The 143,655-nt window shown below is 44.3% G+C and overlaps 4 protein-coding genes across 10 annotated transcripts; 1 reads left to right on the plus strand and 3 right to left on the minus strand.

Annotated features, from left to right (window-relative positions):
• Positions 1–362: 362 nt before the first annotated feature.
• On the minus strand, positions 363–28,408 carry NR1D2 (nuclear receptor subfamily 1 group D member 2). 4 transcript variants are annotated; one of them, XM_088653759.1, is made up of 9 exons: positions 27,905–28,405; positions 18,762–19,019; positions 18,184–18,281; positions 15,013–15,101; positions 14,322–14,466; positions 10,912–11,555; positions 9,524–9,709; positions 6,297–6,507; positions 363–3,955 (listed from the first exon to the last, which is right to left on the minus strand). In XM_088653759.1, the coding sequence occupies exons 4-9, from the start codon at positions 15,088–15,090 to the stop codon at positions 3,759–3,761; spliced, it is 1,461 nt and encodes a 486-aa protein (XP_088509885.1). In that variant the 5' UTR covers positions 15,091–15,101; positions 18,184–18,281; positions 18,762–19,019; positions 27,905–28,405; the 3' UTR covers positions 363–3,758. The 4 variants fall into 4 exon arrangements, with proteins under 4 accessions (XP_088509885.1, XP_088509887.1, XP_034985436.1 ...); XM_088653761.1 differs by lacking the exon at positions 27,905–28,405 and adding an exon at positions 26,473–27,033; XM_035129545.3 differs by lacking the exon at positions 18,184–18,281 and having other exon boundaries at positions 27,905–28,408.
• A 4,822-nt stretch (positions 28,409–33,230) lies between these two features.
• Positions 33,231–37,621, minus strand: RPL15 (ribosomal protein L15). 2 transcript variants are annotated; one of them, XM_035129037.2, is made up of 4 exons: positions 37,578–37,621; positions 35,542–35,723; positions 34,908–35,044; positions 33,231–33,585 (listed from the first exon to the last, which is right to left on the minus strand). In XM_035129037.2, the coding sequence occupies exons 2-4, from the start codon at positions 35,711–35,713 to the stop codon at positions 33,280–33,282; spliced, it is 615 nt and encodes a 204-aa protein (XP_034984928.1). In that variant the 5' UTR covers positions 35,714–35,723; positions 37,578–37,621; the 3' UTR covers positions 33,231–33,279. The 2 variants fall into 2 exon arrangements, with proteins under 2 accessions (XP_034984928.1, XP_088509888.1); XM_088653762.1 differs by having other exon boundaries at positions 37,483–37,603.
• Positions 37,622–37,718: 97 nt separating this feature from the next.
• Positions 37,719–49,063, plus strand: NKIRAS1 (NFKB inhibitor interacting Ras like 1). 2 transcript variants are annotated; one of them, XM_088653764.1, is made up of 4 exons: positions 37,719–38,027; positions 40,727–40,844; positions 42,476–42,717; positions 48,726–49,063. In XM_088653764.1, exons 2-4 carry the CDS (start codon positions 40,751–40,753, stop codon positions 48,963–48,965), a joined length of 576 nt encoding a protein of 191 aa, XP_088509890.1. In that variant the 5' UTR covers positions 37,719–38,027; positions 40,727–40,750; the 3' UTR covers positions 48,966–49,063. The 2 variants fall into 2 exon arrangements, with proteins under 2 accessions (XP_088509890.1, XP_034984930.1); XM_035129039.3 differs by lacking the exon at positions 37,719–38,027 and having other exon boundaries at positions 40,614–40,844.
• A 5,488-nt stretch (positions 49,064–54,551) lies between these two features.
• On the minus strand, positions 54,552–112,415 carry UBE2E1 (ubiquitin conjugating enzyme E2 E1). Of its 2 annotated transcripts, none has more exons than XM_060280664.2 (6): positions 112,260–112,415; positions 110,906–111,084; positions 109,494–109,544; positions 65,386–65,518; positions 56,919–57,066; positions 54,552–55,521 (listed from the first exon to the last, which is right to left on the minus strand). In XM_060280664.2, exons 2-6 carry the CDS (start codon positions 111,055–111,057, stop codon positions 55,424–55,426), a joined length of 582 nt encoding a protein of 193 aa, XP_060136647.1. In that variant the 5' UTR covers positions 111,058–111,084; positions 112,260–112,415; the 3' UTR covers positions 54,552–55,423. The 2 variants fall into 2 exon arrangements, with proteins under 2 accessions (XP_060136647.1, XP_088509889.1); XM_088653763.1 differs by lacking the exon at positions 112,260–112,415 and adding an exon at positions 111,227–112,033 and having other exon boundaries at positions 54,553–55,521.
• Positions 112,416–143,655: the final 31,240 nt, after the last annotated feature.

Here is a 143,655-nt window from a genome sequence, read left to right on the forward strand (position 1 = left end):
AGTCTATGAGGTTTATTTCTGAATTAGCCCGAAGTGTTTTGACTTAAATATACATAAATGCATGCTCCAAGCCATCCACGTCTTGCCAGTGTGGTGCTTGCAGGACACATAACGCAACCTTCATGCTTAACAGACTTCCTCATTCAATTAACTGAGAGGACAACTTCATATATGCAACTATTTCCTTAGGTTGACCGGGCAGCAAGGAGGGCTGAAGGCCACACAAACATGCAGATATTAGGATGTTGTAAATAAACGTTCATGGGACATTGGTCCAAGGCAACAAATGGTTCACATGTTTTGTCGTTTCCACTCCAGTGTTAAGCTTTGATGGAGAAAAAGAGCACACACAGCAAGCAAAGTCTGCTTTGCCAACATAATGCCCATATTTAATCTTTTTAAACATGAAAAACCAGAGTAAAAAAATTCATTTAGTTTCATACAGTACATTTTCATAATCTTTTAGCAACATCCCATCTACAGTACTCAAAAGTCTGATGCGAAATACTGTATATTCCTGCGTATAAGACTACTTTTTAACCCAGGAAAATCTTCTCAAAAGTCGGGGGTCGTCTTATACGCCGGGTCGTATTTCTTATACAGCGAGTATATTCCAAACTCGATATTTTAACTGGAAAAGTCGGGGGTCGTCTTATACACCCAGTCATCTTATACGCCGGAATATACGGGTATTTCTCAGTATTTAACAAGTGTATAACCAGCAACACAGTAAAGCAGAGCTTCCTTAGATGTAACAAGATCTAACTTTAGAGGCAGCAAATGGCTTCCTTGCTCACTAAGGCCAGATCCTTTTTTACACAAGCATTACCCAGTTATCTGAAGTTTGATGCTAGTATGAGAAAATGCTGCTCTGCATTAACACCACACCAGTGTGAGCAGCAGCATTCCAATGACTCTTGGTGCTTCCAGCATAACACAAGTGCTAGGCCCTAGAGTAGTTTTCACCAACCTGGTGCCCCTCCAATTGTTTGGGACTACAAGTCCCATCAGCATATGCGGTCTGCAGCTTATGGGAGTTGCTGTCCAAAACATCTAGCAGTAGGTTGGCAACAGCTGCCTTGGAGACTGCAACACAGGGGAATGTTCTAAATAAAGTTGTACAGTCGTACCTCGGCAGTGGAACAGAATCCCTTCCGGAAGTCCATTCGACTTCCAAAGAGTGGCTTCCGATTGGCTGCAGAAAGCTCCAGCAGCCAATTGGAAGCCTCACAAGCAGTGCCAGACGTTCGGGTTCCAAAAGAAAGTTCAAAAACCCGGAACACTCCCTTCTGGTTTTCAATCGTTCAGGAGCCGAAACGTTCGACTCCCAAGGCATTCGGGAGCCGAGGTATGACTGTACTTGGATCTCGAATTTGTAAATAAACAACAACCCGGAACAACGTAAATCCAAGTTCTTCAATGTACAGGAACATGTTGTTTAAAACGAAATTGCATGCATCTATTTCGGCCACATAATTTTCTAATTATATGCACAAATATGGAAACTCTTTTCTAAAATAAGCAATCCTTTACATTGTGCTGGTTATACTTTTCTAAAGATTTAAAAATAGAATGTAGAGACATTGTATATGTAGGGAGGAAGCTTCTGTAAGAAGCCAAAAAATCAGGGCAACGTTCTTCTTTGATTTTTAAGCAGTGGATGCAAAATGGCTTACCTGTCCTTGATTAATAAAAAATATAGTTACTGAAATACCTGTATTATACCAAGTCAACAATTAATGTTTTGAAAGCATAAGTTGTCTCAAGACATCACCAAGTGGTTGTGCAACTGAAATTGGAAGAATGGGTTGTTTCCTAGTGGTCTCAGTTCTGTGTGCAGAAGACAATTAGATGCACATATTCCCTCTGAATTAGACTGAATTTTTTGAAACAACCTCTTAAAATAAAAAAAAGCAGTAATACAAAAGGCTCCAAAGTTTTATGCTGCAACAGGGCGTCAAATCTACCTCCACCATTTAACAGCAGGAAATACTAAACATCTATCGGACCCATGAAGCTGCAATTCTTCACCTAAGCACAACGGGAGATGCAAGTTTGTACCTTCAAGCAAGAAACAGTCATGTGAAATATTGAGGTTGTAAACTAGGGATTCAATGCTTTTCTTAAGGAGGAAGTTGAAAGAATTTTTCCTTCCATACTGTGGTAACAATAAGGCCAGTTATAACGTTCTGGCTTATTTTAAGTGCCATTGTGTGGTTTTTAATTCTTGATATTATAGGAAAATATTATTTTGAGATAGTATCTAGATGCAAAGGAAATCCTTGTACCTGGGGATTTATTATTGACATTTTAAAAAAGAACATCAAATTTATAGAAAAATAGACCTGGTATCAGACCTTTGCTATGTACACCAAAAAAAGGTTTAAGAAAACCTTTACAGCTCTAACCTTAATAGAACATTTGCGCAACAAACATACCTCATGAGCCACTGACTGTGTCTGTTTTTTGTTTCCCATTCTCATGTAGCATACAGGTGTATAAAGTGTACAGATTCAAAAGACACACAAACATATGCAATGAAGGTGTTTGATCAAGTGTTCCCTTGAAATTTCTCATGATTCTCTAAAATCACACAGATTACAAGCTTCATCTGGAAAATTTCCTTCCAGATAAGAGTAGTGTGTCCAGCAACTTTAAGTGTCGATTAGCACGTAAGAATCTTAGAAGCAATAGATTAAAAAAAAGTCAGCCCAATCCAGTACCTTTAACTGATTTGACAGATCTGCCATTTCACTTTTGATTCTGCAAGACTTCTCAAAGCAGCGAACTCGGCACACCGCAGTTAACCTGAAAATCTCTATAAACACGATGAACTCTCGAGACATTTGGTTCCGCAGCACATCTACCAAAAACATCGGTTCCGTTGTTCCCATGGGTCAACCACCTTTCGTTTGGTGAACTTCTTCACAGTTGAAAAATATTGTGGAGAAATTATATGCATGTTGTTTCAATTAGAACTATTTACATACATACACTTAAATATATACATACACAAACAATGTATTTCTTAAAAGTCATAACACACCCAACTATACTATACATACTATACATACATACAGCACATGGACGCTTGTGCTTGGAGCTATCAAATCAGTTTACAATGAGACTTCCCCATGGAGCTCCTGAGCTTCCGAAAAGCAAAATGTTAGATTTTCTGAGCTTCCTACAGAACCAAGATGAGATGCTCAAAAGGGGGGGGGGGGAATAAACAGATTAAATCCATCTTCAGTCACTGTAGTGTCATTTACCCATAGCTGCCAAGTTATCCCTTTTTTAAAGGGATTTTCCATTATGCTGAATAGGCTTCCTCGTGAGAAAAGGGAAAACTTGGCAGCTATGCATTTACCCCAAATTCTGTTTTCTGCATATAGCCATTGTGCATTCTGGTTTATAACAGAGCCAGTTAATTGGTCTTTACTGTAAGGGTGCAGTAATTAACAGTCTATATCCGTAAGATTGAATGTCACCTCTTCACTTTTAGTGCAAATGGGGCACTATTTTGGATAATCATGAAGAAATCTATGGCCATGTCGCCACTGACGGAAAAATGTTCAACCCGAAACGTTGTTATTGCATGGCAACATAACATCTACCCATCACACAGACAGCGAGTTCTTCTTCTTCTCCACAAAAGGTACATACATACAAACATAAATAAATAAACATTTTATAGCATGAAATAACCACAGTTAATTGACAGGAAGCAAGTCCATTCTATAAATAAAAGAGGTAAAAGCCTATGGGTGAACTTTAAAGGCCAAGAGTTCCTCAGAGTGCATGTTGTTTAAGGAACGCAAGTCAGGCAACTTCAAGAGCAGTTTTGTAAATATAGAGGCTTCGTTCGGATGGTTTTTTGTGATTAAGGTCCTAAGCACGCGGATTAGTGTTTCTTGCAACGCTTCCACCGAGTTGACATTTTCTATTCCCGATCGTTCTAAACAACAGAAGAGAACGGAACAGAGACGGTTATTTGGTGTGCCGATTTAACACTGGTTAGTATGAAATTCAACCCTATGTTCAGCTATTCGTCAAAGCATTTGTGTTGGTTAGTGGGAATTCAGGGTTGACTAATGAAGAGGTAAAACAAGCAAAGGCATAAACATACTGAAGCTTTTAGTTAGGTGCCTGTTTTGCAAAGCACTTCCCAACATCCTCACATAACAAAAAAAGTCCTACCCTAAGTCAAAAGGGTTGTATCCAAGGTTAGCCAAACTCAGAGTAGACCCACTGGAATTAGTGAACGTGACTAACTTATGTTCGTTTATTTTAGTGGGTTTACTCAAAGGTACCCCTGGAATGCAGAGCAGTGTCCCCTTATTTTGTGATGCTATGAACAACCCAGAAGTCCTCTTCTTTTGTAGCAAGAGGAATTTTATGGAAAGGGAACAGGAATGAGGACCTGTCCGCTCTACTTGCCAAGTACATCGGGCCACTTTTTCTTCTGCTGTACAGCTCTGCAGCAACTAAGGGTTCGCCCACACTTGCCCTGTAATTTTTAGGTGTTCAATTTTTAGGTTTCTTCTTTTGACCCACCATTTCCCCCAGGAAACTGCGCTGTTTACTGATGAATGCTTCTTCCAATTCATCAGTAAGCAGTGGGTATTTCCCCCCCCCCCCAGGGAAAGTGGCAGGACGAAGGAAAAACCTCTTGGACAGTGCCTAGAAAGTGTGGACAAGCCTTTTGTCTGAAATACGACGGTCTCTGGTGGGGCACCCCAGGGGCCTAGGATAGTGTGGGTCTCCTGCTTCACGGGGAGAGGAAGATCCATAGGTGGAGAAAGGCCCATGAATGAAAGCATTCTCCTGCTTGGACAACTGCAAGGCGCTCTACGTGGGGCTACCTTTGAAGGTGACCCGGAAACCACAGCGAATCCAGAATGTGGCAGCTAGACTGGTGACTGGGAGCGGCTGCCGAGACCACATAACACCGGTCTTGAAAGACCTACATTGGCTCCCAGTACGTTTCTGAGCACAACACAAAGTGTTGGTGCTGATCTTTAAAGCCCTAAACAGCCTTGGCCCAATATATCTGAAGGAGCATCTCCACTCCCATCGTTCAGCCCAGACACCGTGGTCCAGCTCTGAGGGCCTTCTGGCAGTTCCCTTGCTGCAAGAAGTGAGGTTACAGGGAAGCAGGCAGAGGGCCTTCTCGGTAGTGGCGCCCATCCATCAGATGTCAAGGAAATAAACAACTATCTGACTTTTAGAAGACACCTGAAGGCAGCCCTGTTTAGGGAAGTTTTAAATGTTTGATGTTGTAGCATGTTTTTAATATTCTGTTGGGAGCCGCCCAGAGTGGCTAGGGAAACCCAGCCAGATGGGCGGGGAATAAATGATAAATAATAATAATAATAATAATTTATTATTCTCCTTGCATGCTACAAAAGCCTCTGCAGCTCCTCTGGTGCTCTGTTGGTAGAGGGGGCAAAAAAGGAGGCATTCCAAGGTGGATTAGGACAGGCACCCCCAAACTGCGGCCCTCCAGATGTTTTGGCCTACAACTCCCATGATTCCTAGCTAAGAGGACCAGTGGTCAGGGATGATGGGAATTGTAGTCCAAAACATCTGGAGGGCCGAAGTCTTGGGATGTCTGGATTAGGATATGCTTCTACTCCACGGGATTTGGGGAGGTGGTGGGGGTGGAGAGGAAGAAGTAAGTCCAACCTGGAGTGTACTTATTTTCCCTTCCCATTAGGATTAATGTGAGGGAAAATTGTAAAAACGAACAACAAAAAAGCTGTTGGCATGAACCCACCTGACATGCAAGGGTACGTTGGTGTGTTTTCTGCAGCATTGCATGTCAATGAGAACACATCCTCTCAGGTCACCTAACAAACAGTAACCCTTAACCATGTATTTCTCAAAAAGCCAAAAGCGATTTGCAATAAATAAAAACCTTGACACTTAACATAAACAAATGAATGAACAGTAAAAGGATAAAAATCAAACATGAAAAGTGGCCGCAAAATGAAAAAGTCCTCGCAGGTGTGGCGAAAGAGAAACTGGCACCATCTATTGTTACTAGTGGAACAGAAAAATAAAGCGCTTGAAAATTTGCTGTTGTTGAAATTCTTCCACCCCACATTAGTGACGGAAGGATATAGTTCTCAGGAGCCCTGAAGAAATCCACCCCCCCCCTTATTTATAAAAATAAACAATACTCCCCAACCTATTAGCTAGATTTCTTTTATTCTGAAAAGACGACAAAGGTGCCGATTTTAAATCTGGAGATATACAAAAATATTTTATTCCATGGTATGGATTAACTTTCTTACCAGCAGACACAAGGACCACAGCTGTAAACAAGCTCATTTCTTCATCACTAAGGTTCAGGGCATTTAGTTTCTCACTAAACTCAAACATGGAGTTGAGCAGATCACCAGCTCCCATTGAACGCAGGTCGTCCACACTGTATTTCTTTCCACTGAGAAAAGTGACAGTGCGATCCTTTGCATCAAATAAGGATGCAAACCGTACCATTAAAACCTACCCAAAAGAAAAAAAGAGCAATTAAAAAAAGATTAGACCAATCTGCAGGAAATTAGGGATAAAATGAGTCAGTGTGTAACACTATACATTGGTAATGTTGCTTGTCTGACAGCTGGTGAACAGGTACAATTGCTTTTTTAAACAGAAGGAATGTTGTTTCTGTACATGAAAACAGGTTTCCCCACAAAATGACCAGCACAGAACGCTTCCTGCATCACCAACATACCTCCACCTGCGTGATACTATCTCTGGTCCACAGCCTTCTTTTATATTACTCATTTGTTTATAACCCTCCACAATTTTCTAAAGTAAATACAGACACTATACAGGCTAAAATATTCTCGCAATAAATGTCTGGACCAGGTGAGTTTGCTTATACAAACGGATTTCAAGCAAAAAAATTTTTTAAAAAAAAGATTTTAAAAGGTAATGCAGAAAAGAGTACAGTGGAACCTCGGTTTTTGAGTTTCTTGGAAGCCGAATGTTTCGGTTTTCGAACACCGAAAACCCAGAAGTAATTGCTTCCGTTTTCAAACACGCCTAGGAAGTTGAACGGCTTCCAAGCCGCCTTTCTCAGTTTTCTCAGTTGAAGTTTCCGACTGCCCATTGCGCCTCGGTCATCAAACATTTCGGAAGTCGAATGGAGTCTTCCACTGTATTTTGGCTTTAAAACCCAGAAACAAGGAACATTTCCCTGCACGTCCTGCTCCCACATTTGCAGTCTACTCTTGCACCTCCCATATAATCTCTTCCCCGTCAACCTTTCTTCTCCTCAAAACTGTGCACATACTCGTATTTCCTCTGCATCAGGCTGAGGTAGTGGTGTAACCACATCTGCCACAATCCGTATCTATCTCGTAATTTCTAATGAAATGCTGCATTTTTGCGTTTTCCCACCAGACTAGTGTCAGTTTCAAGCGAGAAAAATAATGACCTAGCAACATTTTAAACTGGAAATGTGTGCGCAGCCCAAGATTGTTAGGTTTGCGTCCCATCTCAGGAGAGAGGAAGTGATTTTTTTATGGTTGCACCCAGAATGTGAAACGCCACGCCTTGTGAAATGTATTCAACTCCTCCTAATGAAGACTGTTTCAAGTTCAGCGAGGCTTTTGGCTTGATGTGACAAGACAACGCTTTTATGTTTTGGTTTAAAACTGCTGATCCTGTCTCTTTTGACTGTTCCCAATAGTTTCATGGCACCATTCCCACAACAAAAGCTATCAGACATATAAAAAAAATTCAGGAAGGAATCCATGGTTTGGCTTTTGAAAAACAGGGGGTTCACCGTACTTAGCTAATTGGGAACTATTGGCCTAGATCATTTACCAGAACGGGATCTGTCAAAAACCAAAGCTTACAACATTACACGCATGCTCTAGAGCAGGGGTGGCCAACTTCCAAGAGACTGCGATCTACTCATAGAGTTAAAAACTGGCATTGATCTACCCCCTTTTGGGGGGTTCAGGTCAAAGTTGTTGAGCTTTTTAAGGAAGGAAAGCCCTGTTTTGGGGGGTTCACGTAAAAGTTGTTGAGCTTCTTTAGGGAGGAGGAAAGCAACATTGACACTGAGCTTTTTTTTTTAAGGAAGGAAAGCCCTGTTTTTGGTGATTCAGGTCATTTTAGGGGTCCAGGGCAAAGATGTTGAGTTTTTTTTAGGGGAGCAAAAAAAATTAGCTTCTTTGGGGAGAGCCACTGATCTACCGGTGATCTACCACAGACGTCCAGTGATCTACCGGTAGATCACAATCTACCTGTTGGACACGCCTGCTCTAGAGAGAGAACATGCCAAGTGTGGTTGAGCATAAACCCACACACAATGTCCCTTGAGGGGGGCGGGGTAGTGGTGCAATAATAGTAAGCAGTGGTAGTTATTATTTATACCCTACCCATCTGGCTGGGTTTCCCCAGTTACTCCCCAACAGAATATTAAAAACAAAATAAAGCACCCAACAGGGCTGCCTTCAGATGTTTCTAAAAATAAGATAGTTGTTTATTTCCTGGACATCTGATAGGAGGGCGTTCCACAGGGCAGGTGCCACTACCGAGAAGGCCCTCTGCTTGGTTCCCTGTAACCTCACTTCTCACAGAGAAGGAACCGCCAGAAGGCCCTCAGCCCTGGACCTCAGTGTCTAGGCTGAATGATGGGGGTGAAGACGCTCTTTCAGGTATGCTGGGCCGAGGCCATTTGGAGCTTTAAAGGTCAGCACCATTGCTTAGAATTGTGCTCAGAAACATACTGGGAGCCAACGTAGGTCTTTCTGGTGTAGGACTGGTGTTATGTGGTCTCAGCGGCCGCTCCCAGCCACCAGTCTAGCTGCCGCATTCTGGATTAATTGCAGTTTCCGGGTCACCTTCAAAGGTAGCCCCACACAGAGCACATTGCAGCAGTCCAAGCGAGAGATAACTAGAGCATGTACCACTCTGGAGAGACAGTCAATGGGCAGATAGAGTCTCAGCCTGCGTACCAGATGGAGCTGGTAGACAGCTGCCCTGGACACAGAATTGACCTGCGCCTCCATGGACAGCTGTGAATCCAAAGTGACTCCCAGGCTGTGCACCTGGTCCTTCAGGGGCACAGTTACTCCATTCAGGACCAGGGAGTCCTCTACACCCACCCGCCCCCTGTCCCCCCAAAACAGTGCTTCTGTCTTATCAGGATTCAACCTCAATCCATTATGTGTTAGGTGATTCAAGACAGTCCTACAACTAAGGCCACGTCACGCTAACATTCTGTAAGGGTAAGAGGGTAAGAGAACTGAACTCATATTCCTGAGGGGAAGAATAAGCCAAAGTAGGAATAGTTTTGTGCAAAGACAACCTCTGCCAAACATTTCGAACGACTGCTGCAGACAACTATCAAAGTCATCAAAATAGCTGCACTAACTTTTTATCCCAAGTTTAACCGACAAGGCTGCAGGAGGGAAGAAATGGTCAAAACAAAATGAATCTATTATATGTATATAGCACGCCATAGCAAAACATCTGCAATACATTCAATTAAGATTATATTCACCTCAAAGGTTCCAGCCTTCAGAAGGTTTACTTGGTCATGCTGTGAAAGGTCTCGGAAGCCTGGAACACGTTTGGCAAACTCCACCACTTCCTTCACAGCAGGAGTAAAGCTCATGGAAAATTCTTCCCAGACTTCATGACCAGACTTATTTGGGTCCACAAAAGGAGTCTTGTTCATTGGGCAAACCTAGATATTTATACACACAGTCTTAATATTCTATTCCAAGCAAACTGACCAAGAGATTTCATAGTTTCAAAAATCTCCATAAATTATTACAATAATAGGAGCATCAACAAAATATATTTGGAGACTAAATATGTGAGGCCTGAATTAAATTATGTGTTACGATCCACAGTACAGTTTAATGGAAAAAAATATTATTATGAAAAATTAACTTCAAGACTCAGCAATTTTTAAAATCAGAGCTTAAATTGATTGGTTGCGTCTTCCTGAAATCTGCATGTGTATTTGATCTCTCTTCTGCATTCCAATGCACATTAAAAACACTGCATACAAAGTGCGAGAGAAAGAGAGAACCTTAAAAGTTGCATTTAATTCTCAAGTAAACATACTGCGAGCTTGATCACCACCAAGTTTTCGATGAAACACGACAGCTGGTTAAGTTTCACTGACACTAATTTTCCTAGCAATTTGCAATTCATTAGATGAGAGTTAATTCTTATTACCCAACTGACTGAATTCTATAAAATGGGAGGCACATTATAGCACCTTAAGGCTGCTTTACACATGCAAGTGGTTTTAGCATTACAACAATATGCCTAACCAAGGCTTGTGTTTGAGCACTTCTCCCTCTTCTGGAGCAATTTGTGGGGACTAGTTCACTTCTGCTTCCATGTTTGATTAACCACAGTTTGCCAAGTTTGTGACAAACTGTGGTTAATTTTAACTGTGGTTAGCTGAAACAAGGCAACCTCATGCCACAGTTTATGCAGCTGGCTACATTTAGAGTTTGGATAACACAGCAAACTGGGATCGGTTAAAAAACGAGAAGCAGAAGCTTCCCAAGATTAGAAACAAACCATATTTAGGGTTGAGGTTTCATAAAATATACCTCGGTTAAACGCAATACGTAATAGCAAACATTTCCCACTATCAGTCATTTTCCCAACCATCCTTCTTTTTTCAATTGGAAAGAGGTTCTTTTAGCGATGGGCCAATTGATTTTGGCACCCCTGCCCCCCCAAAAACCCCTCAGTAATCTCCCTCTCGTATCTTTTGTTGTTGTCATTGCCCTGAGTTTATTATTTCACTAAACAAGGTGGTCCCAGGGAGAAGCTACTCCCACAGCCCATGTGACTAGTCTGAACCGATGCCAAGTAACAAACCCTTGAGAGAACTGTGCAAGAGGAAAAAAAGAATAGTTGTACCAGGTGCATCCTCTCTCCGGGGTTGCAGGGGTAGGCGTTCATAGACATGTGCTGAGGAAAGCCACTTTCAGGCCTGCCATTGCAACTTTTTGAGGCGACACCATTAGCCAAGTTCACAGAATGGCTGTTTGCAAAGCAAAGGCTACTACGCCCATTTGGATAATGCATGTTGTTTTGTCCTTTGTGTTGTCCAGTGAAATGTTGTTCATTCCCACCACTATTATTGGTTTCACTACCACCGCTGTACGTTAGGTTTCTCTCCATATTCTGGGGCTGCCCAGGAGTGGGAGGGTTTTCGGGCTGCTCCTGGTTGTACATAAAGGTATCTTTGTGGGCTCTGGTCACCATGCCAACCACTTCTTCCTTAGCAATGTCAGAGGGGGGAGGGGGAGGAGGGGGGAGGAGGAGAACAGGAGGAGGAGGAGGAGGAGGAGGAGAACGGCTGCCGGTGTTTTTCTGCTCTTCTTGCCGTTTGGCGCTCAGCTCTCCTTGAGGCAGCAGAAGCAAAGGTTCTTGGCTCTCTTTCGAGGCTTCGCTGGGCAAATGATCGCTGAACTGGGTGTTCATCATGGTTTTCATGGCGCTTTGCATCTCAACCAGCATCCTCTGCTTCTCGCGTTTAGGAATCCGGCCAAATCGAACGGCTTCGGAAAAGGAACAAAAACAAAGCAAGACTCTTCAGCTACACGCGGGCTGACAAATTCTAGCGGAAATGCCGTACAAGCAAACCAAACTCTCTCCTGCTTCAAAAACAAAACACAGAGAATCACATGCTGCTCAGTGCTCTTTTTTTTTACTGGGGTACACAGTACAGGCCCCTCTTTTTTGCTGGTTAAAAAGTGTGGCACTTACTGTAACAACTTTGTGGTGAGTACTGGCACCTATTTTTCTAGAGAGAAAAAAGCACTGATGAGTATGTTTTTGATGGTAGTTCTCAAAACAAGGACTAGGGGACTATGATACTTATTTTCTGAGCCCAAGGTTTCTCAAACGGGAGCTTCAACTGCAAGGCCAAACAGCAAACTGCTTTTGAAAAGGGAGGGAACGTTTACATGATTTTCTGGTTGAATTGACCCATATGTGTGAGGGACAGGAGCTATAGACTGCCCCCTCCCATCTTGACAACAAGCTCCTCCCCGAGCACAAGTGGGAGCGGGGAAGGGGATGTGTCTAGCGGGGAAACAGGAAGTAGAGCGCAGGGCTCTGACAGTGTCACAGAGCCCCTGCGCCGCCCGGGAGAGGAAGGAAGGGAGAGGGAAGAGGGGAGGCAGAAGACCCCTCCCTCCAGTTCCGGAGCTGCGCAAGAAGAAACGGGGGCGAAGATTGGGGATTCCCAGACTACTTTGTTGGAAAAAGACGCGGGAATCGCCATTCCGGGGTACTGACCCAGACTGATAACATGTACGCTGTACAGCTTCTGCACTGTAAATAGTCTGCACAGAATAAAAGCATGAAAAGGCAGTGTGTCTGAGAGTCGTTACTCTAGAGTAGCCGCCAGTGACCCTGTGACAATATGTAACCCACCTTGCAGCCACATGACGAAAGGCAGGTTATAAATGCATATAAATAAATGTCATAAAAGGATCACCTGTCTGAACGGGGGCGTTCCCTGGGCTTCAAGAAGCCTAAGGAACTTCACCAGAGAAAGCAGCCCATATTGGCTGCCCCAGTTAGCGATGTGTTTTCGAAACTTGCAGTGGCAAGAGATTGCTTTGACTTCCTTTCCCACAAACGCAAGCAATAACACAACGCAGGAAGCAGTTTTCATGCCGCAAGTGGAAGAAGCAGCAGCCGTCACTTGTGTAGCTGAGCTAAGAACAAGCTACGGCGTCGTTTTTAAAAAGGCATGGCCGCTTGCAGTTTTGCAGCTTATGTCAAGTATAAAGACATGTTTGCTTGAAAGAGAAGAAAACCAGCCCCTATGCTGGTCTGCCAATATGGGAAAAAGATGATGTCAAGCAAAACCAGATTCTGGTTGGACAACCGCCATTACTGCCTCCCAGCTGCAGGATTGGTTTGCATGTGTTTCCTCCCAAGGCCCCATAAACCAGGCATCCCCAAACTGCGGTCCTCCAGATGTTTTGGCCTACAACTCCCATGATCCCTAGCTAACAGGACCAGTGGTCGGGGAAGATGGGAATTGTAGTCCAAAACATCTGGAGGGCCGAAGTTTGGGGATGCCTGCCTTAAACCCTCAATCCCCTTAGAAATGGTATGGTATCAAGTTTATTGCTTATAGCCAAAGGCTGCTGTGCTGCCCCCTTAGAAATTAATGCATATTGTTTCACCATTTACCGTACTTTTCCGTGTATAAGACTAGGTTATTTTCTTTAAAAATCATGCTAAAAAGTGGGGGTCGCCTTATACATGGGTAGTGCATAGGATGGACGTTTGATTGGTTGCTGCCGAGGCTGTCAGGGGCTATTGTGCGTGTTATTGGTTGCTGCGTCAATGGGTGGTGTTGACTGGCTGACACTTTGGCAGTTGGGCGGGTGATTGGCAGCTTCTGCTGGCGATGGGACAGACGGGAGGCGGATTGAGCAACGCGTGTTGGTGAGCAATATTCGGCAATCCCCCCTACAAAATTATCCGTGTAATGGATTCAGTTCATTACCAGGCTTCACATGCACTACCTCTGTAATCCTTACCGCAGTCCTGTATGCTCGTCAGTATTTTCCCAACCCCCCCCCCCCCATGGAAGGAGTGTAATAAAATGAATCTGTTTGCATGTCACACCATTACTCAACACCAGGGTTTCCCAAATGTGGGTCTGCAGCTAATTTCTTTGGGACTACAACTCCCATCCTCCCTAGCTAGCAGGACCAGTGGTCAGGCATGATGGGAACTGTAGTCCAAAAAACAGCTGGAGGCGCAAGTTTTTGGGAAAACCTGCTGTCACAGGCGCGGTAGCGGCTACTCTAGAGTAAAGACTCCTCACGACGTTGCCTTTTCATGGTTTTATTCAGTGCAAGCTATTTACAGTGCAGAGTCAGTACTATGTACATGTTGTCAGTCTTGGTCAGAACCTCTGAATGGAGATTCCCGCGTTTTCCTCCAACAAAGTAGCCTGGGAACATTGAATCTCCGCCCCCGGCGCTTCTTGCGCAATTCTGGGGTCGGCGGGAGCGGTCTTCTGGTCGCGCTTTCCCTGCTTCCCATTTCCTCTCCTGAGCGGAGCCGTGGCTCTGCTACCCTACCTGAGCTGTGCCTTCTACTTCCTGATTCCCTGCTAGAGACATCCCCCTCCCCGCTCACACTGGCGCTGGGAGATGAGCTTGTGCTCAGGATGGGAGGAGGCTGTCTGTAGCTGCTCTCCCTCACACCTGCTCTAGACCAACTTTTATAATTAGGTATGAAAAGCACCACAATTCACCTTTTTGAAGCTAACTGCTCTCAATATAGACACATACCATCTCTTGACATCCCAACCGACAAACATTTTTTGAACCGGCACTGCTGGCACCTGTTCCTATTCATTCTCATTATAGAGCAGTTATTATTCTTCAGGCACTTCTTGTATTTGATATTTTGCTGGATGCTTCTTCTGAAAAAGCCCTGAAAAGAACAAGCAATTGTTAAGTTTCAAACCGCCTTTATTTGCAAGCAATTTGCAAGCATGCCCCATCAACAGAAACTTGCATTGTAACCTAGAATCTGGCTATGCTGGCAATAATATGCCAACTGACGTCCCCAAGCAGCACCTTTTCAACCACGCACATTTCAACAGTGCTTTTTTCTGGGGGTACGCATACCCCTAAACATTTTGTGAATCTAAGTTTGGCCTCATTGAGGGGCAGTATTTCAATATGAGTAGGAAAATGAGAGTACCCCTAAACATTTTTTTAATAGAAAAAAAGCACTGCATTTCAATATTCCCAGTCCTGGACATTGAGACCCCCCCAAAAGGATGGAAGGCCACAATAACAAGATTTGCTTAGGAGATTCTGGATAGGTTTTTAAAGCTTGTAGGGTAAGGGTTTTAGAGCTGCAACAAACATTTCCTTCCCCACCTCCACCCCCCAGGTACATCTGCACTTGTCCCTGAAATTGTGCTTGCCAACTGCTCCAATAAGATATTCACATTATAAAATCATACTTCACCTTGCACCCCTCACAGGCATGGACGCCATAGTGGAATCCTGAAGCAACATCTCCACAGACTTTACACAGCAGGACCATGCCATTAAATTCTATAAATAGAAAAATAAGAATGACAACCTAATAGAAACAACACATATTTGACTTGTGTTACATTCTTTTCGTTGAGAGGCAAATTCCAGTACAGTGGTACTTCGGGTTACGTTACCTTCGGATAACATAATTTCGGGTTGTGAACGCAGCAAATCCGGAAGTGGGTTTCGCCATGTGCGCATGCACAGAAGGACTCTATTGCGCATGCGCAGAAGCGATGCCTCTGGATACGGACTTTTCAGGGTACGTACAGACCACCGGGACGAATTAAGTTCATATCCGGAGGGTCCATTGTATACCTGAAGGAGCGTCTCCACCCCCATCATTCAGCGCGGACACTGAAGTCCAGCTCCGAGAGCCTTCTAGCAGTTCCCTCCCTGCAAGAAGTGAGGTTACAGGGAACCAGGCAGAGGGCCTTTTCGGTAGTGGCACCTGCCCTGTGGAACACCCTCCCATCAGATGTCAAGGAAATAAACAACTACCTGACTTTTAGAAGACATCTGAAGGCAGCCCTGTTTAGGGAAGCTTTAAATGTTTGATATCTTATTGTGTTTTTAATATTCTGTTGGGAGCCGCCCAGAGTGGCTGGGGAAACCCAGCCAAATGGGCGGGATATAAACAATAAATTATTATTATTATCATTATCACTATTGACAAAATAGTTGATTCCCTCAACTAAGAAACAACATTGTATCTAGGCCTTAGAGCGAAGTTTCCCAAACTTGGGTCTCCAGCTGTTGTTGGACAATTCCCATCATGCTTTGCGAGCAGGACAAGTGCTCAGGGATCATGGGAATTGTAGCCCAACAACAGATGCAGATACAAGTTTAGGAAACCCTGCTTTAGTAGTTAGCCTAGGGCAGGAGCAGCTAACCTGTGGCTTTCCAGATCTTGCTTTACTACAATTCACACTGTCCATTAAGCTGGGGCTAATGGGAGTTGGGAGTCTAATGACCATAGGAGGGCTATGGTCACTCAAGAGCTGAACTATTGGCCCCCGTCATCATAGCCAATGATTAGGGTTGATGGGAGTCTTACAACATCGAGAGGGCCACAGGATCTTATCCCTTGCCTTATAACAGGCATCCCCAAACTTCGGCCCTCCAGGTGTTTTGGACTACAGTTCCCATCTTCCCCGATCACTGGTCCTGTTAGCTAGGGATCATGGGAGTTGTAGGCCAAAACATCTGGAGGGCCGCAGTTTGAGGATGCCTGCCTTAGAACAACTCTAGGATGCCTGCATAGAATAACCCTGCAGGTGACCATCACAGAGATGCTTCCCCACTTGGGAACTATTGTAAAAAAAAAAAAGAATACTGTCTCTAAATTCCCCTCTGCGTTTTGCTGTCTTCAGCCTGCACGTTTATCATAGTACCATCACAAAATCATAGCACCAACACAAAATTTGTTTTGAGAACAGCAAACAGACACCAAAATGTGAGCACTGCAATATGTGTCATCATGATAACCACACTTTCACAAATGTGCAGGATTCAAACGTTGGTCATGATCTGTCCTCTGAAGTTTTTTTTATTACCCTGAAGCGCCAGGTGGCACTGTGGGTTAAACCACTGAGCCTAGGGCTTGCTGATCAGAAGGTCGGTGTTTCGAATCCCTGTGATGGGGGTGAGCTCCCGTTGCTCGGTCCCAGCTCCTGCCAACCTAGCAGTTCGAAAGCACGTCAAAATGCAAGTAGATAAATAGGAACCGCTACAGCAGGAAGGTAAACGGCGTTTCCATGTGATGCTCTGGTTTGCCAAAAGCGGCTTTGTCATGCTGGCCACATGACCTGGAAGCTATACGCCGGCTCCCTCGGCCAATAATGCGAGAAGAGCGCGCAACCCCAGAGTCGGTCACGACTGGACCTAATGGTCAGGGGTCCCTTTACCTTTACTTTACTCTAGGACAGTCTTTTTACTATCAAATGTGTATGCGTGTATATATACATAGACAATATTTATGCACATATACATATAGATGTAGATACAGTGGTACCTTGCTTGTCGAACTTAATCCGTTCAACTCCCAGAACTGTTCAAAAACCAAGGTGCAGCTTCCGATTGTCTGCAGGAGCTTACAGCACTCAATCGGAAGCCATGGAAGCCCCATTGGACGTTCAGCTTCCGTAAAACATTCCCATTCCGGAACACTTACTTCCGGGTTTGCGCCATTTAGGAGCCATTTTGTTTGGGAGCCAAGCCATTCGACAACCAAGGTACCACTGTATACACACAAATATACCACCAAACTGCAAACAAAGAAATATCCTGGGTGCTGACTTTATCAATGATGAAAATCTTGTTATCTGTGAATCATGTTGGAAACAGTTTCCAAGTAGAGTCAAATACAGAATCAACCGTTAGGAAGATTAGCAACCATTTGAGCACCAAGCAAACTCAAGGAAAATTATTTCTTGTTTAGCTCTACAGATAACAACCAAGTTGCTGCTGGCCTCTGGGGGAAAAACACACACAAGAAAACTTGCAAAAAACAAACAAACCCCACCACCCATGTTCTATTACAGTAAACCAGGATTTTACACTGGGATTACGTTCTGGGATAGCAGCTCATGCCAAAATTGCATACAGGCAACTCTCAATTTGTGCAGTGGCAAAGCACACACTTTTCCCTCAGAGAGGCCTCTGTTTCAAAAGGATCAGTTAGTAGGGGATGGGAAAGACCTTAGCTTGAGGGGGCAAGGAGGGAGTACTCCCAGGTAGATTAGGTAGTATTGGGCCCAGTATGGAATATGGGATCTTATATTCCTTCTACATTTAAAATAATATACAGAGGAAGACTCGGGCACTGTTACAGATTGAAACTAGCACTACGGGTGATGAGTTTTATTTTGGAGTTCCCACTACTAACCGTGTACAGAGCGCTGCCAAACTTCTACCTACTTTCCATTCGGTAATTTGCTTCGAATTTACTGTAAGCAGACAATGAGCTGTATAAAAGCAACCTTTTACACAACTGGAAGCCTCTATGGCTTCAAAATGGGGGGATGTTGCTTAACTGGGACTGTTGGAGGGAAAAAGTCTGGGGGTCCTTTTATAGTCAGATCTCGACTTTTAAACTTACTTGTGGACCACAGGACTACATGGCCTGTTGGCACCACTTTGCACTGTGAGGCAGGAGCTCCAGTTTGCCAGAGGTTGAGTACCAGAGCTACAGTCTATCTAGAAGGAAGGAAGTCAGAGGTTAAGCACTGAATGTTAAGTGCTACAGGCTCTAGGCAGAAGGATGCCCTCAGGCCTCAGACAAATATATTTATTTAGTGTGGACAACATATCAATGATCAATTCAGATGTTATGTTTGCCCGTCATGGTTTGGAGATTGGGAATTCCCAATGTGTTTAGAGGCTTCTTCCTCCAGCTCCTCCCTTTTAGGTTTTGCTATAGCCATAGCATGCCATTATGCCTGAATCAGGACTAAATATGGATAATGCCAGCTAGGAGAGTCTCCAAACCATGGTTTGGAGAATCCTGATCTGTAGTCAAACCCAGACCAGCCCCAGTTTAAACACAGCAGGAGAAAAGCACAGGGGAGAAGATGGAGCCCTAAGCACATTCCCTCCCATTCTCCCAACCATAGACTGGAAACACAATGCCGGAATTGAGCCTAAACAAAAGCAGAGCTACTACAAATGGATACTTACTTGTAAGTCCACCATGACCCTTGGTCAATGCAGTTACACTTGGCTGGCTGGCCTTAACGCGGTCATCTAACCGGTCATTCTTTGGTACTCCATCAGAGCCCTCTTTGCTCTTGCTGCTGCAGCTGCCGTCTGAAGAGGAACTGTTTGGTGACTGCGGTACAGGTGACGAGGACAGGAAGCTGCTCTCTGATCCCTCGCTGTGGCACGAGGCAGGGCTAGAGGCTGAACTTGAAGAGCTGATGTAAGCAATCACACCACCTGTCGAAGGAAGAAAGCAGGAATACGTCTACCAGCTGACAGATCCACTTTACAACCCACTTCCAGAAGTCTCTCCCACACCACATGTAAACAAACCCCGTTCCAAATGCCTTTCAAGTTTTCAGAATCGGATCACGGTACATGCTGTAGTGTCTTGCTTTTAGCAGTATGTTCCGAAACAAGACACTGTTTATGAAACCCTGACAGTTAAGAATGGAAAGTACAAAATGCAAGCATTTGATAGCTTTTGTTTCTGAAATATTGGAAGAAAGGGAATCAGTGGATGGACTTGTTAAGTATTCATCATGCTGTATGCGTGATGTTCCATTATGTTATTTTTTATCTTTTTGTTTGTAAGCGGCTTTGGGATTTATTTGAATAAAAAGCAACATAAAAATAGAATAGAATAGAATAGAATAGAAAAGACTTGAGACTGCAGGTAGATTTTCCTTTTCTTTCATGTCTATGAGACGGCAAGCCATGTTTAAAACACATGCACAAGTGTGCTGACAGAAACACATTATAAAAGTGTAATAGATAAATAATAGATAACTCTTAGCACCAACAAAAACTATAATCCTTATTTATTTCACATGTATCACGTTCTTCCACTAAAAGGAGCTCAGGGGAGCTTGCATATGGTTCCTTAACAGGCTCCATGGCGGGTTTAGCTTCAGCGCCATTGTGTACTGACAGGCCTCCCTCTGGGCATCAAAGTGGCATGGGCTCAAAGACAACAAAAAGGAAGAAAGAAGTATTTTCATCCATGAAGGATGAACAGAAAGAAAAACACGGAGCAATTTGCTTTGGCGCACCTCTATAATTCACCAGGGACTGCCACTTTTTGAAAGGCAAACGGGTATCTCTACAAATAATAATGTAAGAATGAAAGCTTCTCCCAAAGAACTCTGGGAAGTGTAGAAAGCCTTTTGTTCAACAATCATAGTTCCCCTTCATAGATGTACAATCCCCTGGGTTCTTTGGAATGAATGAATGAATGAAAGACAATCAGGGACAGATGCTCCCCCAAGGGTAAATTTTTCACAAGCACATAAACGAACTCAGGCTGCGATGGTCTCAGAACTTACTTGGAAGAAGCCCTATGGTCAACAAGGGGACGACTCCAAAGCAAGTGGTTTGATCATTGCGGTCATTGGGGCCTGCATTCCCCCCCCCCCCGGCTTTCTGCAAGGATGCAGGTTCCCAAGAAACTTGAGTGCTTTTGAAATTTTTACCTAATATTCTATCTTTCAAAATAAGAGTGAATGTTCTGGCCTTGAGGGATGCATCTTCAGTCATACATGGAAGGGAGTCAGTTTGTGTGTTGAAAAAGATCCCCATTTCCAGGTCATATGACAGCTGAATAACCCCTCAGAGAACACAATTCCTAGAACAAATGATTTTTTAAAAAATAAAAATGTACTTTTTTAAACCAGCTTGCTTCTCAGCCTCATTTTTCCAAGTGAACTTACATATCTTGCAACTTTCACATTTTTATTGTTAGGATTCCGTCTTAGTTTCTCTCCCTTATGTGGAAAAGCCACTTTCCAGTGATTGCAAAGGGGGGGGAAAGAAAATTCTGCATTAGCAGAATTTCAAAACCTACAAATGAACTTTCCCCTTTCTTTGAATATACAAGTCCCAATAAGAGCCTTATTTTAATTACATTTTCTGTGAAGACATGAGACTGTCATTCTACTTTAAGATTATTGCGGGTGCTTCCAAATGGGTACTTATCATGGCATGCATGACTACAATCTGGAGGGCATCAAAGTGTGTTCCCTTTCCCCTGTTTAATGTGGACTTCCTCTTCCCGGGGGAAATAAAATAAAAACAAGAAACCCAAACCCTGTTGCCAACAAACCATTTGCTGTCTTAAATGAACTTGCTTGCAAATTCAGCTCCATTTGGAAGAACCCCCGCAACCCAACATTAACTGTTTCCTAAAGCAAAGACTGGTGCAGTTGTCTCCTCTCCAGTAATTAGCATGGATATGGACCAACACACACCTAGGTCTACAGCTACTATCATACAGGCTTCTTCGCAACAAGTGATGTGCAGGAGCTGATCTTGCAGACTAAGCCCATTTTCTCCAGGTGCCTTGCAAGTGCCAGATAGAAAAATCACCCCCATTCTCAGGGCACGCCGCCGCCGCCCGTGGAATAGCTTGCAACATGGTGGCAGCCACCATGTGGCATTTGTTATGTGTGAATCAGCCCCAAGGCAGCAATCCAGAACATGCTTACTTAAAATTGAGGAGATCAGGCATTCTATTGAAGGCTGTTGGTTTGGCGTTAATGCCTCCGTAACTTCTTTCATGACCTATTAGATCAGGCATCCCCAAACTTCGGCCCTCCAGATGTTTTGGACTACAATTCCCATCTTCCCCAACCACTGGTCCTGTTAGCTAGGGATCATGGGAGTTGTAGGCCAAAACATCTGGAGGGCCGCAGTTTGGGGATGCCTGTATTAGATTCACATTTAATCAGTACTCTACAGCAGCATTACTAGGAAGTATTTTGGGGAGAAGAGAACAGGTAAAATATATTTTCAGGGAGCACGTTCCCTCTTACATTCATGCTCCTAAGTAAATGCATATAGGTTTGCAGTCTAAATATCCTTCAAACATTGTGATTCTCAAGAATCCTTAAGAAAATATCTTCACAGTGAGATTGCCTTCCACAAGGGAATAATTTATATAATCATGGCACAGTCCTAACCTCTTCACATATGCCAGGTTAATGTTTGTCATGGGAAATCTCTAATTAATAAGTAACCACGATAGTACCAATGAAAGAAGTAGATTCAGGCCACAATGAAAATTACATAAGGCTTAAAAGGTAAAGGGACCCCTGACCATTAGGTCCAGTCGTGACCGACTCTGGGGTTGCGGCGCTCATCTCGCATTATTGGCCAAGGGAGCCGTCGTACAGCTTAGGGCTCCATAATTATTCATATTTAAGACCAGAGAGGGAGAATTATTAGCATTCCAGTGACGCATTTGGTAATGAAGCTTTGTATCAAAGGAGAAGCCCTATTTCAAATAAACATGAAACGCTTTCAAAACTTTCAATGGCGTTCAATTTGGACATATATAAACCCACATCCTAGCAGTGTCATGTGAAAAGAGATGGACACCTGTGCACAAAATAATGCAAATTATTATAATTATAGCTCATTGAGCATGTGCTTTCCCGGGAAGCCATTACATAACCTACTAGCAGTGTCTCAATATCAGTTTAGTAAGGAAGTTTAACACACACATAAGCAGTCATGTGTAAATGTGTACAATGACTCAGGCAGGGAAAATGCTTAACAGCCTAAATTACAGGCTAAATACTGTAATAGGAAGCATGGAGTTGGGACTTACAGTGGTACCTCTACTTACAAATAACTCTACTTACAAATGTTTCTACTTACAAATGGAGCTCCGTCCGCCATCTTGGATGCGGTTTAGCTAGGATTTTTTCTACTTACGAATTTTTAGATAGGGTTGCTTTGACTTACGAATTTTTTCTCCCAATGCATTCCTATGGGATTCGACTTACAATTTTTTTCGACTTACAAATGTGTGTTCGGAACGCATTAAATTCGTAAGTAGAGGTACCACTGTATACGGCAATGACCCCCCATGGAAACAAGCAAGGATCTCTATTTGGAGTGGTGCTGTTTCATATTCACAAAGGATCTGGCTCACACCAAATCGCTCAGGGTGATGAAAACAGAGAGGGGGGGCATGAAGAGCTCTAAAGGAATTTGTCCAAACTAAATGAATGGGCAACAAAACAGCAACTGAAGTTCACGGAAAATGGTGCACTGGGTAGGCTGGAGAGAAAATAAATTCACACATACACAAGAGGGGACCTTAACTGGGTGTGACTAGTGTGAAAACATCGACTCGATTTGCAGTAGCAGCAAGAAAGGCAAACTCTGTTTTTAAGAATTATTAGGAATGGGAGTGAAAATAAAATGGCCATTTTCATTGTACCTTTTCATAATGCGTTCTCCTTTGCTCTGTACTTTTACACGGTGATTCCCCTCCTCCTCCTGTTTCCCTGTGTCTATTTTTAGGGTCCTGTCAAGAATGCTTTTTGTAAAGCACTATGTATATTCACACAGTGTACATCCATCGTGCGGGATTCAAAACGCTTTCTTTTTAGCGGAGGGAAAAAAAGTTGGCCAGGACAGAACACGAACGTTACATTGCTATGACTGGTGAAAGCAAATAAGGACATTTTTCTCTCTTTCTCATAACTCTGCAATTTGGAATCACTCGATTACATTAACTGACAGTCCATATGAGACAGAAAGTGCATGGAATCCATAAATAACACAAGGGATCTGCTGTCACAAGATGTGGTTGGTGTTTACTAGCTAAGGCGGCCGTAAAAAGATTGGACCAGAAATGAGGAGTGTATGGCCCTCCAGAAGTTTCTGGACTACAACTCCCATCATCCTTGACCACTCGCCATGCAAGCTAGGGCTGGTGGGTGCTGTAAGTCCAACATTACGTGGAAGGCTATAGGTTGCCCACCACTCTTGTGTTAAGAGAGTTTCATGGAGGATAAGTCTGCCAGCTGTGATAATCTAAATCAGGTTTCCCAAACTGTTTTTGGACTACAGCTCCCAACATCCCTGGCCACTGGTCATGCCAGCTAAGGATAATGGGAGTTGTAGTCCAACAACAGATGAAGACCCAACTTTGGGAAACCCAGGTCTATAGTCAAGAGGGCTTCTAAATACCAGCTAATGGAGAGGGGAAACCCCATAAACGATCCACTGGCTGCTTTTGGAAGTAGAACTAGATAAGCCCCTCCATTTGATCCTGCAAAGCTCTTCCTATTTTTGTGACGGTCAGCAGAGCCAGACCAGAGTCTGGTGATCCAGTCCCTCCCCCCCGAAATTCCACCAGAATGCAGGAGTCTCTGGCTACAGAGTCAGCTAGAAGGAACAGCACTTTGGGGGTAGGAATAAAAGGAGCAGTTTTCTGACGGAGTGAGTTAGATAGGGCTGGATTTAAGATGAGAGATAGGGCTGGATTTGAGAAGAGGGATAGGATTGGATGTGAGACGTTAGACAGGTTTCAGGCTGGGAGATTGGGAGTGAGATTGGGAGAACTGGTTCCGAGTTAAGTTAAACATACACAATGAGTTGATTACCCATAGCGAGAGGACAAAGCCTCGGAGCTTGGATAGGGAGACCGGGTTGAGGGAAAAGTTAGGTATACAGACAGGAGTGTTCTGGAAGGGCTAAGTTTGAGCCGGGAGAGGTAGATCCTGTGGGAATTCAAGCTACCTGGGTCTCAGTAGAGCCAGGAAGGGAGAGTTCTTCTAGATACTAGACAACTCCCAAACCAGTAACAAGGGATGAGGTGATTCCCTAGATCTGTTATACCATTTAGAACAGTGTTTCCCAACCTTGTGCCTCCAGATGTTTTGGGACTACAACTCCCATCATTCCTGACCACTGGTCTTTCTAGCTAGGGATGATGGGAGTTGTAGTCCCAAAACATCTGGAGGCACAAGCTTGGGAAACACTGATTTAGAAGACCTCAGGTATGGGATGGTTAAGAGCAGGCATCCCCAAACTCAGCCCTCCACATGTTTTGGGACTACAATTCCCATCATCCCTGGCCACTGATCCTGTTACTAGGGATGATCGGAGTTGTAGTCCCAAAACATCTAGAGGGCCAAGTTTTGGGGATGCCTGGTTAAGAGAGTGGGTAAGTGCCCTCGCTCATGAACCAAAGTATTTAGCTGTGAAGGAAGCAGTACGGTGTTGAAAGTACTTAACTGTAATATCTAAGTGACAGAAACTGACTTGAGCATTTTGCAATCTATTCTGGAAACCTGAGTATTTATCCACCTGAAGTGTACCAACTGATTTCTAGTAACTGAAGTTTAAGAAGAGTTGTGCCTATAATATTCTGTTTAAACCTGACACATCTTAATAGTTAAAGTAAATTAATTAACTTCTACCTGAAAGAACGCATTTCCTTATGCATTTGGTTTCATAAACTTCCTTTTGTTTAATAAAGCATTTCTTGCTTGTTTGATCAACTCCTGCCTGAGACTCTAAATCATTTAAGTTTGCCCACTAGATAATTTGTGGTAAATTGTAGAAATTCATGTAATTGGTGTACTGCGAGGCAGTCACACTATATTTAATTGGGGGCAGTTAGCAGGAGAGGATCCATCACATAATTAATTGGTGGTATTAAGTGGCTTCAACACATACTTAACTACCTTGTTAATTGTTTGTTACTATCTAGGAGACCTACCAAACACATTTTGAAGAGAAGGTGATTGCTATTATTGGGCTTAAAAGCCTTTTCAAGTCATCCAACATCTCCCCCTGGCTCAATCAATCAATTTATTTGTATGCGCCTTTGCAAAGTTAAAACCATGCTCAATACATTTTTTAAAAAAAAAATTACACAACTACAAACATAACAAAAGTAGTCATAAATTCTGAACAAAACATCAAAAAGTTCATTGCTTTAGGAAGCTGGTGCATGTTGTTATATAATCAGTGTTCCATGAATTTAGCCGGCTCAGTCCATTTTATTACATGGATTTAGGGAGGGCGAATTTCGTAATTTCCATCCCTTCCTGTCTCCTTCGGCTGCAGGACTGGTGGAGGAAGCAGCACTTCCCTTCTGGTCCTCGAATAAGACTTTTATAAAAGAAAACACCATTCTCATCTTCCTAGCCTCAGGCAAACTGCCCAATGTCCGTAGTTATTATGTAAGTCCCTCCTGAATCTGTTCGTGTTGCACCACCTGACTTGCCTATTCCGTGAGCTCAGCATAGCTGCCAAGTTATCCCTTTTTTAAAGGGATTTTCCCTTATGCTGAATAGGCTTCCTCGCGAGAAAAGGGAAAACTTGGCAGCTATGGAGCTCAGCCATCAGGGAAGATGACTCTCCGACCTGTTGCATTTCGAGCGCCGTGCACATGGGTCGTCTGTACATGTGAGAAAGTCCATGTGTCACATGGATACGCGCGCACAGAAGCAGCCGCGCTGCCTGCACCAATAGCCAGCCTCGATTTCCATAGCATTAAGGCAGCTGCAGAGCAGCCGGCAGAGGAGGAGGAACTCAAGCGTCCCTAAGGTTCAGATACCCGAGGAATGGGCACTAACTAGAGAGAGTAAACCTCCTCTAGCACAGGCCTTACTTCTGAGTAAAAATACGCGTGGGATGAACAGCAGAGAGTCACCTGTTCAAAGAGGTACACCCCCCCCATAGCCAGGGAGAGCAGGGGACAGGTCGTCCCCTCCAATCTAGTTTTAAAAAAATATTAACTGAGGTTCTGTCCCCCATTACCCCCCATTACCTAAAGCCCCCCATTACCTAAAGCCCCATTACCCCCCCCCCACGCGCGCGCCTTTTCCTTGATCCGATTCTCCATGCAAACGTCTCCCCGGGTGTTTTACAACGGAGCCGCACTGACCTTGCCACTCTAGACCCGTCTACTTGGAAACACGGCCTACTGGATTGAACGATGCTTACTCGCAGGTAAGTGCGGTTGTTTAGGATCGCAGCCTCAGGCTAGGCATTTCCCCTAGCCTGGTCCATTAAAAAGACAAAGGGGTGTGTGTGTGTGTGTGTGGATAACATCTGGGGTAGCAGCCACGTGCAGCAACAGGCTCACTTCTGGGTAGCCACGAAGGAGGATCGGGGCGATCCTACCAGATCTGCCTAAACTCAAAGAGGGGCTAGAAGGCACAGAGATCGCGTCGCTACCCGGCTTGCGACAGAGAGGCTTTTGCAAAAGAGCAGCGTCAAAGCTCCGCCCCGCAACCTCGAATGCACTCGGATCTTCAAAAAGAAAAAGCGGAGCGAGGTCGGCTTCGGGCCGCGCCTGCCTTGCAAGGCGGCTCCTCCTATCCAGCAAGGCTGGAGAGGGAAGAGTCACCCCCTGACAACGGAAGGAAGGGAAGGGAGATTCCCAAGTCTTCTGGGCGCAGTTTTCCAACGCGCCTCCCTCCCCCTCCATCCGCTTTGCAGGCTCCTGCCTGCCTTCCCCACGTGTCCTTTCCCCGCGCCGCCCCCTGGATGTAGGTCGCCAAAACAAGGGCCTCCCGCCGCCGCCTTCACGTGTCGCTCCACGCGGTCGCCAGCGGGAGGCGACCGCCCCGTCCCGATTGTGTAATCTCCGACGTCACAGCCAATCAGGGAGCAGGCGGCGCCGAACGTAAACAAAACGGCGCACGTGGCTCGCCCGACGGTCCATGTGAGCTGCTGCTTTGAGAACCGGCCGGATGGGAAATGGATGGGCAGCCGGGGAAAGCGAGAGGGAAAAGGCCCCGCAGGAACTCTAGACCCACCCCCTCCAGGGAGAGGGGAGTCCAGTCAGCCCCGAAGGAAGGAATAAGCCCCTCGGCCCGGTTTCCCGCACCGGCCGCTTCCTGCCTCCCGGAGGACAGCATACAACCCCCCCCCCCGATCCTGACCTCGAAGCCCTTCTAGGGCCAATCCACACCGAACCCACAGGACGAGATTCCTGCATTGCACGGGGTTGGACTAGATGACCCTCGGGGATCCTTTCCAACACTACGGCGCGGTAATTCCATGGCAGCTTCGCTTCTGCCATCACCGCAATGTCCAGCATTGCGCGCGCATTCCCCGCAAGGAAAAGCCGGTCCGTCTTTTTTGTGGGGTGCAGAGCAGTAAGAGGCTGAAATGAGGGGGTGGGGGTCCGCTTGAGCATCGGGGGTCATGACCCTCCGGGATCAGTGGAGGGAGGGAAGGAAAGGGCTTTCAAGCTTGATCCGCCTTTCTCTCCTCCCTGCTCCGTAATCATCACTTCAGATCTGGCTTCTGACCTCCCTTACAACCACAAAGCTTTCCCCCCTCTGCCGTCCCCCCCCCCACTCACTTACCTGCATTGACCTCCATGGCGGCCCCCGATTTCTTCCACGCAACTGCCTCCGAGAGCCGGGATCATTCACCCGCCCCGGTGCCTCTCCCGACGGCTTTCCCGGGCTGCTGGGGCGCCTGTCTGCCTCGCTCTCCGCTTGCGCTGAAAGAGCCGCTGCGGCAGCTGTGCCCAAGCGATGCGCGCCCGCCTCTCGCCTCCCCCCGTGTGCGTGGACACGCCTCGTGTGTGCCAGGCGGGAGGAGGCCAGGCAGGCAGCCGCCGCGCCACCGTCGAGCCTTCCTGGGGGGATGGCGAGCTGGGCTGGGCTGCGGCTGCCGGCTCCTTCCTCCTCCCCCTTCCCCGCACGAGGACGGGGAGAGCCACCGGGAGGGCGGCGCCGACCACGTGCCTCCCCTCGTCGCCGCCCTCGCCTTGCCAGCCCACCCGCGCGCCGTCTGAACAGCCGCAGCATCGGCGTCCCAGCTCGTCCCGCCTCCCCTCCAGACCGGCCCTCTTTCAACCCAGTGACACACTTTCCCCGTCCCCTCGGGGAGGCGGGAAGAGCGAGCGACCCGCCCCTTGTCACCTGTCAGCCACGTGTGACGACACGGACACGCGTCTCCGGGTCGAACGGGGGCAATTACGCACGAGATCAGGGCATCGAAGTTCCTCTGAAATGCAATGGGGGTTTCATCTCAGGTGGCAATCGGTCGTGACTAATGCTAGCTGGACTGGAGGCAGGGTGCTTGCCGGAGAATCACTATCTCCAGAAAAGCTTAGGAAAGGGGCTGGCAATAGTAATGACTTTGGAGCTCACAGGAATTCATGGAATCAGAGAATTGTAGTTGGAAGGGACCCAAGGGTCATCTAGTCCAACCTTCTGCAATGCAGGAAACTTGGCTAAAGCATCCATGACATCTCCATCCAACCTCTGCTTAAAAACCTCCAAGGAAGTTCAATGGTTCATGGTCTCAGAATATTTTAAGTTTAACTCAATCCTAGTTTTTCAATTGGAGTTCTTCCTGTGTTTTAATGCGATTATTATTATTATTATTATTGATATAAACATTAATATTATGTATAGTATAGTACATTGGTACCTCAGTTTTCTAGAATCTTGGAAGCCGAAAATTTTGGTTTTTGAACGCCGAAAACCTGGAAGTAACTGCTTTGGTTTTCGAACGCTTTTTGGAAGTCAGACAGCTTCTGCTGCGTGTTTTTCAATTGTCTCCATTGACTGTGGAGACTGCCGTTTGTGCCTCAGTTGTCGAACGTCCTGGAAGTCAAACAGTCTTCCCGAACAGATTACATTTGACAATCGAGGTACCACGGTATGGTATGGTATGGTATGGTATGGTATGGTATGGTATGGTATGGTATGGTATGGTATGGTATAGTATAGTATAGTATAGTATAGTATAGTATAGTATAGTATAGTATAGTATAGTACAGTAATTTCATTTATACCCCGCCCACTCTGGGCGGCTTCCAACACACACAAAAGCATAATGAAACATCAACCATTAAAAACCTCCCAAGACAGGGCTGCCTTCAGATGTCCTAAAAGTTGTGTAGTTATTTGTCCACAGGGGGGAGATATAGAAATGTTTTAATAAACAAATAAGAAATAAGAAGCTTCTCACTCGGATGTGAAACATATACAGTACTGTAGTGAATATTTGTGGTTGAAGCTTCCTGCAGCCTGGATAAGTTGTTCAGAGCTGTAGGATGGAATTAACATTGCTGGCTAAATTGTTGTTGTCATTTAGTCGTGTCCGACTCTTCATGACCCCATGGACCAGAGCATGCCAGGCACTCCTGTCTTCCCACTGCCTCCTGCAGTTTGGTCAGACTCATGTTGGTAGCTTCAAGAACACTGTCCAACCACCTCGTCCTCCGTCATCCCCTTCTCCTTGTGCCCTCAATCTTTCCCAACATCAGGGTCTTTTCCAGGGAGTCTTCTCTTCTCATGAGGTGGCCAAAGTATTGGAGCCTCAGCTTCAGGATCTGTCCTTCCAGTGAGGACTCAGGGCCGATTTCCTTCAGAATGGATAGGTTTGATCTTCTTGCAGGTTTGATCTTCTCAAGAGCCTCCTCCAGCACCATAATTCAAAAATTATGGCTAAATACCTTCCAACAAAGCATAGCTATTTTTAAATAAACCACTGTGGAGATTCGTAAATTCAGGGAAAGGTTGAGAGAATAATCAAAGCAAATATTTAACATGTTTTCTGCCAACTCATCTTTAGTTTGCTTTGTGTTTTATGACATTAACATGGCTATACTGCTATAATACCTCTTGCAGACACAAAAATGTGCCTTTGTTCTTAACACTGGAACAATTTGCACTGCAGTTTTCAGTACTATATTACAGAAACATCTCATGGTATTTGCTTATTTTCTGAAATACAAAATTTGTGAGTCAGGCATGAGTTTTTAGGTTTAGTTACAACTTATTCTTCTGGGTTTATCCATATTTAATGCTTATTCCCTAGAAATTTAAAACAGTTGTATGCTGAAACCAGATTCTCTTTTACACATTATCAGATTGCAGTTTTGCAGACGATATTCAGCACGGAAATACTCAACCTCTTTTTCAATTGCAAAATTGCCTGCGCCCTGCCGCTGATCATTTTCACAACATTAACAGTCATTACACCTAACTTAAACGCTATGTCATCTTTGAGTCACAGTATCATTGCAGAGTCACAGCTCTGACAGGTGCTTCCGCTAGAAATACAATCATGCAATTTATTCTCCTCACCTCAGAACACCGATGGCACAGGGTCCTGATCTGGGCTGGGATAATAGTAAAGCAGATATGGTGGAACCATTGGCCCATAGGCCACATTTGACCTAAACCCCAATTTGGCACCACAAGATTATTTTGCTCTGTGTGGACACCTGCTCCACAACTTCCTATGTGACATCAGACATGAGGCAAATGGGAATGGGAATGCCAGTGTCAATTTGGGAGCCTTGAAGGGATCCTAATTGTTCCCTGGCAACTAAAGGCTGCAACCAATGCCCATTTGCTGATGGGCATTGACAGCAAGTTTCCTATGATAGCAGTGGGGGACTCCATAGTGACCAATGCTTGCCCAAAGCCGGTTTGCTGTAAGGACTATTATTCATTTGCATCACTAACTTGAATTGACGCTGGTCAGAGGAAGGATCCTCCTCTGCAGGCAAAGTTCAAACTATGCCCCTGCCAATGAATTATTTTTTTAGTTTGGATCAGTTGATCTCAGTGTGATGTCAGGTGATTCACAGATGGCCAGCTGTCAAAATCGGCTTGTGGTGGTGGAGTTCAGGATCTCGGGTGCTATCTGCTCCTCACCCTTGTAACAAAGGGTAAAATCTAGCCCCGTGTTCAAAAATGCTAATTACGTGTCTCGTATAACTCTCAGCTACTGCTGCATATGAAGAATGGAAACATTTATACAATGAATTAAAATGATCCCTAAAATGCAATATGATGTCGTTGGCATCCGTCTGTTTTGAGACAATAGAGTGCGCCTCCAGGGGTGAAATCAAACCACTGCGTTAGCAGCACTGAAGTGACATCCCCAGGACGCAAGGCTAGGGTGTATGGAGGTCTTGGCTTTGCTGATGTGGTCTGAAGGAAAGCAGAGCAATATATCTGGCACCAGCTTGGCTGTAGGAGTTGCATTATAATACAGTACTAGCTATGAGACAACAAGCTATAGCTCACTCCTAGACACTATTTCACATGATTCTCTTAGCCTGACAGAACAAAGCACAAGACTCTCACATTTATCAATTTCTAAAGGCTCTTACTATGCAGCTCTTTACTATAGCCAAGAACAAGGAACTCAACTTTTTATTTTTAAAAATCAGCTGTTTGTTTTTGAAAAAACCTAATTATCGGCTATACATTTAGTTAACAGAATGAAGATTGTATAACCCATTCTCTGAGAAGAACCAGTTAATGAAAGCTCTTGTGGAAATACACAAGTTAACACAGCAGGGTCAGTCTGTGCAGTTTCCCGCATGAAAAGGATGGACAATGGTCAATAATGAAAACTTGCAATGTTGAAAGAGCCTGTGCTCCAATACTACTCGGAGGCTGTTTTCCATTATGTAGCTCTTAATAGAATAGCAGCACCTTACCCAATCCTTACCTTTGGTTTTAAGCACTGTCTTGGTATTAAACTAGCTTTGCTGGGCAGCTGTGAAAGTCATTTATACTAATAATCTAGACTTAAATTAGTAAAAAATATGAAGCAACTGTAATAAGCACATTTTGCAGCATATAAGCTAAGACACAAGCGCTTTATTACAAGAGGTTGCAATCAGTCCACCGTCGGTTTGTGTGAAAGCTAATGAGGATCCGGCATGCGTATTTCAATCTAGAAGCCACAGGCTCAAATTTCAGTCGACTGATAGCCACTCCATTAGGTTCATTAATAAAATTTGAAATATTATGAACTTATACCTTGCCTTCCTACAAATGCACCCAAGGTGGCTTATGCGAAATCAATGCAGTACAAAATACAACCTAAAAATAAATGAGCAGCTAAAAGCAAGCAGTTTTGAAAACAGATCACAAAATGAAGTATTAGGAACAGTGGGACTGTATGTTCCTATCCTCCAACTTGTTTCTTCTGCCAACTTTAACAAGGGCTCCCTCTTAACCAAGATTTGAGGCTGCTTCTATCATTAAGGAATCTTATTAGTCGAAACAAAATAAAAAAAAATTCCTTCCAGTAGCACCTTAAGAGACCAAATAAGTTTGTCATTGGTATGAGCTTTTGTGTGCATGCACACGTCTTCAGATATCTTTTTATTTTGTTTCGACGTCAGACCAACACGGCTACCTAGAATCTTATTAGTGTTAACTGTGGTGACTATTACTGATGAGAGAAGATAAAACGGTAGTTACCTTGCACACAACTGATGGTGGAATTAAACTTTTACTCAGAAATTACTTTTACTGAAATTACTAGCAGTCAATCATGTTCATTAATCTCAAATAGTGTATGCAGAGTAGGTCTAAAGTTGAATTCCACATGTGTATATGCATGTTAAGTTATACAAACATTTCTGGGAATTTTTGGATGAGTATATTGCAATTTCTTTTGGTCAAGTGTAGCTATCCAAAGGCCCTGAATGTACAGTCAAAGCTCTTCCACGTGTTCCCACAGTTGCACCAGCCAATGTGTCATTGAAATGCTTCCAACTTCACCAGAACTTTTATAACCCTGTTATTCGAGTGACAGCTGTAATTGAAGAGATACTGGATATGTTGCTAGATTCTTAATTCTTTTAAAAGGCGCTGGTGTGGGGTACACCCAGTGCCCAATGAAAACACATGACAGTGGAAATGTGAACTCTGGCTGATTTATTATAATGAGAAAATTATATGCAAAAGAATCAGCGGTAACGGTGAAGCTGCAAGGTGTTGCGTCGCCTCCAAGCAGCGCGACGTGAGCCACCGATTGTGTGATGGAATTTGTGGCCCTTGCCGAGGCCACGGCTTTTCCTGCCAGCGGAGGTCAGCCCCCGCATCTCTCTGTGTTTGTGAACTGCCTTGGTGATCCATTGGGTGTCCGGGTTGCGCCTGACAGCCTTGTGGAAAGGATCAATCAGAATGACTTCAAAGAACTTGTAGGTGGAATCTTCACCCACCCAGTAAGAGTTCAGTACTCTCAGGGCTCCACAATGGCGGCCAGCACGTTCCTAGCAAGGGAGAAATAACCTCACGTAAGCACGTAAAAGTTGTACCAGGGAGGAATTGGGGATTGTGAATATTACAGGCATCAGGAAAACAAGGTGAAAAACTTCATACAAAGGAACCAAACATTCAGCCATGACGTTTAAGAATTACAGTAATAAAGGCTTCTCCATAGATAAACTCTTTCCTTACAGGGATGGATAGCTCAGTTGGTTAGAGTGTGGTGCTGATAATGCCAAGGCTGCAGGTTTGACCCCAGTAAGGGACAGCAGCATATTCCTGCATTGCACAGGGTTTGACTAAATGATCCTCAGGGCCCCTTCCAACTCTACCATTCTATGAACAAGTATTTTATCTTTCAACTGGCCTGTGGAGGAAAATTGATTTGTTAGCACTACCACAATAGAACATGCCATTGCAATCTACTTCATTATAGAGATGCTATATGGCCAAGAAATGGGGAAAGCAAATATGGCACAACTAAACTCACCTAGCTGCCATACCTGACGTTATCTTACTTCTTGAAAAAATACTTCCCTGTGCTATATTTCCCAAAACACTATACAGTAGTACCTTGGTTCCTAAACAGCTTAGTTGTTGAACAAATCGGCTTCCGAACACCAAAAACCCAGAAGTGTTCTGGTTTGTGAACTTTTTCGGAAGCTGAACGTCTGACGCAGCTTCCGCTTGAGTGCAGGAAGCTCCTGCAGCCAATTGGGAGCCGCACCTTGGTTTTTGAACAGTCCCAGGAGTCAAACGGACTCCCGGAACGGATTAAGTTTGAGAACCAAGGTACCACTGTACTTAAAGTGTGGGGATATCTGAAGAACAAGGAATGTAGCAAGTACATAAACATAATGACAGTAACCACCATGGACATTCAAATTGACAGCAAAAAAGGGTAATCACTTTAATCTGTTACATAGTTTTATGCAGTGGCTCTTTCACTGATTTCTGTACATATCTAATTTCAGGTTACAACAAAGTCTCTATAGAGGATGGCTACAGCATCTTGCAAACCAAAATACTTCCATATGCCACCTAGAAACTAGAATTCCAAAATGTCAACTTGACACTGAAAAAAACTGCTCTGTGGGAAATAATTATTCATTAACCATACTGCCTTATTCTCACCAATAAATGCTGCTTAACATGCATTCAGTGTTTACCAACTCAACAATATTATAAGCTGATTCATACATATCAAATACTCTTCTAATTAGGCATGAGTTAAAGGAGATAAACCAATGCGACACAGATTTGATCAAGCTTCAGTGGGACCAGTGGCCAATACAAAAGACTGATGCAGATCACAAGCAATACCCACCTCTGCTACAGACTGCAGGCTCCGGGCAAATTTCAGCTGGTTGACACCATGATGCACTGGTTTACCATAAGTAGCACCCTTAGGGACTGGACGTTTACGACCACCACGGCGAACACGAATGCGGTAGATGACGTAACCTAAGACACAACAGGATAATGTGTTAAAGCAGTGAAGAAATCTGCAGTTTTACAAGACAAAGTTTATTTAGCATTTGCATTTTACATTCTAGCAATATCTATGAATTTGCTTATGATGCCACAAATACTCTACTTCAGTTACTGGACAACCCCGTCTATTTTTGTTAATCTGAGATTGCACAAAGCATGAAAAATATGATGGGAATCATGTTTAAACTGTGTGAATGCAAGCATAGTGGTAAGATTTCCAGTCTCAGGATAGTCTTAAGACAAGTTTCCATTCTAACATCCTGACTTATCAGAGATGCTCTTGTAGCTTAGGATGGTTGCCTATATGCTTGCATGGAAGGTAAGCAATGTTACTTTTATCTCATCACGTTACAATTACAATAAGTAGTAGGAATCATAACACACAGCTATCTTTGCTCAGGACTACCAGACTTGGTGCATAACCAAATGACTAGAGCAAGTTCACACCTGCTACATGCTTTAGGTACCTTGCTTAGCTTTATATCCCAGCCTGCGAGCTTTATCTGGCCTGGTGGGACGGGGAGCTCGGTGCAGGGCAGACAACTGGCGATACTGCCAGCAGCGGACACGCAAGAGGAAGCGCATCACGTCTGACTGTTTCTTCCTCCATAGTTCTTGGATATATTTGTAGGCACCCATCCTGGCTTATCTGCAAAAAAAGATGCATTTAAATCACACTGCGTTTCATTGCTCTCAGAAAACTAAAAAGCCACTGTGTTCTCCATTCTCTAGTAATAAAGTGGTCCATAACGAAACACATTTTGTTCATAAACCTCTCAAAACCAACTTTGTCCCCTCTGAGCTACTGATCTATACTGTGCTTGATTTCATTAATATGTCATTAACATTTCAACAGTATGTATGAAATACATAGCAGCAAAGGAAGCTGCTTTTGACTTTGTCAAGACTATTAACCTATCATTGTTTATGCGAGGGATCCAGATCCTCTAGCATTCAGGACTACAACTTTTCATCATTCCTGACCACTGTCTATAACTGGGGCTGATGAAAGTTGCTAATATAATTAACATCTGGAAACCACAGCTTCTCTATCCCTGGTTTACAGAGACTGGCAGCAGTTCTTCAGGGTTTCAGGCTGGAATGTTTCCCACTGCTGCTGGAATTGCCAGGAACATAACTTGGAACTTTTTGCACACAAGGCCTGTGATCTACCAATGACCTGCAACTGATCCATGGCATGACAGCCCAAAACAACCAACGATTTGCATGGTTTTCTAGCCTGGTGAAGCCCCTTGCAATAACTTCAGCAAATGCGAGCTCTTGTAGCATCCAGGGGCTGTGCCTTATTCCCCCCAAGAACCTAAATCCAGAAAGAACAGTCACTCAATCTCAACAGAGAGGCTCAATCTCAACGCTGTGGGTTCAAGCTCTACATCAGGCAAAAGATTCCTGCGCTGCAGGAGGTTGGACTAGATGACCCTTGTGGTCCCTTTCCAGCTTGACCTTCTGATCAGCAAGCCCTAGACTCTGTTGTTTACATGATCCCAATTCTTTTTATAGAACTCACTCCTTTACCCAATTACCCAATTCAGAACATAAACACACAGGCTTTCATTCATTCATTTATTGAATTTATATACCGCTCTATACCCGGAGGTCTCAGAGTGGTTCACAAAAAAGATCACAATATATAAAATAATAAAAACAATAATCCAATAACACCCCCCTCCCAAAAAAGAGCCACATTTAAAAGGGTATAGCATGTTGATCAGGTCAACCAAAGGCCTGGTTAAAAAAGAACGTTTTTGTCTGGCGTCTAAAGGTGTATAACTTGTAACTTCAAAGAGTTCTCACTTGTTTTAAGTCGCGTGGGCACAACAATTAAGCTTTCAGAGACCAGGTCAGGATATTTATTGTCTACTTGCGTCGTACGATGCATGCACCAATTGATTGTAAAAGCAAAAACCCGGAAGTCCACCCATCTTCAAAGAGGAGAGGGATGTGATAGATACATAAATAAACCATCTGATGCGACTGGCAGTGGCTCCTTACCATCACCCCATTTATTGGTTGGTGTCAGGACTGGAACCCGGGGCTGTCTACAAGGAAAGCATGTGCTCTACCCCGATGAGCAATGAATGGTCCCTCCTCGGAGGTTTACTCAGGAGCAAGCAGCGCCTGACCTCCAGCCTTTCTAGGCCCCCGCAACTTGCGCTCAAGAAATATTCCTGCATTGCAGGGGTTGGACTAGATGCCCCTCGGGGTCCCTTCCAATTCTATGATTCTCTCCGTTTTCTACCTCGGCCTCTGCAAGCTCCGTCTGGCAGAGCCGCCTCGGTCTGTAGGCCTAGGCCACGCCGCCTTCCCAACCGGACTCGGCGGAATTACGCCTCCCCGGCCTCCCTTCGCCCACAGACCCCAACCCGCCGCTCCCCCCATCTACCGACCGTGAGGCGGCGCCCCGAGCGGACCCCCGGAGGCCTCCCCGAATTAGGATGCCGGCGGATTAAACTACGGGCGGCCTCCGGCTCGCCAACCTTACCTAGCGGCGCCCGGAGCCGGAAAGGAAGAGGCCTGCTTTCCCACAAGGCTTTGCCGCAGCGCCCTGACGTCCAAAGAGGGAGGAGGGGGGGGAAAGGGCTGCGCTCAGGTGGCTGCTGGGAAATGTAGTTCAAGAGGCCACGTGTCTTGGCAGGCGTGGAAGAAAACGCCGGAGGGATCGCCGCCCTGTCTGCTCGTTCCGCAGATTCCTGGATTCCTGTTAGGAGCAGTGTCTACCTTATATTTCCCGGAAAGTCATGTAATTTCCCCTGGAAACACTTCCCCTTAAGTGCAAGCAATACAGAGATAATGCTTTAGCAGTGCGCTCTGGACACGCTCAGAGGAACTCTCACCTCTACTTTTTTCTTTTTTCTTGTTTTGTTTTTTTGCAGCTTCCAGGGTTGAGACTTGGCATTGAAAAAAGGGGTCGTGTCTGCCTTCTTAGTTCAAGGTGAACTCGAAATTCATCCCGGTTTGAATTGTTGTGTGTGTTTTTTGTGAATTAATTTTCATCTGCTTCCAGTGGTCCCCTAAATAAGTTATAAATTTTTCCCATTCTTTATTGAAGTTTTTATCTTCTTGGCTCCTGAACTTTCTGGTCGATTTTGTCATTTCGGCATAGTCCCAACAGCTTGATTTGCCATTCCCCTCTGGTAGGAACTTTCTCTTCTTTCCATCTCTGGGCTAGTAACATCTGTGCAGCTGTTGTTCCATACATTAAAAGTCTCTTCTGCTCCTTTGTGATGTCAGTACCTACAATTCCTAATACCGGGTTGAATAGTTTTTGAGGGTTAGAAGGCAGTGGTAAGCAGGATACACAGCAGCACCCTCTTTGTGCTTAAAATAACGATTTGGGATTATGTATTTTTTTTCACGGTTACAGCCTATCCTTCCAAGGAACAGTTAACTCTGTTTCGTTCTCACAATGACCCTGTGAGGCAGGCTAGGCTGAGAGTGCAACTCACCAGAACCGTTTTTCCTATTGGGCTTACTGGCACGCTGCACCAGGGCGCTGGCCTCTTAGGGGCGCCACAGTCAGTGGGGGGAGCTGTGCGGCTTTGTCGGCGGCCTCTCCTTTCCCTGAACGCCCACCAGTTGCGCCTCACCAACCATATGGCTGGCAGGCGTGCAGCTTCCTTCCCAAGCCTCCGCAGGAGGAGAGCGATCCCCGCAGAGGCTTGGGAAAAGGTCAACAACTCTAGGAGGGGGGCGCTGGAGGGATCTTTGAACCACGGCACCGGATATGCTTAAGACGGCCCTGCAACGGAGCTGCACTCATCTGGTGAGCCTGATGGTGAAGGTGGGATTGAAACCCAGTTTTTGTGATCCAGGCCCAACAATCTAACCAGCACACACACCAACTATGGGGCAGATAAAAGGGTTTTTGTGCATTGCTTATGGTAAGGGAAGTCTTGTGTTTCTTTTTCCCCTCTTCTTTTTTTTGTTAAATAATTTTTATTAATTTTCAATTACAAAAATCCAATATGCGCCATATTATATTAATATCAAATAGCAATACCAATTCAAATACAAATCAATTACATAGTCAATTATAAATGTTGTGTGACTTCCCACGTGCTGTACTTCAAGGTCTGATTCGCCTCCAGACTATTGCTCAATCCTAATACAATCCATTCTTGATAAAAAAACAACAACCGTTATACCACAGCTAGCCTTATGTTTGTGTTTCAATGAATCTCCTTGAAATCAGGTGGGAGCGCCCTGTTTTGCTCTCTTGCACGTTGGCGGTTGCACGTCAGTTGTACACATGCAAAATAGTCACGGCCTGTAGTCTTTTATTAGTCTGTTATTGTCCGATACCTGACAGTCTTTGCAACAGAAATAATCCATTTTTTCGCCACTATCGCACCCTTAATCTGATGTCTGTGCACATGCAACCCCTTAGAAACAGAAGGGACCCCTATTCCTTTGGGTAACCGCCGTAGTTCAGTGTTAGCACACATGCTTGGCATGTAGAAGGTTAAATCCCTGGCACTCCTAAATTGGACTGGGAAAGGCCCGTGTCTGAAACCGCTGCCATTCGTTGGCTGGTTCCCATGTTCCAGTATGCTGGAACATGGCTTACCTTGACTGCAGCTGCATCGCTCCTCAATGGGCTTTTGAGAAGAGCAGCATCTGAACCTGGGGTCGTACTGTATTGGCTCGAATATAAACCGCACCCGCAAATAAGCTGCACCTTTAAAATTCGGGGGGGGGGGGGAGGCAATACCCAAATACAAGCCGCTCCCTTAAAATTGAAGAGAAAAAGAAGAAAGTCAATTAGATTCAGGGACTAAAATAGTGATTTTATTTTTTCATAGGTAAAGGTAAAGGGACCCCTCACCATTAGGTCCAGTCGTGATCGACTCTGGGGTTGCGCGCTCATCTCGCATTATTGGCCGAGGGAGCCGGCGTATAGCTTCCAGGTCATGTGACCAGCATGACAAAGCCGCTTCTGGCGAACCAGAGCAGCACACGGAAACACCGTTTACCTTCCCGCTGTAGCGGTTCCTATTTATCTACTTGCATTTTTGACGTGCTTTCGAACTGCTAGGTTGGCACGGAGCCAATTTAAGCCTTTGATCTTGCAAGCCCTCAAAAGTCGCTGTACAATCACAAAAATCGCAAATCGCTATTCAGTTGCTACAATTCCGCAGGCACTCACACCCGTAAATCATAGCACCATAAATGCAAAAAAATAATAATCAATACTGCACTGTAAAGTACAGGGAAAGCGATGAATGGCATTCGAATTAATTACACAACAGTCTTGAGCTCGCAAACCAGCAAGAAAACATTTTTTGTTCTGTTTTAACGTATGTCTGTTTCAGCAGCGATATCGTAAAAGCCAATTTTTGTAAGGTTGTGAATTTAAGCCACACTTTAACTTTTCACTGTCAGAATTTGGAAGGGGGGGGGGAGAGTGCGGCTTATATTCAAGCCAATATGGTAGTTAAGGTCTCTCCTCCTTGGCCATGACTTGTTGGACATACCTTGGCTAAGGTAGGAGAGACTTCGGCTGAAACTGCTGCACTGACCTGGCAAGCCTGTGACCTCCTCCTCGTGTGTGTGAATGCAGCCACGCTCCAATGGTGGCTTCTTGCTGGACGGTAATTTGTAAATGCCGTTGACCTTTTGTGGTTTGGACAGGATTGCTCCGCAGCCTGAAAGAAGATGGGGAAGGGCTACAAAGTGTTGGTTTGCGGAATGGCCTCGGTGGGGAAGACCGCCATTCTGGAGCAGGTCCTCTATGGCAACCACGATGTGGGTAAGAGACGCATGTCGTTCCCCTTCTGCCTTTTTCAAAGACGCTTATAGGTGTTTATAGGTTTCTTATTTAACAAATAATCCGAAACAATAATCATGGCACGGCTAGGATGGCACCTGTAAAACGGTTCTCAACGTTGCTTGTTGATGACGAGTAGCAGATTTGTTGCTTGTCAAAATGTGTGCCAGTCACAGAAGTGTGTGCCAGCCAGTGTACAAGCACAAATCGGAGGACTATTCCTTCCCGGTTGTTGCTTCTTGCCTCGGCGTGTCCATCTGTCAGGACGTCTCCTTAGAATAAATAGCCTTGGGCAGGGGATTTTGCAGGACTGTAGGAAAACACTGGCCCTGGGAATGTACATTTTGGTTTCCTGATTTCAGGGGAAACCGAGCTTGTGGGAAACCTGAATGGGAAAACTGGAACACAGATTTTCACTCCCTCTCCTGTAGATGTACAGCCCCCGAGGGCACACATTTCATTTTCTTGTATAGATGAATAGCTTCCACCCACTCCTTTTGGGGAAAAATAACAATAAAGAGTGCTGCATTTGAGGATACAGTTGAAGAAGGGGCAAGGCGGGGACCGCATGGCAGGTTGAGGAGAGAGGAGGAAGGGTCCTCTCACCAGGGCCACGTAGGACAGGGAGGGGGAAATTGTGGCCCTCCAGATGTGGTTGAACACCTGTTCCCATCAGTCCCATGTAGCACGGCCAAGAGTCGGGGATTTTAGAGTTAAAGGTCCAGCAACATGTGGAGGAGTGCAGGCTTTGCATCTCTGACATAGCTGGAGGTGGGATAGATCCACTCATTGGAAGGACAGAGAATATGTTCACATTAACACGTTCCAGGCTGCATTTGCATGGAGTTTATTGCACCAGAGAGGAGATGGGTATCTCTTGACCCAATGTGCATGGCATTTTTGGTTTCCCCACCCCTGCAACCCCACCCCTCAGAAATCCTGCTATTCATTCACCTGCCCTTGTGTGTGCTTATCCACACCAGCATGACATAGCTGTTAGGGTATGTTCGCATTACGGCTTATTTCACGTCCAGTTTTCTAATCGGATTGAAGCTGGTTTGAGGGAGAAAAGGCATCAAACAGCAGTATTTGCCAAGAAACTATAGGGGGGGGGGAGAGAGAGAGACACCTTTTGCAGTTAGTACCAATAATATGAGTCTTGAGCAGGCACCCCCAAACTTCGGCCCTCCAGATGTTTTGGACTACAATTCCCATCATCCCTGACCACTGGTCCTGTTAGCTAGGGATCATGGGAGATGTAGGCCAAAACATCTGGAGGGCCGCAGTTTGGGGGTGCCTGGTCTTGAGTAAGTGCGTACTTGTTTGGCCGTAAGCCACAACAGTATGAAGGTGTTCCTACCAAATACAAAACCGAAACAAAACAATTGCTTGTATAGATGCACCTTTTGAGAATTTGTCCAGGCCAGAGCTGATTACAAGGGGAAGCGAGTCATGATTTGATCGGTAGGAAACAGGGTGTCAAAACCCCATACAGTTACTATTCATTGAAACATATTTTTTTCGGGGCGCAAGGGAAGCAGCTTTGGTGCGCAATATGTGTTTTTGAAAGTGTTCTCTAAGAACTCTGTTTCTCCTTTTTTTCAAAACAATAGGTGAAGAATGCAGTGCAACAAGCGAAGACGTGTATGTGGCTTTGGCTGAAACGGACCGAGGAGTGAAAGAACAGTTGCGCCTGTACGACACCAGGGGGGTGCAAGAAGGAGAGGAGTTCCCCAAACATTATTTCTCCATCGCAGACGGCTTTGTTCTCGTCTATGCCGTGAACAGCCTGGAATCCTTCGAAAGAGCTGACTGGCTCAAGAAAGAGATTGACAAGTGTAGAGACAAAAGAGAGGTAAAACACACACACACACACACACACACACACACACACAAACACACACTGATCCCTTCAGTCGTGTCTGAGATACGATAATGAGAACATGATGTACGAGGGAAAATGAGCTCCTCACCTAAAAAGCAGGTTTTCCAAACAACTTACTTACCTGCAGATAATGCAATTTTACATGTGTCGGGGGTCAGCGTAGTTGTGTGCAGAGATGGGACAGGAGTAAAAGGCCTCTGCTATGTATAATGCCCTTGTAGGAAGCAGCAACGGTGTCACTTGCTCTGCCGACCAGCATTTTTTTTTTATAGTCTTTTAGTGTCTCTCCTTTCACATTAGATGTGTGTCTCCTTTGCAAAGGGTAACTGCCAAGTTAAAAACAAGGTTTCATAGTCACAAGGCTTAATGTGAGCTGCTGTCACGGTCCGGTCGGCGGGCGTCAGGACCAGAGGCAAGATGGAGGTGCAGAAGCAGGAACAGGTGCAGGGCTGAGGGTCCAGTAGCAGGCAGTCGCAGGGTCAAGGAGCAAGGCAGAGACGAAGGTCCAAGGAGCAAGAAGCAAGGGGAAAGCTCAAGGAACAAGAAGCAAGGCGAAGGTCCAAGGGTCGAGGAGCAAGGCGAAGGCAAAGCAAGGGTCCAAGGGTCGAGGATCCAGGCCTCGGCAAGGCAAGGGTCCAAGGAGCAAGGAGCAAGGCGAGTGGTTGTAAAAGGTTCTTAAAACCCGCCGTAACTATTTCCTTGTTAGTCTGTTGCGTCAGAAACAACTTCGAGTCTTTGTGGAATTGTAAACAATTAATCCATTTATTAAGGCATAAGATTACTGTAATCCACTTTTTTGGGGTGGGACACTTGTAAACACACTAAGCAGTGAGGTCACAGGGAAATGAAATGCAGAAAGTACAGGCGGTGCTAATTACGTAATTAACAGAAGTCATTCACACAACGTTGGCTGATAACAAATGGTGAGACACCTTTACGCCATCTTTCCTTGCAAAAGAAGAAGCGTGGTATAATGGTTAGAGCAGTGGTTCCCAACCTTTTTTTGGCCATGCCCCACCTGATGCCCGCCCTGTGACATATAATTCTTATTATTCAAAAAGTGAACTCCTATTCATGTGGAGGAAGCCTAAAAGGCCATTCACTGTTAATAACTCATTCTCGAACTGCCCCCCCCCAATCAAATTGCACCCCTTTTGCCCCACACTGGTAATTACGGGTTGTTGCAGGGGTGCCAACTTGAATAAAATATTGGGGGGGGGCAGGTTTCAAATCCCCTCTCAGCCACGAAGCTCACTGGATGACCTCGGGTCAGTCACCCTCTCTTAGCCTAACCTACCTTACAGGGTTGTTGCGAGGATTAAATGGGGAGGGGGAGGAGAACCACGGACACCGCCTTGAGCTCCGTGGAAGATAAAGATGCCCTCTAAATGTCGTAAATAAATAAAAACGGACTGGAAGTTCTTTTTGCCTTAATCTGTAACCTTCTGCCATAATCTGTAAGGTTAGTCTGTAAGGTGCCGAGGAAAAGTGTCAGGATAAAAACTATTATAACAGTAATACTAAGGTAATGGATTTAATCAGGGTTTTTTTTTAGGGGTTTCACCGCGGCTACTAAATCAGACCCTTCACAGGGAAATGGCTTCATCAACGTTTGCTAATCGACTGCTGCAACTCAGCAAGCTGAACAATATCACCTACGCAGGGCTCTGTGTATTTTCCTGCAATAAATTCTATTTGTAAAGAGAGAGCGAATCCCTAATGGATCTCTTAACTAAGTGCCTGTAACAAAAAGGAAAAAAGAAAAAAGGAAGCATTCATCTGGGGCCATTTAAAGCAAGTCAGCACAAGACTGCAGTTATGTAATGTTTGGCTGTTGTCAGAGCAAAGTTCTTACATAACTCAGGGCTTGCCGGTTGCATCAATTAAGGTTGCATTGGAAAGAGGCCTTTGCTACCTTTTCATGGACTCTTAACATAGGTAGGAGTCGGAGGTGTTCTCCTTTGATTGTATATCCTAAAGCGAGGAAGTGGATTCTCGGCAATCCCCGAAAATGGGACCTGCCTGCAGCGTTTCTGTTTCATCACTGCAAATTTCATAGCGTTCCTGACTTTGACATACAGACCACAAGACTCAGTGAAGTTAAGGGAAGTTGCTGTTGTTGTTTAGTGGTTTAGTCGTGTCTGACTCTTCGTGACCCCATGGACCAGAGCACGCCAGGCACTCCTGTCTTCCACTGCCTCCCGCAGTTTGGTCAAACTCATGTTGGTAGCTTCGAGAACACTGTCCAACCATCTCGTCCTCTGTCGTCCCCTTCTCCTAGTGCCCTCCATCTTTCCCAACATCAGGGTCTTTTCCAGGGAGTCTTCTCTTCTCATGAGGTGGCCAAAGTATTGGAGCCTCAGCTTCAGGATCTGTCTTTCCAGTGAGCCCTCAGGGCTGATTTCCTTCAGAATGGATAGGTTTGATCTTCTTGCAGTCTATGGGACTCTCAAGAGTCTCCTCCAGCACCGTACATCAAAAGCATCAATTCTTCAGCGACCAGCCTTCTTTATGGTCCAGCTCTCACTTCCATAAATCACTACTGGGAAAACCATAGCTTTAACCATAGTTTTTAATGTTTGATTTCTGTATTTTAATGTTTTGTTGGAAGCCGCCCAGAGTGGCTAGGGGAACCCGGCCAGATGGGCGGGGTATAAATAATAAATTATTATTATTATAGCACAGATAATAATAATAATAATAATAATAATAATAATAATAATAATAATAATAATAATTTATTATTTATACCCCGCCCATCTGGCCGGGTTCCCCCAGCCACTCTGGGCGGCTTCCAAAAAAACAGAAATTCTAAAATACAGAAATCCATCAAACATTAAAAGCTTCCCTAAACAGGGCTGCCTTGAGATGCCTTCTAAAGGTCTGGTAATTGTTGTTCTCTTTGACCTCTAGTGGGAGGGCATTCCACAGGGTGGGTGCCACTACCGAGAAGGCCCTCTGCCTCAGTGTCAGCTGTTTGAAGGGGCTTTAATTTAGCCCCCACTTTTCTTTCTCCCCAAACAGTTGATTTGTGGTATTGCAGATTCTCTCACCAGGGCTATCTATGGGCGGTCCTCAATGGTGCACACATATGTTGCTGGACCAGGGCGAGTCATTAAAACCAGGCTATTAATAGGTCAGAAAAGTGAAACAGATTGTTATTAACAGCACGGTAACTGCCTTGTTTACTACGAAGTTTCTTTCCTAATCCATTTACATAATTGGTTGTCATAGCAGTGCTGTTTAGGATCCGGCTTCCTAATTTGACTCTGCATGTTGCATCAAGGAACCTGGAAACACAGGCTGCTTCTCCTGTGAGCAAGTAATCGACTGAGTCATCTTGCTGCACAGAAAGATCCCTTGTGATCCCCCTCCTCTGTTTTAACCATGAGGCAGAATAGATTTCTTTCTTTCTCTTTTTTAATGTTAGCGGTTTGAAATGTATTTGCATTCCCGTGGGGTTCGTAGTTCGGCACAACAAAGGACGGAACCAGTCGTGAATACCCTTTAATCTGTGGCCGCAATTCAATGCAGCTCAAAATCAAAACCGTACACCGACCGTGGAAAAATTCAAATATTGTTAAGGCAGTTGATGTTCAACAATGTCTCTGTTTTTTCACCTTTAGAAGAGAGAATAGGTTGTTTGAATAGTGCCATGTATTCTACTTCCTGATTCCTTAGATGCAAATTCAAAGAACAGTAGGGATTTGATAAAATAACCAGGAGCAAGGGAATAATCTTAAAAACCAACAAGAGAAGCAAATTGTGAAAAGTGAACAGCTACTCTCTTACCCTGGTTCTTTTGAAGTTTTCCCCGAAAGCCTGCCTTGTCTCGGCACCTGTAGCGAACATTGCTTTTTAAATGCAAAAGCAACCATGGTTGCTAGAAACTTGCTACTAATTTATTTCAATAATTTATAATTAGAGAATTATTAGAGAATTATAATTAGAGACATTAGAGAATTTTATTTCAATAATTTATATGCTGCTTAGTTATAATTAGAGTGATGTATAGTAAGAAATTCGATCCAATGTTAATAAAAATAATTTAATATTACAGTGGTCCCCCGACTTACGAAATTTCAAGTTACGAATAAAAAAAATGGCTGCACACTTACGTTTTTTCTGACATCCGAAAGGAAAACCGTTGCGGGTTAGATTGGGTTTTCTCGACTTACAAATTTTAGATGCGGTTTACTCGACTTACGAATTTTTCCGTTTCTAATGCATTCCTGTGGGGAACCGCTTTTTTTTACTTACAAACTTTTCGACCTACGAATGTGCATTTGGAACGGATTAAATTCGTAAGTCGAGGGACCACTGTATAAAATTAAAATTCAGGTAAAAAAATTGCTGGCATTAAAAAGGGTCTTCGTAAGTTATATAATATCCCTTTTTGATCTCCCAGATTTGCACAAAACCAGAAAAGTGCACAATCAATCCCTTTTCACAGGGAATGCTGGGAATTTTAACCCAGAATTCTTTGGAGGAAACTATGACTGTTTAAAGTGGAATCGTGGCACTCTAACTGTTGTTTCAGTGTTGCCTTGTTAGAACTCGGTAGGGAGGAGGCTGGGGACAAGGGTAGAATTACTCATCTCTGGCGCCACCTACTGTTGACCTCCCTGCCTTCTCAGTCCCAGTGGCGCCAGCCATGACTGTAATAAGGCAAATAGGGAGAAGGGAAGGCAGTTTAGAAGAAGCCAAAGTACATCACTAAAGGAAAGAACTGGGGGAAAGAAGATCCCAAAGAAAAGAAAAACAGCAGCAGAACTGCAGAGAGAAGATGAAGCAGAGAACAAAGCAAAGCTGAGAACTGGAGTAATCACTTTAGGAAAGAAAAGAAGAATAACTAACTTTGCAGTAAACTGGCAAGATGTGGGTTGATAACCAGCCGGGAACAATCTCAATTACAACTTGCTTCAAAACCAGCCACAATGCAGTCAGCGCTGCCATCGTACTTTGGGGCAGATGTCAGAGACCTTACTCAGCAAAATGAGCAGGCGGGGCCCCAAAACGCAACAGGGCTGCCTTATCACAGGCTGAGGGAAGTGATCACCTTGTCATCTTACAAGGAGATGGGGGAAAACATTCAGTCCTAGAGTCTTACATAACTGCAGAGCTGAACACACCCAAAGCCTTTGGCAAGCCTGTGTTCTGGATTTGGTGTGGTCTGCCTGAATGATCTTGTAGCTCATAGCAACATCCCTATGTCATGTTTCGTAGGAAAGAAGAGCCGTATTTAAATACTATAATTTAACATGCTCACCCCTGCAGGTTTCCTGGCCGCTATTTATTTCTGGGCTTGCAGCCGCTTGTATTTTTCGATAGTCCACAGCATGCAAAGGATACTTTTGCACAGGCAATCTTAGTCACTGGGCTTTAGAAATTAGGAGCAATTCCTTGCTTCTCTGACATCTTGGGCTCCTCTTGAAACCTAATACCATCTCAGTAGCGTCTGACCTTTTTTTTTTAAGCAACAGATTACATGGATTGATATATGACAGGAGTAGCCAATTTGGTGCCCAGCAGATGTTGTTGGATTACAATACCCATGATCCCTGACCATTGCCAACAACTTCAAGTGTTGTTGGACTACAATACCCATGATCCCTGATCATTGCCAACAAGGTGTTGCTAGGCTACAGTAACCATTGTCCTTGACCATTGCCAACAGCATCAGCTCTAACTTGCAGCGCAGCGGACAGAGGTGATGGGATTTGTAGTCCAACAAGATCTGGAGAGCGCTAAGTAGCTTACCTGTGGTATACAGATTCCATCAAGGGCAGCACCTTAGAATGAAAATGCAATCCGACCCATTGGTCCATTGAGCTAAATGTTGTCTCCTCAGAATGACTGGAGGTCTCATGGGAGAGAGAGAGCAGCTTTACGCTCCTTGACTGTACCGGATGCCAAGCCTGTGCTTTGCCACTGAGCCTCTCTGCATTTCTGACGGATTGCTTCCTTCCTTTTTTCAGGGCTCTATTGTTGTCTTAGGCAATAAAGCTGACCTGGTGGAGGAAAGGCAAGTCGAGGCGGCCGTGGCTCAGCAGTGGGCCAAACTCGAGAAGGTGAAGCTGTGGGAAGTGACGGTAACGGACGGAAGGACGCTGGCAGAGCCCTTCGCCGTGCTGGCGAGCAAACTCTCTCAGGCCCAGAACAAGTCGGCTTTCCCTTTGCCCGGGCGGAAGCCCAAAGGCAATAACGATGACAGCTGAAGGCCAGTTCAACCAGGGAGGAGTGTCTTGAGGGTTGTGCTTTACGCTGTTCCTTTTGTGCTTTCTCAGCTGCTTGCAGTAAACTTGTGTATGCAGTTTCTCGGCTGTCGTTTCTAAAGGGGATGAATAGCCCCCTTAAAAAAAAAAAGATGTACCCAAACAAGCTATAGAAATACTTGCACACCTGCCCAGAATGAAAGGGTGTGCAGGATGGAGGAAGAGGGACTGAGAGAACCCGATGGACAGCAAGCCATAAAATATTGTGACTGAAAAAGATGGGGGAGGGTATGGATGCTCGCCAGTCAATTGCACACCTAGAAAAATCTGATTAAGAGCGAGCCGTTTGCAAATGCTCCATTCTCGCAGGGCAGGCCTCTCACATCCTGTGTATACTAATAGTGAATTCATACTTTGATCCTGCATGTTTTTGTGGCCAAAATCGGTGCACGAGATGGAGGCATCAGAAGCCTCAGGAGAATCCCGAGAATTGCAAAAGTGGAGGGGGAAAGAACATTTTTTGGGGGGGATTAGGTGTAGTGAGGAGTGAGAATGTTTAGTGGGCATGAAATGCTATCTGCTATATTGGGTTGAGGGACAGAAAATGGGAGGAGATGGAATGGAGGAAAGGGCATGGCCAGCTCAGGAGTATTTAACATTGCGACCTTTTGTTGCAGATCCAACTTGTTTGTTTTATAACGCTTATCCTGGACTAGAGGGACCAGATTTTCACAAGGCAGAGTCAAGCACACATAAAAACAGTCGGGGAGTACTTAAGCAAGCAGTTGCTCTCCTATAGGGCAGCGCAGGTGAGAAAAAGAGCCATTCTTTAGTAATAAGTCATTTATAAAGGGTTCATTTATTAGCCACTCTTCAGCATAAGATTCCCAGGGGAGCGAACAGTTTTAAGTAGTAGCAGGTACGATAGAAGTCCATATAAAACATTAAAAGCAAAAAGAAGAAGCAGCAGCCATAAAATCCAAGGGATCCAGAAAAACAAGTATAAAAAGTTAATAAAGCATGGTGGAATACCTGAGCAAATAAAGTCTGAAAGGGCATAAAAGATGAGTTGGTTTGGAGGAGATACTCCTTTCTGCGATCACAAAGAAGCCTTTCCGCAGTCACCACCCTCCTGACTTCAGATGGTGCTTCCAATGAAGAATGAAGAATTTGTGCAGGAGGTCTTTCAAATAAGGCGGTTGTCCCAAGCAATTACTTTCTAAGTAATGACCATCACTTTATTTTGTGCCCAGATGATGCAAGCACCAGGTGTTTCCTAAAGTATGTCCCAATTAGCAACCTAGCATTTGGACCTAACCGGAGTTTCCAGGAAATCTTCAAAGACAACCCTAAGTATCATGTATTGCAGTAGTCCAGCCAAGAGGCCAACGTGTGCCTAAGCTGTCTAGGAGAAATCACAAGAGGGTGTGCCAGTCTTCAATGACAAATAGAAGGCAGCTTAGAGGTGTCCTGTTAAAATAACTTGCTTTTTGCCTTTTCAGAATTTAGTAAAGCCTCCCTTGCTGGCATTCTGGGATTGTTGAGTTAGTCTTCTCATTTCTCGGGTCACCCTTTCAGAATGCAACATCTCAGTGTGCTTTGGTTCTTATTCCTGTGAATTTACCTCTAGTACCCCAAAAGGGTGAAGATCTAGAAATTCTAAACTGATTAAAATATTGGCCAGTTGATTTTTTTTTAAAGTGTATTTCCTTGTTCAAGTGGTCATCAAAAATATTTACTATGTACCTAGTGAGTGTGACTGGAAAAGAATATCATCACTTAAAGATTGAATTGGCAATTTTCTGGGAGTGACCAAATTATTGGTGTATTCTGCTAGAAACTTGCAAGGTTGTCTGTTGCAGCTGAGAACTACAGTTCCATCTCCTCCAGGTCCTGTTAGCAGTTTTTCTAAGGATACCAAGCCTTGAGTTGTGATCTACTTTGCTTTCCCTTTTATTCTGTTAAGCTTTAAGGAAATCCCCTCTATTTGAAAGTGGTCCTTATTTAGGTATGTGTTGTCCCACCTGCTTAACAGTTTCATTCAAAGCATTGTACCAAATTCCTTTTGTCCCATTCTCCATGTTCCAATAGTGTTGCAGCTGATGATTTATTTGTTCCGAGTGGAAAAAACCAGGATTGGAGTTTGAATGAATGAATGAATGAATGAATGAATGAATGAATGAATGAATGAATGAATGAATCTGTCTGTCTGTCTGTCTATCTATCTATCTATCTATCTATCTATCTATCTATCTATCTATCTATCTATCTATCTATCTATCTATCTATCATCTATCTATCACCTATCCATTCATCTGTCTGTCTGTCTATCATCTATTCAGTCATCTCTCTATCTGTGTGTGTGTGTGTGTGTTGCATTCCACATTTTCAATGATCCCACATCTCAATATCTTAAAAAAAGGGGTCGCATCAAGTGACATTTGTACTACATGATGGAATTCTCAAAGCACGAGACACAAGCTGTTAGCATAAAAAGTCAGATTCCAGTACATTGGAACTTAGGCAAATCCTATATGCACAGCTGTTCTATCTCACCCATGTCACATAGGTGGATATACCCTCTACTCAGCCTCCAGAACCAGTGGTGCCCCTCTTTTTCCTGTTTGCCAATTTTTTCTGCTCTGGAAGAGTGGAAACATAACACAGGTGACTTTCAATGTATGTTGAATTTGCAGCAAAGCAGCAACACACTCCTATATATATGGAATGGTGACCAATTCATACTGTGGGCCAATTCATAGAATCGTGGAATTGTAGAGCTGGAAGGGACTCAGAGGATCAACTAGTCCAACCCCAATGCAATGCAGGAATACGCAGCCGTCCCTTATGGGGATCGAACTTGCAACCTTGGCTTCTAACCAACTGAGCTATCCAGTAATTTATACTGTACTTCCAGACCAGCGAATAACCCAAGTGCTGAAATCTCCCACTCCTAATTGTCTGAACTGGCTCTCAGGGTCAAAGAAGGTTCTGATATGTTCTGCTGTTCAGTTTGTGCTCTCCTTACAGCTCTGGCCCTTGGTGAAAATGCATGTATGAAGCAGGAAAGAACCACACAAGTAACAAGGAAGCTGCAGCACACTCCTATTGCTCCCTAACAAATTGTCTACTGTCTGCTTCCTAACGTAACAGGAAAATCTCCTTTTCTCCTTAACTTGGCTACAACGGCTTCTTTTAAAATTGGTTCAGTGCTAGGTTGGGCGCCTCCAACTTGCACTCAAACAAGACCCTTCTTAGCTTCTTGCCTCTTGATTGATGAGAAGTAGATTAACAGGAACACTTTGGAGAATCCAGAGGCTTTACTGAGAAGCAGAAAAGGCAAACCAGCCACGTAATGCTGCAGCTTAAAATGCCAGCGTTGTTTTAGGCTGCATTTAGAGAATTCTCCTTTCCGAGACACGGGAAATAATGCCACTGCGTCACTCAGCACTCGCTTAAGATCTCATTTGGTGTACTCCGTTCCGCTAACTTGGAAACAACTCTTTTAAGAATTATTCAGAGGCTAAAAGCGGCTGGAGGAAGTGGGGTTGTTTATCATAGAGAAAACAGGGTGTACTGACACATCTCAAATATTTAGAATGCCTGCTCAAGAATAAATACACCAAGCACCAATGGCTTGAAACCTCAGGGAGGTTGTTCCAATGACAAACTGTTAAGGAAGTTCCGATTGCAAAAGGCAGCTAAAAGCAGGTGATCAAACCTTTAGTAGATCTGCAAAAAGGTGTGACAGATGAGTGTGCTAGATGTGAGACTGACAGCCTTCAAAGGCCCTGAGGTTTAACTACACAAACCATTCAGTGCTTCCAGTGTTACTTTTGGCACGGTGTCGGTTTGCACAAAAGGGAGTCACTGTGGCCCGAAGTGTTATTTGTAACTCTCTAACTATCACCTGTGCGCTCAAGATTGAGCAGTCGAGTTCTAGATTCACAGCTTTGAATGTCTTAAGATGCTGCCCAGAAGCAGTAGCAACCAGGAGCTGTGAGCCCATCAGGGGTACATCACCCTTACAGATAACCCGTTCCAGTTTTCCCAAGGCAAGGGAGAATGATATGAAAACGGCACTGCTTTGGAGTTGATGTTGGGAAGAGCTTTAAATATAGAGCTTACTGGTTTTTAAGAGGAGCAGGGCAATTTTGCAGCAGGGGTCAGTACTGGCTCTAATTCTGGATTTGGCCTATCGAACTTTTGCTGTCTCTACTTCAGAGCTGTGCTCCTCCTAAACAATTCCTCTTCCCCTCGCTACTGCTTCTGGGATCTTCCTTCACCCAGAAGTGTTCCAGTTAGAGCCAGGAGCCAAATTCAAAAGCCTCCCATTAGAGCTCCCCTCTCCCAAAACCACAGATATTTACATATTTACAGCATGCAACAGGAATACTAACACCCAGCTACTCCAAAACGGAGAAAGTGACAGCATTATCTGACAGAGGCACACAGTCAAAGCAAATTTCCTGATAGGCCTATGCTGCTGCTGTTTAAAAATTTCAGTCGTTTTAATAATTGCTCTGTACTGCTTTTAATTGTTTTTTTTAATGCTTCTGTACACTTCCCTGGTATTTTATGAGAAGGCTATATACTTTCAGGCAGTGCTTTTTCTTCTTAAAAAAATATGTTTAGGGGTACTCTCATTTTCCTATTCATATTGAAATCCTGCCCCTCAATGAGGCCAAACTTAGATTCACAAAATGTTCAGGGGTCTGCGTCCCCCCCAGAAAAAAAGCACTGCTCTCAGGCATAATTTCTAAAAAGAACATGTGCCGAGTTGGAGACCCTACGCCTTATTGCCTTTAGATTATAAAATTTGATGCAGAGGTGTAACCCGGGGAGTGGGCAGGGAGGCTGTGGCTCCTGGGTGTGCGTTTTTTTGGGGGGGCACAATTAGGCGCCCCACAACAAGCACAGAGCCCTGGCAGGTGGGTTGGTCTAGTGGGCAGGTGGATGGAGGTAACGGGCAAGGAGTCTGTCGGAGGCGGGCTCAGTTCACCCTCTGCATGCGCCCCCCCCCAGCTGCCCAGTCCACCAGGGGGGCACAACACTTGCCCTACCCCAGGCGCCGGCAACTAATACGACACTGCTCATTTCCTGTGTGGTGTTTTTCTGTCAGAATATACAGTGGTACCTTGGTTCTCAAATGCCTTGGTACTCAAAACAACTTGGAACCGAAACGCTGCAAACCTGGATGTAAGTGTTCTGGCTTTTTCGGAAGCCAAACGTGCTCCGTTTTTAGTGTTACGCTTCCGATTTGAGTGCCACGCTTCTGTTTTGAGTATATGCTGAAGTTTGTCTGCTTTTGCTATTTATTTTGCGGCTTTTTTGTTTTGTTTTTGTGACTGTGTGGAACCCAGTTCAGCTACTGATTGATTGATTGTGTGACTGCCGTACATTGTTTTTTGCTTTCATTTTATGGATCAATGGTCTTGGTAGATAGTAAAATTCATGTTAAATTGATGCTTTAGGGGTTGTTTTTAAAAGTCTGGAACGGATTAATCCGTTTTGCATTACTTTCTATGGGAAAGCATGTCTTGGTTTTGGAATGGACTTCCGGAATGGATTAAGTTTGAGAACCAAGGTACCACTGTACTAACCTTTATTTCAATTACACAGAAGGAGAGGTGGATGATTTTTTTTGTACATATTTTTATTAGCACAGTAACAAATGCAGACTTAGGTAGCCCACAACATACAACCAATCCACTGAGTGACTCCTATTTCACGCCTTACAGTTAAACAGCTTAAGGTATTTCACTACAGGTTGCCCTAAGTCCTAGTTAAAACCTTTTGTTTTCACAAAGGTTCACTTGGCATAGAAAAATGAATATACATGAACTACTTCCCCTGTTCTAGGTGAGGCAACAAAACAGCCACAGACCTCGTAATTCAAACCAATGAGATGGCTGTCTTTTAAAAGGGATCTGTTAAATACCAAATTCTCCCACCTCCCATGGGGGAAAAAAAGAGAGAAAATATTCCCAACATCTTTTTACAAAATAAAACCAAACTAAAAGGGAAGAAGCACATAGCGAGTCTTCTTGAAAGAACTTTTACATAAATGCCAAATATATGTACCTGTACAAAATTAAGCTGTTTTTAATCTTTTACCTATCACAAGTTAACCAAACGCGCGCCCCCCCCCTCCAATCGCCAAAGTAGTTTACATTCTTCTTGGTGCTATAATTCAGAGCTACTATTGCTGAACTAATGACAGTCTTAAAATATGCTATTCCCCATTCTAGCTGACTACTGTAGCAAGATACCTTAAGTTACAACAACAAAATCTTAGGAAATCAAAGACTGAATAAAATCTGTTATAGAAATACCCTACTCTTTTCTCAGTTCCTCCCCTCTCCCTCCCCCACCCCCTGTGTCCCCACCCCTTCAAAATCATAAGCAGCTCTTTCCATCACAGACGATTTAACGCAAGGGTTGGAGAAAAAAAATCCAGTTTATGTAGCATATCTCTTCGTCCACTGTCTGGCCATTCTGTCATGCTCTGCTCTGTTAGTCATATATTGAGTGGCAATACTTCCAACCAGGGGGTCAGCTGCAAAGGGAGAAAGAAAATTCCAGCTCATCATTGATCTTTGGGGCAGGAAAGAAAAAGGAAATATCACAAGAGAAGAGATTAAATCCAATGGGGACTTCAGTAACTGAACTAAAGTTTTAGTTGCAATTATTATTATTTTAGTATTTATACCCCGCCCATCTGGTGGGTTTTTTCCAGCCACATGTAAGGCCTACTGAACCCTGAAAACTTATTTCTTAGTAATTATGCGTAAGAACAGGCTTTTGGTGTTTCTACAGATACAGCACACCTCTAATATTTGTTCAAAACAAAAGAGATTTGCACCTCGAAAGAAGGAATCTTCTTGTATTCTTGCACACTTAGTTCATTAGAGGTTTTTTTTTAAAGATTCTTTTGCTGCTTCTCAATCCATGGACTATTTTTTTTTGTACTGTATCAAACATACGCAACTCTTGTCATTGTGAATTTAGAATTCTAAATTTAGAATTGTTCGGAATATTTCAGGTTCTAAATGTGTGTATTTCAGATTCTGCAGTCAGATTTTGCAGTCAGTTCCTCTCCCCCCCCCTAAAAAAATGTTTAGGGGTACTCTCATTTTGACTCAAGAAAACCACCGTTTTATAGTTAAAATTGGGGAAAATAAATACAGCAAATGGACAAAAGTACAAAGATTCACAAAATATTTAGGGGTATGCGTCCCCTACTACTTGTCAAGAAAGTGGTTCCTAATATAGTAACGTGGTAAGTCATGGCAAATGTTGATGTTAGAATGATTTGATGGACGCCAAAGTGAATGTCTTCCATGTGGAACTGTTCCATCAGAATTCATCAGCTGCATCTACACACCTGTTTTACTTGAATAAACCCAAAGCAGGTATTTGTGTAACTGATCTGAAGGTAAAGGGTAATGGCAAAGGGACCCCTGACCGTTAGGTCCAGTCGTGACCGACTCTTGAGGGAGCCAGCGTACATCTTCCAGGTCATGTGGCCAGCATGACAAAGCCGCTTCTGGCGAACCACACGGAAGCGCCATTTACCTTCCTGCTGCTGCGGTACCTATTTATCTACTTGCACTTTGACGTGCTTTCGAACTGCTAGGTTGGCAGGAGCTGGGACCGAGCAACGGGAGCTCACCCCATCGTAGGAATTCGAACCGCCGACCTTCTGATCGGCAAGCCCTAAGCTCCATGGTTTAACCCACAGCGCCACCTGCGTCCCGATCTGAAGGTAGAACCATAGAACCATGTATATATATATATTCTGAAAAGCATGTGTGGAACAATGTAAGTTATTCAATCTGAAGCCAATTTGCAAAAAAATGGAAACTAAAATGAAAAAAGAGGAAGAAGCTCTGAAGCTAATCCTGCTGCAGAACAGAGATTCTCTCACCCACTGCCCCGTTTCAGCTGCCTTACCAGGGTTGCAGTCTGTGAGAAGTGAGCAGATGGAAAGAAGGACTTTAGAAATGGTTAACGCTGGACTCCAGTTGTCTTTTAAGATGTCCAGGCAAATCACCCCTTGGCTGTTAATGTTACAGTGATAGATTCTTGTCCGAAAGGTAACCTGCAAGAGAAAAAAGAACACACACACACACACACAAATCAATGGTTATAGCCCCTTCAAAAATGACCCAGCCATAAATAGCTTTCTGTCTGGGATTTTCCAGACAGGCCCTCTAGCATTTCTCTCATTAGAACTCAAGCACTGAGTTTCTCGGTGATAGTGACTATCATATTGCCTCCATGTGTGTGTGTGTGTGTGTGTGTGTGTGTGTGTGTTTTGTTGCTGCTCACAGAGAAGCATTCTCTTTTTAATGTCCCGCTATAGCCTTTAGTCAAACAGGGTTCTTCCTAAGACCAAGGACTAAAAACAAATCCACGTTCCATGATACCTCCAAGTTTATCTCAACAAAGCACTATCAGTTCTTAGATTTTATGTTCATGGGTGAGTGAATATAGTTAAAATGATTTATATGGTGCTGGAGGAGACTCTTGAGAGTCCCATGGACTGCAAGAAGATCAAACCTATCCATTCTGAAAGAAATCAGCCCTGAGTGCTCACTGGAAGGACAGATCCTGAAGCTGAGGCTCCAATACTTTGGCCACCTCATGAGAAGAGAAGACTCCCTGGAAAAGACCCTGATGTTGGGAAAGATTGAGGGCACTAGGAGAAGGGGACGACAGAGGACGAGATGGTTGGACAGTGTTCTCGAAGCTACGAACATGAACTGCGGGAGGCAGTGGAAGACAGGAGTGCCTGGCGTGCTCTGGTCCATGGGGTCACGAAGAGTCGGCCACGACTAAACAACAACAGCAAAATACAGGGACTACCGCTTGCCATCTCAACTAATTATTTCCGCCAAACTGACACAATGACAGGCTTTTGTTTTTTTGAGGTCTGCTAAAAGACAAAGAATTTCATATGCTAAAAAGCAGCTGCCTACACAGCAGGGTAAATTTCATTTCCTCCCTACCTATCATTCTGTTTCTCCTAATCTTCCAAGCACTTAAGACAGAGGCGCTCTCAACAGCCCCAGGCAAGAAGGTTTTTGCTCGAGCTCTCCAATATGCATGCATTTATGAGCAAAACTATTTTAAGAGTGTTTTTTTCCCTTTTCTTTCAGGAAAAATTCCCCCCCTTTGACCACTGTAGCAGCGAGGGCTAAATGCAGGACACTGGCCCTTGTACAAATCACTAATCTGTCTTGATCTATTGTTAAAAACAGAATGTCATCTTCAAAGTTAGATTAGCAGGCATTTCCACACTGCTTTGGCTACTGCGTTAATAAGACTTGTCTTTTAGTAAATTACAAAAAAGGGGGGGGGGAGATGCTGCCCCAAAATAATAATGGCTGCGCAATCAACTTAAGCATCTCTTAACATACATCTGTTTGGACCTGATGTGCGAGGCATTTCTACACTTGCTAAAATGGTTAATTTCTTCAAAGTTACACTTATTCTCTCAATAGCACCCCACCTGGCTTTGTCTCTAGAGAAGAATCATAACACAGAGACTCCTCAGTAGTTTCCTCCACATTCAGTTTCAGGAGACTACTGGGGGTCAGCGGAGAGCCCAGGAGATTGGGACAAGGGCTGTCACAGAGCCCCAGAGCCTAGCGTCTGGCAACTTCCTCTGGAAGGTGGTACTGGGGCTCAGGAGGAGGTGCAGACCCTTGGGGCTGCTGAAAGGGCTAGGTTTCCAGAGAAAGGGCTGCAGGGGGCGGGCTAAGGCACTCTCAAGGGGGAGGCTCCAGAAGATACAGCACCAGTTCCCTCAGCTGAGCAGCTCTAGCAGAGAGGACGCTCCACCAGCGCCCTCACCCCAACAGAGAAGGGGGTAGAAGAGGAGGGAGCAACAGAGGAGGTTTAGGGTGCCCAGGGGGCTATGCTGGAGGAAGTCACGATGGAAGGTGCTTCCGGATTCTGAATCAGAATAGTACAGTCATCCTTTTTGATGCTGTCTTGTACATATGTATATAATAAAACCCTGTAAAAACCAAGCACGGGGTTTGGGGCTGCTTACTCGTGAGGAAGCAACCAGCACCATTACACTCAGCCTAGCTAAAAGTATTACAGTAAATCCGTTGATGCAGTTCTGATAGTCCTGCTTTGCTGGAAACACTGGAATTTGGACTCTACTCTTATACACCTGTATTGGGAGCTGTAAAGTAAATTTGGGGTGACTGGAAAGATGCCAAATGAAGAATCAACCTCATATAGGCCAGGCTGTGAATTCCCCCTGGCTCACTCGGTGCCCGGGTTCATTCTGAGCAAGCAGGCCCTAAATAAAATGGGAAGACAGGCGAACTAATGCCAGTGTACTGGAAGAAGCAAAGATCACCAGTGTTGAAGCGATGATTCTTCAACATCAACTTCGCTGGACTGGTCATGTTGTGTGGATGCCTGATGATCGTCTTCCAAAGCAACTACTCTATTCCAAACTTAAAAATGGAAAGCATAATGCTAGTGGTCAACAAAAGAGGTTTAAAGGCTTTCTCAAGGCAAATCTTTAAAAATGTAGTATAAACACTGACAACTGGGAAACGCTGGCCTGCAAGCGCTCCAATTGGAGAACAGCCTTTACCAAAGGTGTCATGGGCTTTGAAGACACTCGAACTCAGGACACAAAGGAGGAATGTGCTAAGAGGAAGGCACGCTTGGCAAATCCTCACCGTGATCAACTCCTGCCAGGAAACCTATGTCCCCACTGTGGAAGGACGTGTGGATCCAGAATTGGCCTCCATAGTCACTTACTTACTTACTAACTCACTCATTTTAAAACCGTGTTTATGGAAAACAATTTTACTTGGCTACGAGTGATCGCCAAAGGAGAAGAAGAAATAAAATACACACAACTTGGATTTGACATGCTGTATTAGTGCTTCGTTAAGTGACTGGCTTTTATGTGCTTCGAAAGCCCGGCTCTCTAACCTATACAAAATGACTGGGTAATAGAATGTCTACAATCAGCATCCGAAGCGTGACAAAGTCCCAGACCTGCTCCTTATTTTCCAGGGAAAATCCTGGATCTACAGAAGCCGTCCTGGTTTCTGATTTGATCCCAGAATGTCCCGCTTTTCCTTAGGACATCTCTGTTTTCACTGGAGAAATGTTGGGCGCTTAGGAGTTATGCAAGCCCCGAGCCAAGGAAATAGGTAACTATACAACCTTTAGAAGACATCTGAAGGCAGCCCTGTATAGGGAAGGTTCTTTTAAAAAAATGTTTTATTATGTTTTTATATGTTGGAAGCTACCCAGAACAGATGATGGTGGTGACTGAATAGAACACCCCTATTTTCTCCTGAGAATTGTTGGAGGGTTATGTATTATAAATGGGAAACAGTTACAATAGGCGCTTCTAAAATTCATGATTTTGTGACTTCAATACATGCAAATGGGGACAAAGTCTCTGGGTTCCTGCTACCCCCTACTTTCCTGAAAAATCCCCCGACTTTCCTGAAATACAGACCCTGCCCACATGGATCTCTGCTGAAGTGATTACTGAACTCTGCTCAAAATAGTGGAATTAAGTTTCATGTTTTGAACCTGGTATAATTTATGGAGCTATTACTAGTCTAATGGTTTTATCACCAGTGTGAGAACTATTATTCTTCCTTGGAAACTAATTAGAATGGTCACAAGAATAAGGCCGAGCATCTACATTTATGGCGAGCTGCTGCCCTCTTGTGCCAACTGTCTTTATTACACCAGATTTACACAGGTTTAAAAGGTGCACTGGGATTGCTGCAGCAATAATCGATCGTTACTTTACTTTCCTCCGTTTCCGAGGCCGCAAAAGAACAACCATGTAACTTACAGTGCACCACGATGCCTCCTGCAGACAGTTGCCTGATTAAAGAACAGAAATTGGTAACCTTTTGCCCCAAATGTCAATTTCCATGGGAGAATTTCTCATTGGACATTTCATGCGCACTTTTCATTTTATCTGCCACATTTTACCACGTTCTTCCTCGAGAGCAGGGTGCATGACTTAATTTGTGCTCAGTTTCTGAAGCAGCTAGTCTACCTAGGGGTGACAAAGTACAGAAATTGGAAGGCCGGGTAGAAAAGCGTGTCTACCCACAAGAGGAACACTTAACTGTGTGTGGACTCAGACTGAGGCACACAAATACACACGCCTATAACTATACATCTGTATCTGTATCTATGCATGACAGGCTGCATTGAATTTGGAGCACTCAGCAGATTCCTGTCTTAAGATGATCGTGATCAGCTGAATATGGGATCCCTTCCAGCCACACCAGCTGCTGCAAAGGTGGAGGGGGGGGGGGAAATTACCGTATTGGCTCGAATATAAGCCACACCCACAAATAAGCCGCACCTTTAAAATTGATTGGGGGGGAGAGAAAAAAAATACAATACATTTGCTGCTTCTTGGGGGGGGGAGCCACACTGCCTTGCTGCCCATAAGGTCGTGAATGTAAGCCACATTTTAAGTTTTCACAGTCAGAATTTGGGAGGGGGCATGCGAGTGTGGCTTATATTTGAGCCAATACGGTAGTATGAGGAGCAGAATTGGGTGGGTAGTAAGAAGCCTGTTTGTTTCCCTCTCCCCTCCACTAACTGCATGCAAAACGCCTGGTTTGCAATAAGTGGAGAAGTGTTATGTAACTCCAAACACATGTTTCAAACTCCACAGTGGGAAAAGCCTTGAGTTTTTGTGGAGTGAGATTAAAGCACTCAGGTCTCTCCTACTTCTGCATCCCGCCCTCCCCCCCCCCGCAAGAAAAAGCCCCTGTAAAAAAAGCGTGTGACTGTCTGTGTGGAGGGTGTGTGTGTACTGTAACATGCATGTAACACAATTTGGTCCTTAAAGGCTTAATAAAGTAAATCATCAAACCATCATTTTTAGCACGCAGGGGGCCACCTAAGTTGTATAATTTGGCATCTGAATGATTGGCATTAGTAATTGTATTATAATCTGGCATTGTTATAATGAGGCTGTGATTGGATTATTGTAACTGATAACCAATTTAAATTATTATCAAAAATAAAACCATCTAATTTCTGATTTAAGTTTAGCGTTTCCCCCTGTGTTTAGGTCCACCCAGGGTCGATTCATTTGGAGTCAGAAGATACAAGGTATAAGCAGGGGTGATTAAATCATTTGTTCAAAATTTACTTATTTCTGTCTTGAGACTCAGCTAGATTAGTAAAGAAAAAACACTTTATATGAATTATAACACAGTGACACCAGATGGCGCTGTGGAGTCTTGTCTTTCGCCAACGGGATTTCCCTTTATGAAGTTTACAACATGTTTAACCGAATCACTTTTTTGATGTGTCTAGATCCAACCTTGGTTTCTGCAGTATGGCAACATCCCTGGAAGGTTGCAGAAGGCCGAGGAAAAATCTACACAGAAAACTATTTCAGTGTCACACGTGGAATACTTCCCGTCTCACGTAGCAGAAGACATTTGTGTGAGAATTTAAGAATTCCGATTTAGAACAAATTGGGGTCGGTAGCAGAATACAGCAAAGTTTATAATCCAGTATTTCGTTAACCAAGAGGACACCAGAAAACATTAATGAAATTACCGTGTTTCTCCCAAAATAAGACGTGCCTATAAAATAAGCCATGGCACGATTTTCTTGAAGAAACAAAATATAAGACATACCCCAAAAATAAGCCGTACTGGGGTAGTGGTGGGAGCAGGTCTGGATGGTGGGAGCAGGTCTGGAGTAAAAGGAAGATGCCTGTCCTTGCCGGAACCGCCACGTGGAGCTCAGACCGAGCGGGAGCCGGCGAAAGTCGCAGCACCCCGACCCAGTGGTATCCGGCAAGGGTAGAGGCGCGCGCTGCGCCGCGCCCTGGCCCCGCGGTAGCCGGCAAGGGCAGAGGCGCGCGCTGCGCTGAGTCCGGCCCCACGGGAGCCGGCAAGGGCAGAGGCGCGCGCTGCGCCGAGCTCCGACCCCGCGGGAGCCGGCAAGGGCAGAGGCGCGCGCTGCGCTGAGCCCCGGCCCCGAGGGAGCCGGCAAGGGCAGAGGCGCGCGCTGCGCCGAGTCCCGGCCCCGCGGGAGCCGGCAAGGGCAGAGGCGCGCGCTGCGCCGAGTCCCGGCCCCGAGGGAGCCGGCAAGGGCAGAGGCGCGCGCTGCGCCGAGTCCCGGCCCCGCGGGAGCCGGCAAGGGCAGAGGCGCGCGCTGCGCCGAGTCCCGGCCCCGCGGGAGCCGGTAAGGGCAGCGGCGCGCGCTGCGCCGAGTCCCGGCCCCGCGGGAGCCGGCAAGGGCAGAGGCGCGCGCTGCGCCGAGTCCCGGCCCCGCGGGAGCCGGTAAGGGCAGAGGCGCGCGCTGCGCCGAGTCCCGGCCCCGCGGGAGCCAGTAAGGGCAGAGGCGCGCGCTGAGAAGATCAAGGACTCAGCAAGAGCCGCAGTTGCATAACTCTGACTGTGAAAGCTCTGTAAGGATACCAGCCCAGTTGTTGTACCATACTTAATATTAAAAAAATAAGACATCCCCTGAAAATAAGCCGTGGTGTGTTTTTTTGGAGAAAAAATAAATATAAGACGTGTCTTATTTTAGGAGAAACACGGTAGGATTAACTAAAAATTTAAAAGCCTTTTGCTAAATTAGGTCTTTCTTAACTGAGTAAATTCTTTATCAAGTGCTGTGTTTCATTGACCAGGCAACTGCATTTTCAAAGGCAATTAACAAGATTCAGAGCATGGCTATTTCAGAGTTTGTAAGATCCTAATTGATGAAGGGCAGTGTTTAAATGCTTTTTATAGCAATATTGTAAACAACAGTTTAAAAATAAAATGAAAAACAAGAGTTCAGAGCATTTGATTGTTTTTTTTAAATAAAAAATTATAAAAATCATTTTTGTGAAATATCAATGAACATGTTCTAAAGGCGCAAACTGAATAGAAAAGATTACAAAAGTAGTCAACAGCAACAAATTATTGCTACTGTTTGTAAGTAACATATTAGGCAGTTTTTGTCCGACTTGAACTATGGAACTGGATCTTTGCCTGCCAAACCTACGAGAATTATAGAAAAGATGTCTTCTAAAAGGCGAGATACATTACTGAGTAAGACAGCAGAGAATTTATTTTAAGCCGCAACGGAAATAAGAAATGGAAAAATACCGGAATGTGAGGTTAGCGAAGCGCTTTGTAGTTATAGAAGGCTAAATCTGTCGTTGCTGTTGAAGCAAAGTGTAAGAAAACACAAAACAAAATGGCACTTCATGGGTAATCTAATATCTCAAAACACCTTCATGCCATTGCAGTCCCACTTTGTCCGATATGGCAGGCGAATGATACAATGGTCCTGTGTGAGTGTCTAGAGGCGGCTAACAGATTGAGGTTGAATCCTGACAAGACAGAATTACTGTTTGTGGGGGACAGGGGGTGGGTGGGTGTGGGGGACTCCCTGGTCCTGAATGGGGCAACTGTGCCCCTGAAGGACCAGGTGCGCAGCCTGGGAGTCACTTTGGATTCACAACTGTCCATGGAGACGCAGGTCAATTCTGTGTCCAGGGCGGCTGTCTACCAACTTCATCTGGGATGCAGGCTGAGACCCTAACTACCTGCAGACTGTCTCGCCAGAGTGGTGCATGCTCTAGTTATCTCTCGCTTGGAATACTGCAAGGCGCTCTACGTGGGGCTACCTACCTCGGAAACAACAGCTAATCCAGAATGTGGCAGCTAGACTGGTGACTGGGAGTGGCCGCCGAGACCCACATAACACTGGTCCTGAAAGACCTACATTGGCTCCCAGTTTGTTTCCAAGCACAATTCAAAGTGTTGGTGCTGACCTTTAAAGCCCTAAATGGCCTCGGTCCTGTATACATGAAGAAGCGTCTCCACCCCCATCATTCAGCCCGGGCACTGAGGTCCAGCTCCGAGGGCCTTCTGTTGGTTCCCTCCATGCGAGAAGTGAGGTTACAGGGAACCAGGCAGAGGGCCCTTCACCTACCCTGTGGAACACCCTCCCATCAGATGTCAAGGAAATAAACAACTATCTGACTTTTAGAAGACATCTGAAGGCAGCCCTGTTTAATGTTTGACGTTTTATCTTGTTTGTAATATTCTGTTGGGAGCTGGCCAGAGTGGCTGGGGAAACCCAGAAGATGGGCGGGGTATAAATAATGAATTATTTGTTCTTATTCTTCTTATTCTTAATACAAACCTGCCTTCCCGAAGGCAACACCTGTGGCCACCGCACATGAGCCTGTATGCCCCCCCTTTAAAGGTGTATTGTAAGGAAAGAGCTGGCCTTCAGCCACTCCTTCATTTTCCCAGAATGCCCTCTGATCTCCAGAGATATTATGGGTATGCCTCTGAATACCTGTGTACTGTGCATCACAAGTGGGAGCATTGCACACTGGAAGCAAACATTAACTGTGAGTCGTGTTTCTTACCTTTGGAGGCTTGAAAGGGTATTCTGGTGTAAATGTGATGTCAAGGAAGAAAACTCCACCCTCGTACACTGAGCCCGGAGGTCCTAAGATAGTCGATCTCCATTCATAGATGTTGTCACCCTTGGGGCCAGCACTGTGAAGTCACAAGGGGGGAAAGCAGACCTTTACAGAGATTTGCCTCTAATATTTAAGAAAAAAAAACAGTTCAATTTCTTGCAAAGGATATGCAGGATATAAAATGAAGGCTGCAATACAGGCACTGACAACAAAAGGCTTGCAGGAAGATTTCATCTAAGCAGATTTCAGCTGTGGTGATGTCGAGGATGGAAGAGCAGGGAAATTTTGCTGCTCCCACAGGTGTAGTTAGGATTTATGTTGGTTGGGGGGGGGGCAGAACCAAGCTTTTAGTTTAGTATTCTTATTTATTGACTTGATTTGGGAGAGGCAGCTGCCCCACCCCCAACTACGCTCATGGCTCCTCCTTCAAATTAAGTAAAAGGCACAGGGACAAGTGATTTAAGTATTCAGCAGCACACACCATCAGTAAAACATACAATTTTCAGAAGTTTTGCTTTGTGGGATAGAGAACTATTACTTTCTATGTGAACAGATAATATAGAACAACAACAACACTTCTCTATTTTCCCTGAGAGAACAAAAATGAACACCCAATACGATTTTCCCCAAGCCAACAAATAACAGAACAGTGAAAACAAGAAACAAAAAAACCCAAACCTACTAACTGCCAGATCCTAAACCTCTTAGGAAATTAAAACACTACCTAAAGAGCAAACAGGAGGCTTGGCAATTTTGCTTCAGCTGAGTACATACTATCCTAGAAAGTTATGGTTGTTGCCGCTTAATTTATGAATTGCCTTTCACATACGTACCAAATAAATTAACGAGTATACAATTTTTTAAAAAAATTAAGTACACCCACTGCTCAGGAAAGGCTTAAAATCAGGATCCATGCTAATGGATTCACTAAGTTACGCAAGCTGAGAAATTTTTAGGCATTTGAAGCGGTAAATTAGTGAGCGAAGCTTTTCCCAGCAGTGGGATGTAATAATGATGGGAGAAGCTTCACATTCTGGATTTCCTCCCATCACATAAAGACACTCCCATCCCTTGTCATTGGCACAGGAAGACAAGAGGCCAAGTAACAACAACAAATTGTTGACTGGTTACATTTCTTTCCTATGTAGCATGATGGAACTCAAGGAGGCATGCATGGGATTTCTGCCTAAGCACTGACCAAACCAAGCAAGATTGGTGCTTCATGCACTTTCAACATCAACATCATTGATTTATACCCAGCCCATCTGGCTGGGCTTCCCCAGCCACTCTGGGCAGCTTCCAACAAAGTATTAAAAACAAAACAAAACAACATCAAACATTAAAAACTTCCCTAAATAGGGCTGCCTTCAGATGTCTTCTAAAAGTCAGATAGTTGTTTATTTCCTTGACATCTGATGGGAGGGTGTCACTGCCGAGAAGGCCCTCTGCCTGGTTCCCTGTAGCTTTGCTTCTCACAGTGAGGGAACCACCAAAAGGCCCTCGGAGCTGGACCTCAGTGTCCAGGCTGAACGATGGGGGTGGAGACGCTCCTTCGGGTATACTGGGCCGAGGCCATTTAGGGCTTTAAAGGTCAGCACCAAGACTTTGAATTGTGCTCGGAAACGTACTGGGAGCCAATGTAGATCTCTCAGGACCAGTGTTATATGGTCTTGGCGGCTGCTCCCAGTCACCAATCTAGCTGCCACATTCTGGATTAGTTGTACTTTCCGGGTCGCCTTCAAAGGTAGCCCCACGTAGAGCGCATTACAGTAGTCCAAGTAGGAGAAAACTAGAGCATGCACTACTCTGGCGAGACAGTCTGCGGGCAGGTAGGGTCTCAGCCTGCGTCCCGGATGGAGCTGATAAACAGTGCCCTGGACACAGAATTGACCTGCACCTCCATGGACAGCTCCAAAATGACTCCCAGGCTGCGCACCTGGTCCTTCAGGGGCACAGTTGCCCCATTCAGGACCAGGGAGTCCTTCAGACTTGATTATGGACCAAGAGTACTTTATAGAGGAAGTATGAGAGCTGCAGGGCAGAAGCCAACTTACAGGCTGAACATACATTTTTGAAATGGAGCACAACAGCTAAGATACTTTACTTTCAATAGCCTTCCCTCTCTTGAAAACCTCACGGTGAAATTAAGCTTGGAACATCAACAGTCCTTTCCCCATGTACCCCAAAGACTCATGATACTCCGCATCTCTCCGTTAATTATTTCTCTGCGTCTTGTTCCAGATCTATATACCGGTACTCTCTGAAGTTACTGGAGATGTAATGGGCTGTAAACATTACTTGCACGATCAGCCTTGACAGACACCAGGGCTAGCTGTGTAAACTTATTGAGAAACAGCTCTCTTGAGTACCCTTAGCCAACCGTCCAAGGAATTGTGTAAATGGCATGCTGCTAAATACTACTACCATTGTCTCAAACTGAATTAGGGAACTATCCTATGATGGAACTACAGCGTGGAACAAGTATTTGCGATTCATTAATACCAATCCAGTACAGCTATATGAAAGCTGGGATTGTCAACAGGGACTCTTAATTTAATGCACAAGGGAACTTGGCTACCATCTCCCCCCCCCCCTGCAATGCAGTCACTTTTCTGTGGACCTGTTTTAGACAGTTTCTAGTTACCAAAAGCAAAGCATTGCCAACTGAATAATGTTACTGCAATAAATATGGTCAATAATCTCTTACATCCAAATCAGAGTTGACCATGCATGCCTGTTCCATTTCCAAAAAGTGGGGGATCCACTGTGGCCATAAAAAGGTGTGTGTGTGTGTGTGTGTGTGTGTGTGTGTGTGTGTGTAGTAATATTTTTTAATTTGATTTTACAAGCATAGAGTTATAACAATACAAAATGAATATCCACATTTGGAATACAGTGGTACCTCGGGTTACGAACACGATCCGTTCCGGGATGCAGTTCGTAACCCGAAATGGTCGTAACCCGAAGCGCCATTTTGTGCACGTGCAAAGCGCAATTTCTGTGATTTTCGCGCTTTGCGCATGCGGCAAAAATACTTCCGGGTTTGCGGAGTTTGTAACCCGAGGTGTTTGTAACCCGAGGTACGACTGTACTGTATTACCTCTCCACAGCACGTTAAAATCAAATCAGGCAACAAAAAGAAACTGATAAATCAGAGTTCAAACCCATAATCAACTACACATTTAGCAGGTAATTTTGATGAAAGTTCTTCAGTTGCAAATGGGAGTATTGGCTATCTATACAGCAGAACATAAAAAGTACTCTGCGTGCTTTACAAATTACAAAAAAACAAACTATTTCTCATCAAAATGAGCAACGAGCTGCTCTGGTTCGCCAGAAGCGGCTTTGTCATGCTGGCCACATGACCCGGAAGCTGTCTGCGGACAAATGCCGGCTCCTTTGGCTAGTAAAGCGAGATGAGCGCCGCAACCCCAGAGTCGTCAGGGGTCCCTTTACCTTTACCTTTTATCTATCATCCACATGACTTAAAACTTAAAAATGAAAAGAATGAAATAGGGATATGTATATATGGGCATACCACGTCGTAGAACCACTAATATTCACATTAAAAACTACCAAGGCATTTAACTTTTTTTTGTTACAAACCCTTTTCGCATAGGTGAGGAAACTTTTTTTTTCTGTTGCAGGTTACAGAATTGGGGGCCGCATGTTGGAGATGTCCAGATCTGAAGCCAAAAGTGGGAGGAGAAACCTACTTTCTCTCTCTGCCCCTCTCTTTTTCCCCATCCCCCCGCCCCAAGGACCTGCATGGAATTAGCTTGCCCATGGTACTTGGGCCGAAGGCTGCTCACCCTTTAATGAATAGCTGCTTTATTGCAAAAAGCAATAGTATTTCTGCTGAGTGTCACCAGGCTATCTTTAGCAGACACATTAAAACGACACCGTAGGTGAGGCATTACAGATATTCTGGTAAATCCATGCAGATAATCCATTTCACATGAGATTATGTAGACACATGAATACAAAATTATACCTTTAGGAGCTTCAGTCATTACACTCAAGTTAAGCTGAATGTGTCATACTATCACATTTCTATCAAGCTGTCAAACACATGACCAACTTAGAGAAAACTAAAGTATTAAAGCCAAGAAAAGAAAGCTAACGTTCATTGTACTTTATGGCAGCTGTCAAATATTCTCTATAGAGCTTGTGATTTTTGTGTGTGTGTGGGGGGGGAATATTTCAGATTTATTTATTCTGGCATTTACACCTTGCCTTTGTACGAAGAATCATATTCAAGGCACAATATATGTGAAACCTGTGTTTAGCTATGACAACAATCGCTTAGTGCATATTAGGTATCAATAACACCTGAGCAGGAATGTCATGTGCTTTATTCTGGATCATTACCATTCCTGATCCAGAGGGGGATGGCTATGTGGCCTTGATAAAAGTGAACTACATATTTATGCAACATTTTTAAATATTATTTTTGGCCAAACCACATTCACTGTTAACTTCCATGAGCACATACAAGAAAGCATCTCTAGGATTTGCATCTTCTATGCAACTTGCAACATGACTATCATTGGAGGCCAGAAAACCTTGACAAGATGCATCCCCCCCCCCGGTACAAATACAGATATTCCTGATTGTACGGTGGTACCTTGGTTTACAACCATAATCCGTTCTGGAGGTCCGTTTGTAAACCAAACAGGTGCGCTTTCGCCAATGGGGCCTCCAAAAAAAAAAAAAGAAAGAAAGAAAAGTCCGTAATCCAAAAAAGGGTGGTGGTTTTGTAATCCAAACAAAGGTTGCAAACCGGGACGCACACTTCCGGGTTTGACATGTTTGTAATCCAAAACTTATGCAAACCAAGACGTATGCAAATACCACTGTATTGTAAGTTGTAAGTCAAAGCAACCCTATCTAAAATTCGTAAGTCGAAGCAACCCTATCTAAAAATTCGTAAGTCGAAAAATCCCTATCTAAAACTGCTGCGGTTTCCCCCCGGATGTCGAGACATTCGTAAGCGTGCAGCTATTACTCCCATTCGTAAGTCGAAAAATTCGGTTGTCGAGTCGTTCGTAAGTTGAGGTACCACTGTATTCTTATTCTGCTCTTCAGTTGAAAACTGGCTCTGGGTGTAGCTAAGAGCATGTAAAATCAAACCACAAAAGAAGCCCTTAAAATCAAAAACAGCTCAGGGAAAGGTTCTCAGGAGGTCTGGATCTAGACATGATGGAGGTACCTGGACCTCCATCTCAAAGTATCACAGCCCTGAGCGCTGACACTTGTTTGAGATGTACGGGCAGACTTTCAGCAGACATGGTTTTAGGAACAAAGAGAGAGGGGTACCTGTGAGAGGTCTTGCTGCCAACCTCCCACCTTAGATTTCACAAATCAAGAAATCTAAGCTGGCATGAAGCCTATTCCTGTACATATGTGAGAGGAACCAGTTTCCAGTTGTTGTTGTTGTTCTTCTTCTTCTTCTTCTAACACTTCTTCCACAACAGGTTTTGTGCTGACAAGCTCTGAGCCACCATTTGCCAGCTTTTTCAAGGAGTTCAGCATTGTGTGTTTTACATCTGTTTTGATTCTACAGTGTTTCACAGCCAAGACCTCATGGAGTTATGATAAAGAACCTGACCAGCCTGGATGGGTCAAAATGATGCCTTATGGCCATTAATTGAAAAACACCTTGCTTGTAAACAGTAATTAAACACCGATAGGATTTTGTTCTTCTTCATCGGTCTGAATTTTAGGCTAAGTGTAGAAAATCAAGGGGGCAACCTCCTGCCCCCTCCAAAAAAACCCATCTTGGAAAAACCAACACCCAAACACCTTTAGACTGCTGTGCTCTGGCAGTCCAGAAGAAACATGCCAATCAATCAAGTGACAAGCAAAACACGGAGTAGAGCAATGTTTGTCCACTTCCATTACAATCCAGATCCATGCTGTTCTCCAGTGTCAAGATTAAACTAAATTGATGAATTGTCTAGGGAAGAAATGTCTTGAAGAAGCATGGGGGAGGTGACAAAGATTGGGGGAAGAGGCTTTCTATTTTTTGGCTTTAATGTGGAGTGGAAGTCTTAAGCAATCATTAAAATTAGTCAACTATACAGTAGTTGTCCACCCACTCGACAGAAATTTGTTCTGGGCTGATTTTAGGACATCAGAAAGGAATGAGATCTCGATGCCTGTAGAGGAAAAACTTCTGGGCTTATTTTACCGGACTTTGAGAGCACAAGTGGCCCTTCTGTGTTAATCAAGAAGCAAACTTTTCACACACACACACACACACACACACTGAAAATGGCACGAGCGCGCAGCTAGATTTCTGATGGGAACTAATAGCTAATTAATGTTTTAGCAGCTAAAATGCTGCTAAATACCGTATTGCACCACACACTTGCCAGGTTGCAAATGCAAAGGGAGGCATGACAGATTGAATCTGCCATTATAGTTATCCGGTCTATAAAATGGAGTACAGTACAGTGGTACCTCGACTTACGAAGGCTTCTACTTCCGAAGAATTCAACTTCCGAAGTCGAAGCCTCCGGAAGTCCTCCCGGCGTGCACATTCTGCGCATGCGCAGAAGTGCAAAATCGTGCTTTGCGCATGCGTCATAGCGGCGCTTCGACTTCCGAAGATGACCGCAGAACGGATTGTCTTTGTAAGTCGAGGTACCATTGTATATATTTACACTATCTTAAAGCATTATTTAGACCAGGCATTCCCAAACTTCGGCCCTCCAGATGTTTTGGACTACAATTCCCATCTTCCCCGACCACTGGTCCTGTTAGCTAGGGATCATGGGAGTTGTAGGCCAAAACATCTGGAGGGCCACAGTTTGGGGATGCCTGATTTAGACTACAATGGCATTCAAAAATATTGATACAGCCAAGTCACTATAAAGAGTAAATACTTCCGAATTCTGAGCTTCCTGGCAATACAATGGAAAGGAGAATGGGGCTGGGAGAAAGTATGTTTGCACTGTAAAGAAACCTCTCTGAATTATCAATCAATGTAAAAGAGAAGACAACCTTAACTGGATTCAGAACTGTCTATACTGTAGTGTAATGGAAATCGAATGGATGCTCCCATAGGTAGGAGGGGGAGGAGATTTTCCTCCTTCCCACTACAGTTCCCTATTCCCACCCTAAAAAAAAATTAAAAACTTCTCTGAGGTTAGACGACCCTCCAGTAGGTGGTACAGGGGGCTTTTTGGGGGTGGGGTGGGGGGTGCAATCACTAAAAATCTGTTCCTTTGCCTTTCTCTCAAACATCAAGAACTTCTGCTGAGTCAGAGACCACACTTCCCTTTGTGGAAGGAGCAAACCGATTAAAAGTAAATTAAAAGACAATGAAGGGTGTGGACTTCAACTCTATAAACAAGCACTGAAATAAGATCTAAGCGAGGCATCCCCAAACTTCGGCCCTCCAGATGTTTTGGACTACAATTCCCATCTTCCCCGACCACTGGTTCTGTTAGCTAGGGATCATGAGAGTTGTAGGCCAAAACATCTGGAGGGCCGCAGTTTGGGGATGCCTGATCTAAGCTATTTTCAAGCAGTTGTTATGCACACTAGACCACATCTCTCTCACGCTTACACGTTCCATGTTTGGCGCACGACAGCAAATATTTCCAGAAATTGAGATACTGTACATGATTATAATACGGCGAGCCCTCGTCTGTCTTATTACCGTAGTAGAATAATCAGTTCTCTACTCTGACATAACAATGCCTGTAATTTCTTTATATAGTGTCTACAAAGGGTTTAGGGATTGAAGTGAAGATGGAAAGGGAACGAAACTGGATATTACAGAAGGCTCATCTATTATAAGGAATTATTCGTACTAATACCAGCTGGTTTCCCCTTGGCAGATAAAGCACTCGGGAGCATACGTGAATCTGTTATGCGCCTGTGTTTTTTCACGGTTAGTCGTACGTGTTACTGAATTACTATTGCCCTTAGAGGACCCACTTGGGTTATGTGGCAGGGTATAAATATACTTTAGAACATTAAAAAAAAAAGTGCGCACACAATTGAGCAATTACTTGAGAGCAGCTTGATATTCACAAGGCAGCAGCTGAAGACTACAGAGCAAATTAGTTTGGCTGTTAAGAGCATAGACTAAGAGCCAAAGCACCCAATTCAAATGTCACCTCAGCAATGAATTTAATGGATGGTCTAAGACAAGCCATTATGGGCCAGAGCTAAACAGTGATATGTGAATGGCCCTGACATCTTTTGATGAATTGTAAATTTACAGTATATTCCTGCGTATAAGACTACTTTTTAACCCAGGAAAATCTTCTCAAAAGTCAGGGGTCGTCTTATACGCCGGGTCGTATTTCTTATACAGTGAGTATATCCCAAACTCTATATTTTAACTGGAAAAGTTGGGGGTCGTCTTATACGCCCAGTCGTCTTATACGCCGGAATATACGGGTAATTCTTCGTCATCAACTGGCCTACCTTTTTAGGCTGTTGTGGGGATTACCGAGCTAAGCTATGTGAAGCAGTTTTGCAATGTGCTATATAAATACTAGTATTACATTATTATACGCAATAGCACTCACACAAATTGAACTGTAATTGAGAATATTTTCCCTTTGGTTATAAGCAGCATGCTTTTTGAGGCGCAAACAGATTAAAAAGCAAATACTTTTGTGAAAAGGCCAATTCAATGGCACAGCGGTTTTTAAAAAAATAAAAAATAGTTCCATTTCTACATCATACTTAAAGGCTTACAAAACACACAGCCTTTTTTTCTGGGGGAGGTCAGAAGGATGGCTAAGTTATTCTCAAGAGTGTACTGAACCTCTACTTAGTCCAGCAATAATCACTTCAATTTAGAAGCAAGCCCTGGTAAAAATGGTTCAGGAGAAATTAATCCATTTAGTATTGGCTTTGAAACAGGAAATAAAATCAAGCAGTTCTATTCCCCAAGGGGTCCCTAATTCCCCAGCTCGCCCTATTCAATTCTGGAAGCTTATTTAATATACAGTGGTACCTTGGTTTGCGACCGCAATCCATTCCGTGCAGCCGGTCGCTCGCCGAATTGGTCGCTCACCGAAGGCATGCTTCTGCGCATGCGCGAAGCGCCGATAGAGCGCTTCTGCACACACACACGCTGCACAGATCGCTTCTGCGCATCCGAGCGCTGCGGTACCCGGATGTAAACACTTCCGGGCCCGTGGTGGTTGGAAACCGAAGCGGTCGCACACAGAGGTTTGACTGTATAAGCAACAGTGCTTCACCTTACAATTTTTATTTTTTTTTTAAAAAAACAACACAATTACGGTATAGCATAAATCAACATGCAAAGCCAACTCTTGAAACAGCAATGGAATACTTTCCCACATTTTTTTTGAAAAAGCATTTCTAGCTTGTTGTACTGTTGAATATTTTCAATCCCACAACCGGGGACAAAGTAATAAAAATAAACAGAGGAAAAACAACAATCAGAAATTCACAGAAACAGGTCCAATAGGCAACAAAATATCAATTCTATTGTTTGGTAAACAAGAATAACTGCAATGGCAAAAATTAAAAAATTTCAATTTAACCACGTAAAACATACTTGGAAAACGTATGCAAGACATTCAAACCTATTAAATAACTGATTAAATAACCAACTGGTACCCAGGTGGCGCTGTGGTTAAACCACTGAGCCTAGGGCTTGCTGATCAGAAGGTCGGCGGATCGAATCCCTGTGACGGGGTGAGCTCCCGTTGCTTGGTCCCAGCTCCTGCCAACCTAGCAGTTCGAAAGCACGTCAAAATGCAAGTAGATAAATAGGAACCACTACAGCGGGAAGGTAAACGGCGTTTCCATGTGCTGCTCTGGTTTGCCAGAAGTGGCTTTGTCATGCTGGCCAAATGACCTGGAAGCTATACGCTGGCTCCCTCGGCCAATAATGCGAGATGAGCACGCAACCCCAGAGTCAGTCATGACTGGACCTAATGGTCAGGGGTCCCTTTACCTTACCTTTAAATAACCAACCAGTGTTCTTGAAAACAGTCTCCACCCCCCACATTCCCCCCCCAATTATAGCAGCCCCCTCCCTCTCTGTCTCTCACACTCTTTTGCCAAGAGACTCTTTGAGCGACTTAGCACTTTCCACAACCCTCCAACCCAGCCAGGCTCTCACCCCAAGCAGAGGTATGAATTGCTACCCACAAGCATCTGCAGCAAGAAACTCCCTCTCCTTGACCATAGAAGCAACAGAAGCAAACACACACCAAAGTGGGGTGGGGTGGGAAGAGAGGGACCCTTGGGTTTTCTCCCCCATTTCCCAGACCCGAAGAAGCTCACAGACCTCAAAGATCAGTAAAGTTTCTTGTGAAAGATGTGGCTGTGGATTTGCCAACCTCTCCCATCTCTTTAAGATTCTAACTTCCCCTACAAGTTTACAAAAAGAATCGGTATTTTGCCTTATTCCACATTTCATCTGGCACCCCTTAGCAAACGGATACATCATACAAATAACAGGCCAGTAGAAAACAAAATTAAAAAATGTGTGTTGAAAGGTTGAAATGATGCTCACTGAATGGGCACAGGAAGAACGGCAATTATGCACATGCTTTTATTGCAAGAGACAGTTATGAAAAATGTGGCTACGTTATTCCCTATGTCACCAGGTAAAAAGCTATTCGAAAAACGTGGCACAGCTCCAGACAGTCTGCTGAGTGTGAGGCTAACACTTTGTTAGTTGCCCACATGACGCTAAGATAATATGCAGCACAATCCCCATGCGAGGTTACTCGGGAGCAGGTCCTACTGAATTGAAAGGGAATTTTACTCCTGCATGTCACATTGGATTGCAGACTCGAAGTAAAAAATGCAAGTTGGGCTGCATGGTCTCAGGGTGCGGTTTGAATTTGGGTGTTGAAAACACGAGGCCACCAAATTTCCTGGGAACAAGATTAGATCGTGAGTTGCCAACCTGGTGCCCCTGGGGCACTATGGCACCCACAAAGGCTTTCGCTGGTGCCCCTGCGCAGAGGCCCTAGAGACTGTGAGCTTTAAAAATAGGTCTCTGGGCCTCTTAGAAACTTATGATGCCAAATGTGGAGGTACCCTTCTAAGCGAGATCTAGGAAATGAGACAGCCATACTGCTCCCACCTGTCAATGCTTTTGGCCAAAGAACGAAGTCAGAGGTGGGACTGATAAATGAGTTCTTTGGGCACGAGGCAAAAGGAATCCCTCCTGTTTACTGGAATTTTTCTGCTCTTGTCTTAAAGGGATCTCTGCCATTGCTTTCCCCCTAGAAACCAAAGTGCATCTATTCAGAAGTACGTCCCCTTGGGTTTAATAGGGATTAATCTATTAAGTGGGTACAGGATGGCAGCCGAGGCTTTGCTTTAGGGTTGATACTGGGGGGGAGACAAGGTTCTTGGGCCTTTAACAGCTCTATGGAAGGCAGAAATCAGTTAAGCCTCATCTAGTATGGAAAGCTTCACTATTACTGTACAGTCGTACCTTGGTTTTTGAACGGAATCCGAAAACGTTTGAAAACCAATGCACAGATTCCGATTGGCTGCAAGAGCTTCCTGCACTCAATCGGAAGCTGCGGAAGCCGCGTCGGACGTTCGGCTTCCAAAAAACGTTCGCAAACCGGAACACTCACTTCCGGGTTCGCGGAGTTTGGGAATCCAGCCAGATGGGTGGGGTATAAATATATTATTATTATTATCATTATCATTATTATTATCATGCAGAAGTTAAGAGGGCTTGTGTGGGAAAGAGCAAAACAGAAAACAATACGGAATATTGCTTGCCCAGTAATTCATGCTACTTAATATCAACATACATACATACATACATACATACATACATACATACATACATACGTGTGTGTGTGTGTGTGTGTGTGTGTGTGTGTGTGTGTGTGTGTAATAATAACAATTTTAACATATAAGCACATAATCAACCTGTATGTAAATGCTCGATAGTTTTTAAGTGGAACAGATCAACTGTCTCAGTTGCAAAGTATTTTAAATAGCCAATATCGCACGGGGGGGGGGGGGACTGATATAATCAGTACTGTGATCTGTAATAAAAACCTGCTTAAGTGAGATTTTCAACATTCAAGTGTAGACCTTAACACTATTCCCAAACACTCTTTTAAAGGACCATTTTATTCTTAATTTCTTGCTTAAACAATTAAGAAGTAAACCACCCAAAGTGGTTTTCTATTTTCTATCATAGGAAGAAAAATCGTCTTCTTTGTGTTAGCTGGGGGTTGGAGTGGAGGAAAATAAAAGCTAAGCGTCAAAATAATTAAATTTTATAATCTATATTGTACTCCTACGGTAATTCCTGCAAACTTGTTAATATGACCAATAAGCCTCTTTCTTCAGCAGGCGAACAGCAGTACATTAGTAAACACCAGAGAGGTAATTATGCATTAGATGGTACTTGCAAAAGTGCTGAACTAACTCCCAGTAAATTGATAAAAAAGCATCAAACTCCACAAGGAACTTATTTTAGACAAGACAACAAATCAACACTCATACTGTCTCTAGAGTCAAACGCTCCTTCCATAATGCAATGAGAAACACTTCAAGGAGATTTTACAACAGTAGCTCAAGGCATCTGCTTTAGACATCTAATGAGGAATATGCTGTTTAAAGCAAAAATGTATTATTGTGAAGGAATGAGGTGGTATCACACCAGCTTCAGTAACGGTACGGACTGCTGCACCGTCTAAAGTAGCCATGCCTGCCTGCTATAAAAATACTGTGCTGCTTTTAAAACCACAATTGGTTTAGAATCTATATAAATCCTTTAGCTCTGCAGAGGCTCTCGTGCTTCCCACAGACCTATTTTAAATTTATTTTGAACAAACCCCACTGTGGTTAACAGCAGATTCCACTCGTTAATCTAGCCCATCATTTCAGAACTGGCTACGTGTATTTTCTCAGCCAGCTTAAAGAAAACACCATCAAGAAGCAAGCTACACTTTTCCAGTAAAAAGTGTGTGCCAAATTAATGGATTATAACCGTAGCATAATAGGTTCCAATATTCCTGTGGGTGTGGTAGACTTTAATAGCACTGCTTCTATTAATCATGCAGATCCAAGTTTTCAAGCACCGTCTTTTACTTTTTCACCCTAATGAAACAAAATCTATTAGCATAGTTATTTCCTCTCTGATTACGGCACCTGAAAAATACTTCCCTTCCTATCTGTTCTGCAGAATACCGGTAGTTGGAATACAAAAGTACTGTCATAAGAGGCAAACAAACGAGCTTTCAAAGGAAGCAAAGATGGAAGTTAATAGTGACAACTTAGGACACGTGCCAAATACTCAACACTTTCCCTTATTTCCACGTTGCGTATCGCAATAAAAATCAAGAGCCTGGTGACAACTTCACAAAATGAACAAAAGCGAAAGCAAGGGGGATCCATGTGTCCCATTAGTATGCAGGGTTATCACTTTTCAAATACTGCATTTTTCTTTCTTTCTTCTAAGTCATTATATTTAACTGCTCCACCTCCAAGCACCTTGCAAGTTTGGCGATGAAACGTAATTCCCTTTGTCGTTTAGAAACGTCACACGTACAATTTGGTTTCGCACTATTATTTTTCCAGCATGAAAAACGGTTTGCTAGGATCAAGCCCTAGTGGTAGTCCGGCCCAAACCAAGCTGGTGTGCTTACTGCGGAATTTTTGAATTGTGTAGGTGTACGGGATTGTGCAGAAACCCAGGGAAACTGCTCGATTCATGTAAGCGAGGCGTTAATGCAGACACCTATCAGTGACACTTTAAATGCCAGTAAACAAGAGTCATGACTTGCCCCCAACTACCAGATTTACACAAAGGTCTTCCTTCAACAAACATTCTGAGTGCAAGTCAATGTGTCTTAATTTTCCAGTGACATAGGGAGAAATAACTCACACATGTATAAACAGAAAGTGCTTATTTTCAGGTAAACACGTTGGCAGTGAGTCTCACACACACACACACAGAGAGAGAGAGAGAATCAGCAAAGCTTTTCGAAGAACAAGATGAGCCCTGTTGAGTATGGGACTGTCAAGGAGCAAAATATCAATGGGGAATCTCCTCTCATCAGCTACTAACTCTCCCTGTCCTTTTTGTACAACCTAGAAAAGCACACCCACCGTGTGGCCTCTTAATTACGGTATGTAATTTTGAACTATAACTAATTATATTATCCCGTGTACCTAGACCAGAGGTAATGCTTTAGGTGTGTAATAATGACAGAGGCTGCCTTTTTCTCTTTTAGTGTAGCAACTGCGCTGGTAGGACTGCATGTTTTAAAGCTCCACAGAATTCTTCCACAGATATTCTGGGTCAGACTCCATGTGACAACTAATGTGTGTGAATGCACCTTCCATTATGAAAACTTTAATCTTAATTGTTTAGATATATAAAGCGAATTTAAACTCCGTATCCGCTCCACCTAAATGCCAAACTAGAAGCAACACTACCGTAGTCTGTGACTGGGTGTCCCGACATCTTTTTTCGTTTTGGTTTAACACACGTTGAGCTCCTAGCCACGGCACTGGGAGATGGGTTTTTTTAAAAGCCATTTCCGCCATACTATTTAGTTCCTGGAATTAAATTCCCTGCCCTCCCCCCAATGAGGTGCCATTAACCATGAAGTTGGGAAACCCTTTAAGAAAGAAAGTGTCACTTTAACAGAATAATCAAAAGGGAATTCTTTGTGGATCTTAAAGAACAGAACTGCTTGGAGTATGTTATGGCCAGTCACTTAGACACAAAATCTGTACCCTAACTGCCACAGCCCCAATAAGCAAGTTACTCACTGAATATTAATTCATCGAATACGGCATGCCCCCAGAGCAAATGCTCAAGTTGCCACACACCCATCACACCCCATTTGAACGGAAGGTAGATGCCATCAAATTGGACTGGGGAACACCTGCATTAGTTGCAATATTTGGTAAGTACCATTGGTAATGGCCAGAAACAAAGAAAAGGTCCAGGATCATCTCTCTACCATTTGCTTACTGCTTTAAAAAATTGAAAAGTCTTTTAATTGTTTTTAATAAGCTAAGCACATGACAGTCATATTCTAGAAGCAGAGAGATCCCTTTTGAAAAAAAATCTCCCTGCCTTGCCAAGCTTCTATTAGTCATGAGAATGAGAAGCGCTGGGACAAACTTGCCTAACAAGTTGTGTAACTGCGCGTTAATCAGGCAAATGTTGACACCAATAAAGATTACACTCACCCCAAATAAAACCAGAGGAATCATCTCCTTTTCCTAAAGAACTAAAGTGTAATTTATGTGGGTGGGTGGATGTATATAATATTAATATATTCCGGGATGGGGGAGGGAATAAAAAGCTAGCATTCTGACACAATCACTTATTTGGGAGGTGTGCACTAGCAGACATTCTAGTGGTTGTGAAAACTATAGAGCAGAAAATGTTATTTTTGGGAGACGGGAAGTTGAACTAGTGTCAGAAGGGTTTACCCAAAGGACAACTCCTAATGCACTAACATTAGACTGAAAGCATTTCACTAGATTGGGTCCAGCGGAAGCCTTGTTCAGACCTTATGCCTCATCAGGAAATCTCTTTGCATATATAGGAGGCACAGGACCAAGCAGCACCCTGCCCTGTGCTTCCTACACGAGATTTTCTGTTCAGGCATACAGTCATAGCTTGGTTTAAGTCCGCTGCGGTTTGAGTACTCTCAGTTTGAGTACTCCGCGGACCCGGAAGTGTTTACTTCCGTGACGCGCAGAAGCAATCTGTGCAGCGTGCGCATGCACAGAAGCGCTCTATCGGCGCTTCACGCACGCACAGAAGAGGCGCTCCTCCGTTTAAGTACTGCTTGGGGAGCGAACAGCTCCCCGGAACGAATTGCGTCCTTAAACCGAGGTACCACTGTATTGCCTGAGCTGTGCTTGAAGTCACCAAAATCAAGCCATGTATCACTGATTTCAGTGCTGCAATCGTATACATTCTCACCTGGGAGGAAGTCCCACTGAACTCAAAATGTGCCTGGCGAATTTCAAACGCTGCTGATTGGTCTCAAACCCTTGGTGATTTAGGGACTTCCCCTGCATGTGCAGTCAGGCTCCTGGTGGACTGAGTGGACGAGACCAAGAGTGGGTCCAACGGTCAAGGAGGCAGTTTTTGCACATGCAGTAGAGGGGAGTGAGGGTCAGGTGGGGTTTGTCAACCTGGAGAAGGAAAACTCTGCTCCTAAGCCTCTGCTGCCTTGCAGGACATCTTCGGGAGAAGAAAAGGCTAAGGAGGAAACCCAATACAAATCCAGAGTGGAGTCCCTAAGATGGCTGGATGGCATATTGTATGCCTCCTTCTGCCAACTCCTGGAGCCAAGCTGGAGCCAAACGTATTGCTCTGCTTTTCCTTTGGACCAGCAAAGCCGAGAGGAGGGTCTTGTCCTCTGGGCAGCCCAAGACTTCCATGCACCCTGCCCAAGCAGGTCACTTCGGTGCTGCTACCGCAGCAGTTTGGCTTCACCCCAGGAAGCACACTCCATTGTCTCTTGAGATAGACATGCCAATATTAATTTTGGTACTCCATGAATGCTCAACTGATACTACAAACTGGATTGACTATTAGTATGCCTTAGATTTCGTTCCACTTCTACAGTTAATCACTGATAAAGCTCTTCCTCCTTTGTTTCCAAACCTCAGCCCACTAATGTGAATAAATAAGATACTTGCAACTCTCTCCTTAAAAGGCCGCAAGACCCTGAAAGTTTTGTTCGCGTTATGTATGGAACGTTTGCTATCAGATTATTGCCAGCTTTTGTCCTCCTTATAGAAATAACATGCTTTTTTTTTTGGTCTTCCAACCCTTCCATTTTTTACATCTGGAGGTAACGGAATGGAAGTGCGGCCCCGACACTATAAAGGAAGGAAGAGAAGAAAAAGGCAACAACACACAGGCAAGCTTAGTCCTTGCTTTCAAGCGACATAATATATTCAGGGTAGTTTTCATAAGTTCACAATAAGAGAACAGCTACACAATGGATGTCTTGTCCGGGCGCCAAAAGATAACTAATCATTGCTCATATTAAATTTCTCTCAGCTGCTCTTAAAACTTTCCACAAATGAAGCAGGGCGGCAAGAGATAGCCTTTCTAAGAGCAGGACGTGTACATTTTAACACTCCTCCGAGATGCTCTGACATAAATGTCAACTGCTATAGCCAAACCTTTTTAAAGACGTTTACTGCTTCACCCCCTTATATTTTTTGCTCTCTGGGCAATTAATTTCATAATTTTAAGTACCATCTAATAAAATGGCAAGATGCGGCAGTTACCCAACGCTATAAAGTGCTTGCTTCCCTCATCGCTTTCTTTCAGAAAAGGAGCCATTTCTCCCAAAAGTGTGTACTTAAGTTTAACTGTCGTGCCCCCTTGGCCCCCCCCCAACTTATTAATTCTTAACAGGTTATAGGATTCTATTCAACACTTTTACAAGCCAACTCTATAGGGCTTTTACAAGCACCTTGTGGAGACGTCGCTTGCAATGAAGGACTCTGTTCTGAAAGGAATACGAAGATAGGAAAGGGCCAATGTTTTTAAATAAAATTAAGCAATTGGTGCAGAAAACACATAAACAGAGAAGGGAAAAAAGAACTTTCGCATGTAAAACTTGCATTCATTACCGATTCTGCAGTACATTTTTATATGGTCTCATCTTCACCTTTTTTTTTTTTAAAGGCCTATCTGATTCAGAAGTCAGTAGCCGAGGGCTCGGTTTTGATTCCCAGGTATGGAACATAGAGAGTGCAAATGGGCACGATGGGAGTGGCCGCTGAGACCATATAACACTCGTCCTGAAAGAACCTACATTGGCTCCTAGTACGTTTCTGAGCACAATTCAAAGTGTTGGTGCTGACCTTTAAAGCCCTAAATGGCCTCAGTCCAGTATACCTGAAGGAGCGTCTCCACCCCCATCGTTCAGCCCAGACACTAAGGTCCAGCTCCGAGGGCCTTCTGCCAGTTCCCTCATTGCGAGAAATGTGGTTACAGGGAACCAGGCAGAGGGCCTTCTTGGTAGTGGTGCCCGCCCTGTGGAACGCCCTCCCATCAGATGCCAAGGAAATAAACAACTACTTGACTTTTAGAAGACATCTATGGAGGACAGCAACTTCACCCTCAATGCACCTTGCAAATACAGTAAGTCACAGTGGGCTTCTAAATCTCTATTCCCTGGATTTTAACAGACCCTGGACAATATTAATTTGCAGGGTACTGTAGATGAGATATAAAATAAAGAAAGTGGCAGGCTGTTGCCTGCCATGAACAACCATTGGCAAGATTGGCAGCATCAGCAGCAGATATGTTCTATGCTTACGATAATATGTTATTCTCCTCATAATTATGTTGTTTTAAATGTGCATTAATGTTTGACGTCCTTTAGAAATGATTTCTTCTGAAAGATTTTTTTTTGTTAACTTTGCTGTATTAAATGTGCACTCTGCAGCTGAATTCCTTTGTAATGTTTATTTTGAAATCTTTTTAAGATAATATTTTGGTTTCCTGCTACTGTATATTTTGTTGCTTTGAATGTATACTTTATATTTGACTTTCTTCAGTAATGTTTTGTTCTGGGTTGTTTTATTTGATGTTTTAATGTAGGCTGCAAACCGTTTTGAGATTTTCCCCCTTTATAAATATAAAGTGGTATAGAAATGAAAACAACAACAACAACATCACTGAATGATTTGAAGAGTCGTCAAGCTGCTAAACTACTGTATATTCCTGCGTATAAGACTACTTTTTAACCCAGGAAAATCTTCTCAAAAGTCGGGGGTCGTCTTATACGCCGGGTCGTATTTCTTATACGACGAGTATATCCCAAACACAATAATAATAATAATAATAATAATAATAATAATAATAATAATTTATTGTTTATACCCCGCCCATCTGGCTGGGTTTCCCCAGCCACTCTGGGCGGCTTCCAACAGAAAAATGAAATGAAACAATCTATTAAACATTAAAAGCCTCCCTAAACAGGGCTGCCTTCAGATGTCTTCTAAAAATCAAGTAGTTGTTTATTTCCTTGACATCTGATGGGAGGGCGTTCCACAGGGCGGGCGCCACTACTGAGAAGGCCCTCTGCCTCGTTACCTGCAACTTGGCTTCTCGCAACGAGGGAACCGCCAGAAGGCCCTCGGTACTGGACCTCAGTGTCCGGGCAGAACGATGGGGGTGGAGACGCTCCTTCAGGTATACTGGACCGAGGCCATTTAGGGCTTTAAAGGACAGCACCAACACTTTGAACTGTGCTCGGAAACGTACTGGGAGCCAATGTAGATCTTTCAAGACCGGTGTTATATGGTCTCGGTGGCCGCTCCCAGTCACCAGTCTAGCTGCCGCATTCTGGATTAGTTGTAGTTTCCGGGTCACCTTCAAAGGTAGCCCCACGTAGAGTGCATTGCAGTAGTTCAAGCGGGAGATAACCAGAGCATGCACCAGTCTGGCGAGACAGTCCGCGGGCAGGTAGGGTCTCAACCTGCTTACCAGACGGAGCTGATAGACAACTTTTAACTGGAAAAGTTGGGGGTCGTCTTATATACGGTACACAAGTTTCTTCATTAGGAAAGCTGAAGGATAGCTAATTTACAGTTATTTCCAAATGCTGCTTCAGAATATAAACTTGCCTGGAGTCAAGAAGCCATGTGCAAGAAATATCCTCAATAACTATTGTGAAAGATAAAACAACTTCAGCCTTCAACATGGAAGCACCATTTCTGACTAGGTGACCACACAGTTGAGTCATCTGTTGCAGAGATCAAGGAGGTTGATCTTCTGATATTTAACAGCCAATACCATGAACGGATATTGTTAAATACGGTGTATCCCAAATCTATGCCCCAACACGTCTGCTAAAAGATTTGTGTGCTCACTCAGTGAAGCCAACTAAAACACTTCCTGATTTGCAAGACAAGGAGGAAAACGTGAAATAAACACATAACCCCAAATCAATGATTCTTTCAACACTGCCTAAACCCTGCTGTGTTTGGAGATTCACAGCCATTTTGTCATTACAACCAAAAGGATGAAGGATTGTGGTTTAGGATAATCACGCTGCTGAATATACAGCTAGCTGAAGAAAATGAAAGTAAGGGTTATGTTCTGGGGATCATGCCTAAAGCCAAAATCGAGTACAGTGGTACCTTGGTAGTCGAACGGCTTGGCTCCTGAACGCTGCAAACCTGGAAGTGAGTGTTCCAGTTTGCGAACGTTTTCCGGAAGCCGAACGTGCGACGCGGCTTCCGACTGAGTTTTGGGAGTCGAATGGACTCCCGGAACGTATTAAATTTGAGAACCAAGGTACCACTGTACAGTCAAAACACATTGGGTTCAAGGGCGGGTGGGACTACCAAAATCTTGCCCCCCTCCCAGATGCTGTCCCCTTTTTATTTTCCGTTTTTGCCATGTGCATAAAGTTGAACGTGCACAAGTTAAATGGGCACATGTTGCAGAGTTACTGTAGTTAACATATTACAATGCCACAAAAAATCAACTCAACACAAGGGTGTTCTGGATTCATCTTACGGTAAGGTCTGTGAAAAAAAGTGAGAGGTGATGAGGTCATGAACAGGTGGTTAAGTTTCACTAGGTGGAAAAACAGAGGAAGGGGGTGGTTATTAGCCGTTTGATCTTTATCCTCATTGTGTCCAATGTTGTAGAGAGCACAGGTTCCCAATTGGTGGTTCATAACCTACCCAGGGTCTGTGGCACCTTTCACTTAACAAAAGCTATCACAGAGATACCAAAATTTTCAAAACCAGGGGGTCCATGGCTTGGCTGTTGCTAATTGGGAACCATTGCTGCAGTATATCACAAAATTAAGAGGAAAAACTTCTAGTGCTTTGATAGAGTCAATTTCTTAATGTGTGAAAATATAACCATTGTGTAAATCAACTTTCCACACAAATTTACAAAAAAATAAAGAGGATAAACAGCATGATCCCTTGCCTATTTACCAGTACTCAGAAGTTAAGTCCCACTGTATTTAATGGGTTTTACTTCCTAGCGTGTATTTCGGATCAGATTAACAATGAAATAAAAGTCCACTGAGCAAAATGGGACTAATCTCTGAGAAAATACGCAAAAGATTGCCTTGGAAGAGTGTATTAAGACAGACTACTGCTCAAGTGTAAATTATGGGAACTCTGAAAAAGTTTTAACTTTTAATAAACTGAAGCTATCTGTTTCACCTTAAGAAATCTACTGATTTTACTGGAAGACTGTGGGGTAGAATAGATAATTTGAAGAATTATCATTCTCTTGTGCTTATCACAGGAATCTAAGATTGTGCTTTAGGAATTCCTGTTAATGTTGGGCCACTGATTAAATGGGCTGTGTGTGGACAAACATGCTACTGCTTGAAATAATACAAACACCTTTAGCAACCACGAACATTTTTTAGCAAATAAATTTCATAGTCTCATCTCCAGACAGCAAGCTCAGCTATTTTCAAACTCTAATGTTTCTTTTACTATTAAGAGAACAGAAACAGAAAACCACTAGCCTCATCAGTGACCAGCAGGTGATGACAACTTGGAAAAGTACAAGTTTCAAGGGCAATTTTGTTTAAAATGACATACTGTACGTATGTGGGGGTATTGCATAGATCAGGCATCCCCAAACTTCGGCCCTCCAGATGTTTTGGACTACAATTCCCATCTTCCCCGACCACTGGTCCTGTTAGCTAGGGATCATGGGAGTTGTAGGCCAAAACATCTGGAGGGCCGCAGTTTGGGGGTGCCTGGCATAGATGAATAAAACTGCATACTTTATTAGCGATATGAACAAAAGCTTGAACATGTCCATTTTTTTGGGAATTTTGTATAACTGGTCATTTTTTTATGCTGCAGTGTAGTGAAAGCTGAATATATCTGATGATTATCAAAAAGGCCAGTATTGCTCTTTCTGTCTTGTTGTTCATGTATACAAACGAATGAATGTGGGCTGAATGCTACCCCTAGAAAAAGGTGGGCTGTCCCAAACACCAAACCCAGAGGCACATGCAGAAGAAATAACTAGTGAACTCAGTTACAGACATGTCAGTATATTGTGCAGGAATTAAGCCTTTAGAAGGCACTTTAGAAAACACTAAAATTAACTAACGGGGAAATACAGAGACTTGGGGGGACGGGACCTGGTCTAAGGAAGCTGCAGAAAAGCACCGTTAATCACAACCATCCCCAAACCCAGCTGGTGATAATACAAGATTCAGGCCTTAGAGACAGAAAGCATGGAGAGGAAAGGGCACAAGATAATATACACAGATCAAAAGACTTGACTCACAGAAGAGACTTCTGTGGCACTCTCTTAGGCACAGGCAGGGTGGATAAAAATCAATGATTTATTTTATTTTAATTTAAATCATTAATTTTAATTTTAATTGGATGTTTTAAAATAAAATGCTTTGGGAGGAAAAATATTTCTAAAGTTAGTTTTCTGTTTAAGTTACATTAGAGTCCAAGGCTATTCATCAGGAAATAAGGATTTCTTTTTAAGTTTTTAATGTGTACTAAAACTCAGTCTAAGGTGTTTTTTTTTAAAAAAAAACTGTTTAATAATAATAATAACAATAATAATAATTGTTTAAATTGTTATTAAGGAAATGATTATTTTTCTCCTTCCAATAAAATAGAGCAGAAACGTTATCCAAATAGAAACACTGAACTTATTAAACCTCACAATAATTTCATAATTATCAGTCTATGTATTTCTAATAGTATAACCAAATCAGTAATGTTTGATATATAACTGTAAAAACTACTCTGAAAATTTACTATTCCAAAAATGAAACCTCCCTCTGGTTGTAAATATTAAGATGATACCAGCAAGAATGAGTCTTTCTTTATTAAAAAAAATGGTTTACATCAAATCTTACTGAGTGATTTAAATTGTGATTTAAATCAAATCCACCGGGGCACAGGGACCCAGGTGGCGCTGTGGTTAAACCACTGAGCCTAGGGCTTGCTGATCCGAAGGTCGGCGGTTCGAATCCCTGTGACGGGGTGAGCTCCCGTTGCTTGGTCCCAGCTCCTGCCAACCTAGCAGTTCAAAAGCACGTCAAAATGCAAGTAGATAAATAGGAACCGCTACAGCGGGAAGGTAAACGGCGTTTCCATGTGCTGCTCTGGTTCGCCAGAAGCGGCTTTGTCATGCTGGCCACATGACCTGGAAGCTATACGCCGGCTCCCTCGGCCAATAATGCGAGATGAGCGCGCAACCCCAGAGTCGGTCATGACTGGACCTAATGGTCAGGGGTCCCTTTACCCTTTTACCACCGGGGCACAGGGAATGAATTTATCGGCACTGCTGCTCTGCATTCCTGAGGCTGTTTGGCCCATCATGCCATTCCAAGGGTGGGCAGGCTGGAAGGGCCAACTCAGGGGAGAGAATAGGGTTGCCCTCTTCTATACACTGTCACCACTACTGCAAATTTGCTGCAACTGAGTGCCCTGGAAAGGAGGTTCAAAGTCTGCCTCACCAGCAGCCAAAGCATAGGTAGAACAGCTGGACCAAGAAGCAGCAGCTTGGAGCCAGCAGGAACCCAATTAGAAGGTGCTGACCAGTGACCAGTTCAAACTGGGCAGACTTGAACGTACACAATAATCCGACCCCTTTGGGCTCAGCTGTATTGCACAATTATATTTTTTTAAAGTGTACCGGGGGGGGGGGGGGAATGGGCAAAAAGTAACAACGAAACCATGCATAGTCAAGACTAATTCTGGCAACTCTCCAGGAGCTCCCAAAGGCTAGCCAAATTCTGGACCCTTGGCAACCGTGTCCCTGCCCTGCAAAAACAGAAACAAACATGATAAAAGGAAGCTTTAACTTCTGTCGTAGTGAACCTCCCAGCCAGGGAAAGTTTTTCAACTTGCTAAATGACTCAGCTGCCTACACTCGCCTTTATCCCAAGCATGAGGCAAGCAGATCAGACAAAAGAAAGAGAGAGAGAGCCCTGGAAGAGTTGACTCCAAAGATCTGTGCGTGCTCTGTTGCACTTGCGCGCGCGCACACACACACACACAAACACACACACACACACAAACTTCCACACAAGCGGGTACCACAATTGATTTCGTAACACAGGAAACCACATACGTGCAGAGCTGGCCCCAACACTGAAGTAAAGGGGAAAGTGTGCCTGCCTATCGAGAGCAATTGCACATGCCACAATCCCCTGGTGCAGACTCTGAAAGTAAACAGGAATGGAATTCTACCAAGTGGAGAAGAAAGTCCTATGCTGAGAAGGCAATGCTCTATTCTCAACAGATCAACACCTGAGTGGTTGGACATCAGATCTGCTCCAAAGAGAACAGGAAGCAGGGCCGTCCCTAGGCCCAGGCTGGGTGGCGCAAGGCACCAGGGCGCCTGGCCATCAGGGGCGCGGAAGGGGCGCCGAACGCTGGTGTGTGCCTCCGCTCGCCTCTGCTGTTGAGCGGCTTCAGGCAGCTCTCTGGAGGCACGTGGGGAGCGTGAGCCTGGGGCCGCCTCTGCCACGCCTCTGTCTCAGCTGTTGAGCGGCTTCAGGCCGCTCTCCAGAGGCGTGCGGGGAGCGCTGGCCTGGGGCCGCCTGAACAGCTGAGAGGCGCAGCGTGGCGGCCCCAGGCTCATGTTCCCTGCGTGCCTCCGGGTCTTTGCACGGGGAGCAGGAGCCTGGGGCCGCCTCCTCCGCGCCTCTCAGTTTTGGAGTGGCTTCCAGCCGCTCTCTAGAGGCGTGCAGGGAGCGCGAGCCTGGGGCTGCCTCCTCCGTGCCTCTCAGCTCCTCGCGCGCCCCTCCTGCCCGCCTCACTCACGGGGGGGGGGGGCCGCCGGAGGGATCTTGGCACCAGGGCGCCAGATATGGTTAAGACGGCCCTAACAGGAAGCAGGATCCTGTGGCATGGATACCAGAAGACACTCCACACAAAGGAGCTTGAACAGAGGGGACTCTACCACCTCTTCTCATGCCTCATTTCCTAATTCTGGACCCTCCGTCATCACCGCTCCAAGACCTCTGAAATGGAAAAACTGATGGGCCTGATTCAAAGCTGAGGTCCAGAGATGGGGTGCTTAGCAGCCCACCTGCTCTATTGGGAAGGTGCAGACAAGTCTCATACTTACTCTGGATCCCGGCAGTGAATAGCTCCAGGAAAAGGCAGGGCCATTGAGCTGTTTCTGAGAGACACCAGACCCCCAACTACCCAGTACTATTGAGAGGGATTTGGCTGCTCATCGGTATTAGAACCTTATACATACAGTCGTACCTTGGATCCCGAACGTCTTGGTACTCTGACATTTTGGCTCCCGAACGCCGCAAACCCGGAAGTGAGTGTTCCGGTTTGCGAACGTTCTTTGAAACCCGAACGTCCGACGGGGCTTCGGCAGCTTCCGGGTGGCTGCAGGAGCTTCCTGCAGCAAATCAGAAGCCGCACTTTGGTTTCCGAATGTTTTGGAAGTCGAACGGATTCCGTTCAACTTCCAAGGTACGACTGTATAAGCTAATTGCCAAATGGCACCTTTAGGTCATGGCCACCACAGCGGAATGTCTAGGTGCCACTTTTTCATTTCTGGTGAAATATCATAATCATCATCATCATCACATTTCTATACCACTTTATATATTTTTTTTAAAAAAACCCTCAAAGCATTTTACAACACATTAAAACATCAAATAAAACAATCCAGAATAAAACAAATTCAAGCTTCAAGAGAAAGACTTCAAATCCTTCCCTAAGGGACACTTTGCTTTCCCCATATCTACTATATTTCTATAGTGCCCCATATCAGAAGTACTCTAAGAAGCCAGTGTGGTATAGTGGTTAGGCCAGGCATCCCCAAACTTCGGCCCTCCAGATGTTTTGGACTACAATCCCCATCATCCCTGACCACTGGTCCTGTTAGCTAGGGATCATGGGAGTTGTAGGCCAAAACATCTGGAGGGCCGCAGTTTGGGGATGCCTGGGTTAGACCAGGCATAGGCATACTCGGCCCTCCAGATGTTTTGGGACTACAACTCCCATCATCCCTAGCTAACAGGACCAGTGGTCAGGGATGGTGGGAGTTGTAGTCCCAAAAACATCTGGAGGGCCGAGTATGCCTATGCCTGGGTTAGTGTGTCAGACTAGGACCTGCGAGATCAGGGTTCAAATCCCCACTCAGTCATGAAGATCACTGGATGACCTTGGGCCAGTCACAGCCTCTTACCCCTACCTCAGGGATTTACAGAGGAGGGGGTGAACCATGTACTCCTCGGAGAAAAAGGTGGTGTATGAACGTAATAAATAAGCTATTCTGCTTACTGGCTTAAGAAAGCTGGAGGGCCAGCCAGGTGGAGATGTCAGTCGCCAATCTGGCATCCAGAGATCTCCACCCATAGCTGTCAAGTTTTTGCTTTTCTCGCGAGGAAGCCTATTCAGCATAAGGGAAAATCCCTGTAAAAAAGGGATAACTTGGCAGCTATGTCTCCACCTGGTCGCAAATTGGACCTGCACCAGTCGCAAAATGCACCTGGCGCCTGGGGGATTTCTAACACTGCTTCTCGCTTGGCTTTATAGCTGTAATTTCACAATTTGCTTCCCTGCCCGTCTGGGAAGGTGAGAACAGGGTACAGAGTTACACAAGCAGGTTGGAGGCAGGTGGTCCTCCTTGTGGACCTGTGTGGGCAAAGATTTAAAAAAAGAGAGTTGTTCATTTAGCACAACACAGGCCCATCTCACCTGCAGAAATCTCCACTGCGCGTTTCAATAATCCCAATCCCGCAAGAGATTTTGGGACATCATACCCTTTCGGTGATTCACTGTCAAAGCCTAGGCTTAACTTGACAGAAACCTCAGAAGCCGAAGAGCTTTTTATTGACATGACTAAGGCGATTACAAAACAAACCACCAGAAAAAACAACAACAACACGCCGCCGAAATCAAAATCAAAACCATGAGCCAGCATAGCGCACTCAGCAACTCTTGCAATTTGAAATAAGGGGAATAAATCTCATCAGAAAGGAAATGAAGTGAATCCGAGCACATCACCATTTACTATACACAGTGAACAGGACTGAGTTTCATTAAGCTCCTGCGAAGGCAAGAATCGTAAAAATGCTTGTGTGTCCATAAAAGGCACTCTAAAAGCATCCGGGATCACAAATATTTTAAACTCCCTGACATGATAACCATGGTCTCAGAAAGCATCAAACTGAGTTTACCTTGTCTTTTGAGCAGAGTGAGCAGCCTTCTTCAATCGGCACAAAAAGAAAGAAAAAGCATCAAAGGCCAAAACCCCAACTTGCGTATTAGAATCCTACTTTGAACCTCTTATTTAGTGTGCCTTCAGAATTTTAATAGTGAGGAATGTTCCTTCTGATCACAAGACTATTGCATACTTGTTCCCCTTAACATTTCTGGTGGTTTCATCCTGTAAATCTTTACTCTTTTGTATAATCAAACTAGAAGAGCAGATAGTAATATGTCTCTCAAATAGCCAAGGCTCGGGGTTTTCACAGGCAATGGGCAGTGGCTGCAGAGATGCTGTGGAAAGGGAAGAGGTTGCTGAGTGATACAGACCCCATTAACTCAGACTGGATGTTTTATTTTATAAATGTACGTATTTCACCTCTCCAAAAACCATGCAAAGCCACCGGCAAGACAAGAAACTAAGCAAACCAAAGCTAAACTGTCTGGATAGCTCAGTTGGTTAGATCAGGCATAGGTAAACTCGGCCCTCCAGATGTTTTGGGACTACAACTCCCATTATCCCTAGCTAACAGGTCCAGTGGTCAGGGATGATGGGAGTTGTAGTCCCAAAACATCTGGAGGGCTGAGTTTGCCTATGCATGGGTCAGAGCTTGGTGCTGCTAACACCAAGGTGGCTGGTTCGATCCTCGTATGGGACAGCTGAATACAGTGGTACCTCGGTTTGCGACTGCAATCCATTCTGTGGAGGCGTTCCCTCGCCGAGGCGTTCACTCGCCGAAGGCACGTTTTTGCGCATGCGCGAAGTGCCGATAGAGTGCTTCTGCGCACGCATGCGCTGTGCAGATCGCTTCTGCGCATGCGCGAGCTGCACATATCGCTTCTGCGCATCCGACGCCGTGGAACCTGGATGTAAACACTTCCGGGTCCGCGGCATTCGCTTGCTGAAGCGTTCGTAAACGGAGGTAGTCGTAAACCGAGGTTCCACTGTATTCCTGCATTGCAGGGGGTTGGTTGAGTTGATCCTGAGTGTCCCTTCCAATTCTACAATTCTATGATTTCAACACATGCGATTAAGTCACATCAAGGAGTGTACGTAGGTATTGGGGGGGGGAGAAGTGGCACACAGTAGGGGTAGCGGTGGGTGGAACCCCCCCCCCAAACCCAGACCATCCTCCAATCCTCCTTGGACTGATACAGATATGAACCAGTTTGTCCTCAAATGGGGAGCAAGCCACTTCCAAGTCACTCTGAGGGAAAATGAAGCTGCCCTCCCAAACACCTTCCCCACCATTTCTGGAGGTTTGGCTCAGTAAAAGACAGGTCCTTCTTTCTCTGACCAATGGGCAAATGCTTCATAGAATCATAGAACTGTACAGGTGAAACTCAGAAAATTAGAATATCGTGGAAAAGTGCATTTATTTCAGTAACGCAACTTAAAAGGTGAAACCAATATATGAGAGAGATGCATGGCATGCAAAGCAAGATATGTCAAGCCTTTATTTGTTGTAATTGTAATTATTTGTCGTTAGGCGGGTCAATTATAAATGGAATGTAATTAATGAAATGTAATAGCTATGTTTATTTTTGTTTTATTGTAACTATTTTTTTTATTACTGTGAAATTTCCAAAAAAAAGCATTTGTAAAAATTAAAAGAAATAGGAAAAAATGGTAAGTTGCATTACTGAAATAAATGCACTTTTCGACGACATTCTAATTTTCCGAGTTTCACCAGTAGAGTTGGAAGGGTCATCTAATCCAACCCCCTGCAATACAGGAATCTTTTTGCCCAATGTGGGGCTCGAACCCACAACCCTGAGATTAAAAGTCTCATGCTCTGCCAAGTGAGCTATCCCAGCTTCATGCATCAAGGAGTTCAAAACTCTTCTATAGCTCACACCAACTTATATAATTTCCTCCGAATTAGATTTTATTAAGATCTTTCATAGTACAATACAATAAAAAAACACACTAATCTAAACAAAGTCCTCTCTCATAGGTGGATCTTAACTTGTCCCACACAGAAAGAGGTGAACCCTCAGCTTTCACCTGGGAGAGCTTTCCTTTGCCAACCATCCAACAGCTTCATCTGCATGCAAACCCTTCATTAACCCTGAGTGGAGGATTAAAAAAAAACATCCACAAAGCAACAGAGCAAGGCAGAAGCAAGAACAAAGCAATAAAGGAAAAGAAAAGATAACACAGATATAAAAATATTAAAGGGGTAATAAAATAGTAAAGGAATAAAAAAAGGAAAAGTAGTAAGTAAAAAAGACACTCGGCTATCTGCCTGTCAGTTGTATATACAAGAAGCCCAGGTCAAATTTATGTAGGTAAAAAAAAAAAAGGGGTAAAGGACTCCTGGACGGTTAAGTCCAGTCCAAGGCGACTCTGGGATTGCGGAGCTTATCTCGCTTTCAGGCTGAGGGAGCCGGCGTTTGTCTGCAGACAGCTTTCTGGGTCATGTGCCCAGCAGGACTAAACCGCTTCTGGCGCATGGAGGACGAGCACACAGAAATGTGCTTACCTTCCCGTTTCAGCGGTACCTATTTATCTACTTGTACTGGCGTTGCTTTCGAACTGCTAGGTTGGCAGGAGCTGGGACAGAGCAATGGGAGCTCACCCCGTCATGGGGATTCGAACAGCCAACTTTCCTTTTGGCACATAGCTGCCAAGTCTTCCGTATTCCCCTGGAAACCCCCGTTTTTCCAGCCATTCCCAGCTGGAAAAATGGATTTTTTTTGTTTTTTCCCGGTTTACTTACCGGCCGGGAGAGGCTCCTTCTGCGCATGTCTGGATTCTCTGGACATGCACAGAAGCGATTTCTGGCACGGCGGCCATTTTGGGACTGAGCGGAGCATGCTCAGAAGTGACTTTCGATGCTGCTCTGCCCAGTTCCAAAATGGCCGCAGCACGACTTCCGGTGCGGTGGCCATTTTGGAACTGGGCAGAGCAGCATCGAAAGTCGCTTCTGAGCATGGTCCGCCCAGTTCCAAAATGGCGACAGCGCTACTTCCGGTCTGCTGACCCCTTATTTTTCCGGCAGGAACTTGGCAGGTATGTTTGGGCAAGCCCAAGGGGCTCAGTGGTTTAGACCACAGCGCCACCCTTAACATTAACACAATGTTTTGTTGTTTAGAGTCAACCGAAACCAGGCATTGGCAGACTTGGCCCTCCAGATTTTTGGGACTACAAATCCCACTATCCCTAGCTAACAACCTGTAGGTTCAAGAGGTTCCTCTTTTCTGCTAAAGGCTTATGTCTTCTCATCACAGGGACCCAATATAATATGATATCAATGCAAAGAAAGCGCTGGATTTTGGACAGGAAATACTGGAGTTCAAATTCCTGCTCAGACATGATGCTCTTAGCATAGGAGGGAGAGAATCTATAACCCCATATGTGCCATACTGATTCCCTGCAAAAAGGACTGGAGACAAAGGAAAATTCCTAGATTTGCCTGTAAAGGACAGTTAAAAATGTTGTTGGCCAGTATTTAGGCACTGGCAGAAGTTGTCACTGCCTGCTGTTATATGTCACAGCAGCATGACAGACAACTGTTTCTGTCTGTTTCATTAATGGCACAACAGCACCAAACCCGGACTCTTTTAAGTCATAATTACAACCTCATGGTTTTTGCTGCTGCTGTTGTTTCTACATGTATAAATCAGCAACAATTAAAAATACATCTTTAGGTTAAAAAGAGTTAGAAGTTTGCAAAAGTTTACAAAGACCAAGACACTTTTTTTAAAAAAAAAAAGTTGTATTTTCAACATGCTTTAGATAAGCTAAACTAGGAAGCTTTCCAAGAATGAAACTGACAGTTGTGTTCCACATTGATATACTTAAAAAGTAGGTGGTTTCAAGGTGATGTCTGTAAGCTTTTTCACAAGGATTCAAATCCTTAAGACAGGTTACACTTTCTTATTTTGAGAACACAGTCATTATGTGTTTTAGATGCCATTTTAAGCTGCATGCTTATGCCTACAAACAAGCACACAAGATCTGGCATTAAACTGTCTAATTAGGCAATATTTATATTAGCCCATTATAGTTGAGAGTATATATGCTAACTGAAAGACACAATATAGTATTTGCGATACTTATTTGTAGAAGACTACTTCATGCATGTGTGTGTGTGTGATATATTTATTCAGATATTAAATGGAAAACCATAATGTATCTCTTATAGAGATATTTGTGGTTTTCTCCAGAGAAGGATTCGAACCGCCAACCTTCTGATCGGGAAGCCCAAGAGGCTCCTGTGGTTTAGACCACAGTGCCACCCGCGTCCCTTTTACCTGCATTTGACTGAGCACCATTTTATCAGATAAAATACACAGCTGAGGGAAGGGAGGAAATGGGCTAGAAACTGTGAAGAAAAGCTCGGTTCCCTGTGCCTCATCACCAAGATCTGTTTCAGTTTAAAAGCTATGAGATTATGGAGGCTGGGAACATTAAAAAGTTTTTAATTCTTCCGTAAACATCCCAAAATTCAACTTGTTCCATCCACTCTAAGTTCTCTTAACAACGAGCCCTTCCAGTCTGCCCCCAAAGGTCTTGAATCCACTACATTCCTTTGCAGTTGTTTTTTCCGATGCAGATATGGGTTTAAGGAGCAACAATTAAAAAAAAACCACAACTGTGACTAATGTAAAGCAACAAGAATATGAAATGCTCCATCTCTGAAATGTGTATTTGAAAGGATGCAAATTTATTGGTAAGAAGAGATCAGGAACCTGTAAAAATCCAATTTTGAATAGAGCCATTCCGCTGGCAATCTAACACTAGTTAAATTTGGGGGGAGGGGGGGGCTGAAACCTTCTCACAATGTAGTCATCAACCACAAACCGCAAGCCCAGTGGAGACACAAAAATATCTACAGATACCGTAGGCAAGCGTGCTCAGAACTTCATGGGAGTCTCTCCAGCCTGAAGCAACAGAAAAATAAAGCTTGTGTGGATCAATGTCTACATGATCTTAAACAGGTAAAGGTAAAGGGACCCCTGACCATTAGGTCCAGTCGTGACCGACTCTGGGGTTGCGCGCTCATCTCGCATTATTGGCCGAGGGAGCTGGCGTATAGCTTCCAGGTCATGTGGCCAGCATGACAAAGCCACTTCTGGCAAACCAGAGCAGCACATGGAAACGCCGTTTACCTTCCCGCTATAGCGGTTCCTATTTATCTACTTGCATTTTGACGTGCTTTCGAACTGCTAGGTTGGCAGGAGCTGGGACCAAGCAACAGGAGCTCACCCCATCACAGGGATTCGAACCGCCAACCTTCTGATCAGCAAGCCCTAGGCTCAGTGGTTTAACCACAGCGCCACCTGGGTCCCTGGTCTTAAACAGACTGGAACTGTAACAGAGTATTTGTACACATTTCCAACTGAGAAAAAACCTGCAATATAGTTCTTGGGTTGGTGAAAAGGTAAACAGTAAGAAACAGAGCCGGTTAAAATCAACGGTCAGACACTATCATGTGCCCTGGCAGCTGGCAAGAAAAAACACAAGTGTGGGGCTAACAGATACAATCCATCCCATTAGATTATTTAATCTGACCCACAGCTAGTTTGCATCACCTGTGATAAAGTCAGGATTGATCCAGGAGATTAAAAGAAAATGGGAAAGTTGACCAATAATAATTTCACTGACAGAGGGAAATCCCATTATTTCTTCTCTATAAAGAACACCACTTGGTAAAAGCGACTATTTAACCCCTATTTTTTTATTGTTTAACTATTCTGTCCAGCATTACTGATGGAAAGGAAGAATGGCCAAAATGTGGCTTTTCTAAAGATTTAACATGTAAGTAGAATACTGTAAATTACAGTGGGTGATTTACATTCAGAGTAAAAGAATGTTCCCTCTCTCTCTCTCTCTCTCTCTCTCTCTCTCTCTCACACACACACACACACACACACACACACACACAATATATATATATATATATACATATATACATATACATATACATATATATATATATATATATATATATATATATATATATATATGATGGATCAGAAACTTCTGATTAAATGACCCCTTGTGGTACACTATAAGACTGATATAATTACTTTTATGACCACATCATTTTAGCATCCTTGCAAACTAATCTTCTACAGCTAAGCACTACTATAATTAAAACACACTGCCACTTTCCCCTGCCTTATAAAGCATTTTTCGGGGCCAATTCAAACGTGATTAATTTTCTATGCAAAAGCTCTTCCATTTAGGAAACAGATGTAAACCCTGTGTATTTTTTTAAAAAAAAATACACAAGGGGTCATCATTACATGTTAACACTCTAGAAGTACGTGACACACTTTTCCTAAATGAAATATGTATGTGGAGAAGAGACAAGATGTCTCCAGAACAACCAGATTTCAGATTTTCCCTTGTCAAAAAATTCTGTCCACACAGACCGAAAATACTCCTTCAGTTCCAGAAATACTCCAAAACTGAGATGTGTGCACGTGGGTGAGAGTGGTGGAGGTGGAACCTATATTTCAATATTCTTTTACTATTCAATATGCTTTTGCAACGCTATCACAGCACTGTCTTGCCTTACTGTAACTCAGGGAAGAGTTAATCAAGGAACGTTATCTGTGGAAGCTATTTTTGGTCTTAGAACCAGTATGTTTATTTCTTTGTTAGCAAGTCCTGTGGGGTCGTGAGCACCACTATTTTCCACTTGCCTTTCGGTTTTTAAAATTCAAGGAAGTTGTACAGTACTGTACTTGGGAAATTGTATCATTCAAATGGACATGGAAGAATATATTACGCAGTACTTCATGGGGCTGGTAAAAGTAGCATCTCAGTTTGAAAGGAAAGTACATTCCTATAGCTTACAGCCTCGGAGCCGGCAACACCACATTTTTGCCATCACAAATTGTCTTTCGTACTTTGCATGAATTATTTTAGCAGGTAAGTTACGTCATAGAATTGTAGAGTGGGAAGGGACACTGAGGATCTATCTTCTAGTCCAAACCCCTGCAATGCAGGAATATGTACCAAACTAGGATCGAACCTGCAACCCTGGAGTTATGCTCTAACCCAGGCATGGCCAAACTTGGCCCTCCAGCTGTTTTGGGACTACAACTCCCATCAACCCCAGCTAACAGGACCAGTGGTCAGGGATGATGGGAATTGTAGTGCCAAAACAGCTGGAGGGCCAAGTTTGGCCATGCCAGCTCTGACCAATGGCCCTATCCAGATATCCTTTCCCCCACATGTACAGTGGAACCTGGAACTTTCAAGGGCTCTCTCTTAAATAACCTACCATCTATATGGCACCCAATCCAGATCTATATGGGCGTAGGAAATCTTACTGTACCCCTCGGTCTATTACATCTTTGCTGTTTAAGAACTGGAGAAAACAGAGGTCCAATTGGCCACTTGCCTGCTCATCAGCGTCAACAGCAAGTGTCCTAATTGCTGCCCCATAGTCAGAAATTAGTCGTGGCAAACTATATTCCCAACCCATCACCAAGGCACATTCCTATTCCCAACCCACCTTACTCTCTCAGAGTAAGAAACAGCAGTACAGATTAAGAGCAGTCGCATCTCCGGCCTTTACAACAGAGTGTAGGCATATCCTGACTCTCGCCCAGCCTCTGGGAGGCAGTTGTGATTGCCCTACAAGATCAGCAGCACTTTTTTACTAACTACAAAAAAAGTCAGTTACCTTCCCCAGTTTCAGAGAAGGGACTTGGAACAGTCCACTACTGCTTTTTCCAGACCAGACAGATGGCAGTAGCTTGTAGAGAAAGCTGGAAACTGTGAGAAAGGCAATAATAGGAACGGGAAGAGGCACTTTGCATCTACTATGTTGCTAGGCTGGCATAAGAAAAAGTATACCGGTACCTCTTGCGCATGAAACAACACATAAACGGTAGTTTTCACTTGCAGCTACTAAGTTTGCTTCAACTATTACATGTTGACCTGACAGACCAGCAGCCTCTCTCCTTTTTGAAGGTATCAACATGCTTTTGTTTTCCTCAAAGGGCAAATAGCAGCTTTGGAGAGGAAAGAGCAGAATTTTGATTGGGGGAACAGAAAACAGGGGAAAGGTTTAAGCACACACCTTTTCTTCTTCAACTGAGGCTCAGTACACATTAGCAGTCCCTTACGGACACATTTCAGAGAGAGAGAGAGAGAGAGAGAGAGAGAGAGAGAGAGAGAGAGAGAGAGAGAGAGAGAGAGAGAGAGAGAGAGAGGGTGGGGTGGGGGTGGGAGATCGATCACAGATCTCCTGTGCAAAATAGAGTTTGGCCCTTGTAAGGACAGTTCCGGACAGTGCTGTATTTTCATAGAATGGCTGTAAAAATGGTCTGCTCTTCTTTGCAAAGTCTGGAAATTGTGCATTTTAAACAGATACAATATTAGAAATTCCAATGCTATGAACCCCATGGATTATCTGAATTGATAACAAACTGCATGTGCAGTCTTCTAGGTGCTAACTTTCACAACCTGCATAAAAGACTGCTTGCACTCACTAAGTACATTTTTTTTTTTGCATCGTTTCCAAAGTTTCTGCTACAGTACTTCTCTGCAGTGCAATAGATGTATCTTCGACAATAGCACTATCTCGTTTATCAAAATAGCCCAGGAAACATCCCAAGGTTTTAGATAAGCTGAGCTACATAAACAAAATCACTGTTTACATAGGATTACTTTGGCATAAGGCTTTCCAGATCATGGAAATACTGTATCCCCTACCCTGCACACCAGACGCCAGGTAAGATATGCTCACGGCACCGCGAGGGTTATCAAAATTGTGTTGCCAATGGGTCACAAAGACAGTTAAAATAATAAAGGTAAGTGGTATGTGGACATTTCAAGCTTCAATTCTTTGCCAAAGCAGCTTCCAAAATCTGTCATTTTTCATATTTGGCAGGCAAAGCACTCGGCTCATTAGGGAATTACTTAGCAAGGGTGCACCAAACAGAAAATCACTACAAAAAAAAATCAAGCTAGCTATTGGCACATGATCTAAACTAAACGAACCCTGCGATTAGTATCTATCCCTCTGGTGTTTTGGGGAGGTGTTTGGTTTTTAAAAAGAAAGAAAGAAAGAAAGAAAGGAATCAACTGAACTGTTTGCTGTGCGTGCAAAATAATTGTGGCCTCCCAGGAAATATCGGCCAGTTTGTTTTTTTATCATCCCGCTGTAAAGTGATCTTTAGAGGTGAAGTAGATGTACTCAATCAGACCAACTGGTCTGTCTAGTTCCAATACTACCTCCCTCAGCAACACTCCAAGGTCTCTGGGACCCAAGATTAGTTTTACAGGGAAATGTCAGGCATAGAAGCTGGACATCTTCTGCATGCAAGAGTTCGTGTCCTACACTGTGTTACAGCCCCTACCCTGAGGAACAAGTGCAGCCCGCAAGACATTTTGGTACAGACAGATTTCTAGCTCTCCCGGGGGCAGAGATAAATTGCAAAATGTGCTGGAAATAGTGCTAAATGATCAGAAACGAGGATGCAGGTTTTAAAAGGAAACGGGCTCAATTATTACTGTTTTTTTAAAATTGTGCCGTTTTGAAGTGCTTACTAGAATATTTCAGGAGAGTGCTGCTAATTGAGGCCAAATGCCTAGCTAATGCAACATCCAATCTCTCAAGCGACTTGCTTGACGCCCATGGAAGGCATAGCTGTCTGCCACGTTATTAGAGAAGCAGTAGACACTGTGTGACAAATGGCCCCTAGCCTGCCAGAGCTACCCTACTCTCACCTTACAGGTAAAGGAAAAGGACTCCTGGATAGTTAAGTCCACTCAAAGGCGACTATGGGGTTGCGGCGCTCATCGCACTTTCAGGCTGAGGGAGCCGGCATTTGTCCACAGACAGCTTTCCAGGTCATGTGGCCAGCATGACTAAACTAAGGTTACCAGACACCCCCGTTTCCCGGGGACAGTCCCCGGATTTACAATTCAGTCCCCATACAAAATCCATTGAAGTTGAAAAGTGTCCCTGGATTCATTGAAAAAAATATGGTAACCTTAGACTAAACCGCTTCTGGAGCAATGGAGCACCGTGACGGAAATGCCGTTAACCTTTCTGCCACAGCGGCAACTATTTATCTACTTGCAGTAGTGTGCTTTTGAACTGCTAGGTTGGCAGGCATTGGGACAGAGCAACAGGAGCTCACTCTGTCATGGGGATTCGAACCGCCGACCTTCCGATTGGCAAACCCAAGGGGCTCCGTGGTTTAGACCACAGCACCACCCATGTCCCTCACTTCTTACTTTACAACCACCAGACAGCAACAGCGACTTAGTTTTTCCACGTCTATGGACAAGTGCCGAAAACATTACGCTAATCAAACACAGCGCACGCTCCGTGCTGCCTACTCCTGCATTTAATTTTGGAATTAAACTGTTGCATAAGTATTGTGGCCAAGCCAACCATCCTAGTTCAGGATCCTGTTAATCTAATGCTCCACAAGCATGGCAATTACTTAGCAACCGTCCCAGTAAGGCCCAAAGCTAGGGAGTGCCCAGGTGGGGCAATGGCCAAGGGCTCAGACCTCCAAGAACCCCAACCAGATGCAATAGGCAAGGAAGCAAGCGGTTGCTGTTGCCATCACACATCTTAAAACTCTAGATCCTTAAAGTTCAAACCCTCCCCACTGCATTTCTTCTAAAACAGATATTTGCTGATTGAGGAAGAGTTCATTACTGTCATGCAGATCTGGTCTTACTTTGGGGCTTTGTGCCCCCCTCCAGCTGTTCTGTCCACCCTGTTTGGGGAGACACTACCCGAGTCCCAAGAAATATGGTTGCTGCTTGTGGTCGCCTATGGCGAGAGGAGGCAAAGGCACTCTGCACATGCGGAGCAGCACTTAATTTGCATTTAAGCAGGAGGTTCTTTTCACCTTTGCAGGTAAAGCCACCAAGAGCAACGCTTAATTTCTAATAAATGAAATAATCAAACTCTTGCGTGAACTGAATGCGGTAATTAAATCTGAAAGCACGGGATTAGTACATTAACAGCAGATTAAAAGTGAGGCTTTTATTCAGAGCTGTGCCCTGAAAGGCTGTTCAGTACTGAGGGCACTGTAATATAGAAAGGGATTTTATATCTTCATTTGGATAATATTTTTTAAAAAGCTTTCCCCAAAAAGTGATAGATCTGCTTGAGAGAAACAAGTGCAAACTGAACAGTCTCTAATCATTAATGGCTTTAATTTATATAAAAAAGTAAAAATAAACTCATGTAGGTCTTTCTATACGTTTAGCTACCAATTTCTCCATATGAACCTTATTGTACACTGTTCCTTAAGTATTTGCTCCACATTATGTAGGAATTTTTCAGCTAATAAACATTAAGAAAGTACTCTCCATATCACGTCACCACTGACAAAAACCAGAAAGCATACATATGCAAAATGAACTTGGCATTCACAAATGTCTCTTTCAAGCCAGCAAACAAAGGGAAGAAAAACCAAAACTCTCATCTTGGTTAAACAGCTGCAGAGTTTTCCTGCATTATGGGGCGCTAGAAAGCAGCCCATTTAACGCATTTGCCCAGGCAATTGCTGCTTACTGGGAACACATTCATTCATATAACATTTCTTGCAAAATAATAAAAGTAGTGTATTTTAAAACCTTGATTCATAAAAATATGCACTTGCATATGGTTCTACTGATATTAAGGAGACCAAATCTGTGCAAGTTTGTAAAGAATTAATCTGGGGCACAGATTAATTAATATATGAAAGTAGAGTTCACTGCTATTGTCATACTCTTTTTTTAGTCTTCACTGAGTTTAGAGGGAGATTTAGGGCCATTGAAAAAACACCTAGAATTTCTTGCTGCACAACTTGTGAAATCGAATTCAAATTTCTCAGTTCCATCTCTGCAAATCACAGATAATATCCCATTCATTTCTGTGCATTTTTATTATTTATTACTTTCTAGCATGACATTAATATTTCTCTAGTCCTCCCCCTCCTTTATTATTATTATTTCAGGTCAAAAGGTTTGTAGGTGTTTTTGGAGAGAGAAAAGTTGCAGGGAACAACATCTGGACAAACTAATAGGACTCATGCATATTCTGCGTATTTGAAATAGGAGTTTTGCTATTAGTTTTCCCTGAAGGTTTCTAAATCACTCAAACCTGAAAAACATACTTAAAATGCTCCTGTTAGAATTAAAGAGACAAAATGTTAGATTAGTTATTAAATCCAAATTGTTCTTTGTGAGACTATGCTGTTATTTGCACTTTTTCTTCCGCGACCTATGAATTCAGAATTCTGAACATCCAAAATAGGCTTTGGGGGGGGGGAGAAACCACCCGCTTTGTTTCCCTTCACCCAGCTCAGCATGTTCGCACAACTCTTACGGAAATTCTATGCTACTACTAAGCGTTTTAAAAGAGACGTTTATTGAAATTCCAATAGATAGCACTATTTCTTGCTAGCCAGATGTGATCCTTTGAACGTCAAAGCCCTATCTTCTATTTAAGCCACAGTCAAAGCGTGCCTTCAGTTCTCTCGTGATAACTGCCAAGCAAGAACCCAAGCAATTTCACAAATGGACAAGGAAAACTGCTCACCCTCCCATGGAAACTCTCTAACAAGTGTCAAGTTGGCACATCAAAATGCACAAGACAAAGAGAAACTCTGCAATATCACCCAGAAAGACGGCATTGAAAAGAACACAAATATCTCAAACCAAAAATGGCAAAAAAATAAAATAAGAATTACTGACACTGGCAGACTAAGGATTTTACACAAAGCCCCTTTCTGAAAAACAATTTGCTCTCTTCCTTTTCTTAGGGGTCCTCATGGAAGTTTGGTGTGTAGCTGCTTTCAAGGGCTCGCTGCTGCTCCTTTCCGTACATGTTTGTTGCTGCTGAAATCGTTGTGTACACAAATTGGGTGTATTCAGGGCGACTTCTAGCCTTCGGTGCACATTCCCAAAGTGCACCGAGTCAATAAAAGAAAGCACTTTTCTGTACACATCTGGAGCATTTCAAGTCAGGATTCATTCCCAGACCATAAAGCGAAAGCGTGTGAAACCTGATCCCCTGGAAAGTACTGCCATCTGAATGCAGGGGGGCTGCTTTCAACAACCACCAAGATCCTTATCAGGTATGGGGGACAAGGAAGGTGATCTCACATGTTATCAAGGAGGAGATTCAACAGCAGTCTGGTATGATAGAGCAGCCAAGAGTAGCCGCACTATTTTAGTACAGTCTAACCTTGATTGACAAACGTAACCCGTTCCGGAAGCCCGATCGGCTTCCGAAACATTCGACAACCGAGGCATGGTTTCCAATTGGTTGCAGGAGCTTCCTGCACTCAAGCGGAAGCCGCGTTGGATGTTCGGCTTCTGAAAAACGTTCGAAAACCGGAGCATTTACTTCCGGGTTTTCGGCGTCCGGGAGCCGAAACATTCCAAAATGGAGCCGTTTGGGAACCAAGGTCTGGCTGTACCATCAAACATATACATAAAACCTGACAAAAGAAGGACTAAGCCACTGCCCAAAGCAAATTAGGCCCAATTGCCACTTTCACAAGAACTGCTTCAGCAGTTTTTACGCATTTCCCATGCCATGAACCTTCACTATGGCATGCCCATATATTATCACCTCTGCTCTCCTCCAAACACTTTGCCTGTAACTATCACGGACGGTGAGAGGCTCAATGTATACTTCTCTAACCAAACAGCAACTGATGTGACGATGCATTTTTAAAGACTATATTTGTTCCTAGGAATAAGATAATGCCCGTCCGCCAGATCCTTTGAATTTAGCAGCTCCAAAGATGATCACTCAAATTAAAAGCGACCGTTTCCCACATTAACCATATCCACAAGTGCGAGGGACAAAAAGGCATTCTTAGTGTCACTTGTGAAAGCAGCCTATGGCAGGGGGCTTCACGGTGAGCCCCCTTGAGGAACAAAAGCAACAATCCAAGCTTTCTCGAGCGTAGCCAAGACAAAACACAGGCAGGCGGTTCACTGGCAGTGCTCAAACCTTGTCCTGAAGGCAAAGGCATCAAACGAAAGGGGAGGTGCAGGACCTCATGGGCTCACAGAAAGCTTTAAGGTGCCTTGTTGGGAAAACTCTTAGAAGAAGCAAAAGCATATGAGGAATAAGCCTACAGGCCCCCATCACCAATAATATTCAGGGCATGCAGCTCTGGGGTGGGGTGAAATGTCCTTCCATTCAGTCTTTAAAAAGACAAGAAGGAGCTTTTTGGCTCTACGTCCCCTGAAATCATAGTGGCACTAAAGATCACACTGAGAAATCATTTAAAAATGTGCACTTCTCACATCTGTAATGGGGCGCTACAGCAGTCTCCAATCCTGAATGAGAGCAGCATGAGACTGCAGGCTAGGAGAAAGCAACCTTGCCAGGCCAAGGTATGGATCTTTCCCATAGCATCAGCTAACAGCTGGATTCACACTGAATACATAAAGGCAGGGGTAGTCAATGTGTTACCCTCCAGATGTTTTTATTGCCAACTCCCATCAGCCCCAGCCAGCATGACCAATGGTCAAGGGGTGCACCGCAATGGTTACTCCAGTTTAGGAAATGGCAACACTTAGGATATTTTCACACGGTATGCTTAAATCTGTGCTGTGCCTGTAATTTTAATGCAGCACTTACACAGGCTAGAGAAATGGCTCTCTTCCACGAGAACATATTCACACATCTACAAAATACACTTTAAAAAAATATTATTTTGTGTGACAAAGGAAACACATCCCCAAAAGATGCCGTCATTATCATAACGGACTTAAGATGCAAATGCAAGAAGGAACAAGGTTTTGAGACACAATTTTGTACCTCCAAGCAAATAAGTGCCAAGAATGCAGTTACTCTAAAATTCCAGATTCAAGGTTTCTATGCCCCCCCGCACTGCCTCCTCCTCATCTCACTACCAATTATGAGCCAAATCAAGGCTAGCGTACTTCTCTCAAGAAGTTCAACACAATCCACAGGAAAAAGAAACATGAAAACATCCAAACTTCTGCTCACATAACGATTTGAAGTGCAATATTCCTCTGATCACCAGGTAGTTTAAAGTGCTTGTAGCATAAACCATTTTTGCCCCTCAAAAGGCTTGAGCAAAGCAAACATCTCTGTATTGTGCCTCAAAGTTTATGATTCCCGGTGGACTGTACTAGTGAAATAAGAAACCACATCTACAGTCATTATATTCTGACAAGGTAATTTGCTAGCAGAGCCCTGAAAGGCACCAAGTTCACATACAAGCTGTTTAGAGAGAGAGATAACTGTTGCGAGATTACTCGGATGATTTTGGACATACACTTCGATCAGGCAGGGTAAGAGGGAAGCCATTAACAAGAATGCAACACTGAGAACAGCAGATTCCAAAAACCCACATAGCAAATTCACAACCATGATTAATTTAAACCGCATGAAGCTTTGGCAACAAGACAAAGCCATTTGTCATGCATGTTTTCAAAGTCTCTCTTATCAAACACCAACAAGTAAAAAACCTTTAACATAATACATTTGTATCAGTCATCTCCCCTCTTTCATCCAGGCATCAGTCACTGATAATGTTCCTGATCCCGTTGCATTGGGGACTTCGGCCAATAGAAGGAAATACGTCTTTAGCTGATCCTGTTAAATAAACAGGGCAGCCCTTCATTAAGCCCAGACCTCTGCTCTCCTCACATATTTTTCTCCCAGTTTCTTCACATGATGGCTGGATTTTAAAATGAAACTTTAACAGTCACATCATTTGCTTGCTGGAGCAGTTATAAAGGGAAAGGGAATGTCTTGCAGGTAGAGGAAGCAAGCTCCACCCTAAGTGTTCTAAAAAAGACGGATCGTTTCACCGGCTGCCGCCATCAATAGCAACTGGCTCAAAAGTGGTTATTAGCAGCCCGGACAGATAAAGATGCTCTCTAGAAACAGCAGCCTCAAAGGCGATAGCATGTGCTGAAAGTAGCCTTCCTGTTTAATTAACAGAGGCAACCAAGGACCACCATACTATATTACCCCCTATCTAAATGCTCAGGGGCTACAAAAGCTAAGTGATAACCCAAGAAGCAGCTTAGCAGGTACTTTCAGAAAGTGTCTAAATCTTTTAACACACAGCTCAAACACTCATTTTATAAAAGGCAACGACATCCCCCGGGGTGTCCTTTCACCAGATTACATGCATGCTCTTAAGGTGCATATGCTGAGCTAGGAACTCAAACCTCGCTCCTATTGCATGCGGCACTGCACCGCGCAGAAGCGTAACAACTTGAAAAAGCAGCAACAGGTCTTCCGTTTCCCCCCCCACACACACACACAAATTGAATGCAATAATAAGCATGATGCAATTTGGAATAATACTTATAAATGCAAAAGGGGTGGCAGGAACATGCGTTTTCATATCCTTCACAGCTGACCAGCCACAGAAATATTATATACATTCACACAGCATGACAACCAATGATGCAATCCACTCCTAATGCAATTACTTCTGAAGTACAATAAAAGAAATAAGCATAAGAAACAGAATATTCACATCCAGAGTTGTCTCCTGAGCTTCAAAGGCCATAAGGAATTATTCCAGGCCATTCGGAAAATATACTCTGCATCAACATTTCAGAACCAAAAAATATATTTAGAAGTAATAACCCGTCAAGTGCTCTCCAGTCTTCCTCATTAGCAAGGTAGGTGCGGTTGCTGCCACCCCACAACACGTCCTGCATTTAACTGGTAAGATGCATTTATTTCCCTGCCCTTCTGCAAGCAGCAGCCAACAACTGCATGCAGCAGGAAAACACAGAGTGCAATGATATCATGCCGTGTCATGTGCCTTATTTAACTAAACATGGGAGGCAATACAGGTTGGTGGTAGCCACACTTAATTGCAACACGTAGTCCAGCCATTAGAAAAGATGGATCAACACATACCTGCAGTTGGGAGGTGGATCTAAGGTGATGTCAGCCAACTCCTTCTGAATCCTACAGCAAGAAACCAAAAGGGAAGGCAAATCTTACACAGGGAATTCAAGAGATGAAAGCAGTATGACTTTCCCAAGTAACATCCACACACACAAAAAAACTATTGATAGGGATAAAGGGCCAGCTAGATAAATCTACCAAGGTCGATTCAGGTCCATTATTTCCAAACCTCAGTGATCTTCATAACACTGAAACTATTATACCTGCTTCATAGTCAGAAACACAGGGCACAAGACACTGTTTTGCTCAAATTAATGAGTCAAAAACTCATGCCTACTTTCTGTCAAGTCTAGCATTCTCCTCACAGAAGCAGAAACAAATGACATTCCAACTGGATCACCTTAACGCCATCACAGGTATGAAAGAATAAACAGTACAGAGTTCCCCTTCACTAACCACAACAGAAGAAATCCAAACATCAAGGATGTCAGCAACAAAATTCCCACTGATTTTTATCGCTAAGCAGCAAAAGGAAGGGTATGGTCAGAGCATTACAGAATATTCCTTCTGTTTGTTTCTCCCTCCCCAAAATTAATTGGCAGTTAGTACAAATACTTGTGTGTGCCCTCCCCTCTGTAAAATTCCACACGAAAGGCTCCTCCTCTTTTCATACCAATGTGACACATTAATTTCAGTAGAAACAAGATGGAGAGCGCTGGACCCATCAGACAATTTGTTGGAAATTCAAATCCCAGCCACACAAGAGATATATACACAAGGAGGTTCATAAGCATAAGGGTGAGATTTGTACGTTTTCAATAAGAACATTCTTCTTATTGAAGCACCAGTGATCTTTTGCATCAAAGTTTGAAAGCTGAATTGTGATGAATTCGAAGAACAGAAAAGATTGACTCTAAGTACGAGCAACGATAAAAAGTAGCATTTTTTTTCTCCCTGGGAGACTACTATTTTAACACCTAATTGGATGAACTCAATGCAGGTACCAAATCTTAATTAATCTACATCACACTCCTGCACAGTGACTACTGTCACCATCTAATAGGAAAGCATGTGAAGAAATTAAGAGTTCTGCCCAAGACCACGCAGTAAGTTGGTAGCAAGGCAGGAATTGAGGTACTCTTGGTTTGAAGTCACTTGCTCTGAACTTTTCTGCTGGCGGATACAGGTGATAATGACAAGTTTCAAGTAGAAGGTTAGAGGTATGGTTAGGATAAAAAAAAGAGAGATTATTTAAAATAAAAATAATGCACTTGGGGAGCGGGCAACAATGCTGATTGCGGGGGGTGGGGGTGGGGAGAGCTGTAATTGTTTTGCAGAAAGAACAAATGCCAGAAAGGTATTTAGTGAAGAATAGCCATCGCAATAACTATAAGGAAGAGAAATGCTAAGGACAGTCTCACCTCTTGGCACTGGTGGAAAGGAGCTTGGAATTTTTACTCATGCTGATTTTACTTTCCTTCTTCTTAGGTGTGCTTGTCTCTTTCTCGGTCAGTTGGTTGGAGGACGTAGATGAGGAAGAGCTGGTGCTGGCCCTCGAATCGTCATCCGACATAGCTACCCCACACTACGTACCCCAAACCTGGAAAGAAAACACCACAAGGAATGGGGGCGGGGAGGGAAACGGGGGGGACAGTTAACACTTGGACAAGGAGCCACAGGGTCAAGCTCTTAGAAAACATTTTTCTACTTCTTTTTGTAGGGAGAAAGAATGAAGCCCCCACCTGCAAGTTTCAGCAACATTTAGTGCCAGCTCCTCTCTGGAAATGGGGACGAGGGGCACGCGCAGACCACATGAATTAATAAAAGGGGAAACTGGGATTAGGGAGGGGAAGCAATTTCCTTCTGTGCCTCCTCTAACCTTTTCACACAGGACCCACACAGCCCCCCTGCTTTCCCCCCTCCAAATAGCATCCATGACACATGGAGATAAAGGGGTCAGAGAACAGAGGCGAAATAGTGGTGGAAACACTGGTATTCTACAAGGTTGGGGCGAAGTAAGACATTCAGAGAGGGGGGGCAGTACTAGGAAAAACTGGGAGGCTGCTGAAAGAGGTGAGGTGGAAAACTCACCACAGGAAGTCAGGGTTTGGTGGGGGATACTTTTAGGAAGGAGCATAATTGGGGACTAGTAATTCGGGACGGGGGGGCAGATATGACCCAGGAAAACGGGGAATGCCTTCGAGGGGGGAGAGGGGAGGAGAAATCCGTAGTGGGTGCGAAAGAGGAATCGGTATTGTGGGCAGGGGGTGTCTATAGAGGATACCCCCCCTCCAACTTTGGGGGGGGGAGCAGCTAGCTACTCCTCAAGGGGCTCCCCGCCCCTTCTTCCTCCTCTACTTCTCAACGCCACCCCCCGGCTTTTGTTTTACTACCCTTCCCCACTCCCCCACCCTAAAAAAACAACATGCCTCCTTCCCCACCACCCCATCCTTCTCGGTTTGCAGACGGGGTGGGGGGTGGGAGAAAAAGCTGACCCCCCCCCCGTCCGCGCACCCTCCGGCCTCCCCCGGCTCCCAGGGGTGCGGGACGAGACCTGTCAGCTTCCCCCCCCCCAATACTCCCAACCCCTCGACGTCTCCTCTGCCCACCCAGGTCTTTCACCCCCCCCCCGCTGCCATCTCCTCTCGGCTTCCCCCCCCCGGGAAGCCCCCCAGCCCCCGCCGCCCTCCTCCGCGCCCTCGGGGGGAGGGCAGGCGCGGCGGGGGCTTCTGCGCCCGTCGAGGGTGAGAGTCGGGGCGCCCCCTGTCCCCCTACCTCTCTCCCTTTGTGTCTGGCGCTCCTCCTCGGTGCGGCTGGGCCTGGCCACTCGTGTCTCTCTCGCGGGGAGAGAAGCGGAAGTGCTGCAACAGCAACTATTAAGCAGGCAATGGCTTCCCCGCCTGCCGCTCTGCCTTGCCTCCCCCCCCCCCCGCCGCCGCCGCCGCCTTCCAGCAAGCAGGGGAAGGGGAGGGGGGGGACAGACAGACAGACAGCCGGTGTCACCGCACAGGGTACAAGAAATGCCACACACACACACACACACACACACACACACACACACACATGCACACACACACGCATATATATATATATACATATACATATATATATACACACAGAGAGAGTGTTTTTTCTGGGGGTATGCACGGGTTACGCATACCCCTAAACATTTTGTGAATCTAAGTTTGGCCACATTGTGGGGCAGTATTTCAATATGAGCAGGAAAATGAGAGCACCCCCTACACATTTTTTTTAAGAAAAAAGCACTGCACACACACACACTTACACTCTGTCTTTCCACCAAAGTGTGGTCCTGCGTCGTCGTCCCCCCATCCCCCAAAAGCACACACATGCACCCCATCGAAAGAGGGCTTTCCCGGGGCCACGATGGCTCAACATGCCACCCGCCACCCCACACTCGCCTCTCTCTGTCTCCCTTTTGGAGGTGTAGGGGGAGAGGGATAAAAAGATGCTTCTGATGGAGGGGCCACCTGGAGCAAGCCGGCGCTGCAGGGATCCAGAGTTACTGGATTCCCAACCTTCTTTTCTTTGGCCATGCCCCACCTAAGCATCTCTAAAATCCCAATTAACCCCCCCCCCCAAACCCCGGACATATCATTCTTATGATTCAAAAAGTGAACTTTGTGGAGGAAGCCTAAAAGGCCTTTCACTGTTGTGAACTCGTCGAATTGACCCCCCCTTAAAAATCAAATTGCCCACCTTAAAAATCAAATTGCCCACCTGTGGGGCATATGCCCCACATTGGGAACCACAGTACTAAAGGGGGGGGGAACGACCTTTCCAAACCTAATGATGAGAATGAGAGGCATGTCGGTTTTGTGGATGGGGGTTGGAGGTCACGGCACCTTCTCTGAAAAGTCACACCATCTGGTGGCTTCCACCCCACCCCACCCCCAGCCAAAAGGCTCCTAGGAAGCAGCCTTTTCTTCTTGTTTTCCCCATTTCTTCCTCACTTTAAACGCACAGGAGGAGAGAGAGACTGATAATGGCCTCAGGGCTGTGAAGTGCCCCACCTTCACTCACTTTCTCCAGCAGAAACAGCAACCACCTGCCCTGGCTCTGGGACGGCCTCAGTAGATTTTTACCTGTGGGGTCCCAAAACAACAGGCCCATTAGAAAAAAAAACCTTATTTTTCTTATCTTAGGCCAAGCCGCTTTCCGCTTGTCCAAACTCTCAAGGTAGCAAAAGCAGGGTGGCAGACCACCACCCCTCACACACACACTCCAGCAATTCCTCTTTTCCACCCACTTCACTCCTGTAGTTTTAACTTTACATCTATTTCTTTTGGTTTAACCACAAAACATCAGTAAACATTTCGCCTCAAACCCTGGAGAGCCACTTTTTAGACATTCAGGGTCACAATCCTGCAAGTGGCACTTGGGAGCCTTGGAGAGGGGCTGTGGGCAAGCCGTGAGTTTAAGAACCATTCCTTCCTAAGGGGATAGAGAGGAGATGAAGTGATGTATTTAAAACGTTTAAAGTGTTCATTAATGTCATTTATCTGGAGGGGATAGGCGCTGAAAGGAGACTTATCTGACAAGCGACACTTTGGCTATTCTAACCGCACTTAGCTAGGAATAAGCCCCATTGGGTTCAATAGAAGTTACTTATGAGTAGACATGGTTAGGAATGCACTGCTACTTTGTAAAGCGTTCATTAGTGGTCAGTCTCATCTCTCTGATTTTAGCTTCTTTCCTCATCCTGTTCATTAGCTTTTGGGTTCTTCCATCCCATAGGGCACAATTTCATTGTTCCATGTGGGTGACATCATTATTTTACAATGGGGAAGTCTATGATGTCATCATCAGTCCCATTCAGGGACTTAAATGTTTTGGGGGGACAGAGGGTGGGCAGGTGTGGGGGACTCCCTGGTCCTGAATGGGGTAACTGTCCCCCTGAAGGACCAGGTGCACAGCCTGGGAGTCACTTTGGATTCACAGCTGTCCATGGAGGCGCAGGTAAATTCTGTGTCCAGGGCAGCTGTCTACCAGCTCCATCTGGTACACAGGCTGAGATTCTTTCTGCCCGTTGACTGTCTCTCCAGAGTGGTGCATGCTCTAGTTATCTCCCGCTTGGACTACTGCAATGCGCTCTATGTGGCGCTACCTTTGAAGGTGACCCAGAAACTACAGCTAATCCAGAATGCGGCAGCTAGACTGGTGACTGGGAGCGGCCGCCGAGACCACGTAACACCAGTCCTGAAAGATCTACATTGACTCTCAGTACGTTTCCAAGCACAATTCAAAGTGTTGCTGCTGACCTTTTATACCTGAAGGAGCGTCTCCACTCCCACCGTTCAACCCAGACACTGAGGTCCAGCTCCAAGGGCCTTCTGGTGGTTCTCTCCCTGCAAGAAGTGAGGTTACAGGGAACCAGGCAGAGGGCCTTCTCGGCAGTGGCACCTGCCCTGTGGAATGCCCTCCCATCATGTCAAGGAAATAAACAACTATCATACTTTTAGAAGACATCTGAAGGCAGCCCTGTTTAGGAAAGTTTTTGATGTTTTATTGTGTTTTTAATAGGTTAAACCACAGAGCCTAGGGCTTGCTGACCAGAAGGTCGGCGGTTCGAATCCCTGCAACGGCGTGAGCTCCCGTTGCTTGGTCCCAGCTCCTGCCCACCTAGCAGTTCAAAAGCACATCAAAGTGCAAGTAGATAAATAGGGACCGCTCCGGCGGGAAGGTAAACGGCGTTTCCGTGCGCTGCTCTGGTTCGCCAGAAGCAGCGTTGTCATGCTGGCCACATGACCTGGAAGCTGTCTGCGGACAAACGCCGGCTCCCTCGGCCTATAGAGCGAGATGAGCGCCGCAACCCCAGAGTCGGACACGACTGGATCTGATGGTCAGGGGCCCCTTTACCTTTAATATTCTGTTGGGAGCCGCCCAGTGCCTGGGGAAACCGAGCCAGATGGGTGGGGTGTAAATATTATTATTATTATTATTATTATTATTATTATTATTATTATTATTAAGACCCCCAAGCTTGGCAGGAGGCTGAAGGAAAATCTGGTTTCATTTTAAAATATACTAGTAATTCAAGAGCTGATCGCTGAGTCAGAAAGATTTTTTTCATTGTATTTCTTCTCTTGTCTGAACTGCTGCAAGCTGATGTGCTGCTGTGTAACAGAAATGCCAAGTGACTTTTAATGACAACCAAGAGAAGTTCTCATTGTATGGACCGGCTGGGATTTGGTCTTTTAACTGTGCACTCAGCTCTCATCTGGGAAGATGGAAGCCCCCAAATGCAAAATCTGACCTGCATCAGAAAGGCCACATTGCTCTGGATGTGCCCCTGCCGTGGCAGCTTGCCTTCTTTGGAGGAAAGCCAAGTCCGGGCAAGATACAGGCTGGGCTTCAGCAGGAGGGAGGAAAGGAAGCAGTCTCTTCCCCTTAATGTGGACCAGGATGGGGAAGGTCACTCTGCAGGCAAACTAGGGAATGGAGAGAGATGATGGCTGGACTGTGTCAGTGGGAGAAGGAAGCAAGAAGGAACCCTTCCCTGCCCCCCCCCCCCCGGTAGTCTGGCCTGGTCTGATCCTTTGTCAGTAGCTTTCCCCTAAGACAGGGGGAGGAAACATTTTTCAGCCTGAGGGCCGCTTCCGTTCTACGAAACATTTCAAGGGCCACATGTCCATGGTGGACAGGGCAAGAAGTAAACATGGGAGGAACAATGGATGCAAAATTTATCTTTGTACAGGTGTCTCTTTGTACAGGAGTTAGGTCCTCGGGTACCACGCGTAGACGTGAAATCACGTATAGTGGGGAGCACTGCTTAAAATAATAATAATAATTTTATTACCGTATTTATATGCCGCCCAGCTGACTGGGCTGCCCCAGCCACTCTGGGCAGCTCCCAACAAAGTACCAAAAGCACAACCATTAAAAACTTCCCTAAACAGGGCTGCCTTCAGATGTCTTCTAAAAGTATGATAGTTGTTTATTTCCTTGAAATCTGATGGGAGGGCATTCCACTGGGTGGGTGCCACTACCGAGAAGGCCCTCTGCCTGGTTCCCTGTAACCTCACTTCTCGCAGGGAGGGAACCACCAGAAGGTCCTCGGAGCTGGACCCCAGTGTAAACACCCTCTAAATTGTCAAACCCTCTAAAATCTGTCAAACTCCGCCACAATCACTCCCTTCAACTCTCCACGGGCCTCTAAGGTTGGTGCAAAGTGTCATAGGTTTGCAGTTGCAAAGACTCCTGGGATTGCTAGCCGTTTTCCTTCTCATTTGGCGCCATTTTTGCAGTTTCCGTGTTCTTTCCATGCCGCTTTTGCCCTTTCCACACCATTTTGCAGTTTAAATCTATTAATTAAATTATTTCCCAACATCAAACATGTACACAGTCACATGCAAGTCAAATACACGTTAAGTGGAGAGAGGCCTGTACAATAAACTAGCTTCTAGTGTACACACTCAAACACAGCTCTCCATCTTACATCCAGGCAAGCAAGAGGCATGGCTGGCCTTGACGGACACATTCCAGCCATGCAAAACCCCTCAGGGTATAAAGCAGTGCCTCTCCCCCCCTGTGGGTACTCAAGGGTATGCAGGACTGGCAGTACTTCCCCCCACCCCCAAATGTTAAAAGCGTGGCCCACCTTTATGGTATATACAGTACTGGCACCTTTTCTTTGGTATTAAAAAGAAAAAGCACTGGTAATAGGGTGGAAATGGATCAAGGCAGGACTTAAAACTCCATTCTGAAGGAAATCAGGAAATCAGCCCTGAGTGCTCACTGGAAGGACAGATCGTGAAGCTGAGGCTCCAGTACTTTGGCCACCTCATGAGAAGAGAAGAATCCTTGGAAAAGACCCTGATGTTGGGAAAGATTGAGGGCACTAGGAGAAGGGGACGACAGAGGACAAGATGGTTGGACAGTGTTCTCGAAGCTACGAACATGAGTTTGACCAAACTGCGGGAGGCAGTGCAAGACAGGAGTGCCTGGCGTGCTCTGGTCCATGGGGTCACGAAGAGTGGGACACGACTAAACGACTAAACAACAACAATAGGGAAACAGGAGGCAATACTAATTTAATCAAGCAATGAAGGTTCTTCTCCACTCAGCTGGCTCAAAGGGAACAAAGGGAGAGCTGCTAGTGGGCTGACCAGCCATAAACTCATTATTGATAGTGACAACAAGCACTATTTTAAACACCTGGGGAAATAAGATGCAACAGAAGTGCTGAAAACACCCCGAGGGTACAGAGGTGTCCCCTTCTCTGAAGGACTGAGGAGGCCCCTCTGAACATTGAGGGGGGTCAGCCCCTCCCCCCAAAAAAGATCAGGGCCCCCCACAGTGCCTCAGCCCCCAGGAGTATGTGCCCTAGAGAGAGCAGGTAAAAGGTAAAGGACCCCTGGGCGGTTAAGTCCAGTCAAAGGCGACTATGGGGTTGCAGCGCTCATCTTGCTTTCAGGCTGAGGAAGCTGGCCTTTGTCCGCAGACAGCTTTCTGGGTCATGTGGCCAGCAGGACTAAACCACTTCTGGCGCAATGGAACACCGTGATGGAAACCAGAGCGCACGGAAACGCCGTTTACCTTCCCGCCACAGTGGTACCTATTTATCTACTTGCACTGGCGTGCTTTCGAACTGCTAGGTTGGCAGCAGCTGGGACAGAGCAATGGAAGCTCACCCCGTTGTGGGGATTTGAACCGCCAACCTTCAGATCAGCAAGCCCAAGAGGCTCAGTGCTTTAGACCACAGTGCCACCAGCGTCCCTACCACCAACACATGTACACTATGGTTTCCATCTTTTGGACAGGTGTTATTAGCAGCCATGTGAGAGAAATTACTGATTGGTATAGATTTACCACACTTGTCAACCTCCTGCCTGTTTCATGCAGTTATTAATATCATGGGTGCCATTAAAGTACTTTTCTGGTTTTACCCCCATTTTTGTCCCCATGACTTTATTTCAGCTTGATCTCTGGAACTCGATAGGCTGGAAATGGATCAAGGCAGGACTTAAAACACAGATCCTGGAAACTAGGCTCTAGGTGAAAACTGCTCTTGAAAAGTTTTTGCAGCCTCTGTTGTTTGGGGTTCTTTTTTTAAAAAAAACAACAACCATTTCTTTCCCAACAAGGGTATTTTCCAGCAGACATAACTGGCTTCTTTTAAAACTTGCTGTTAACCAGATTTTTGTGAATGTAATTATCCACGTGGAGCGGCACGGCATTTTATAAAAGATGCCGTTTGTGCTGCAGCATGCATTCTGGAGTTCGCTTCATTCCAGGGTGCCTGGCTTGTAACATGTAATCTTTCAGGTAGCAAATTGGTCTAAGAAGCATGCATTTGGGAAGTTATTTCAGGAAATCTGCAACAATATGTAAAGTATATATTATAATTAACATTTCGTAAAATAAAATAACTCTGCTCAAAGATTTTGTGGTAGCATATGCCCAGTCCTGTTCAGGATTTTAGCCAGCCTGGAACAATATAGCCTTGGAGTCTCTTGGAGCCTCATGATCTAGGAGTTGGGATGGGGAGTTTTAAGAGAGAGCCCAAGGGAAAACAACACTTTCCCCCACCCCCATTCATGCTGGCCTTTTCCTGCTAAGTAGTAAAGCACTAGACAGCTTCCAGCCTGGAACCTGAGAATATATGCATTAGAGGTATATTGGTAGGGGGAATAGGCTCAAGGAATAGGCAAGGGGCGGTCTGGGGAGTGGAGAAAGATTAATAATAATAATAATAATAATAATAATAATAATAATAATAATAATTTATTATTTATACCCCTCCCATCTGGCTGGGTTTACCCAGCCACTCTGGGCGGCTTCCAACAGAAAAATAAAACACAGTAATCTATTAAACATTCCTTCAGTAGCACCTTAAAGACCAACTAAGTTTATATTTTGGTATGAGCTTTCGTGTGCATGCACACTTCTTCAGATACACAAGTGTGCATGCACACGAAAGCTCATACCAAAATATAAACTTAGTTGGTCTTTAAGGTGCTACTGAAGGAATTTTTTTATTTTGCTTCGACTCAGACCAACACGGCTACCTACCTGTAACTATTAAACATTAAAAGCCTCCCTGAACAAGGCTGCCTTCAGATGTCTTCTAAAAGTCTGGTAGTTGTTTTCCTCTTTGACATCTGTTGGGAGGGCGTTCCGCAGGGCAGGCGCCACCACCGAGAAGGCCCTCTGCCTAGTTCCCTGCAACTTGGCTTCTCGCAACGAGGGAACCGCCAGAAGGCCCTCGGTGCTGGACCTCAGTGTTCGGGCAGAACGATGGAGGTGGAGACGCTCCTTCAGGTATACTTCAGGTTAAGTTTCTCTGATAGTACGGTTGTGTTTTTTTCTTGTTTTTTAAAATCACAGTGCACATTTCCAACCCCAACTCTAATAATGATGATAATAATATGATAGGTAAAAAGGCAAAGGACCCCTGGGTGGTTAAGTCCAATCAAAGGTGACTATGGGGTTGCAGCGCTCATCTTGCTTTGAGGCTGAGGGAGCTGGCGTTTGTCCACAGACAGCTTTCTGGGTCACGTGGCCAGCAGGACTAAACCGCTTCTGGCGCAACGGGACACCATGACGCAAACCAGAGCACACGGAAACGCCATTTACCTTCCTGCCATGGTGGTACCTATTTATCTACTTGCACTGGCATGCTTTCGAACTGCTAGGTTGGCAAGAGCTATGCCACCCATCTGACGGGTTTACCCCCAGCCACTCTGGGCGGCTCCCAACAAAATATTTAAAATACAGTACAGAATACCCACTGTAAACTGTTAGGAACTTGAGAAAGTCCATTTCCGCTCTTCCCTGCAGTCTATTTTCTTTCTGCTGTCCAACATTCATGCCTTAAATGCTCCCAACCATGGACATAATTGATAGACTCATAGAGTCTTCCTGGTTTCTTGTACCAAGACTCTTGTTTTCTCTATAGGTTCAATCACCATCCATGTTATTTAAGTCTTTGGACCTCACAAGTGCTAGTTGGTTTGCTTTTGGTTTAATTTACAAACTTCTATATCTTGATACCTCTATGTCCCAGGGGAGTTTCCCAATTACAAATAAACCACTTCCTTATTTTGGAGGCGACACTTAACCACTTGAGCTCACTATAGAGGGAATGATGAAACTTCTGCATTTCATACCACGCCACATTTATTTATTTGAGATACTTTTTTTTTTGTTGGGATATTCCCAGAAGACATATCTCAGAAAATCTTTGAGACTTGGCACTATTTTCTCTAATATATTCAGGGTAGCGATGGGGAAGCGACAGGGGGGAAACAAAAATTTACAGAAGGACTAATTATGGGCTCCATCAAGGAACCTATTTGCAGTTTCAGGATTCAGCCCAGAAACTGATGAATAAAAAATAATAGAGTTCTGTGGAGGCTCTGCAGAGTGGCTGTCCCTGGCCAGTAAAGAATTATAGCTCACTCACTCCCCATGCATTAGGGGCATTGCTACTAGGTTAGTGGGCATAGGAACAAAGGTTCTTTTTCAGCCATAAAGGTAAAGGTACGCCTGACCATTAGGTCCAGTTGCGGACGACTCTGGGGTTGCGACGCTCATCTCGCTTTATTGGCCGAGGGAGCCGGCGTACAGCTTCCAGGTCATGTGGCCAGCATGACTAAGCCGCTTCTGGTGAACCAGAGCAGCGCACGGAAACACCATTTACTTTCCCACCGGAGCGGTACCTATTTATCTACTTGCACTTTGACGTGCTTTTGAACTGCTAGGTTGGCAGGAGCTGGGACCAAACAACAGGAGCTCACCCCGTTGCGGGGATTCGAACCGCCAACCTTCTGATTGGCAAGCCCTAGGCTCTGTAGCACCACAGCACCACCCACATCCATAGTCAATACTGAATACCAAGGATCCTTAAGCAGAAGAGAAGCGTAGCGACAGAACAGTAGCCAGGGCCGTCTTAAGCATAGCTGGCACCCTGGCGACGTGGGGCGAACTATCCCTCCGGTGCCCCCTCCCATTTCCGAGTGCAGCTGCCATGTGGGTGCAGCGTGCAGCGCAGCTGCCGCACAGGCGGAGCAGCACGGCGCCCCCCTGGCAGCACGGCGCCCTGGCGCCTTGTGCCACCCAGCCTTGCCTTAGGGCCGGCCCTGACAGTAGCAACTAGTAATCACTTCATGTCAGGGGTTTGTTTTCATGCTCTGGATTCCACCCATGGCTCTGATACCTCACATTATTTCCTAATATTTTATATCCATATTACAAGCACCTTTTATTTTAGCACCTGGAGGTGCAGTGAATTTGCATGAGAATGCAATTTTGTCGTCATGAAAATGCAATTACCCATAATTCTTAGTTTGTATTATTATGATTGGAAGGGCTTGTTTTCTGCTTATCAGCAGACAGATATTCTGCTTGGGTGACTTTTTATAAGCTAGGGATTTCAGGTTTCAAACAACAAACTAACAAACAAACAAACACCCACTTTAATTATGGGTTGTTTTCTGTTTCTTTGTTGCTGTATGGACTAACAAAAAAAATCCATTGTATATTAGAAATATGTATTAGATATAGAAATCTACCTGGTTGATATTGCATTAGCCAAAGTATTGCCTTCTTGGTTGTAATGTCAGTACAGTACCCTATGGATATAGATATAGATATAGATATAGATATAGATATAGATATAGATATAGATATAGATATAGATATAGATATAGATATAGATATAGATATAGATGATATAGATATAGATATAGATATAGATATATAGACAGTGCTTCCCCCTCCTAAAAATGCTTAGGGGTTCTCTCATTTTCCTACTCATTTTGAAATACTGCACCTCAACGAGGCCAAACTTAGATTCACAAAATGTTTAGGGGTATGCGCCCCCTGCGTCCCCCCAGAAAAAAAGCACTGAGTATAGATATCATTTCTGCACTTTGCACCTACTACGGTACTATGTTCAGTTTCCATTTATGTTTCTGTTCCGCAATCTACTTCACGTACTTGATTAGCTAATGCTACAAGAACCAGTAAGGACTCCTGTAGGCTGAACACTGAAATGGATTTGAATTTGAAATCAAAGTCACTTTCAGTTTCCCTTAAAGAATGCAAAACATTCTTTTTGTGAGGACATTGAGTGCTTTGTTGGCAATCTAATCCCCTTCCCAGAATTATAATTCCAATGGAAGCCATGAAAATGAAGCAGTTTTAGAAACGGTTTTAAATCTGTAGTGCAAACAAGCCTTCTTAAGGCTGCAGTACTTCATATAGGCAGTGGATTTTTTCGGGGGGGGGGATGTAGGGGTACGCATACCCCCTAAACATTTTGTGAATCTAAGTTTGGCCTCATTAAGGGTCAGTATTTCAATATAAGTAGAAAATGAGAGTACCCCTAAACATTTTTAAAAGAAAAAAAAGGCACTGCATACAGGTATTCAGAAGTCAGCGAGAAATAAGTACTACACATTACTGATAGCATTACAGCTCTGGGGCGCAATTGCAACTTTGACGCTCTGCCCTATATACCGTGTTTCTCCGAAAATAAGACACCGTCTTATATTTATTTTTCCTCAAAAAAACACACACTATGGCTTATTTTCAGGGGATGTCTTATTTTGTCCCTCCTCCTCCTCCTCCTCCTCCTCCTCCTGCCGCGGCCGGCATTGCTGCTGCGCCTATCACTATGTCTTATTTTTTGGGTATGGCTTATATTCCTTGAATGCTTAAAAATCCTGCTATGGCTTATTTTATGACTACGTCTTAAAATAGGAGAAACAAGGTATTAGAGCCAGCTGCTGGCTCCAGCAAACTTCACATGCACTCAAGAGATGCAGACCAAGGTGGAGGGGGCAAAACATTCTGGCCCTCCACAAAGCACAAAGTTAGGGATCACTAAAGTAATGTAATCTGATACAGCTATAATCTGATTCAGATGAAGAAGCCATTTGTGAGCTTTGCTCAGTGGAGCATATCCAACAGATCTGGATTATGAAGTATTGTGCAAAGAGCTCCGGCCTTTTGCGAAACATAAAAAGGGCACAGGAATGTGTGGCAACCTTGGGATGGATTGTATGTTGATTGCCTTGAACAGGTTTTTTTGGGTGGGGAAGACTCTGGAAAAATGTGCATCGCTTTAGGAAGGCACAGTTTCACCAGGTGGGCATATGATGGTAAACTGAAAAATGACAGGTGAGGAAACCTTTTGTTTCCCTATAGAAGACCCCTGACCCACAGGAAAAAGGAGGCTGATCGCTGGCAGAACTAGAGCCTCCCTCCCTCCCTCCCTCCCTCCTTCCCTCTCTCTCTTGACAGGACATGTGCTGCCCCAGAAGGCGGCATCTTGACCTCATGCTGCATCTCAGAAATGCAGCAGAAAGTCAAGAACAAAAGGAAGCACTTCTGCAATTCCTCTACATTGCAGCCCAGAGGGTGGCACAGGAACGCCAGCTTTCTTTGCTTAACAACAACTTATTTATATCCTGCCCATCTGGCTGGGTTTCCCCAGCCACTCTGGACAGCTCCCAACAGAATATTAAAAACATGATAAAACATTAAAAACTTCCCTAAACAGGGCTACCTTCAGATGTCTTCTAAAAGTCAGATAGTTGTTTATTTCCTTGACATCTGATGGGAGGGCGTTCCACAGGGCGGGAGCCACTACCGAGAAGGCCCTCTGCCTGGTTCCCTGTAACCTCATTTCTCACAGGGAGGGAACCATCAGCAGGGAAGAAACTGCCAGAAGAGACATTATGGCAAATATTTAAAATCTACCCAGACAGAAATTTTACCCCTGAAAAAGAGGACGTGTCCTGCAAAAAGAGGACACATGGCCCCCCTAAATGACAGTTCCTCTAAATGAAAACAAGACCAGATTCAAGTAGGGCACCTGTTTAGGGATCAAATGATTCACTAATAAATGATGTCTTGTTTGAATTACGTAAATTTTTGGTAGCACCTGCTCTTATTGTTAGTCATTCTAAATAATGTTTACAGGTACCATGACGGTTTGTAATTTCCCGAGATTACTACAGAAATGTTTTGCAAAGCAAGTTAGATAAAGTAGATCAATTCATTAATAACCACGAATGCGAATCCACCAGATAGGCAAATGGCAAAGATCACCGAGGTAATTGCTTTGGAAATTACCTGAAGACTTGAAGTGCGCTATGTAAATACTAAGTATTATTGCCAAAGAGACATAAACAGTACTCAAGTAATACTAAACCAGGGGTAGGCAACCTAAGGCCCGGGGGCCGGATGCAGCCCAATTGCCTTCTCAATCCGGCCCGCCTGGTGTTTTTACATGCATAGAATGTGTCCTTTTATTTAAAATGCATCTCTGGGTTATTTGTGGGGCTTGCCTGGTGCTTTTACATGAGTAGAATGTGTGTTTTTATTTAGAATGCATCTCTGGGTTATTTGTGGGGCATGGGAATTCATTCATATTTCCCCCCCAAAATATAGTCCGGCCTACCACATGGTCTGAGGGACGGTGGACCGGCCCACGGCTGAAAAAGTTTGCTGACCCCTGTACTAAACTGTAGCACGTGCCCACTCGCCACCCCACCCCCAATAAATCACATTAGGAAAATACCTAACACAGCGCCACCTGCTGATGCCTATCTAGGTTGCATGTTACTGAAATAGGTGGCAGCACACAGCAGTGATAGGAACCATAAAACTGCAGAGTTGGAAGGGTCAATGGGGGGGGTCGTCTAGGGCAACTCCCTGTAATGCAGGAACTGGTTTCTGCCCAACATGGGACTATGAGATTAAGAGTCTCACGCTCTACTGACTGGGTTCTCTTGCTGTAAGGCTTTTCCCAGAATCAAAACTACTAAAACAGTTTTCTTAAAACTGTGAGCCAAACTATTTACCGAGTCCTATCCTATTTTTTTGTACTTCATTTGCCAACTTGGATGAAATAGCAAGGCTCACTGCATTATTTCAGTTGGTGGAGCACGAGACTCTGCGGGTTTGAGCACCAGATTAGGCAAAAGAAGCCTGCATTCCAGGGGGTTGAGACCTCAAAGACCCTCGTGGTACCTTCCAGCTCTACAATTCCATTATTCTATCACAGAATAACATGCTTAAAGTGTCCTAACAGTGAGCATGCAGCAGCCAAAGTTAAAACACCCATCCTGTAAAAAATAAAGTCTAATTGCTTTCCAGAGGCGAGTAGTGACCAAAATTGTGGGAACCTTTCGGGGAAAGTGTATTTCTAAGGTTTGATGGTTCATAACACCACATTTTTTGGAGTAATGCCATAAATTTATATATCAATAGAAAGATAATTTAATGAATAATGTAATGCAACAAAGTTTGTTCAATTATCTGTATTCTATCAAAAATTATAGCCAAATCACCAGGAAAGGGAAGTACAACTTGGTTAGTTTGATAGGCAGTAGCTTTCATAGGCATGTTTACTCTGAAGTAAATCCCATTGAATTCAGTGGGGCTTACGCCCAGGTAAGTATGTAAAAAGTTGCAGCAGAAATGTCTAAAATGGAAGAAGAGAAATTCTTACCCAGAATTGGGGCCATTCTTTCATTTCAATAAACACAGGACATTAATTTCTTCATTCTTAAAACTAACTGAAATAAAGGAAAAACAGTCTTAGCAAACCTTAGTAAATTAAAAAAATTCCTTCCAGTAGCACCTTAGAGACCAACTAAGTTTGTCATTGATATGAGCTTTCATGTGCATGCACACTTCTTCAGATACCACGAAAGCTCATACCAATGACAAACTAAGTTGGTCTCTAAGGTGCTACTGGAAGGAATTTTTTTATTTTGTTTCTATTACGGCAGACCTACACGGCTACCTACCTGTAACTTAGTAAATTATTTAGCCATTTCAACATGTTAAGATGAAATACATTCGCTACTTTATCTCTCTTTGTTTGTATTTTCACATACGCTCATCTCTAGGAATGAAGATAAAGAAATCGGGGGGGGGGAGACAATATAAATCAGTGCGTGGACAGCTAGAAGCAGAGAGCCTGGCAAATCTTCAGATCTCACATTCTTAACAAACTTATATAGCATGTTGTTCTCTGGTTTAACCTAGTGGCTGTTTTTCAGAGTGCTGTCATAATCATTTTAGAAAATCCAGCCAATGGCATGCCTCTGCATGTCTACTCAGAAATAAATCCCATTGGATTCAATGGAATTTACTCTCAAGTAGCTTGAAGCATAAATCGGGCAAAATTTGTTGCCAAATACAGTTACAACATATTTTACTCCCTTAAATTTCTTTTGACTAGAAGAGCTGTCAGAATTGTTGCTTTTGACTAACATGTGGGATATCTTACCTTCATGCTAACAGTTGTGTGTCTTTGCAAAACTTAAAGGCAATTCTTTTCTAGGCTCAAGTTCATGCCAAAATAATACCCCAATCTGAGCCTAAAGGCCTGCAGAAGGCTGCTTTCCATGTTAATATATTCCTAGCTGGAAGAGGAACTCTGGGAAAATCATTCCCTCCCCAATCCAACTGCTTATTGATTGATTGATTGATTATCTTTTATCAGTTATAAACATTTAGGTAAAAGGTAAAGAACCCCCGGATCAGGCATCCCCAAACGGCGGTCCTCCAGATGTTTTGGCCTACAACTCCCATGATCCCTAGCTAACAGGATCAGTGGTCGGGGAAGATGGGAACTGTAGTCCAAAACATCTGGAGGGCCGAAGTTTGGGGATGCCTGCCCTGGGTGGTTAAGTCCAGTCAAAGGCGACTATGAGGTTGCGGTGCTCATCTCGCTTTCAGGCCGAGGTAGCTGGCGTTTCCACAGACAGCCTTCCGGGTCATGTGGCTGGCAGCCCAGCATGACTAAACCGCTTCTGGCGCAATAGAACACCACAATGGAAACCAGAGTGCACAGAAACACCATTTACCTTCCCGCCACAGCGGGATCTACTTATCTACTTGCACTGGTGTGCTTTTTGAACTGCTAGGTTGGCAGGAGCTGGGACAGAGCAACGGGAGCTCACGCCATTGCGGGTATTCAAAACGCCAACCTTCCTATCGCCAAGCCCAAGGGAGGCTTAGTGGTTCAGACCACAGCACTACCCGCGTCCCATGCGGGGTGTAGAAATGTACAATGTTCAAATGAGTAAATATTTATATCCCGCCTTTCCACAGAATGAGCCCAAAGTGGCTTACAGCAGATCTAAAACACACAGCGAAAACATCAAAAGGGATCAAATCCGGCAGCTTAGAGGATACAGCTGGATAAAAACTACCAGCAAGATAAAAGCCTGCAATAAAAAGAAAAATAATAAAAAACAAAGGATTATGCAGTTGGTAAGGAACAAGGCCATAGCTCGACAAGATAGCATCTATTGGCCTGCAACAACAAAAAATCCCCAAGTTGAATCCCCAACACCTCCAGGTAGTTACAGGTAGGTAGCCGTGTTGGTCTGAGTCGAAGCAAAATAAAAAAATTCCTTCAGTAGCACCTTAAAGACCAACTAAGTTTATATTTTGGTATCTGAAGAAGTGTGCATGCACACGAAAGCTCATACCAAAATATAAACTTAGTTGGTCTTTAAGGTGCTACTGAAGGAATTTTTTTATTTTACCTCCAGGTAGAGGAGGGAATATTCCACTCAGGGTCAGCAGTATTGAACTAGGTGGACGGACTCAGCAGAAGGCAGGCTCCTATGTCTCTGCGCCATCAAAAAGAAGGCAAAACCAACCTTTTTTTCCCAAAAAGCACAAAGCCCACTCACCAGCTATTTGAGAGAGGGAATGAGGGATCGGATTCAGCCTTGCCTGCTCTCCTGCCAAACAGCTGAAATGTGTGGGGTTTTTTTTAAATGGGCTTGGCACACTCAGCCCCAGCTGTTCAATGCATGCTGTGCTGGATGCAAGCCTGTTTCTTTCAGCCCTTAAGGTGCTGGAGGAGTCTTTGCTGGGGTCCCCCCCCCTCCTATAGGCAGACAAGCATGGCTGCTCTTCTGGAGGTCATGTAAATTTGCCCTTCGCTGCTCCCCATCAACAGAAGCTGCCAGAGGAACATAAATGAGCTGAGAGATAAAGAGCACATCTGTTCTGCTGCGTGGCGGTGGGGTTCTCCCAAGTATCCTGCGCACAAAAATGTATGACATGCTCTGAACAGAATTAAAGCAAATAAGGGTTTCCATGTAAGGCTCACAGTCAAAAGTCTGCATGCGTACGCTGGCAGCTTTTGCGTATGGTGGACAGGTTCCTGCAGCAGAGAAATCTGCCCGGTTTGAAAAATAACCCTCCAAATTAGTGATGAGATAGGGCTGTGGATGTGTCTTCCACTCCTAGATGCCAGTTTTGGCAGCTGCTTTTGGTTCATAGGCGAGGGAAGGCTAATGTATTTCATCTACGGCACATCACATTTCCTTCAAAATGCATTTTTTTGGGGGGGGGGCACTGGACTGACAGATCGTGAAGCTGACAGATCGTGAAGCTGAGGCTCCAATACTTTGGCCACCTCATGAGAAGAGAAGACTCCCTGGAGAAGACCCTGATGTTGGGAAAGATGGAGGGCACTAGGAGAAGGGGACGACAGAGGATGAGATGGTTGGACAGTGTTCTCGAAGCTACGAACATGAGTTTGACCAAACTGCGGGAGGCAGTGCAAGACAGGAGTGCCTGGCGTGCTCTGGTCCATGGGGTCACAAAGAGTCGGACACGACTAAACGACTAAACAACAACAACACTGGACTGACAGGGACTGGTAATCCTGTCCTATATACTCTTGGACCGCAATTCCCAGCAGTCCAGATAGAATGGCCGTGGCTTATGAGGGTGGTAATCTAATAACATTTGCAATGTCACAGATTCACTATCCATGGTTTTGCTGAATTTACATACAGGCTGCAGCCCCAGACCTCAAAATCTAGGAAGGCCTCTGCCTCTTGTCATTTTTTGGGTTTATTGGGTTGTTTTTTTAAAAAACAACAACACACAAACAGGCAGATTTTACTATCCACCTCTCAGATGGGCGCCATTGCCATTTCAAGAGAACAAGGGAGGTGTTCGTGATGAGTTCCAACAGCTCTTTATCTAGAAAAAATACCCATTATTATTATTATTATTATTAGTCCCTTCCCATCTGACTGAGTTGCCCCAGCTACTCTGGGTGGCTTTCAACAAAATGAAAATGCCAAACAAAAACATCAGTAGGACTTCCTAAACCTAAGTAAAAGAGTAAAAACTACATATCACAGAGTTAAAATGTAAAAGTCCTGAAAAGCATGGGTAAACCTTGACATTTTAAATAACTTTTTGATGGTACTTCTTGCTTCCACCTCACAAATTAACCAAGGGAGTATATACCGGTATTCCGCCACACTGAGCGGGCTTTCTACCTGGAGTTTGTAGCTGGAGGCGCGCAGCTTTGGAGGCGCGGGGGGGGGACGGCGATACCCCACCACGTAACAACGCATGCACATCCCGCTGCACATGTGTGTTACGTAGCGGGGTATCGCTGCCCCCCAGCGACTCCAATCCACGTGGTGCGGCAGGGGGGTGCCACTTGGCGCCTCCACCCCTGCGACTCCCAAGCCGAGCCTCCAGCATGGCGCGGACTTTTTACTGGGAGGCTGGAGGTCAGCTTGGGAGTCGCGGGGATGGGGGCGCCAAGTGGCACCTCCCCCAGAGTGGAACCTGGGGCGGACCACCCCCATCGCCCCCCCATTGCGACGCCCCTGCCAAGTGATAATCAGTTGGCTGTAGAATGGTTGGTCCAACATCATCTAGACGGCACTTTGTTGGCTGCTCTTGAAATGGAGTCAAAATAGGGGGCACTGAGAAACTAAAGGAAGGTATTAGCATGATTGGAGGAAACCCCAAGGTTTGCAGAAGTGTGTGTGTGTGTGTGTGTGTGTGTGTGTAGGTAGGTAGGTAAAAAAAAAAAGGCAAAGGACCCCTGAATGTTTAAGTCCAGTCAAAGGCGACTATGCGGTTGCAGCACTCATCTCACTTTCAGGCCGAGGGAGCCAGCATTTGTCCACAGACAGCTTTCCAGGTCATGTGGCCAGCATGAATAAACCCCTCTGGCGCAACAGAACACCATGATGGAAACCAGAGCACACGGAAATGCCGTTTACCTTCCCACCGTAGTGGTACCTATTTATCTACTTGCACTGGCGTGCTTTCAAACTGCTAGGTTGGCAGGAGCTGGGATAGAGCAACGGGAGCTCACACAGTCGCGGGGATTCGAACCGCTGACCTTCTGATCGGCAAGCCCAAGAGGCCTACTTACTGTTTAGAAAAGTTTGTGAAGGCTTTAAAGCTACTCAGAATGATAAAGTCAGCTACAAAGCAATACAAATGTTCAGATCACTGTCCATCTTTATAGTGTGCATTTGAGAACAAGTAAGGATTCTTTTATATCATTGTGAATCACAATAATATTTACCTTTGACATTTTTTTGAAAATAGTAATGAGTAAGCGATATGAAAGTGGTGGCAGTAAACGAAAGCGACAAAAAGAACAGAAGGAAATACTCAAATGTCTAAAGCCAAGCATGTCATATGGCTTTGTGCAGCAGGCAGATGCAGTCCTAAATAATCCTTCCGATACAGAACATTAGTGTTTACAAACAGAAGAAAATCAAGTAGACTACACTGAGGAGACTGAAGAGCGACCAGTTTATACAGAACGCAGCCTCCCAAGGATCAATGTAGTCAGTAGCGACCACCACGGTTACAGAAAACTCTGGAGAATGTGGCAATGAAATGACAGAACCTACAGTCAAAGAATTAACACAAGGCACTGGAGGAAATTGCCATGAGATGGTTACACCAAAAGAAGCAGTTCAAGCGCATAACTGTCTTAAAGAATTGGAAAACAAAGCAAATGATCTCAGTGAAAACCCTAGTGTTGCAGACACAAAAATACCAACTGTTCACACCACTAGTTATTTCAGAGACAATTATGACGTAGGTTTATGGACTTATTATTATTATTATTATTATTATTATTATTATTATTACGCCCATCTGGCTGGGTTTTTCCCAGCCACTCTGGGTGGCTTACAGCATATATTAAAAATAATAACCAAACATTAAAAAAACCAGAATATCTTAATATCTTATACAGACTATAAATAAACCAATAAATCAATATAAACAAATAACAATAACAACAATTTACAGTTATACCCAAATTTAAAATAAACGCCAACCCAAACTCAACATTGAATCAACCTCAACCCAACAGAAACAAAACCAAGGAACCAAAATTAAGACCATTTAAAACATTTTAGCCAGTTGCCCCAACCCAAGAGTTGTTCCAGCAATGTCCCTCCGGCCTCCCAAGTGCCTCTTTTAGCTATTCAGGGGGAGTCTGGGCTCTGCCCCCTAAGGCCAGGTGGAAAATGGGCTGGGAGCAGGTCTTCCTTCCAGTACTCATGGAACATTGAATAACAAGGAAATTATCATTGAGAAAGATGCATTGGAATGTCAGCAATGGGATGGAACTTTTGCCACTTTGAAGTGAACATAGAAAAACCAAGTCTGGTTCTGCTCAAAGAATTTATTCTATTGTGCCAAAGTACGGTAAATGGAGAAACCTGCTCTTGAGAATGGATAGTTTCTTCTCCCACGAAAGGAAAAAAATCTACTGTTTTAATGTGCAAACTTTCCCCTAACCAAACTACGTCAACTACAGCTTTAGCTTCTACTGGATTTGATGACTGGCACCACATTTACTTTGTTCAAACCCACAGAAACTCTAAAAATCACACGAACTCTATGCTAACATACTTAACAAGAAAGCATGGTCAAGTACTCACAACCTGCAGAGCAGGATTACTGGAGGCACGTATTTCGGCGAGTTATTGCAGTGATTTCCCTTTGGGAAGAACATGGCTTGGCATTTAGGGGAGATGATGAAACATTTGCTTCACCCAACAATGACAACTTCCTTGGATTGCTTGAATGAATTGCCAAATTTGATCTCTTCCCATGTGCTCACATAAATCAGTATGGAACTAAAGGCTCTGGCCAGCCATCATATATATCCAAAACCATATGTGAAGAGGTTATTCAGTTGATGGCTAATACAGTTCGAGAAGCAATACTGAGCGACATCAAACAGGCAGATTATTTTAGTTTATCAGTCGATTCAACCCCTGATGTTTCCTATGTTGATCAACTTACTGTCACTGTTAGGTCTGTTTCTCCTAGTGATGGATTACCAGTTGAATTAAGGTTTTTTTGAACTGAAAAATCACACCGGTGAAAGTATGGCTGAGCTGATACTGAACTACTTCAGTGAACTTGAAATAGATTTCAGACAAAGTAGAAGACAATCAGATGACAATGCAGCCAATACAGCTGGAAAGTATAACGGTGTTCAACAAAAAATATGGAAAGGAACTAGTTTGCAAAGTTTTTCCCATGTGCTGAATATCCCCTAAATCTAGTTGGATGAACCACAATTGACTTGTGCCTGGAAGAGATATAGCCAAAATGCTTCTGATTCAATCAATCAATCCATCAATCTCTTTATTTTGGTCAATGACCAGTATTCACTTCTGATTTAAGTGCTCTCAATATTTCTACAATTGTGTGTGTGTGTGTGTGTGTGTGTGTGTGTGTGTGTGTGTGTGATTTTTGAGGGGAGAGGGAATACGTTTGGAGCAGACTTATGGATGACCCATGTTATAATGGTAAATGCTAAGTTTGGAAGATAATTTGGGCAGCTTCCATAGGAGGAGAGTCAAAAAACCCAACAGGTGTGCTAATCCACTTTAGGTGGGTGGGTGGGTGGGTGTAGTTGAGCTTTAAATTGTACAGTATTTTACTGTAATTGTGTTTTGGATTTCTTAAAAATCAATGTGTCAAAGTTTTTATTATTTTATACTGAATGTTAATATTCTCTTCTTGGTCTCTTTCTTCTTTGTAAGCTGCCCAGAGAAATTATGTTCCGAGGCACCCATATAAATCAGATATATGATAGATATATAGATAAATAGATAGATAGATAGACAGACAGACAGCTAGATAGATATAGATCCCTTAATTTATTTGGATCAACACAGCCCTAATCCTATACATGGTTATTGGAAGTAAACTCCAGTGAATTTGGTGGCGATGTGTAAGTTCAAGTTGTAAAACACATAGCACTATTAAGTAGAAATGTCAACAAGCAATCTTGCAAAGAAGCATTATAATTTAAACTACTGGAGTGAAGTAAGAACCCTACCTAAGAAAAGGGAAGAAGTATCCAGCCTCTGCTTCATTATTTTCCTCCTACTCTCACTTCCCTCTGCTAAGCTGTCACAAAGGACAGGGAAACTTGAAAGCCTTGTTGCCTCCTCAACCATTTGCCAGAGCAAGGAGAGCTGTCCTTCAGCAAATGAGGTAATCTCTCCTGCTGTGAAAAGACTCCTTCAGGCCTCTGCCGCTACACCACTGGCTACGATTCACATTCTGTTTCCCTCTTGTGACTCCAAGGTGGGCAGGCCTGAAGACACACTTACCGTGCAACCCTAGGCATGTTTACTCCAAAGAAACTTCCAACTTGTTTGGTGGGGCTTATTCCCTAGTAAATGTGTCCAGGACTGGCTTGCGAGAAACTGTGCTAAACAGATGCCTAGATAGGAAAACACTTTGCTGTGGTTGTTACTGTTTGGGCATTCATTCATTCATTCTCGGAAATGCAACTCTTTCAGAAGACAGCTATGGCTTGGCAAATTCTGTCACTGGGTGGTGCCAGCCAGCTTTATCATCTCAGACCATGAGAGCTCCAGCGCACTATCTAAGCCGCTTTGCTTTCCTATGGGACGGCATCCTCAATGACAGATTACCGAGCATATCCTCTACGCCTACAAAATAGGATGCAAACTGTAGAGAATCAGTGGGACTACTTGTGGCGCAGAGTGGGCTCAGCGGGGATGTTTTCATTGCACTGTCCACTCGATGAGCGGCTCCCTAGCCTCCCTGGTTTTCTTTAAGCTTGTCCGCTTGACCAGAGACAATTAACCCTTGCGGTGGTTGCTGCTGCCAAACCAAACTGCCATCCCCATAGCAGCTCATGATAGCTCAAAGGCTGTTATGGAAGGAAGGAAGGAAGGAAGGAAGGAAGGAAGGAAGGAAGGAAGGAAGGAAGGAAGGAAGGAAGGAAGGAAGGAAGGGTATTTGCAGACGGCCCCCTCTAATGAAGTGGAGCATATTCTCAGCTGCGAGCGGAAAAGCCAGGCAGTGGACAGCGGCTGTCGGGATCTCGCCGGGAGATGGCAGAGGAACAAAAACAGCCGTTCTTATTCATCAGGGCAGGAGGAGTGCCAAGAACCGGGGCTGGAAACTATTTTGTAGGCAGCCTGTCAACTTTGTTTTTGCATCTGTCCGTGATTTCCTGCTGTCTAGTCTGCAAATGGAGGCTGCAGAGGCTGTAGCTCTGTGCTTTGCAAAGGCCCAGATTCCCAGGTAGCAAGGCTGAGAAGGAGTCCTGCTTAAGACCTCAGAAAGCTCGTAGCAGCTTTGAGGTCAAAGGACCAACAGCCTGGACCAGTGCTAGGCAGCTGTTTATATGGAGGGACTCAGAGACAGTACTTTCTAGTGTGAAGTGTGCAGGAGAATACTCTTCCATTTGGTGGGAGGGTGAGAGGGGGGTATGATTTGCATGAAGCTGGCTATTTTAGGCCTTATGTGTTTCGCTCACCAGCTGATTTCAGATGCACGTTTGCTGAAGGACGGAATCTGTGACTTCTAACATACAAAACATTTAGCTCTAAACTGGTCCCCTCCCCAAATCCTGTGTGTGAATGATCAGGGCTCAGCAACCTTGTTTGGGGCACACAAGGTCCTTCTTCAGAGGGAGTGTAACCCCATCAAGAGCAGGCCACCTCCCAGCCATCCCGTCTAGGGAACCAACCGCCTGCTAGGAGTGTCTCAGGGTCATCTGGATTGAGCTTCAGTTTACTGGCTCTCATCCAGCGTCTGGAGGTGGTTGGAGGATGGAAGGCAGCACAGCTAACAGATTGAGGCTGAATCCTGACAAGACAGAAGTACTGTTTTTTTCTGAAGAAGTGTGCATGCACACGAAAGCTCATACCTATGACAAACTTAGTTGGTCACTAAGGTACTACTGGAAGGATTTTTTATTATTATTTTGTTTTTGGGGGGACAGGGGGTGGGCAGGTGTGGAGGACTCCCTGGTCCTGAATGGGGTAATTGTGCCCCTGAAGGACCAGGTGCGCAGCCTGGGGGTCATTTTGGACTCACAGCTTCCATGGAGGCGCAGGTCAATTCTATGTCCAGGGCACTGTTTATCAGCTCCATCTGGTACGCAGGCTGAGACCCTACCTGCCCGCAGACTGTCTTGCCAGAGTGGTACATGCTCTAGTTATCACTCGCTTGGACTACTGCAATGCGCTCTATGTGGGGCTACCTTTGAAGGTGACCCGGAAACTACAACTAATCCAGAATGCGGCAGCTAGACTGGTGACTGGGAGTGGCCACTGAGACCACATAACATCGGTCCTGAAAGACCTACATTGGCTCCCAGTACGTTTCCGAGCACAATTCAAAGTGTTGGTGCTGACCTTTAAACCCCTAAATGGCCGAGGCCCAGTATACCTGAAGGAGCATCTCCACCCCCATCATTCTGTCCGGACACTGAGGTCCAATGCCGAGGGCTTTCTGGCGGTTCCCTCATTGCGAGAAGCCAAGTTACAGGGAACCAGGCAGAGGGCCTTCTTGGTAGTGGCACCCACCCTGTAGAATGCCCTCCCACCAGATGTCAAGGAAATAAACAACTATCTGACTTTTAGAAGACATCTAAAGGCAGCCCTGTTTAGGGAGGCTTTTAATGTTTGATGTTTTATTGTGTTTTTAATATTCTGTTGGGAGCTGCCCAGAGTGGCTCGGGAGGCCCAGCCAGATGGGCTGGGTATAAGTAAATTATTGTTATTGTTATTGATATTGATATTGTTATTATCCAGTCAATTAAGGAAGCAAGGCAAAAGTCTGCCATATCTACTGCCACACCTGCAGGTGTAAAAGAGAAACAGAGCTATAAGAATAAGGACACTGCAGACAACTCATGTTCCCATGCCGTTGCATGCACCTTGTGGTAAGCTTTCAAGTCCGCGCCACATAATAGCAGTCATTTCGTCCAGGGAATACTTAGAATTCAGGAGTCGATAAATTTTAAACCACTGTAAATCCAGAGAAAAACCTGTAGGATAACAGAGCTAACACCTAGCATGACATCCCGGGACTGGCGTTAACTGATTAATTAGCACTGATCAAATAAGCCAAGCCACTTGCCCGACTAAGCTTTGCTTTCATTTGCAGCGGTAGCCCAATTTCATGCCCTTTAAGGAGTTGCAGCACTTGATGACAGAGCCCAGGAAACAATCCCAAATTGCAAAGGCGTCCTTTAAACGTTTGCTCTCTCGGAAATGGTGGTGCTCTCAGACTGCATTTGCGGAGACAATAAATACCCGACTGCACGAAAGCTACCACTGATTTTTCAGCAGCAGGACAGCTCTTCAAAGGCGGGTATTGAGGCACAGAAATAGAGAAGATTAGGACCTGTGACACCAGGGGCGAAAACCAGGCACCTAGTTATGAACTGCTAGTGGCTTCACAGAATCATAGAAGGGACCCAGAGGGTCATCTAGTTCAACCCCCTGCAATGCAGGAATCTCAACATGTGGTCTCCAAGTCTTCAAGCTATTACATGGCAAGCTATCATTTCTCAGCTACAGTCTCTGGAAATATAGTACTACTATAATACAAAGTGCTTCAATAAACATCTCCCTCTCTTTCTCTTTCTAAAAGAAAAAGAAAAAAGGAAGAACTAAGTATGATTAGCAGAGTAATGGCTATGGAAGCCAAGTATTTTGTATCTAATTCATTCTACCATTTAAGTCACATAAAAATCCCCCAAATGTAATGTGTTCGCATTACTCAATAGGTAATGAATGTGTGCTCATTTAAAAATAAAATAAAAAATTAGCCATTATGTAATTAGGAGGAACGGAGGGCATTTCTGTCTTAGGGCAAAGGAAATAAAGAAAAGATTGGAGCCCAATTCTTCACGCTAACTATCTAGGAGTCATTTGGGAAATGCTATTGCATGGAGTTGTTGGGGCTAAGCAAAGGTGCCACTGGCGGTCAAGGAGCAGCCGTGGTTTTGAGCCATGTGGAAGGTCACTGGTAGAACGTCATAGAATTGTAGGTTTGGAAGGGTCCCCAAGGGTCATCTAGTCCAACCCACTGCCTTCCCTGGGTGGGCTTGAACCACCAACCTTCTGGTTAACAGCCAGATGCACTGACACAGTCTGCTCTGCACAGCTCTCCCATGCAAGTTCTGTTCATTTCAACTTTAAGGTCTCAGGCTTCAAGCGGTCCTTGAATACATGGAACTAGCATACATGACAGAAAAGTAAAATAAAAAAATTCCTTCAGTAGCACCTTAAAGACCAACTAAGTTTTTATTTTGGTATGAGCTTTCGTGTGCATGCACACTTCTTCAGAAGGTATCTGAAGTTATCTGAAGAAGTTATCTGAAGAAGTGTGCATGCACACGAAAGCTCATACCAAAATAAAAACTTAGTTGGTCTTTAAGGTGCTACTGAAGGAATTTTTTTATTTTACTTCGACCCAGACCAACACGGCTACCTACCTATGACAGAAAAGATCAGAGATCAATCGACCCAAAAGTTGAAAAGGGGATGGGAGATTTATAGACAATATTTAAAAGAACAGTGTCCCCGTATAAAAACTTTAGAATGCTTTGAATAACTCTCGGAAATGAATAAGGTACATATAAAGAACACAAATAAGATTTAATAAAGATCAAGTTTATTGAAAAATAGAGGCAAGTAATTAAGGAAACAAAGAACCCATATCAAGGAAGTTGGAAGTTGATGGCTGTAATGTTTTTTGTGTATTAGCAATGTACTGTTCTATTTTCTTTTTTTTGTAAGAGATGTACTGTGTTTTTTCTCCTCCCCCCCCCTTTTTCCTTTTTCTAAGTTTTCTTTGTGTGTCTATGGTGATTTTAAACCAATAGATTTAATTAAACAAACAAACAAACAAACAAAAAGCTCTCAGGCTTTTTGTCATAGGGAGCTTCACTACGGTATATGAGAAAGAAAACGACAGACAGATGGATTGACTGACAGGAATCATCCCTGTCAGCAAATGGGGGAAGTAACAAACTAAAATATAATACCTGGGTCCATCTCAAATCTTTGAGGAAGAATCCTGGGGAAGCAAAACGTCTGTACAAAACAGCACACATGTTGCTTTTAGCGCCCTATTTCTGATCATATAATAATAATTAATAATAATAATAATAATAATAATAAATAATGTCCAATTACTAATTTAACTGGGCCTCCCAAAGCATGAACATTGACCCTCAATAAGCATCACAAAACTGTGCACGTTTCAGTCGTGTTTATGAATAATAGAATCACAGAGTTGAAAGAGACCACAAGGGCCATCCAGTCCAACCCCCTGCAAAGCAGGAAACACCATCAAAGCATTCCTGACAGATGGCTGTCAAGCCTCTGCTTAAAGACCTCCAAAGAAGGAGATTCCACCACGCTCCTTGGCAGCAAATTCCACTGCCGAACAGCTCTTACTGTCAGGAAGTTCTTCCTAACGTCTAGGTGGAATCCTCTTTCTTATAGCTTGAATCCATTGCTCCGTGTCCGCTTCTCTGGAGCAGCAGAAAACAATCTTTCTCCCTCCTCTATATGACATCCTTTTATATATTTGAACATGGCTATCATATCACCCCTTAACCTTCTCTTCTCCAGGCTAAACATACCCAGCTCCCTAAGCCGTTCCTCATAAGGCACCGTTTCCAGGCCTTTGACCATTTTGGTTGCCCTCCTCTGGACACGTTCCAGCTTGTCAGTATCCCTCTTGAACTGTGGTGCCCAGAACTGGACACAGTATTCCAGGTGAGGTATTCCAGACGAAGAAAGAGCTAAGCTCATTACCTCCACCGCTGAAAGTAAAACCCATTTGTGCCACACAGAAGTCAGAAAAGCGGGTGGGGTGGGGGAGGCAGCTCAAATATTTTCAAGCTCTTCTGTGGAATATTGTGAACAACAGGAGATTGAGCGGGGCGGGGGGGGGAGGTGCATAGAAATGATGCAAAGCCTCTTGAAGCAAGACCCCTTGCTTCATTTCAGTCATTTCTTTATCCTTTTCTGCTTAATGCCGTGCGCTAAAGATTGCCAAGCTGCCAGCAATGCTCAACTGGGTAATTTGAGAATCGCTCAAATGAACAGAAGAATGAACAGAAGGAAGATCCTGTCCAGCTCATTCTAGCGCTACTTTTCTTTAAAGTAGGAGCTCTTCAAAGCAGTGGAAGCCTCCCATGTTTTAATTGATCCCAGGCGGTCTTGATTTCTTGCTTGTCGCTGTTAGGAGACTCCAACAGGTCTGGACACACCAAAAAGAGTTTGCATCTGATAACTCTCATGTCCTGCTCATTGAGCTAAAGGGCAAAAGGGAGCAGCTCTTGCCAGTGCTGTTGACTTTGTGCTGTAGCTAAGGAATTTCAGCAGACCGTAGGCTGAATAAAGGCACAGCCCTTTCCCTCTTAGAAAGGAATTTGGCATTCACACATTTAAGAAGCCACTGGGCAGCATCAACTCGTTGCCTTATTTGCCATGTTTGTATCCTGCCTCTCTCCTAAGGACCTCAAGGTGGCATATGTTACAACAATCCTGCGACGTAGCTTAGGGTGCATGCCTGGCAAGGTATTTGAACCCAGTCTCCTTGGTTCATTTCCAGCATTCCTTCTACTCCACCATAGTAGCTCTGCAATCCAGTAAATTTGGCTTCTATTACAGTGGTACCTCGGTTCTCGAACGTCTCCGTCGACAAACGTTTTGGAATCCGAACGCTGAAAACCTGGAAGTAAATACTTCCGTTTTCGAACGCGCCTTGGAAGTTGAACGGCTTCCGCTGCGTGTTTTTTCAGTTTTCTCAATTGAATTTGCAGGCCGCTCTTTCCGCCTCGGTTTTGGAACTCAAACTGTCTCCCGGAACGGATTATGTTCAAGAACCGAGGTACCACTGTATTCTATTGCTCTCCTTGGTACTTTATCTTAAAAAATGAGAGAACATAGAACCTAAGATGGGAAACAGTAACAAATATTTGTGTGTGTCTGCTGGCTAAAGATGCAGTTTACAAGCATTTCTCCCTCCTCCTTGAAGTGAGGAGTGGCAAAAATATATCCTCGGTGGGAGAGGGGAAGACGGCTTGTAACAAATGCTGGAATTGTGCAGCCCCCCCCCAAGTACTTATCCCTAGACAGACATAATATTGATGGTTGAAACTGGTAATACAGACATCCCCCAGCAATGGCTGACTCCGCATGCTTCCCGGTTTATCATTCTGAGTGTTTTTCAACGTGAGGGGAATGGGGGAGATGTGAAAACTGCCCAAGGCTTTGTGTCAAAAGGATCTAAAGTGCTTGACATTCTGATGCCGAAATGCCAATGCACAGATTAGCTAGAGCTCATTTTCTTACTGGGCTCCTACGTCCCATCGTCCCCGTCCCCCCCCCCCCGGTGACACTGTGCAAACATTTTTATCAGCGCAGCAGACGTTGGGGGCAAGGCTCTTGTGTGTGGCCAATTCCCCCCAATAACTATAAAGCAATTGGCGAGTGATCCGGTGGACCATGGGATGCCGTTTCTGAACCCGAGAGATTCCCATAAAAGTTGAGAGAGGCCACATCTGCACCGCATGTCTAAAGGACTCTCCTCAGAGCTGTAGCTAGGTGATCTTGCGCCCCTTAGCCACAGACAAATTAGCTTTTCTTTCCACCTCTCCTCCAACCCGCCCACTCCACCCATTCAATTCCTCACATACTAATCGATATTTTTTATTTATAGACATATTTATGGACATATTTTAAGCCAATTTTGCACACACACCCAGCCTGCACCCCTGGGGGGGGGGACCCACCTCACCACCCCCTAGCTAGGGCCCTGACTCTCCTACCACTTTAGCAGTAATAGCTTAGCAGCAAAGAACCCTGGGAGCTGTGGTTTGTGGAGGGTGTTGACCCCCAGGGAGCTACAATTCCCCGCACCTTTAACAAACGACAGTTCCCAGGATTCCCTCTGACTTTCAAAGTGTTATTAGAGTGTTTTAAATGTATGGGGGTGGATGTGACCCAAAAGATAACACTGTTAGGGCCATGGGGTTTACATTTATGGTCATACCTTGGAAGTCTGAACAGTCACTTCTGGGTTTGCGGCGTTCGGGAGCCAAAACGTTCGAGAACTAAGCTGTTTGCTCGAAAACCAAGGTACGACTAACTTGTTCGATTTTACTCAGTAACTTGCCTGCATAAATAGCAATAATAATATAAGAGAGCCAGATTTAATTTGAATGGGCATAGTCCCAGAACTTGTTTTTCAATAACAGTCTGCAGTGGCAAGGAAATCTATTCCATACAGATGGGAGTATTCAAACTCTGAGGATGCCACTGTTCAAGGGGTCCAGACTTTTGTGTTGCTTCCTTGCTCCCTGATATTCTAGGAATTGATTCTAAAATTCTTTGCAAAGAGACAGGTTATTTTTTTATTTTTTAATGTCCTTGACTGAGAAAATCCTCTTATGAATAGGGTTGTGCATTCTTTTTTTTTTAAACATAATTTTTATTGATTTTACAAATTACAAAAGATGGTACATACATATACACCTTTTCCACCTTCTTCCCACCCCCCTCCATGGGTCCTCCCCTGCCACAGAAGTATCCCACGCAGGTGAACAGTCAGAAGTGGTCCATTTTATGATTGGGTTTCTGTCCTCCTCCCCCTCCCCTGCCCCCGAAGCCCCCCCCTGCCACCAGGGAGCTCCAGTGAACCAGGGCAGTACGCAGGAGTTCATCCATCCAACCATCTATTGTCATACCAAAAAAAAAAAGAAAATACAAAAAGAGAAAAAGAGAAAAAAGAGAAGAAAAAAAAAGACAAAAAGGAAAAAAGACAAAAAAAAATTCATCATAATTGTTAAATTCATAATTGTTAAACCATATTTTGTGGGCTTCCCCACCCTCCCCCCTTCCCCGGTTTTCCTCCCTTATTTATCATCTTCAACAGTTTCATAGTTCATATTTTATAACATACACCTTTATATCTTGTACCACTTTTAAACTAACTATTATCATTTTCGCCTATTGTCCAATCACTGAGAAATCAAACTCCCATTTTTTCTTCCCGTGCCTAATTTTTACCCCTCTATAGGCCTCCATATTTTCACCTTTTTCCAGAATCAATTCACTTTTTAAACCTATAATTATTCCCAAACTAACCTTACACCCCCCCGAGTACTGGCTCCACCCCACCAATCCAGCAAGTTCCATAGTCAGCAGTCCAGTTATAGTCCTATTAACCCATCCTTACAATCACAACTTCACTTTCCCTTCACCCCACCCCCTGTTTACAGTCTTTTGCCATCCAGGCCTCCATATCAGACCCCTGAGCTTTTTCTCTTCTCTGCTTAATTTTTCCTTCTTCCCTGTGGTCATTCTGGAGTTCCAGTAAGTCCAATCGTGCCCCCCTCGAAGGGGAGGCACTCCATCCAACTTTTTGTAGAGTAAAATCATCATTTTTTTCGTGATGGGCTTCATTTTGTGTTAAGTCATCACAGTCCTCATCATTGTCATTCTCACATTCGTCTTCTTCAGTTTCAAAAGCTTCATCTTCTAAGAAATCATATTCTGCCATCATCATCTGGAATTGTTGCTGTAACACTTGCCGTTGTGTCTCCTCTTGACATAGTTCTATTCTTGCTTCCCACATTAAGGTCAAAACAGTCCGCTGAAACTCAGGCGGGTACCTTTTTGTTGACATAGTTCAGTCCTGTCAAGGTCAAAACTTGTCACATGGGGTGGAATATAATCGCAGTCTATTTTCTCGACTCCATTTTAACAAGCTGGCTGCATTCTTAAAAATAAAGTTCGAACTCACATTTCAAAAGTATATAAACCAAAAAAGAATTTCCAAAGAGTCCAGAGATAAAGATAGAAATAGAATTTAACTATAAATCCTGATCAACTCACTGGATTGTCTGGGCTGCCGGCTCCCGAGGAACAGAAAGGTCTTTCTTAGTCTTAACTTCTTTCTGCAGGGCAATCACAACCACAGTCTCTCTCCCCTTTTACCCTGCATTTAGGGGAGATTCTCTTTGATGCCTTTGAGGAATCCTTTTAAGTTGAAATCTTCTGTTTACGGC

The sequence above is a fragment of the Zootoca vivipara genome, chromosome 11 (assembly GCF_965207765.1).
Source record: "Zootoca vivipara chromosome 11, rZooViv2.hap1.1, whole genome shotgun sequence".
Lineage (NCBI taxonomy): Eukaryota > Metazoa > Chordata > Lepidosauria > Squamata > Lacertidae > Zootoca > Zootoca vivipara.

What these genes read in the sequence shown, in the direction of transcription:
- NR1D2 (XM_035129545.3), bottom strand. An exon ending in ATGCCTGTGAGGGGTGCAAG is followed by an intron (nt 14,467 to 15,012) that starts GTGAAGTATGAT and finishes TGTTCTTTTCAG; the next exon opens with GGCTTTTTCAGAAGAAGCAT. An exon ending in GGTTGGGATGTCAAGAGATG is followed by an intron (nt 11,556 to 14,321) that starts GTATGTGTCTAT and finishes CCTTTTCCGAAG; the next exon opens with CCGTTCGATTTGGCCGGATT.
- UBE2E1 (XM_060280664.2), bottom strand. Translation starts at nt 111,057, where the DNA reads ATGTCGGATGACGATTCGAGGGCCAGCACCAGCTCTTCCTCATCTACG. An exon ending in CTTTCCACCAGTGCCAAGAG is followed by an intron (nt 109,545 to 110,905) that starts GTGAGACTGTCC and finishes TTCTTGCTGTAG; the next exon opens with GATTCAGAAGGAGTTGGCTG. An exon ending in GATCCACCTCCCAACTGCAG is followed by an intron (nt 65,519 to 109,493) that starts GTATGTGTTGAT and finishes GTGACTTCACAG; the next exon opens with TGCTGGCCCCAAGGGTGACA.
- RPL15 (XM_035129037.2), bottom strand. Translation starts at nt 35,713, where the DNA reads ATGGGTGCCTACAAATATATCCAAGAACTATGGAGGAAGAAACAGTCA. An exon ending in GGGATATAAAGCTAAGCAAG is followed by an intron (nt 35,045 to 35,541) that starts GTACCTAAAGCA and finishes GTTGTGTCTTAG; the next exon opens with GTTACGTCATCTACCGCATT. An exon ending in GCCTGCAGTCTGTAGCAGAG is followed by an intron (nt 33,586 to 34,907) that starts GTGGGTATTGCT and finishes CTCCCTTGCTAG; the next exon opens with GAACGTGCTGGCCGCCATTG.
- NKIRAS1 (XM_088653764.1), top strand. Translation starts at nt 40,751, where the DNA reads ATGGGGAAGGGCTACAAAGTGTTGGTTTGCGGAATGGCCTCGGTGGGG. An exon ending in CTATGGCAACCACGATGTGG is followed by an intron (nt 40,845 to 42,475) that starts GTAAGAGACGCA and finishes TCAAAACAATAG; the next exon opens with GTGAAGAATGCAGTGCAACA. An exon ending in AGTGTAGAGACAAAAGAGAG is followed by an intron (nt 42,718 to 48,725) that starts GTAAAACACACA and finishes TCCTTTTTTCAG; the next exon opens with GGCTCTATTGTTGTCTTAGG.